This window comes from Eupeodes corollae, chromosome 1 (assembly GCF_945859685.1).
Source record: "Eupeodes corollae chromosome 1, idEupCoro1.1, whole genome shotgun sequence".
Classification (NCBI taxonomy): domain Eukaryota; kingdom Metazoa; phylum Arthropoda; class Insecta; order Diptera; family Syrphidae; genus Eupeodes; species Eupeodes corollae.
In genome coordinates this window covers 115,486,350-115,608,245 of record NC_079147.1, presented here as the reverse complement: position 1 = coordinate 115,608,245, position 121,896 = coordinate 115,486,350, and the positions used below count along the sequence as shown (strand labels likewise).

Below are 121,896 nucleotides of genomic sequence, written 5' to 3'. Positions count from 1 at the left end.
ATGGACTCATATTTTAAAAGTTCCGTTCCGAACGTTTAAATCAATTGAATTATCTTGACAGCAAAATTTTTGAAGTAGGCTGTAAAGATAATCCACAACTCTAAAAGATTAAGATAACACAGCTAACACCAATCGAAAGACTACACATTAATCTCTCCTTTTGTATGAAAATAAAATACTATTATCAAAACGATCTCCAATAGTCATTAATTTTAAGCTGTCTCAAACACCACACAATTATCAGCACAATTTTTCTTTTCTCTTTAAAAGTGACGGATTTATAAGCTCTAATATTGGCATATAGAAAACCCAATACCGTATACTTTTTTAAAACAAAAATTTAGTTCAAGAGCAGGGACTATAAATTGCTGATTGCCTTATCGGCATTCGGCAATGCAAATGCTATATAAATTTTGTAATTGGTTTTATTCGGATTAGTACTTTCATAAAAGTAACACACTTTAGTGAAAAATGATCAGGACTGTCTTACTCACTTTGTTTCTTTTCGAAACAGTTTTTTGCTTCCCCTTGGAGAGCCGTGTCGTTAATGGAACAGACGCATATCCTGGCGAGTATCCCTTTATTGTAAAGATTACTAGACATTTTTTTTTGTTACCAAAATATTTGATCTCGAAATCTCTTAACTATTTGTAAGGTGTCATTGCGCAGTTCTTCAGGGTCGCATTCCTGTGGTGCAAGTATTATCAGTAATAAATGGATTCTAACAGCTGCTCACTGTGTTCAAGGAAAACGACCAAGTTCCATAAGCATTCAATATGGAGTTACAGTAATTTCATCAAGTGGACCTAATGTTGCTACTGTAAAAAAGATTATTGTCCATGAAAATTATTCGCCTATTAACAATTATGCTGATGATATTGCCCTCCTTCAACTGGAAGGAAGATTATCTATAAATGATAAAACAATTGGTCAACTTAAACTTCCTAAACAAGGATTTGAAGTTCCCGCAGATGATATGGGAACTCTTATAGGATGGGGACTTGAGAAGGTTAGATATTTGTTTTCATTTTGAATCAAACTGGGAATGTATTTAAAACATTATTTCAGACGGGTGGAGTCATTCAAAAGAATCTACAACAAGTTCAACTTAAAATTTATTCTGATGAAGAATGTAATAAACGACACGAGGGAATGACTACCGTGCATCAAATTTGTGGTGGAGTTGATGAAGGAGGTAAGGGTCAATGCAGTGGGGACTCTGGCGGCCCACTTATTTATGACGGCTACCAAGTTGGTATTGTCTCATGGAGTGTCAAGCCATGTACGATAGCTCCATATCCTGGAGTATATACGAAAGTATCCCATTACATCAATTGGATTATGGACAAAATTGAATAAGGCAATAAAAACTTAGAAAAAGTAAAACTGAAATTATTCTACTCCTCAAAGAATAGGGAGTAAATTTAGTGACTCATAAAGTTGGCACTTTTTTTGCTGTTTCAGGTCCAAGATCTTTAAAAGATCTCCGCCTGAAAGAAGATAGCTTTCCATCCTTTATGATCGCGAGGACTTTGTTGATATCTGTTTTTACCTAGAGCTTTGGAATCTGCGATTTGGTTTGATCTTTAAGCAGTAGGGTTTGGCATTTATTTTCGATTGCATGGCGGAATAATTGTTGTCCCAATACATGAATGGATAAACTTTTTTTATAAAACCTGAAAGCAAGAATTGTTTTTAAAATACCCTTTTATATTCAAATGCTTGCATATAAACCGATATTTTTAAAAGTGACGAAACACAATTAACAATAGGTTGGAGGCTACCTAACAGATTTAATTTTTTGTCAGTTGGGCACTACTCAAAACAAAACGCGCTATATAATAAGGTCTTTGATTGTAAAGGTTAGGTTAGGTTGATGAACTACCGATTGATGACTTCATCGCCAGACTTATATCAATGTTTATCAATTGTGATACCCTCAAGTATTTAACTTCCCTAAAATAGTGATTATACCAATGATATTATGAGTTTTCTAATTCTAGCTATTTCCAGGCTTTGGTAAAGCCTTGTAGAATGCTTATTGGAATATCTTTAAGTTCTTCAAGAAATATCTGCCTACGAATTTGTTTCTAGTGTTTTAGAGTGCTGGGCATAGGTTGTGGATTGTGTCTTCTTGTTTTTTGTAATCATTGCGTTCTCTGCATATGTCTTTGGTAGCAAGGTGCTTTCCTTTTTATGGTACCCAGCAGGTTGTTACCTATATTTATACCTACAAGCAATCGTAAAAACGTTTTGCCTAGGTGTCTAATCGAGGGGCATTTCAATCTTTTCATCTTTCATCGGTTTCTTAGAGTATCTTGTTGAAATTGATGCGTTTTAATTCAAAAGGATTGGGTGTCTTTGGTCGACCCTGTACTTGATTGAGAATGACAGCTTTGTCATTCCCAAGTACATGACTGGGACCCTAGTGGTGAGCTAAGGACCAGTAGTGGTTGTGGCAGAAATCGATTTTAATGCTGCTTGGCTGTCAATGAATATTGAATATGGGGATATCAGCTTAAGCGCCATCATTAAGAACTGGGGTGGATTGATTGTCACCTTTGTGATTATAAAAAGTGATTAAACTAATTTTTGCGTTTGTGTAAGGTGATCACCAAATTTTGTTTAGAATTTGGTATCACTTTAAAAGAAATTCACTGACGTTTGTTACAATTTCAGTGGTTGTATTCAAAAACCGATCTGAAGCTATCCGGATAAGTTTGTATATAGAAATTTTATAATTATGTACAAAAAAAAACCATATGCTGTGAATTGTTTAAGTTAATTTATTTTTGAATGAAGTTTAGTTTAAGTTTACTTTATGTATTAAAAAAAATAATATTAATTGAATTTTGTTTTTTATTAAATACTTGGACGGTTTGACCATAGGTCATCTCTTATTCTGTTTCCGATTCTAACGCCTTCATTGCTTGTATTTTCTACATACTGAATATTTCGATTTTCAGATGGTGGAACTAAGACCATTTTTCTGGTAGTGGAACTCTATGGTCAAAGCATATGTTTTGCAGAGCTGCACACACGTTTACAATTTGTGCAGATTTTTTTGGAGAGTATCTCAACTTTCTTTCCTCTGAGATACTTCTGCATCGAGCTTCAAGTAATAACAAAAAAGTCAATAGACTAATTAAAGAAGAGACACCAATAAAATACTTTTCATCACGCCAATGCATCTTTCAACTATACTTCTAGCCTGGGAGTGCACATAATTGAACTTACGATCATAGCCTTTACACTATGTCTTCCTTTTCTATTGAAATACATATGCCCATTTTCGGAAGGGCGGAGAATCGTAATATGGCTCCCATCAATGCAGCCGATTACTAGGAAACAAATAATAAAATAAAAAACAAGTAATAAAATTAGTTTATTTTTACTAAGAAACAAAATCCTACCTCCAGGAATTTGATATTTTTCGTAGAAGAACATTTTTGTTGCTTCTGAAGCCGATTGATTAAATTTGATTGTAAGTGGGCACAATTTCCTCTCCATTTGTTTTAAGGTCAAAGAAATAACTTCACAAACAGTACTTTGGCCCATTGGAGCTGACCAGTAAGCGCCAACTTGCTTTTGGTAGCCACCACGTCCAAGAAAATTTAAAGTCACGGCTAATCGAAGAGTATAGGGGGAATGTGTGTTGACCGCATTCCAGCTGACAAATCCAGAAGCGTTAGGATATGTAAAAATGTTTCCTTATTCAATCGAAAGTTTTTATAAAAATCTATTTAATTCAGAATATTAATTATAAATAAAAAAAATAAAAAAAAAACAAGTTATAATAAATAGGTATTTATATGTGAACAAATATAGCACATATGCGTATTCTTACTTTGGACTTGGAAGATCAAGAATGTTTATTTTATTGCGGAGGTTAATCCTCAAGAGCCGGACATTTCTATTATGATAAATATTTTTATTTTCAGTATTTTCAGAAGATAAAATCAAAGGCACAAACACATTCATATTGTCTTGAAATTTCAGCAACTAAAAATAAAAATCAATTTCCAATGAAAGTGACAACTAAAGAGCTGTCACCAGAAAAAGTCACCAAATCGTGATTGTCGCCGGTGACTATCACCTAACACAGACCGAATTTGTTAATTGTGACTGTCACCTATCACAAATCACCTTACCCGATTCCACTCCTGTTTTGCAGCGTTTGTAACTGCCAAAACTTCGGCTTAAAAGATGTTGCTTATATCGGGAAATTTGAAGAATATACTAAGACTAAGTGCCTCCTCTCCCGAGGGACCAAAGTGTTGCTATATAAGACCCTTATCATCCCCGTCCTGCTATACGGTGCAGAAGCATGGACCATGACAAAAGCGGATGAAAGCACCTTGGGTCGCTTCGAAAGAAAAGTTCTTCGTGTGATCTACGGTCCCGTATGCATCGAAGGGGAATGGAGGAGAAGATGGAACGACGAACTGTACGGGCTGTACACCGACGTAGACTTAGCAAGAAGAGTAAAAGTCCAGTGACTAAGATGGCTGGGTCACGTAGAGCGCATGGAAACCAATGCTCCGGCCCGGAAAGTCTTCGAATCCGCACCCACAGGACAGCGCAGTAGAGGAAGACCGAGGATCAGGTGGCGCGCACAAGTGGAAGGTGACCTCACCCAACTTGGAGCGCGAAACTGGAGACATATAGCTAGGGACCGAGCTAGATGGAGAAGTTTGTTGGGTGAGGACCTAGTTCACACAGGACTGTAGCACCACCTTAAGTAAGTAAGTAAGTAAGTGCCTCCAAGAGGCAACCTGATTCTACTCCAGCATCCCATTTGATCCGTCAGTATATACAAAAAATTTTGACGACTTATATATGGAACATTGTCTATTGTGTTAAAAGTGAAGATATAATACTATGCAGTCTGTGTTTATATTGTCCCCTAGGTATTACTGTAGAATCTGTCCGATTGTGGCTGGTTTATCAGCAACTCGTCTAGCTCAGCCAGAAGACGCCACTAGCAGCCATTTCATTTACTTATAAGTATAGAGGTATAAGATTGAGTATTTCTTCCATTTCTGTAGTAGTACTGATCCTCTTTGCTTCTATACCACGGGATGAGACATTGTAAAAAAGAGGCTGGGATGCGACCCACACTGATAACTTCCCATCCCGTCTGTCGATACTCGTATCAATTTTTACCAAATTTGCGTACTATTTTATGTAGATTTAATTTTTTATGAAAAAACGGACTGTTGGATTTTTATAAAAAAATTACTGAATATCGAAAACAATATTTCTGTGAAATGAAATAAGTTTGAAGCCAATATTCCAAATTTTTGAAAAGATATTTGAGTCGAAAATCAATTTTTACCAACTTTTGTTTAATCCTTTTTAGGTTTTTAATTTTTTGTACAAAAAACTGTTAATTAGTTTTTTTTAATTTTACTGAATGTTAACAATAATATTTTTTGAAATATAAAAGTAGTTTAAAGCCAATATCTACAATTTTTGAAAAGATATTTGAGTCGAAAATCATTTTTTACCAACTTTTGTTTAATCCTTTTCAGGTTTTTAATTTTTTGTACAAAAAACTGTTAATTAGTTTTTTTTTTAATTTTACTGAATGTTAACAATAATATTTTTTGAAATATAAAAGTAGTTTAAAGCCAATATCTACAATTTTTGAAAAGATGTTTGAGTCGAAAATCAATTTTTACCAACTTTTATTCATTTTTTTTAGGTTTTTATTTTTTGTAAAAAAAACTTTCAATTCGATTTTTCTCAAGATTTTTCAAAATGTTAAAAACAATATTTCTTATAAGATAAAATAAGTTTGAAGCCTAGATTTCAAGTTTTTGAAAAGATATTTGAATCGATATTCAATTTTTACCAACTTTGAGTAATGTTTTTTTAGATTTTTATTTTTTATAAAAAAAAATGTCAATTCGATTTTTCTCAAAATTTGATCAGATGTCAAAAACATTATTCTTCGTTGCACAAAATTTTTTTGGAGATGAAATCATATTTTTGTCGTAAAATTTTGGAGGTGACAAATTTTTTTTCCAGTTTTTTTGATAAACCGTTAAATGGATTTTTTTTTCAAAAAATATACTTGTTTGATATCACATTACAATATATTATATAAAGTGTAATTCAAGTCTCTAGCGTTTTTGGTTCGTAAGATATTTAGGGTTAACCAACACTTTCACCTTTTTTTCAAACTGCTATGGTAAAAAAACAAACCTCGCAATTTTCTCTTCTGGTTCTTGAGCTATGGAGGACAAAAAAACGTCGCGAACGTACGGACGTACAACCGTACGTACACACGCACGCACAGACATCTTTCTAAAAATCTTTTATTTCGACTCTAGGGACCTTGAAACGTCGAGAAATGTCAAAATTTTCAATTTGACAAATCGGACCCATTACAATAACTTCCTATGGGAAGCTAATAAATTGACGAACAATTAATAGATATACATAAATGTGGTTTGTTCTTAATGGATTAAGTTTTTAACAAAACTTTCAGTTGTTCTTAAATATGCTCTTAGGCTCGTTTCACCCTATACGGTTTTGAACGTACGGCAAAAAACCGGACGGCTACATTTTGTTTTTAAATTCATTTTTTATTTATTCAATCTTAAACCTATCTTAAAGCTAGATAAAAATTCATAAAACTAGCCTAATTATCCATAACTTACAACTAACTTAATGGTCTCATACGGACACTCTAAGTTAAACTATGACACTAACTACTAATGCCTTTCGGCCCTAAGATCTATTTAACTTCAATTTAAATTTTATTTATTTTGTATTTATTAGAAAATTATGAGAAAAAACTAATATCAATATCCTTTTTTATTTTTACTTAAAAACTACTTAAAATAAGGTCCTTAATATAAAACTTAAAGCATTTTGTCAGAGGCGCGAAGAGCATATAAGCTTTCATATTTTACGTTCACGGCAAAACGCCGGCGCCGCGCCGTGTAGAAACCGTCTACTGCCACTACAGTATACGGCAGCCGGACGGGCGTGGTGTACGTGACGAAATGCATGTTTTCACATCATACGATTTTATTCGTGTGACAGAGTTCGATAAGCAACGTCAAGACACAATGAAAAAATATACTAAGCACAGGAACCCTTTATATACCTTGTTTTACCGTACGCTAAAAATCGTATAATGTGTAATTAGCCATTGATCCGGTTTATGCCGTGCGGTCAAAACCGTGTAATGTGAAACAAGCCCTAGGTTAGGTTAAGAAACGCATCTGAGGATATGCAAGCTAGTAAAATTATGAGTTATAGTTGACTCACTGCGAACCTTTACTGCGATCTATAATTAAACAAAAAAATCTAAATAATATTTCATTTCTATAGTCCATCCTTGACAAAAAGTTCTGGTATGTCTAGAAGAGTACAGCATCTACAAACCATTGAAGTATCGAACAATACAAATCAAATATTGTTTTGATTATTTTAATTAATAATAGTGTCAAGTCTGTTAAGTTTTCATGTATTTAGTATATGATATCTGGTAAAAAAGTTAATTTAACGTCTCCATGGCTCGGGACTTCATTTGCAGTCAACTGCGTTCTTTGCACCTAAATTTAGACCAAGGCACCTAGTTAATTTTTCAAGTATAATAAACTCCAAACTCGGAACCTTACTTCACTAACCTTTACCTTCAGATGATCATGAAAAAAAAAACAAAAAACTATCAAAAACATAATTGTCTACAAATCCCTCCTCAAGCAAGCTACAATTTTATCTTGACCTGTATTTTGTATATTAAAAAATTTGACTTATTCTTTTAAAAATTTGACAATGAACCCAGCTACATACATATGTAAAACATCAGATAGAATTGCAGAAAATAAATAATCACAGAATCTCAAGAAAATTACGTGGGTGGTTTTTTTACCATAGCAGTTTGAAAAAGGTGAAAATTTTGGTTAACCCTAAATATCTTAAGAACCAAAAACGATAGAGACTTGAATTAAATTTTATATAATATATTGTAACGTGATATCAAAGAAGTATATTTTTTGAAAAAAATTCAACTATAACGGTTTTTTTTGTAAATCAAAAAATTTGAAAAAAAAAATTTGTCGTCTCCATAATTTTACGACTCAAATATGATTTCATCTCCAAAGAATTTTGCGCAAATAATGTTTTTGACATCTGAAAAAATTTTAAGAAAAATCGAATTTTTTTTTATAAAAAATAAAAATCTAAAAAAACATTACTAAAATTGGTAAACATTGAATATCGATTCAAAAACTTGAAATTTAGGCTTCAAACATATTTTATCTTATAAGAAATATTGTTTTCAACATTCTGAAAAATATTGAAAAAATCGAATTAACAGTTTTTTTTACAAAAAATAAAAATCTAAAAAAAATTAATAAAAGTTGGTAAAAATTGATTTTCGACTCAAATAACTTTTCACAAATTTGAGATAATAGCTTCTAACTAATTTTTACTTATAAGAAATATTGTTTTCAACATTAGGACAAATTTTGAAAAAAATGGAAATGACAGTTTTTTTACAAGAAATAAATCTCTAAAAAAAAACAATACAAAAACTTGGTAAAAATTTACTTTCGACTCAAATAGCTTTTCAAAAATTAAAAATATTGGCTTCAAATTTATTTTATTTCACAGAAAATATTGTTTTCGATATTCAGAAATTTGTATATAAAAATCCAACAGTCCGTTTTTTCATAAAAAATAAAATCTACAAAAAATAGTACGCAAATTTGGTAAAAATTGATACGAGGACATATAGACAAACTTTTAAGCAAGACAAATCGACAGACGGGATGGGAAGTTATCAGTGTGGGTCGCATCCCAGCCTCTTTTTCTATAATTTTCATAACTGATCTTTTGTAACTTTAAATTGAAACACCCTGTGTCATAAAAATCTCCAACTAGTTGGCATACACCCTAAACTCTCTACGTATCTTAACTTAGTTATCGGTCTGGCTGCTGCTTAACTGAACGAAGCTATTTTCTAGATACTTTATTTTATTGTTCGGTTGGCAGCTATATATTTTCACGGGCACAAAATTTTAAAAAAAGAGAGATACAACGGCCAGGTACTTGATTGGCAAGCTTTAAGAAGAAAAGGAGAAACTGTAATTTTAAACGCTCTCTGTGTTAAAAATTATTTTAATAACTTTTAAATAAAGTTAATTTGTTTAAAATCGGTTTTCTTTGTTTTTATAATAATAAATAGATGGTCACAAAAAGAAGTGACATTTTTAAAATTACACACGCCACGAATAAAGTACGAAGATGCCAGTAACACATTCTCCAGGAAACCCTTCCACTCCTCCTCCAGCACAACATCAGGCGCAGCAGCAGCAACACCGAAGACGAGCTACATGTAACATATGCCAGGAGCCCTACAACGAAGAAATGATCTACTGTGATGGGGTATGTAGAAAATGGTTTCACTTATTATGTGTAGGTTTGAGTAGTAGTCAGGCCGATGAGCTGGGTAGATGGGTTTGCGAAGATTGTAGAGAAGGGTATGTCAAACGGGTGGAAGTTCTATGCAAAGAGGTAGTGACATTGAGTGAGGTCGCCCAAGGAACCATCGACGCCAAAAAAAGAAGAACAGTGATCCGGGCAGCGATGGAAAAATTTAACAAAGCAAAAGAAAAATATATTTCTCTTACCGGTGATTTCGTAGATCAAAAGGGAGATCCACTACCAACTCCAAGAATAGAGGAACCACAGGAGACGGCTGCTGTTGAGGAAAACGAGTCAGAGGGACGGTCTATAACATCAAAATCAACATCAATGTCGACAGCAACGAGAATGAAAATGCAATTGCTGGAAAAGCAACGCAAACTGTTGAAGGAGCAGCGTCTAAACCTGCAACTAGAGCACGATGTCCTTAAGCAGCAGCAGGATCTTGTGGATCAAGCATCAATCTACGATCTCAATTTTGAAGCCGATGAAAGCAACCGAGTAGAAGAGGTCACAGACGCCGTCAACAACATCACACTAAATCCTCAAGCGCGTGAATTCGAACCTTCATTCAGTCAGAGGCAGATTGCGGCCAGAAAGATATACAGAGCACTTCCAACATTCACAGGAGAGTTAGAAGAATGGCCCGTGTTTAAACGAATGTTTGAGCAATCAACCAAAGAATGCGGGTATTCCAATGAGGAAAATTTAATGCGTCTGCAACAATCTTTGAAAGGCAGAGCCAGGAACGAAGTCGCAAGTCAATTATGCGAACCTTCTTGCATACCAGACATTATGGAAAGTCTTATGCTTGCATTTGGACAGCCCATTGTCATTCTTAACGCTCAAATAGAAAAAATAAGTAAATTTCCACCTGTGAGAGGAGACAAGTTAGAATCAATAATTCAATTTTCGACAGCAGTCACTAATATGAATGCAATTATGAAGGCATCGTCATTAGAAAGCCAATATGACAACCCATTATTGTTAAAAGAATTGCTGAAGAAATTAAATAATGATTTGAAGATGAAATGGGCTTCATATGCTTATGAAAGGAACGTCTCAGGGGTTTTGGCATTCGGGTCTTGGTTAAAATTAGAAGCGAAAAAAGTTTATTCCATACTACCATCATTCGAGAGAGTCGAGAAGCAGCCATCGAAAAAGGAAAGCAGAATTAACGTTCACGTTGTAAATGATTCATTCCATAAATGTATAGTTTGTTCAAGTAAATGTAAATCAGTAGAAACTTGCGTAGTTTTTAATAATCTTCCTTCAGCTAGCAGGTGGGAAAAGGTTAAAGAGCTTAAGCTATGCCGACAATGTTTAACCGTCCATAGGATGAAATATCCGTTCAATTGTAAGCAGGCAGTTAAATGTAATGTAGCCGGTTGTAGTCGTAAACACCATCCACTTATGCATTTAGAAGTTAACTCGCAAAGTAATCTACCCGTAGTAGAGTCTATACAAAACAGCCATACGAGACCGGATGATGAATTTCAGTTCCAATATTTACCTGTAATACTACAGCATGGAAACAAAAAGCAACAAGTGATGGCGTTTTTGGATGGTGGTTCCAGTGGCACCCGAATTGAAGAGGATGTGGCTGAGCAGTTGGGATTAACAGGCCCGAAGGTAATTCTAAATTTGAAGTGGACAGCCAATGTGAGTCGTCAAGAAGAATCAACTAAAGTTTCCGTACATATCTCCGGAGTGTATGAAGGCGCTAAGAAATATGTAATTCCGGAAGCACATACGATTAGAGAACTCAACTTACCAAAACAAACCTTGTGCTATGAAAAGCTGGCGAATAAATATAATCATTTAAGAGGCCTTCCTGTCTGTTCATACAGATCAACACAACCTAAGATAATGATTGGGATTAGTGATTGGCACTTAGCAGTTCCGATCAAAACACGACTGGCAGGAGATAAAGATCCCGTCGCGACTAAATGTAAATTGGGATGGTCAGTGTTTGGGTCAAAGCGAACTTCTGAATACGAAAGTGTCAACTACCACGTCGAAGAACATCGTGAACCTGATGATGAGGATCTGCACGAAAGTATGAAAAAGTTTTTCTGCATTGAGACTCTGGGAGTCAGAGTGCCCAAAGATGATTTATCTTCCCAAGAAGATCGCCGAGCTACTTCTATAATGCAAATTACGACAAAGCTTGTAGGACAAAAATATGAAACGGGTTTGTTATGGCGTTATGATGATGTTGATTTACCCGACAGCTTTCCAATGGCTAAATATAGGTTAAAGACGCTAAATCGACGTTTAGAAAAAAACCCACAATTGAGGATTGAGATGCAAAACCAAATAGCTGCCTATTTAAACAAAGGTTATATTCGCAAACTTGGGCAAAGGGAATTAGAAAAGCAGCACAAGCACGTATGGTACCTTCCTCTATTTCCCGTAATCAATCCTAATAAACCAGGCAGAGTGCGAATTGTTTGGGATGCGGCCGCAAAGTTTAATGGTGTCTCTTTAAACTCATTCCTTTTGAAAGGACCTGACCAGCTTTCATCCTTGCTTGGTATTCTCTTTAGATTTAGAGAAAATTCTGTAGCCATATGCGGGGATGTTTCAGAAATGTTCCACCAAGTCAAACTAATAGAAGAGGACCAACAAGCTTGTCGATTCTTATGGAACGATCATCAGGAGGAGCCAAGCGTTTATGTAACTCAAGTCATGACATTTGGAGCAACTTGTTCGCCGAGTAGTGCTCAATATGTGAAAAATCTGAATGCTAAACGTTTTGAAAGTGATTATCCTAGGGCGGTTAAGGCGATTGTGGACAACCACTACGTCGACGACTTACTCGATAGCGCCGCCACAAAAGATGAAGCAATTGAACTAGCTAAACAGATTAAGAAAATTCACTCGGCAGGAGGGTTTCATATACGCAAGTGGAAATCAAATTCTCATGAAGTGATGTTGGCGCTAGAAAGTTCACATGAGGTGACTGAACTTGTTAACCTTAATAAAGAAGAAGAACAAACTACTGAAAAGGTCTTGGGTATGTGGTGGGACACGCAGTTAGATTCATTCACATTTTCTCTAAAGCTAAACAAAGGTAGCAAAAGTGTTTTGAATGGCCAACATAAACCAACTAAACGTGAAGTTTTGAGAATCCTTATGTCGGTTTTTGACCCTTTAGGACTAATTAATCACTTTACAAGTTATTTGAAAGTCTTGTTACAACAAATATGGTGCTCCAAAGTAGATTGGGACGATGAGATTGAAAATGAGCAACACGACCATTGGCTGAAGTGGCTTCAACAACTTCATGAAGTCGAATCCATCCACATTCCCAGATGTTATACTACAAAACCATCGATATGGAATGAAGAGAGCATACAGATTCATATATTCGTTGACGCCAGCAAAGACACCAGCGCGGCAGTTGCATATATAAGAATTCAGACTGAGTATAAAGTATCTTGCACACTTTTAGCCTCCAAAACAAAAGTTGCACCAATTAAACTTACATCAATTCCGAGGTTGGAACTAATTGCAGCATTAATTGGAGCTAGACTTGCATGCAGTATTCGACAGTCATTAAGCAATCCAATTACTAAAATCTTCTACTGGTCGGATTCGGTTACTGTATTAAGATGGTTGAGATCGGATGCTAAAGCAACAAAGGGCCAATTTGTTGCATTTAGAATTGCTGAAATACAAGAACTAAGCAATATTGGAAATTGGCGATACGTACCTTCAGATCTGAATGTGGCCGACGATGCAACTAAATGGAAAAAAGGACCATCCCTCAATATGAATGATCGTTGGTTTAAAGGACCCGAATTCCTGCTTAGGGACGAAATTGAGTGGCCGGATGATATCTCACTGCAACCAAACCCAGATGCTGAAATCCTTGAGGCGGTTCACCATATCTGCGAACCAGCTATTAAATTTGAAAATTTCTCAAGTTGGCTTAAAATATTGCGACTCACAGCCTTTGTACATCGGGGTATTCAAGTAATAATAAAAAGAAAAATTGAAATTATTTTATTTTCGAAATTCTTGATGTCATATGAGTATAAGCGTGCTGAGATCTCATTATTTAAAATAATTCAAAGTCAATGTTTCGAAAATGAAATAAAGTGCTTGAAACAATATGGTAATTTATATGGTAATAGAAACGATGGTAAAAAACGATTTAGCAATGAAATAATTTCTCTAAAACCATATCTAGACGACGATGGTGTACTCAGATCTATGAGTAGGATTGATAAAACTGACTGTGTGAGTAAGTCAATAAAACGACCCATAATACTTTCACAAAATCATTATGGTACAAAGTTGCTTGTTACTGATTATCATGAACGGTTTCGGCACATTAATCATGAGACAGTAGTAAACGAGGTAAGAAAAAAATTCTACATTCCTAGGCTGAGACAGTTACTAAAGCGGATCAGAACGTCATGCAATCGTTGCAAAATACTTAGGGCAAAACCAGAATACCCAGAAATGTCTGAATTACCAGCTGTTCGTTTGACACCTTACACTCCTCCGTTTACCTACACAGCAGTGGACTACGGTGGACCTTTCGAAGTGGCCAATGGACGAAAATTGGAAAAACGCTGGATTTGCCTATTCACCTGCTTAGTGGTACGAGCGGTTCATATCGAAATTGCCTACAGTTGCAGCACCGATTCGTTCATTTTGTGTTATCGGAATTTTCTAAGTCGCAGAGGACCCGTGAGGAAAATATTTAGTGATCGGGGAACAAACTTCGTCGGAGCCGAAAAAATTCTACGAAAGGACTTAAAGCAAATCGAATCACAAACCATAGCATCAAAATTTGTTAGCGCTGAACTTGAATGGTATTTTCACCCTCCTGGGTCACCACATATGAACGGGTGCGTCGAACGTTTAATAAAATCAGTAAAAACCGCTTTGTATGCTGTTAGTGACATCACCACTCACAAACCGAATGATGAGCTGTTTCGGAGTTTTTTAATGGAAGTTGAGGATATGATCAACTCAAGACCCTTAACCTACTTGCCCTTGGACAGTGAAGAATCCGAATCTCTAACACCTAACCATTTCCTGCGGCAGTTTGCTGGAGGTTCGACACCAACTCCTCTTGAAGACATAAACGAGAATGTAAAGTTGCACAAAACAAACGCGCTAATGTCTCAACTGTACGCGAAGCATTATTGGAAGAGATGGGTACAAGAATATTTGCCAACGTTAACCAGAAGGGATAAGTGGACTCAGCATGCTAAGCCCCTTCAAGAAGGAGATATAGTTTTGGTTATCGATGAGAGATATTCCCGCAAATCTTGGCCTAAGGGTAAAATACTCAAAGTTTATATGTCTAAAGATAACCAAGTAAGGAGCGCTACAGTAAAAACTATGGACGGAATTTATGAACGCCCAGCTGTTAAACTAGCTAAGTTGGACCTAGATGAAGATGTACATTTAAGCGAAGCACTGGATCAATGTACCGGGGAGGAGAATGTCATAAAAATCTCCAACTAGTTGGCATACACCCTAAACTCTCTACGTATCTTAACTTAGTTATCGGTCTGGCTGCTGCTTAACTGAACGAAGCTATTTTCTAGATACTTTATTTTATTGTTCGGTTGGCAGCTATATATTTTCACGGGCACAAAATTTTAAAAAAAGAGAGATACAACGGCCAGGTACTTGATTGGCAAGCTTTAAGAAGAAAAGGAGAAACTGTAATTTTAAACGCTCTCTGTGTTAAAAATTATTTTAATAACTTTTAAATAAAGTTAATTTGTTTAAAATCGGTTTTCTTTGTTTTTATAATAATAAATAGATGGTCACAAAAAGAAGTGACACCCTGTAAATTTGATATATTTTGCTAAGCCGCTTAATAACTGAAGCTATGTAAACAAATCTTCCTGATATACCTAGCCTTCAACATAAGAAAATTGCGGTAATAATGTCAATCGATAAATCCCGTGCTATGTACCAACACAAATAATTTTAAAGCGTGCTAAAAAGTTTGAATTTCAATAAATACTTTCGCTTTTAAAAATTGTTTCGGCCTTACTTGTTTATGAAAATTTCGACTTCAGCACACAGAGTAATAAAGTTCAGCTTTCAGTTGAATGGAAAATTATGATTATCTGTCATTTTGACATAAGTAGAATTGACTTGATAGTTAGGGAGATTTTTTGAAACTAATTTTTTTGACTAACTTTCTAGGTTACTTTCCAATAAAGTTGCCTTAATTGGAGGTCAATTTTTGGCAGCTGGCCAATCAGATACAAGAAACTTGCCTTACTTTTAAGTCAATTATGTAGTCTGAACCTGCGTTTCTTTAATAAATTTTATCTAGCAAAGAGTTTCGTAAATTGAAAATACATGCGGTGACAACCACAATAAATAAAGATTTAACTTTTTATTTAAATTGAACATTAATGTTTACAGAGCGATCTGATCTCCAGCGCAAATCGCGTTGGTGTGTTCAAGCCCAAAGTATAAGGGTCCGACTTGAACAGCATTTCGCGTTTTGTATATCTTTGTATATTAATTTAAATAGTATTATCATGAAACACAAAATTTTGGTACGAAAGGCGGACCATGGGGGCGCTGCCTGTACGAAAATTAAGTGTGGAATCTAAGAGCGCCTGGAAGTATAAAAATATTGAAATAAATAAATAAAATAAATTACTCAAATGTAAACAAAAATGAGTCGTTGCCAACGTTACTTGATATTTGTTTTATTCATACCTATCAATGTATAGAAGGTATGCATATACAATACATTTAGTTGTATGTGTTTTAGATTTGTTAGCAGAAAATTGTATCATTTGATTTTAGATTTTCTATTTTTGTGAAATCTGAAAATTTAAAAGCAACGTTTTCAAATTTCAGTTTTGATACAATGATACGTTGCCATATTTTGAATTTTTCCATAGCAAATACATTCGATGTAGGTATTTTTTAAATTTGTTTTTTTTTTTATTGTAATGTGGGTAGTGGGTGGGTTGGGTAGGTATGTAGAAAAGTAAGTATTAAGCAGGTTGGTGTGTATTAAGCTGAATTGTAAGGACTAAAGTCATTTCGTAATTGGAGTCAAGTCATAATTCAAGCTAGAATTAAACAATGAAGGGCCAACGCGTTGACTCTGTGACGTCAAAAAAACATATAAATATTTTGTGTCAACGTTCAAAGCGTCAATGCTTAAGATGTTGACTATCACACGATTAAACAAAATAATTTTTATTTAAGCCAACGTTATTTTTATTTTTTTCATATAAGGGTGTGAAAGAATGTTAAAATGGGTACAGTGTAAGCATATTACATAATTATTGTGTGATATTGAATTATTGTAGATCTACAAATGACGTCTATTTGACGTCAAAGAGTCAACGCATTGACCGTTTACGTTGACCTTCTAATAGTAGCTTCAGACTTTTTTCTAAACAACTGTGCTAGAATTGGAAAAAAAGAGAATTTATGCATGTTTACCTATTTTAAAACATATTTTCTATATTTATAGTTTTGGAGTTAAAATAGGTACATGAATAAGTACGACAGTATTTGTTTAGGTTGGCAGGTTGTTGCATAGACAAAAATGTAGGGAAGTTTCTAGGGAATAATTTTGTTAAATTAATGTATTAAACCAAAAAGATAACAAAACCTACTATTCTTCTCACCCTCATTTTGGTTGTTTTAAAAAACGGACAAATGGCTAAAGATTACTACACTATCTTCTTCTTGCTTAATGCGTTTTTAGGAAAAAGGTCAAATGGTTTTGGTTTGTCAGGTGTAATTAATTATTTAAGTTATCACGTTTTAAAAATGACATTCTAATTTTAAGGAATTTAATTAAGGAATAAAGATAAAAAAACCTTAACATTGAAGAAATGAACGTCAAATTTCAAATCAAAATTAAATACATTTTTTATTTCCAACAAAATCTTTGTCAATTTTAATCTTCACCTGAATTACTATTGATTTATTTCTACGGTGCTAACATCAAATTAACTAAAAAGAGTTTTTAAATAAGTGACCATTAAAGCTGTTATTTTAACATGAGTATATTTTCAATGTAGCGGCTTGGACGCAACCCGCACTGATAACTTTCCATTCCGATTAACTACTTAACTGTTGGATTTTAATAAAAATTAGGTAAATGTGGCAAATAATATTTTCTGTGAGATAAAACTAATTTGAAGCCAATGTTTTTAATTTTTGAAAATGTATTTGAGTTAAAAGTACATTTTTACCAATTATCAGTATTGTTAACTTCCCATAGGAAGTTATTGTAATGGGTCCGATTTGTCAAATTGAAAATTTTGACATTTCTCGACGTTTCAAGGTCCCTAGAGTCGAAATAAAAGATTTTTAGAAAGATGTCTGTGCGTGCGTGTGTACGTACGTTCTTGACTTCAAATAAATTTTGTTATACAGATAATAAGACAGAAAGATGCAGAAAGGGCTCTCAAGAAAAGTGCGTGGGTGGTTTTTTTACCATAGCAGTTTAAAAAAAAGGTGAAAATTTTGGTTAACCCTAAATATCTTACGAACCAAAAACGCTAGAGACTTGAATTAAATTTTATATAATATATTGTATCGTAATACAAAACAATAAATAAATAAATCAAAAAAACTAAAAAAAAAATTTGTAACCTCCAAAATTTTACGACTAAAATATGATTTCATCTGTAAAACAATTTTGTGCAACGACAAATAATGTTTTTGATATCTGATGAAATTTTGAGAAAAATCTAATTGACAGTTTTTTTTACAAAAAATAAAAACCTAAAAAAAAAAGTACAAAAGTTGGTAAAAATTGATTTTCGACTCAAATATCTTTTCAAAACTCTGAGATATTTTCTTTAATTTACTTTTATCTTTTAAAAACTGTTGTTGTATACATTCAGTAAAATTTTGAAAAAAATCGAATTGACAGTTTTTTTAACAAAAAATAAAAACCAAAAAAAATTAATAAAAGTTGGTAAAAAATTATTTTCGACTCAAATATCTTTTAAAAACTTTGAGATAGTAGCTTCTAACTAATTTTTTCTTATAAGAAATATTGTTTTCAACAGTAGGACAAATTTTTGAGAAAAATCGAATTGACCGTTTTTTTTACAAAAAAATAAAAACCTAGAAAAAATGTATAAAAGTTGGTAAAATTTGATTTCGACTAAAATATCTTTTCAAAAATTTGAAATATTGGCTTCAAACTAATTTTATCTTATAAGAAATATTGTTTTCAACATTCGGTAAAATTTTTAAAAAATTCGAATTGACAGATTTTTTACAAAAAAAAAAACTGTAAAAAAACAATACTAAAACTAGGTAAAAATTTACTTTCGGCTCAAATAGCTTTTTAAAAATTAAAAATATTGGCTTCAAACTTATTTTATTTCACAGAAAATATTGTTTTCAATATTCAGTAATTTTTATATAAAAATCCAACAGTCCGTGTTTTCATAAAAAAATAAAATCTACAAAAAATAGTACGCAAATTTGGTAAAAATTGATACGAGTACATATAGACAAACTTTTAAGCAAGACAAATCGACAGACGGGATGGGAAGTTATCAGTGTGGGTCGCGTCCCAGCCTCTTTTTTTTTATATTTTGTACAAAAACTGTCAATTAAATTTTTCTCATAATTTTACCAGATGTCAAAAACATTATTTTTTGTTACATAAAATTATTTTGGAGATAAAATCATTTTTTGTTCGTATAATTTTCTAGGCGAACAATATTTTGTTTTTCAGTTTTTTTGATTTATAAAAAAACGTTAATTGGAATTTTTCAAAAAATATATTTCTTTGGTACCGTCGTGAGATATTTAGGGTTAATCAAAATATTTACCCTTTTTTCAAATTACTACATATGTCAAAAAAACCACCCAAAAAAATATTTGTCTCATTTAAAAATGATTAGAAAAAAATAGGGAAAACCTTAATTTTTCTAATTGGCAACCACAAAAAGTTTGTATTTTAATTTTTCTTTTATTTTTTGTCCTGTTTGTTTTTTAAATGATTTCATTGCCAATCAACCAATCAAAGAATCAAAATAACAAATTACATATACAAAATATACAAAATATAAATAATAAATTATAACAAAAATGTATTTTCATTGACTCCCTCGAACTTTCACTGAATTTGTATACATTCTTCTCTATCTTCTGTTTTTTCTAATAATCTGGAAATTTATTATTTTATGTTGGAATTCTCGCTCATTTTTACTCCCACCCCAATACATTCCACATGCAAAACATGTGGAACGAATTGTTTAGGAAGTCGTAAGAAGATGTCAGGTCGAGCGTTCCTTCTTCATGATAGTACTATTCAATTATATATACAAAGACAAAGTATAATTATATTCCGATGTATCTACAATATTGCGCGGTGTTCTATTTCCATACCATTCGTACTGGAAATGAAACATCTGTCAAATAAGCGAAAAGAAAATAAAGATTAGAACACACAAATAAAACCAAAATATTTATATTGGTCAAATTAATTTATTTATTTTTTACAAATTTTCAAAGTTATTTAAGAACAAAAATGTCCATTCCACGCATAACAGAGTATGAAATATTAGAAAAACTAGGAGAAGGAAGTTATTCTACAGTATACAAAGCAAAACACAAAGTAAATTACAATGAAGTCTTCAGACAAATCTCAAGTGTCCAAATAATTTGCAGAATTTGTTTTTATTCTATTTATTACACTCCTTTAGAAAAATCGATCATATCATGCAATTAAATGTGTGGAGAAATCAACCTTGTGCAAAAATTCAACTGATAACTTAGTCACGGAGATAAAACTACTGCGCTCCTTGACTCACAAGTATATTGTTGGCCTCGATGACTTTTTTTGGGATGAGAAGTAAGTATGAATATGGATCCATACAAGAACCTTTATATTAACTTGTATTTTATTTTATATCTTTAAAAATAAAAAGAAAGATATATATCGTCCTGGAGTACTGCAATGCTGGAAATCTATCATCGTTCATTCGTTCGCGTAAATCATTGCCCGAGTCTACTTGCAAGTATTTTCTCAGGCAACTGGCTTGTGGGATCCAGTATATGCGTACAAATGATATCTGCCACTTTGATTTAAAGCCACAGAACCTACTGTTGACGCGAAACCCCAATGTCTCTCTTAAAATAGCTGATTTCGGGTTTGTAAAAACCGCAATGGTACTAATTTAAAACAAAATCTATTACCCTTTTAATTTTATTTTAGTTTTGCTCAACATCTCAAGTTGGGAGAAATCAATCAAAAACTTAAAGGATCTCCACTATATATGGCGCCAGAAATAGTTGGCAAACATCAATACGACGCTAAGGCTGATCTCTGGAGCATTGGAGTCATTTTATATGAATGCCTTTTTGGCAAGGCTCCCTACACATCCAAAACCATCGACGAACTCTTAATCAAAATCAAAAACAATGAAAAAATAACAATACCTCCAAATACAAGAATAAGCGCCGAGTGCAATGATCTGCTTACACGATTATTGCAACATGACCCATCCAAACGAATATCGTTTGAAGAATTTTTTACACATCCCTTTATTGATCTCAAAACAATTCCGTCAGAAAAGGTAATTTATAGTTACATTTATGTATGCATGTCTTAAAAAGACCATTCTTGCGTATTTTATTTTTATAGGGTAAGCTTATTAACATTAATTGTATTCTTTTGATTGTTTCCTTCAACTGATAGGTACATGATTTTGAAATGAGAGGTTATATTTTGATGTTTAAAATAAAACCAGTTTGTTTGTCGAAATGTCGAAAAATGAAATCTGACAAAGTGATAACTGCCCAAATAGGGGGATATTCAAAATGAAATCTCTTGCAGAAAACACTTTTGCTCCCATGGTTTGTACATTTGTTCCTAGAATCTTAAAGAGGTCGGTTTTTAGTTATTTTGGCCGAACTTATAGGGGCGTATTATTACTCGCGAGTCGAAAATTCGTCGAATGTTTTGGCGAATTAACAGTTTGGTGGTGTTACCAATGGCGAACTCCGAATTTCGTCTTTGAAAACAAAACTGCCAACGTTAAAAACTGAAAGTGAAATTTCATTCATTGTCATAAATATTTATAAAGTAAGTTTGAAGAATATTGTTTTTTTGTGAAAAAAAAAGTAAATAAAAATAAAGACAATTACCAGCGTTGAATTGTTTTTCGAGGATGAAAATGGAGAGATAACAAATAAAGAAAAAAAATCATGATCTGCAGATTGAGGAGAAGTTTAAGAGATGCTTCCAACCCAATGGAAATCTCAGATAATTTGTAATAAAATTAACAATTACTTTGATAAACACTCATTTAAATATGTTTTAAGTCAGATAAGTTCAGGATTTCAAACGACTCAAAGCTCTGCAATTCCACCAATTTTCAAACTTGCGTGCGCATTTCTGGAAGTTATCAAAATAGTGTAATAAATGACTTTGAGCTAAATTTCTCCCACCCGACAGTTTCAGTAGTTTTAAGCGAAGTTCTTAAATTGCTTGAAGCAAGAATCTGCTCAGTTTGGATCAATGAGAAACTATATTTCCAAAGAGCAGGCTTGCCAGGGAAAGTTGGATGTGTAGACGGAACTCACATTGGTATCACCAAGGTTTAAATAGAAAATGTTTTTACAGCTTAAATGCGATGGTGTTAAAGTACTTCAAAATTGAATCTTGATGTTTAGGTAAAACTTTTTCTTTTTCAGGCTTGTGACAATGATGGAGTAATAAGATTTATTGATGTTTGTTTTTGGAGGAGTTTGACTCATTCATGTACAAACTTTACCCTGCTTCTACGACATTCGTTGATTTTTGTTGACTGGGCTGATGTGATTGCCATGGGAGCATCTTCAACTTCAATGCCTGCATGATTTGTTCCACTATTGCAGTTGAATTTGTTCCAAACGTATTGCATATTGGTTTTACAGCCTGCTGTAAACTTAGCAAATTGTCAACTGCATGTTCCAAAGGGATCAAAGACAACTGCCAAATGGTCCTCCACGACTACATACTTTTTATTTGTCGCGATTTTCTTCTTCAGTTTTAACTTATAGTCCAGCCAAACCTATACAATTTTATTTTCTAAAACCATTTTGTAATATTCTTTGTTACGTATCTTATGCTACTCTTTACCCTCTCATATAAGAGGTCCCAAAACGTTTACCTCAAGGGCAAACGAATCCCAATATTTTTTAAAATCCAAACGTCCCGACACCCTTGGAAATGTTGGGGTTTGCCTCCATTAGCTCCACCAACTTTGAGAACTGGGCGTTATTGGTTCTTTTAATGCTATACCAATAAAAGTTGTAATTATAATTTATTTAATTTATTCTTACCTTTGTCGATTTTCACTCATTTTTTTATGTCGCAACGAAAAATCCAGACAACTACTTCGAATAAAAAAAAAACTGATTTTTTCAAACTCACCAAGAATTACAGGTCGACCGATTATGACAGATAAATGCGAGCATTCGCCAATTGGAATAGAGCGACATTTCAATTCGCCAAATTTTTGAACGTCAACTTGGCGAATCGTAAACAGTAATGCGAAAAAGTCACATTCGCTTATTTTTTTAAGCGACTCGCGAGTGATAAAACGGAATATATCATTTGTAATTATATTGTATACCAATTGTATTTTGAGACTAATATCAAACATTAATTAACAAATCAAGCCAAAGATATATATACATATTTAAATTCACAAATCTATAGCGTAAATCGAAATACAATTTATTTATTTTTTAAAGACCCTCCAAAAAGCTGTTCAACTGGTCACAACGGCCGTCGAATTTGACGAAAAGAAAATGTACAAAGAAGCTTATTATTTGTACTGCCAATCTCTTCAGTATTTCGTGCCTTTAATAACAGAAGAACCTGACGCAAATAAACGTCAGGTTCTAAGAAGTCGAGCCTTATCGTATCTTAAGAGAGCGGAAGAAATTAAAGCGTTTGTACTGAATGCAACCACCAGTCCATGTGATGAGCCAAAGCAACCTTGTGTCTCAAAAATTTTAGAGCCAGACCAAAGATACAAACAACTTTGTAATTTGATAAGTTTTATTATTTGATCTTTCAAATAAAACTCAATCCCTTATAGATGCAATTTCGAATTCTAGTCCATTACTTAAAACTGGATTAGAAATTGGACGACAAGCAGAACTCTATTCATATGAACAGAAACTTGAAGCTGCTTTGGAAGGATATACATCGGCATTAGGAATTCTTGTGCCCTTTGTTAATAATGAACCAAAAAGCGATCGAAGACAACTGATATTGCAGCAGGTAACTTTTTGATTCAAGTGTTGGTTTGTAATTTTTTTTAAGTCTTACTCTCTTTATTTAAAGATTGATTTTTGGATGAAAGAAGCTGAAAGTATTAAGAGCATTATATGTACGAAAGATATCTGTGACGAACGAAAAAATTCATCGTTACGTAGCTGTGTTATTCAATAAGGAAAAGAACAACAACATTTTCAAGGATTCGTTTTGAAAAGTTTGGAAGAATATTAAATTTAAAGTTGCTTGATTTGTTATTTTTTTATAATGTCTAATGTTATTATAGTACCTAGTGAATTGAGTCAAGTTGTTTTTTTTTAGATGTGAAGATTAATTTCGAAAAGATATTCAAATCAAATCTATCATTATTAAAAACGAAGATATCTCGGGAATTAGAAAATAGTCAATAAAGTTAAAAGATGAAATGATGGAGATGTGCTGCAAGTAATGCTTTATACTCGTATATATTTCAGAATCGTAAGTAGTTCAAATGAGTAGAAAAGTTGTATATAACAATTCAAATTTAATATTTCTTCACTTATTAAAATATTTGTCATGCCCACCTATTTGACGCAAAATTGGTGCTTGTTAATAACAAGTTGTTATTAGGAACTTATTTTGTATGTTATGTTATCAACAGCCATATCTTCAGCTGGTATGTAACGCCTCGTCGACAGCAATAATGATGATATCAAACTTCAATGTGTTTAGATCTTCATCTAAAACAATTTGATCGCGCAAGTTTTATCACACTTGGATTATCACAAGCAAAGACTGTTTTGATTTTAAAAAGTTCTTAATTTCGACAGAAAAATGGTTGGATCCAGGTTGCTTCTTCGCCAACTGCCGACAATTCCATATAACATTCTTTAGTGCTTGACAATGCAACGGTCGGTTGCCTTTTGCTTCGCTTAGATATTGGACCTCCACATAAGTTGGGCATTAAAATCTGAGTAGGCTCGACGTTTGTCAATGTCAGAATCTCGATAAGCACCGTGGTTTCCAGAACCTCTAAAAAAGGATTTTATATTGATTGTATCCTTAAAGTATTTAAAGCACTTAAAGATAGGGTTCATTGTAGTATTATGCGCCTTGCCTTAAGTTAATAAGAATTACATAATTCTTTTCCTTGCAGCAGCATATAGAAAGGGCTATCTACGACTTCGAATTTGTCGGTTTCATCTTTATTCATCTCTATGGATAGTCTCTGGTTTGAATCGTCGGAATTCCTACTGGTTTACGATAAGACATGCCGAATGTATTTATTTCGACTGGTGCAGCCAAATTGCTCCCGTAGTAGCTCATATTTATATTCTTATATTTAATCCAATAAAACATTTTTTTTACAATTGATTGTTAATTGGTTTTTTTTTAAATTACCCAATTTCTCGAATTCTTGAAAACACAAAAGTTAAAAGAAATGCGAACAGAAAAAAATATTTGAAAAAAGTCTTCATATTCAAAAATACTTGAAATGAATAAGGAAGAGAAATGAAAGGCCAAACTTCCCTGCCAAACTCGTTCATTTGTGCAGGATGAAAATAGAGAATTCCAGAATTTCGAGGATTTAGAGAATTAAGATTGAAAACAATTTAACCAAACCTTTCGATGTCAAAAAAGCTTTAGGAAAGGTGATGCACTGTCATGCGATTTTTCCACATCTTCCTTAAAAGAATAGTGCAGAGCTTCCACGTCAATAATAGAGGCTCTTTAAAGAAAGCTAGTCTCTGTGCATATCGCCGCCAAATCAACGCTGCCAGTTAGTGTTATATCTCCTACTGTTCTTGAGCGAGTTAATGATTTTATTGGATCAATTTTTTTTGGCACTTGTACTGTACCAAGAGTCCTAGGAGATTTTAACACATTAAATGTGCTGGTCCGTATCGTTTCCCCGTTATTGTTCTGAAAAGTTATTCTTCAACGCTGGCATCTCATTTTCATCTCTCCTACACATCATTTCTGGTTCTGAGCAGATGGAAAACAGCATTTTTCTAGCCCATCCTCAAAAACGCCTTTAATTACCCACCGATTTCACTTTCGTCTAAGGCCATGGAAGCGCTGATTAATTATGAGCTCAAGATGTATTTCGAAGATGTAAAGCTTCTTAATGACTTACAGTACGGGTTTTGCAGTAATAGGTCAACTGGTGATCGCATGGTTCATCTCACCGAACAGTAATTACATTAGATTATTGCACTTGATGTTTCAAAACCATTTGATAGAGTTTTGCATCATGCTCTCTTATCGAAAATGTGAGTTTTCGGTTTTCATGAATCCCTCCTTTATTGGATTAGTAATAAACTTTCAGATCGTTCAATAGAACCACAAAATATATGCTGGTGTTCCCAGCGCTCTGTTCTATCTCCAACACTCTTTCTCATTTTTATTAATGATCTCACGATATTAAACCTCTCGATATTCTAGTTATGTGTATGACCACATACGCAATGTGGCCAAACATTTCGCAAGAGCAAAACACAAAGATTCGTACTTAAGCCGTACTACGCCAATGTGGAATTCCTGACCACACTCTGTCTTTCAGAGTCATTGCAATATTCTGGAATTCAAAACCAGTGTGCACCTACACCTCCTTTCAAACCCTCTCTTCAATTCCTAGTGCTCCCACTTGGTCTCTGCATAATAAGGATAGCAATAACCTTTTGAGTGTGCATTAGAAAAAAAAAATATCATTTTTAATAATCAAATATTATTAAGACAGTGTAAGGTTAGGGTAGGTTAGGTTATAGTGGTTGTCTAAGATGTAAACGGACACATTTAGGCCAGTGTAATAGCCCATTGTGATACCACATGAATCTTGAGGCTTCCTCCTAAGCTCAATGGAACCAGCTTGAGTCCCTTACGAAACGTGAGAGGCTGATTAACCGATATGATTTAGATCGTTAAAGAAGAATTCTCCTAGGTAATTCTTGCATTTGCGAGCTAGAGCAGGGCATGTGCAGAGAAGATGAAGAACCGTTTCTTCCTCTTCCTCGTCCATACAGCTTCTGCAAAAGTCATTTGAGAATACGCCTAGTCTCGTGGCGTGCATTCTTATTAGACAGTGTTCAGTTATGACACCTATTATCGAGCTTATATGCGATCTGCTTGGAGAGAACCAGTACCTTGAACGTTTTAAGTCCAGTGTTGGCCAGATGTTTTTTGTGACTTGACAAGTGGTGATGTTGTTCCACCTGGTGCCTGCCCTCCTCACAGTGTCTTGCATTAGCAGCAGTTTACAAGTAGCGATTGGTATGCCAGTACTTGCCAAACTTGGTAGGATGGGCTGTACTGTACCGTTCCTGGCGAGTTCATCTGCCTTACAGTTACCTGGAATGTCTCTATGGCCCGGCGCCCAGCAAAGGTGAATATTAAACTGTTGCGCCATCTCCATTAGAGATGATGACAGTTATGGACTGTTACGAGTTTGTAGAGACAGAGTCCAGAGATTTGATAGCGGCCTGGCTATCAGAGAAAATACGGATATCAGATGTTGATATCACGTTTTATTTGAGCCAAGACAAGAATTCTTTTATCGCCAAAAGTTCCGCCTGGAACACGCTACAATGATTGGGAAGGCGGAATGAGATACTTAATTTCAGTCGTTCAGAGTACACACCTCAACCAACCCCTTCTTTTGTTTCTGACCCATCTGCGTAAAAATGGATTGACTCATCCTCCAAGAATGTCCTATCCTCCCAAAAAGACATGGGAGGTGTAGAAATCTGGAAGTTTCTGTCGAATTGCAGTTGGGGGATGGTGTAGTCTGTGTGCTTTGGAATTGATTATAAATACCTTAGAATTACGGAGTGCCAATGTTGTTGTTAGTTCACTGCGACGAAGCTTTGAGGCGAATAGTGCGCAGACAAAAAATGATTGAAATCGGTTCAATATAGTTCTTGAGGAAATTTAAAAACAAAATTATGGTTCTATGATGGTACCCTTCTGGAGCAATACAAAAATATTTTTAGTATTGACAGGAGCCAAATTAAGAACAAAACATTTAATAAAAATCTATCGATTTGTTTTTGAGAAAATTTGAATTTTCGATTTATGAAAAAATAAATTGCATTGTTAAAAATTGAAAAAACACCTAACCCGATTCTGCTTAAAACTTAATTTCCGAATTTGAACTCAATCGACCTAATGGTTTGGACTGTAGGTCCAACAGACAGTCAAATAGACGATTTAGATCTAGGGACTCACTTTTTTTCAACTTCTGATTGTCTTGTTTGATTAAAACCTCGAGTTTGAGTTTTTTATAATGAAAAACTTGCCATTATATCGTTTTTAAATATCAAAAGTAAAAAACAATGGGCAGGTTCAGGCAACATAGACTTCATTTGCAGTCAACATCATTCTTTGAACGTAAATATTGACCACGGCAACTAGTAAGTTTATCAAATGTCATGAATTTCAGAACTTTACTTTGCAAATCTATACTTAAAGTTCATAGTACAAAAAGTACCAACAAAATTACTGTCTTCAAAACCCTTCGCAGGCAAGCTACAAGTCCACCACGATTTGTATTGTAAAAAAATATTAATTATTTCTTTTCCAAACTAACAATGAACCCTTTTACAGAGAGCATTAAATAAAGTTGTGCACAAAATAAATAAATCATAGAGTAATAAAGTTCAGCTTTCAGTTGAATGAAGACAAATTATCAACTGTCATTTTGATAGAAGTAGACTTGATTGATAGTTAGGGAGTTTTTTCTTGACTAACTTTCCAGTCAACTTTCCATTCAAGTTGCCTTAATTGAAAGGTAATTTTTCGACAGCTGGCCAACCAGATACTAGAAACTTTCAAGTCTCTTATGTCGTCTGAACGTGCCCATTACTAATGTAGTAGAAAATAGTATTATTAGAAATATTAGTTTATTAAGTTACAAAGTATCAGGATTAAAAAATAAAATACTATATGTTAACTTTTTTATTTATATACAAAATTTTGATATTTTTGTTCTTTATGAAACTCATTTATTAGAAAATGAAGAAAATAGTTTTAAGAAAATATTTTTTTAATTATGCACTAAGATTGAATCAAGCAGTACGAACAGCGAACTTTGGTCAAGGCAGCGGGGGTGAACTTGTTGGTTATCGTAAAAGCTTGATGGGTGTACAGTTTAATTGGAAGAGATCTGGAGAGTCGTACATATTCGATATTAAAATTGGCAATGACAAAATGCATATAATACCTATGTACTTAAATTGCAACCACTGGCAACGAGATTTTGAAAAACTTAGTGACACACTGCAAGATACTGATTGGCGTGTCACAAAATAATTTCATCAGTACGCATTTTCCGAACTTAAATTCAAATCGTAAATCTAAGGATGCAGTATGCGATAGGTTAGGTTGGTTAGGTTGGAGTGGCTGTCCAGATGTCATTGACACACGTAGACCTCAAGGGTCCATTGTGATACCACTAATGAGGTTACTCATGGGAGAGTAATGAATTCAAACAAACCATTTTGTACTTTTAATAAAGTTAGAGAGACGTTTTGTGTCAATCGTTGCCAGTTCACTGGTGTTATCGAAGAAGGGATTACCGAGAAAGTTATTCCTTCTTATGGAGAGTGCTGGACATGTACACAGAAGGTATTGGACTGTTTCCTCTTCCTCCTCGTCCATGCAGCTTCTACAGAAGTCATTTGTGTAGACCCCTAGCCTCAGAGCATGTCTTCCTATGAGGCAGTGTCCCGTTATTACTCCAATTGTAGAGCTTATACTTTGTCTGCTCAGTGATAACAAGCTTTTTGACCGTTTTAAGTCAATACTTGGCCATATTTGCTTGGTGCAAAATGCGATAGTAAGAGAGTAAATATTTTGGAGCTTGCTGATACCTTCGACTGTCATGTATGGAATGGAAGCAGCTCAGGAGACTCCGAAGGAGAGTTTACTTTTATTCGAGGTAATACTTCTTCTGTTATTGAATATTGCTTTACGTCTGGTGTGTGGAATAATATTCTTAGCAATTTTAAGATAGGAATCAAGACTTTCTCCGACCATATGCCACTCGAAGTCATTTATGTAGCGGATATTCCTGATAGTGCAAGACAGTTAAACCTTGTCCTGAAATTACACTGGAAAGACAAAATTAGACTCACCTACTAAAGGAATTTAACTGAAGAACTCGAAAAACTAAGAAATTCAAATATTCTAGTGGATATAAACTCTCTGACAAGCATTATTAAGAGCTCTAACCCTCAAAGTTCTTCGTCAAAAAATAAAACAAGTTTTAAGCAAGAGTGGTTTGATTTTGATTGCCTTCAATCTAGGAAGAACTTCTTTAGGTTTTTAAAGCTTTCTCGAAAACACAACTCTCAAAAATTCAGAACATTGTACTCACAGGCAAATAGGGAGTTCTAACAAATGTGTTACATGAAAAAAGCAGCTTTTGAGAGAAGAAATATAGAGGTCATCAACAGTGCACGTTGTTCAACCGATTTCTGGAGAGCTGTGAAAAACGTTAATGGTGGAAGAAATATAATCACTTTAGGTCTGCAAGCATCAAGTTTAAAAAACCACTTCAAAAACCTCCTCAATTAAGAGATAATTTCACCACTGGTCCAATATGCTGAACCACTAATACTGGATGAATTTCTAGACGCTCCTTTTGAGTTTCAGGAATGTCAAGAAGTCATATCGAACTCCAAAGTGAATAAAGCCCCTGGTAATGACCGTATTTCTTTTGAATTCTTCAAAAACACAATAGATGACTTCATTTCATTGTTAATCATTGAATTTAACCGAATCTTCGAACATGCAGCAGTTCCCGATAGCTTTAAAAAATCAATTATATATCCTCTCCTCAAAAAAGGAAACCACGAAGATCCATTAAACTACAGGGGGATTTCCTTCCTTAACACCAGTGCTAAACTATTTACTGGTCACTGGAATCTGGTAGTAAACTTACAAAAATATAAAATGATGGTGTTCAGAGGAGGAGGGGGCAGACTCTCGAAAAACGAAAAATGGACATGCTGTGGAAACTGTGCGAGAGTACAAATACCTTGGGGTCCTTATAACTTCAAACCTCAACATGAAGAGGCACCTGGAAGGAAAAGTAGACTTGACTTGATAGTTAGGGAGATTTTTCTTGACTAACTTTTCATTAAAGTTGCCTTAATTAATTGGAACATTTTTTGGCTTTCCACTCAGATACTAGAAACTTTCAAGTCCCTTATGTCGTCTGAACTTGCTCAATATAAATATCTTACTAATATTTATTAAATATATGTAGAATGTTTATATCTTTAATCGGCCTCTAACTGAAAAATCAATCGTAAAAAGATAAAACAATAATTTTTGTTTGAGGTATGGTACGAAGCTCGTAGTTACTCATTACCTTTTACTTTGTCGAAAATTTACTGATTTATATAAACTCCACTATTAAAACATTTTATATAACTCTCGTTTGAATTTGCATTAATTTATTTTGCAAATAACTATTCAACAAGATTTGTTAAAATTTTTGCATTGTAATTAGGATATAGCTAGAGAGTAGAGAATTGGTAAAGTTAGTATATTTTCTATTATTTTCTATTATCTTATACTTTTGCCTCCTAAGGCCATTTGCATCGGATCGTAGAGTCGTGAAACTTCAAGTTCCGGCTTTAATACCATTCCATATCCGTTTTCCGTTCTATTCAATACTCCAATCCAAAATCCCATTTCGTTTCTACCCAATGTTCGAATCGCATCTTTTTCGCTTTTGTTGTCGAACATAACCGCTGTTATAATTTATTTTGACATTTGTGAACGTACTGTCATTGAAAGTGGAAGAAAATTGGGTGTCTATTTACTATACGGGATTTTATTGATTTTTGTGTTATTATGCCGTAGTTTCTTTTTTCCAGGGGTTTTGTGTATTTGATTATAAGGAGTTTTTATCTCCCAATAAATTCGAAATCCAAATCGCGAAATGATCCATTTTAAATTCTCCGATAATAATTAAAGTTAACAAATCCAATACAAAATGTGTTAATAAATACAACAAAAATTAACCTACCCCCGCTTTAATAGCGAAAGAGTGTCTTGTCCTGTGTACCGAATAAGATAAATAATTATAGTTTTAGTTTGCATACAATTATTGAATGAGCTAAATCAATCAACACCAAATCTGGCAAGAAAATGTGGATACCCTCGAACAATAAGTACGGAGTCGGTGAGTGCAATTCAAAAATTCCTAAAACTAAAAAAAGAAAAAGAAAAATTACTTCCTTCTAATACCGAAGAATGACTGTTCGTCGTGGTTCGTGGCGGTGGCGGGTGGGTCACCCCTCATCCGTGTTTTCACCAATTAGGCGAAATTTCTTTGTCTGCAACTGCAACTTGTTTGTTGTTTGTATCTTCTCTCCCTATTCTGATTGGCATTATTATTGTGATTATTAAACCAACTGGCTATGCATTAGCACAAAACTAAAAAGAACTACATACCTACCTTCCTCATTTTATGTAAAAGAGGGAATTTGTATCTAAACTAGGAATATGTGTACATACTATATGGGCGTAGGTGTATGATTAATAAATTACTTCAGTTTAGGAAGAACATGATTATGGGCCAATCCCTTGTTGAAAAATTATCCATTTAAAAAATAAAAAAACTTAACTTCGCCAAATAAACAAATCAATTTAAAATATTGTCCATTTAAATTAGTCTTGGACAAAGGATTTAGTATGGAGAGACTGATTAGCATGCAGCATGCAGCCAACATACTTAAATCACGTCACACTGTACGATGTTTATGTACGTTCATTTGTTAATGTTCGGTTCATATCTCCTACTGGCTGCAGAGTTTGTATATTTTGGTTCGTTTACACTTTGACCGGAAGTACAAGGCCATATGAGGTAAAACTATGCAAAGCAGACGATTGACAACCGAAGACGTACGATAGAAAACCGCAAGTCAAATAATAGGAAAAGAAGAACTTTATCGAATTGGAAATGCATTAAAAGCCACTATACAAAATTATTTATGTTTATTATTTATTTATAAGTTAAATGTTGCAAATTCTATAGGTTTTAAGAAACGAGATACATAGTTGATAATCATAATGGACATATTTTTTAATCACCATATGTAAATAGATGCGTAGGCTTTTTGGCACACAACTCAACAAATTGTTAAGTTTATTTTATCTACAAACATATTGTGCTGAGAAATTTTCCATTTGAATTTTCCTGAAAATTGTTTTATGAATCACTGTTTTACATGAGATAATGATGTAGACGTTCCATGCATAAATGTACATAAATAGATGTGTTTCCTTTGTTTTTATATACATAGGTATGCAAAAGTTTTATACATATTTGTTTACGATGATACAAGGGTATTTAAAAACATTTGTAATATTTTTGATTGAAAAGTAGATTATGTTTCAGTTGAAGTAATTTGCAATTGAACCATCAAATCAAAATTTCTTAAAAGGGAGTTATGTAGGTGCCTATAGTAATTTAAATCCACGAGCCCTCAACATTTCTAGACAGATTATTTAAATTTACTGAATTAAAAGAAGAAGAATAAATAATGATATAGTAAAAATATTTCTTTTGACTATGTTCAATGTCTCAATAAATAGAAATTACTTTTATGAATGGGCATTAGGAAGCAAAACTTTTTTTTTCTAAACAAAAGTGACCAATTTGTATTTTTTTAAAATGGTTGACTTGTTATTTAATTATTAGTTTTAAATACTCTTATATTCTATTTACAATTCAATCTTAAATAAACTAAAAGATAGGTAATTTTTGGATTAAATAAGGCCGTCTATTCAGGGCACAAATTAACTGCGCAAATTGATATTTTACCCAAGTTGGTTTTTGCAAAATACTATACAAACTAACTTTACAGTTCTCAGTTTTTAAAAGTTTTATTTTAGAGAATATGTATTGATTTAAATATTTTGTTGGATACCCTTGATGAATAAAACTCCGTCCAATCGCTTAGGCATATTTTTTAAAATTGTTTGAAGGTATTCAATGTCTATTTTGCTTCATTCTTCTTGAAGCCTAAGCTTTAGTACACTTATTAAAGAGACAGGGTTTTCGCGAACTCGACCGTCCAATTCATCCCACAAATTCTCGATTGTAATAAGGTCTGGAAATTGTGGAAGTGTTTCGATAACTTTTGGAGAGTTATACAGAAGCCATTCCCTCACAACATACGCCTTGTGCTTCGGGTCTTTGTCCTGGTAAAATTTTAAATTTCTTAAAATGTCCATTTTCTCAGCACTTTGCCTTAAATTTTCTTTTAGGATCCTCTAATAGTATTCCTTTTTCAATATACCGTCGATGAATACTAAATTTCAAATGCCTCTTGCTGAAATGCACCCCAAACCATGATGTTCCCGCCTCTATGCTTCACTGTTTGCTTTGTGTTCCTGCTTTTAAGCTCTTCATTTGACTTGCGCCATACTATAACTATTCCATCCGATCCAAAGAGCAAATTGACCATTGTATACATTCCATTAACACTTATTGCACAATTTTTGGTGCACTTAAACTAGTATTTGCTTTAATTTTTCTTACTATAAGCCGTTCCTCTTTCATTGTTAACTTTTTTAGTTGACCCATCTGCTTCTTTGGTTCGACCCTTCCTTCTCTTTTATACCTCCACACAATATCACCCACAGTATTTGGCTTCATGTCTAAAATATCAGCAATTTTTTTTGTATGTTTCACTTTTATTATGGTGAAAAATAACAAGGTTTCTTTTTTCAAGGCTTGCATTTTTTCCTTTGCGCCCTATGATTAACTTTTTAAATAAAACCAAACGATCTTACACTAAATCGTTTTAAAAATGTATGCAAACGTCTACTTAACATTTTATTTTAACGGTACTCTTGAATAGACAAACTGTTAATCGGAGCAAATGTCAAAATCGGCAAAGAAAACAAAAACCGAATATTAATTAAGCGCTTACATGTGTCCTTTTTGCGTTGTTTATCGTTGTATATCTTAATGCAGTTAATCGTTGTATACTTTAATGCAGTTAAGTGATTGAAAAATTTGTTTAATGAAATATTTAGTATTATAATTTATAAAATAACCAAATAATAAACCTCAATTCAACTTTCACTACGAAAAAACAACAAAAGTATGTTTAAGAATAAAAGCCAAATATTAATGACACTCACTGTAAATAAAATAAAATTGCTTTATACAAAACATTGCTTGCGATTGCATTGAAACAAACAAAAAATGTGCATAAAATAAAACGTGGTCTAAGAGCATATATTTAAAAAGACAAAAACTTGGCCAAATAAAATTGTTAAGAGAATTAGAATAGATTTAAGGTTTTTGGTCAGCGGAAATAGCTACAAAGGTTTTAAATTGATGACAGCTATTTATCCGCAAAGAATTAGACAAGTAGGCATAAAAACACGTGAAAGCGTTGATAAATACCATAACGACGGTTCCTAAACATCATCCGGTTATGGACGTGACTTCTGACTGCTTTGCACTTTTTTGAGCTCTTTCCGGTAATATGTCCGGAAATTATTTATCTATTTCATAGATGTCTTACGAGTATGGTCGATATTTGGATATATTTCTTCTAATTTTTGAATTGAACGGTCGTGTCCTTGATTTTTCATAATCCTGTTGCTATAATCAGGAATCTAATATAGCTCCAGAAATCTGGAATCTGGAATTCCTCATTCATTATTATTAAAAACAAATCCGCAAAATTAATGTGTACTCCAATTTTTTTAAATAAGCTGTTTTACAGATATTCAAAATATCGGCACAAGTTGATGAACCTGAACTAATATAGAAATTATTTTGATTTTATACAGTTAAATCTTTGCGAAAAATATGTAAAAGCTGAAGGCCTTTATATAGTAGGTAGTTGTTTTTCTGCACAACAGAAAGCCAACTCAACACTAATCTTTAGAAACATATAAATAATTGGTATCAGTCTATATTAAAGTTATTCTCATTCCTTGAATTTGCAAAATTTGATGTTTAACTGACAATAAATTCTATTAAAATAAATTTTGAAAGAAATTCTCACTATCTAACCAAATTTTTATTTTATGGTTAAATAATCAACTTTAGTATTAATGGATTCTAAAATCAGAAAAGAAATACAAAGACTAACAGTTTTATTAATTTTTCATCTTTTCCACAATGAGACTTTTGTAGAACGTTTATTATTTAAGGGAGAAGAGCACAGTTGCACAAAATCAGTTTTCGAAAAAATTTTGATTGCTTTATTTTTAAAAAGAGTTTTGAAAAAAAGTAAAAGAAAACATCAACGAAATACCCAGAAACTATTAAGCTTCTTTGGGTACTTTCTTTGTCATGATTGTTTTTTGTTACTGTAAATGCTTAAAGACAGTCCGCGATGCAAGATTAAAATCAGTTAAATCATTGGTTAGGCACACATTTCATCAGTTTCATCTAACCCCACACTGAAAACCTAAGCTTAAATTGACCTTAAGCTTTAAACCTTCGTAGATTTTTTAGCGTTATATGACACTTGTCAGATATTTTGTAACATATAATTTTTTAAAGAAAACATTTATCTCTTCCGAAAGATTAAAATTTCCTTAATTTAAATCGAAATCTCTTTTTCATCTTAATGTCAATGTGTTATATCTTTTAATGTTTTAACCTGCTGAAGTTCTAACAAATTAAAAATCATCCTTCTTTATATGCAGGGTTTCTTATTTTTTGTTTCGAAAGTAGTTATAACTAAATGAAACAGGATACATTTTTGATGAACATTTTATTTCATTATAAAGTTTAGACTTGGCAATTAACTGTTCAAAATAATACAATTTGAATCGTTTCCTTGGGGAGGTAAGCAGCATGGGATTCTTTTGAAGTAGGAAGTTTTAATCCAATATAACTTGAGTAATGTTGGTTTTTAATGTTTATCTAAAGTTCGGTGATTGTACACGGTTTTTCTTGAAGAACCACAAAAAAATATCTAACGATGTCAAGTCCTATGACTTGTATGGCCAAAAGACGTCATTAAAACTTTAAACTATGCGACTAGGAAATATCACTCAAAAAAAAACTAATAATTGTAAGGTGTTGCTTTTAATAATTGTCAATCAACAACTAAAAATCGGTTATCATTATCATTATATTACTCCGAATTGACGGCAAGAGTACTAAAACTTAGGCGACAAAGTTTAATGACGGATTTGTGTAGAACAGTTAAAAACAAGCATTTTTTACTATGGGAGGGGGGTCTATCTCCCCCCGTTTAGGCGGGAGGGGCAGTTAAAAAAACATGTACGTTAAATGGAAAACAATTATTAAATAATATTGGTAGAACCTACAACTAAGTTTTATAAAGTACTTTGTAGTGCATGACAAAGTACTGGATCTATTACGTAAGAAGTAAGAAAAACTGTAATAAGTTATATGATAGCATACAAATAATGTTAGCTTACAGTTAGTACTTTGTTGCATAACCATTGTTTTTTATGACTGCTTCGCATCTACGTGGCATCGAGTCCACTAAAACCTGACACCTCTCGACTGGTATTGCGTTCCACGAATCACACAAATTTTTTTCTACTATTCTTTCGAATTCTTGGGTTTTGGGGTTAAGGTCGGGGGATTGAGCGGGCCACTCCATAACGGATAACTTCTTCTGCGCAAACCATGATTTTGCATTTTTGACGTATGCTTTAGGTCATAGTCTTGTTGGTATACCCAAACCAACGGCATTTCGTCTTCAGCATAGGGTAACATAACCTCTTCGAGAATTTTCACATAGTCGTTTGCAACCCTTATACCCCCGATAAGATAAATAGGCCCGACCCCGTAAAAGCAAGCCCATATCATAATTTTTCCTCCACCATGCTTCACTGTTTTCATAGTGTACCGTGTATCGATTTCTGCATTTTAGGGTCTTGTCACATATTCCCGACGACCCTTGGACCCAAAAAGGACGACCTTGCTTTCATCGCTCCACAGAACATTCCTCCATTTCTCTTTTGCCTAATCTATATGCGTTTTAACAAACTCCATTCTCTTGGCCACATGCCGTTTCGTCAAGAATGGTACCTTGCGTGGACTTTGGGCTGGTAACTTTACTTATAAAAGATGTCTTCGTATTGTTACACGGTTAATAGACAGTTGAAGTCCATTTCTTATTTTCCAAGAGCCTATGAAAGGGTTCTGTTTTGCTAACTGGATATTTTTTTGTCAGTTCTTTCAGTAGTCATCGTTTTTGGGCCTCGCGTTTTCGGTTAATTTTGCCATTTTAAGGCGTTACATTTTTTATTTTTGAGCTAATATTTATTAATTTTTTTATTTTTTTTTTGTATAGTGTTTTTAACACTTTTTAATTATAAAATCAAAAGCACTGCTATTTTTGTGAACACTCTTTATCCAGAGAGTTTGAAATAAATGATGTTCACCGGGAAAAGTATGGTATAACTTCAAGCTAAAAGTCTCTAATATGAATACAAAATACCGTTTGATGCAAGTTACATGGTAATTTTTTTTGTAAGAAATTCCATTATTTAAATAATTGACAATCTAATAAAATGTGACCAGCACTGCTATTTTTATGAACACAACTGTAAGTATGTAAGGGGGTCATGCTGCCCCCTTGCAACCCCCTACTTGGGCTCACTATAGGATTTGGAGTGGTTGCGAGTTTGGGTATATGCAAAGTACTTTTTGCATTTGAGCACTAAAATCAAAGAAATCCAAAAAAACAAGTATGGCAACACTGACCAAAAAACAGGGAAAAAATGACAAAATCAACCATTTTTGTTTGTTTTGTATGTAAAAAGTGTACTTTAAAAATTAATTAAAAATAGAAATAAATGTTTCCTCGCTCTAAAATTGCTATAGTTATTATTTATTTGCACATATCTATCAAATGAAAATAACCGCGAGTCGAAATACTTGCTGCGGTAATGGAAAGTTGAGCCTTCATTTGCAGTCAACTATTCTTTAAACGTGAATTTTAAAAAAATGCAACTATGTAGTTATTTTTTTAAGTTTCATGAATTTCAAATTCAGAACTTTACTTCACAAACCTCTACTTTAAGTTCATAATACAAAAACTACTACTTCCAAATACATTACTGCCTACAAAACACTCCTCAGGCAAGGAACAAGTCTAGCACAATTTGTATTTTGTACTGTAATGAAATGCTACTTATTTCTTTTACAAACAGACAAGGAACCCTTTAACACAAAACATTAAATAAAGCTGTGCAGAAAATAAATAAATCATAGAGTAATAAAGTTCAACTTTCAGTTGAATGAACAGACATGATCAAATGTCATTTGACAGAAGTAGACTTGACTTCTGACTGGCCAATCAAATGCCTTAAGCACTATTCACATGAGCACGACCAACGAATGAACGAATATTCGTCGATTTTGACATTTCTTTTACATGAGAGTTTTTAATTTGTCGCGAATGAAGTTTGACTTTGACAATTGTTTTTTTTTGTGTAATTCATTATTGTGTTTTGTTTTGAAAACAAACGATTGAGAAAATGCGAAAGATGTCATGTGAATAAATTTAATGCGGAAAATTGAAGGAAAATATGTTTCCTTAATAATACTACTAGAAAAATATGCAGACAATTTCTTTACATATTTAAGGATGTGAAAGTAAACATTTGACTACATTTTGAGCTTGGTAAAGAACAACTTGGTTGCCAAACGAGCCACAGCCGAACACCTTTCACCATCGAAACCAAAACAAAAATGATTTTTGTAGGTTAAGTACGCGCGATTATTTTATTCTTCGCGAGTGTCGATAATGTGGAACACGAATAAAGTTTGACAGTTCGTATCAACTACAAAACTCACATTTTGTTATTCATTTTTCGCTCATGTAAATACTGCTTTACATTCAAGTCCCTTATGTCGTCTGAACCTGCACAATTTTTTGGCAGATGGCCTATCAGATGCTAGATGCTACAAACTTGCCTTACTTTCAAGTCTTTCATGTCGTCTGAACCTGCCCAATCACAATATTTGGAATCTACCAAAATAATAAAAGTATAGGACTAAACATACATAATGTACATACATTTTTTTTTACTTGGTTAAAAATTTAATATTCCTAATGGATGGGGATTTAAGTTAATTTAAACCGAAAATAATTAAATTTGCGGGGGTTTCTATACACACCTTTTTAATTCATTGAAACTTAAGGGTCGTATTACAATAATGTTTGTATTCTTTAATGTTTACTTCATATCACTATCGACTAACATCACTACTTAAACCAGTTAGAATATTCTATAAGAACTCATGGCAGTAAGCCGTATGGTCTCTGTATAGAATTTTAACAATGCCTTCAAGTTGTTAAGAAAATAAATCTATACTTATCTTCTATTTGTTATGTTCACATTTAAATTTAATTGCATGCATTGAAAAGTATACAATAATTTTGTGTAACAGTTAATTTAATTAATTTATTTATAATTAAATCGCTGTTGCCTTATTCATTTTTTCCTTGTAATATACCTAAAAGATTGGCTAGCGCTAACTCTGTATTTATATTTAACACGATTCTTTGTTCCAAAAGCATTCACCTTAGAAATTGAAAGTTGCAAAAAACTAGATAACTATTTGTATTGGAATTATGATATTTGAAAACTCCTCAGGGGTAGTTACCGATTGTAGATAAAACTCTATATATATATACATTTATATAGCTATCAGTATGCCAACAAAATGCACACTTTGATAAAAGGGGAAGGCGCGCAACTAAACAGGAAACAGTGTCTGTTTTGTTTTTTCTTTCTTGCTCTCAAGCTATCTGATGTTTGTGCATGGAATATATAATATCGTGTATGTTACTGACTAAGTGAAAATAATATTTTGTCCACATGAGTTCTTGTTCGCTTTGTTGGATTTGAATTCTTTTATTGTATTGCTTTTTTTTATAGGTACACGCAAATACACTACAGATTAGCAAATTGAATACTAGTTGCGGGGATTGTGCAGAATATAGAAACTTTATAAACACTAGGAGTTAAAAACTTATTTTTTGTTTAGATAATTTCAAACAAATTGAAAAGATTAGAGCGATTGAGTAATAAACAATTTTTTCGGCCACTAGATGATCCCTGATTATTTATTTGTGTTAAACACAAATTTTAATAAGTTCAGAACTTTTGTTAAGTGCAAGACGCAGTTAACATTGTGTTAACGGTGATTTTTTAAGAGCTTGAGAACTTTAAAAAAAAAAAAAACGCATAAAATTTGCAAAATCTCATCGATTCTTTATTTGAAACGTTAGATTGGTCCATGACATTTACTTTTTGAAGATAATTTCATTTAAATGTTGACCGCGGCTGCGTCTTAGGTGGTCCATTCGGAAAGTCCAATTTTGGGTAACTTTTTCGAGCATTTCGGCCGGAATAGCCCGAATTTCTTCGGAAATGTTGTCTTCCAAAGCTGGAATAGTTGCTGGCTTATTTGTGTAGACTTTAGACTTGACGTAGCCCCACAAAAAATAGTCTAAAGGCGTCAAATCGCATGATCTTGGTGGCCAACTTACCGGTCCATTCCTTGAGATGAATTGTTCTCCGAAGTTTTCCCTCAAAATGGCCATAGAATCGCGAGCTGTGTAGCATGTAGCGCCATCTTGCTGAAACCACATGTCAACCAAGTTCAGTTCTTCCATTTTTGGCAACAAAAAGTTTGTTAGCATTGAACGATAGCGATCGCCATTCACCGTAACGTTGCGTCCAACAGCATTTTTGAAAAAATACGGTCCAATGATTCTACCAGCGTACAAACCACACCAAACAGTGCATTTTTCGGGATGCATGGGCAGTTCTTGAACGGCTCCTGGTTGCTCTTCACTGCAAATGCGGCAATTTTGCTTATTTACGTAGCCATTCAACCAGAAATGAGCCTCATCGCTGAACAAAATTTGTCGAGAAAAAAGCGGATTTTCTGCCAACTTTTCTAGGGCCCATTCACTGAAAATTCGACGTTGTGGCAGATCGTTCGGCTTCAGTTCTTGCACGAGCTGTATTTTATACGGTTTTACACCAAGATCTTTGCGTAAAATCTTCCATGTGGTCGAATAACACAAACCCAATTGCTGCGAACGGCGACGAATCGACATTTCACGGTCTTCAGCAACACTCTCAGAAACAGACGCAATATTCTCTTCTGTACGCATTCGTGTGGTTGGTTTAATGTGCAATAAAGTAAACTGAGTGCGAAACTTGGTCACAATCGCATTAATTGTTTGCTCACTTGGTCCATTATGTAGACCATAAATCGGACGTAAAGCGCGAAACACATTTCGAACCGAACACTGATTTTGGTAATAAAATTCAATGATTTTCAAGCGTTGCTCGTTAGTAAGTCTATTCATGATGAATGTCAAAGCATACTGAGCATCTTTCTCTTTGACACCATGTCTGAAATCCCGCGTGATCTGTCAAATACTAATGCATGAAAATCCTAACCTCAAAAAAATCACCCTTTATATAGCTTTGTGCAATAAAATGTGTTGCGTTTGATTATTTTTTTTTTATTTTCATTTTATCAACATTTTTTTTAAATAAGTAAAATAAGTAAGTTAGTAATATTTGTCTGTAAGTCCGCAGAACAACAGAGTTGCATGGAGTCGTAAAGTTTTTGGATTCTGTATTAGATTTAGACCGAGAGACTGAGCAGACCGCACCATAAGGTGAAATTATTACTATGGTTTTCCTTCTGTGTGCTTTGAGTCCCTATTTTATTGGAATATCCTTATTTGAGTGGCATCTCACCGTCTGCGTATCAACGCATAATATTTTGTAGATTGTAGGATCAACTCCATAGAAAAATAGGATTAACCTCTTAATAAAATAAAGAAAATGTTTATAAAATAAAAATGACAAAATTAAACATGTTAATTTTATTCCAAATTGAATATACATACTTGAAAAATCACTACTACATATTTCATTGGTCATTGTAGCTGGAGATACAATTTTGCCAGAAATACCTTTTAAATATATTTGCATACGTGAATAGTAAGTGCATATACCTTCCTACGCTAATAAAATAAATAAATTGGGTGGCGCAAAAGTTCGTTGAGAACAAGGGCTAAGTGACTTACAACTCTCAACCATTCATGTGTGCGATCGAATTATGAATTTATGGACAAAATTGTTGCTCTTGAAAACATACATATTTATTAAAACCAATAAGATGCATGATAAGTGATTACTAAAAGTTCCACTTAACAAACTGTGATGATGTAAATTTACCTGAAAAAGTTGAACTTTTGTTCTTTAGATGTAGACTTTATTTTAGAATAGTCTTTAAAAAATATTAATAACGAAAAAAAGAAACAAACGTACAAAAAAAATAAAAACTATTACTTAAAAGAGAAATACCTATTTTATCTTTTTATTTCAAAGTTTAACATCTATAGAAATTGAAAACCGAACTCAATTCACCCACTAAATATTTACAAGAAAATGGGATTTCTTTACTTTCGATTTCCTCTTTTCCTTTCCTATATACACATATTCTACAAGTTTCCGGTGTGGCTACAATTCCAATATCTGTTGACTTGGTAACCTTGTTCAAGGGCATTCTTGATTGTAAATTCTACCAAACAAACAAAATTGGTGTAAATAGAGTTTCATTATTAAATTTAATTATTTATTATACCTTGAGAAGATCAAATTCATCAAATAACCACAAGATAATTTCAATTGAAGCAATTTGAATCCTGTTAATTTTTGTTCAATAATCGTTCGCACTTTGGCTTCATGAAATGTTTGGCCATCTAAAACTATAGATATTTAAACATTAATCAAAATTAACAATATCTACCGTAATAACTCTTCTTCAACCAAAAAATATACAATAGGTCAGGGATTAACTAAACACTTAGGAATCACTAAGGACCTTTTTAACACAATCAATTTGAGGTGATGCTGGTTTTGCAGAACATACAATAATATAAATGAACTAAACTATGAATATTTCAATTCTCAATAACAAATAAATTATTGTTTAGTTTTTTTTCGATCTGCCGATTGTGAACCAAAGAATATCAAAGAACATTATAAATAAGAAAATTCACTCGCAATGACGTCACGATTCAGTCGACCAGAACTGTCAAGAATACCTTGTATTCTTTATACCATGGATCGAACCCAAGACCTCTGGCTTGACAGTCCAACGCACTAACCATCATGCTTCGGATACTTCGTACGCTTAATTCAATTTATTCCTGAATTCCTTTCTATTTTGATCAGTTTTTCTTAAATTCGGACATTTTTATATTATACAAATAAACATGGGTTTTAAAAGAGAATAATAGAAGCTTTAACCACCAAGAACATGAAAAGATATTTTGTATCAAGTTTCCACCATTAGACCATATATCTGTTTAGAGTAGGTAACTGTAGAATAGTTTAATTAAAAAATAATAATTTCATTTCTTTAGTCCCATTTAACTATAGTCTTATATCATTTAAATAGTATGTACTTATAAATTCTTTATTTTACTTGCGTGCATATTCGTGATTCAAGGTGAACTATTTACAGAATTTATGAATTTATATATATAAATCCTGCGATTTTGGACTTGTATTTGTAACATTTCGTCTGTGTGTCTGGAAAGTGATATTTAGCCCTAATGAACTGAAGGATTTTTGTTAAAAGTTTCAGGTTTCTAGCTGACGTCTTAGGAGGACAATATAATTGTATCGTAGGGAATATCTGGTCTTAAACAAACAAACATCTGGAAAAATTTTAGTATCTACATACATAATACGAGTATCTCTAAACATTTTTCTAAAATGAAAATCACAACATACATACTTTAAATTTTAGCTATTTTCTAAATCCATATGATTTCTGACTTTCGGATATTTTAAATAAATAAGTCTGTTTTTTTTGCGGGCTAACACATGACGCTAGACGTGTTAAAATGCATAGGTTGTAATAAAAATGAATTTATATTTAAGTAGTCAACAAAATGACAAAACTTCTTCGAAAGTTAAATGCTAAGCTAAGTGAATTTGCGTTATTTTCTGCACAACCATTTTTTTTCTTCATATATACTCGCACTTTATTACTTTTTTAAAATCTTTGTAAGAACGATCCGAATTAATGATATTCCCCTTGAATTTATAAAAACAAATCAAATAAAGAATAGGTTGTTTTTCACTCATAAACTGTGATACAAATTCTAGATACTTTATCAAATGATGCGGAGTGTTGGCGTTTTGTAAATTCTTATATGACAAGAAACAATGGTTTCCGTCGATTTAGGCACACAATATTTTTTAAGTTCAATAAACATATGAAAAAGACCTACGAAATGTTGTAGAAATATGAGGTATATTTAGATAGCTATATAAAAAGCACAAAGTCAGTAGTTTTTGTATTCGTATTCACAGACTTAGGTATATAATACATTATGTGAATTTGCCCACAAACGGAAGAAATAAAGAGTTCAAGTGTTTTTTATTTAATGGAGCATCTTAGATGCTTATGTGACATAAGTTATGACTTACAAACTAAAGTACGTACCTATTTAAGAAGGCACAACAATACATATATTCTTTTTAGTTTTCTACTTTAGTCTTAAACTGAAATATGTACTGTATTGCGTAGAAACTTCTTGTACAAGTACAAGTAACTTGTCAGTGACCTAAAAACGGATGTTGGCTTGTTTATGTAAAAAGAAATAGTGCTACTTATAATTGCTAAGTTTATAAATATGTACGAGTTCAAACAATGTCTTCTTGTTTGTAGTTCATTAAGACAGTTTTTAAAGGTTAGAATACTACAATTACATATATATAAGTTAGTACCTAGTCCGGTTGTAACTTTGCTGTTTTTTTTTAAACTGAGCTTTCATAACTGAATCAAATATTAAATGCAGAAATTTAAAAAAGTATTCTTATAGGGTTTTACAAGGATAAATTCATATTTCTTTTAAAAATTGATTTGTTTAGTTGCGTATGGAACACGATTGGAATGGTCCTTTTTTGTCTTTGAATTAGAGTAACTTCGTGTACGTGCTTACAAGAGCGGTAGAGCTGTCAGATTCCCAGCTAATTTTATTTTTAAAATTGTATTAGAATTGATGCAAAGAAGGTTAAATCTGCCGAAAAATGTAGATCTGCAGATTTTATCTTAAATCAAAAAAAAATAAAATAAAATAAAAATAAAAATAATATATTGCTATTGCTTTCATGGAGAAATATACGAAATTGTTTCGAAACTTTGCGAAATTGTTTTGAAACTTTGCTTTCTTCCAGAAAATGAGAAAGAATATATCAAGAATTTTCTAGTTTTTTGGACGTAGTTTTTTCGGACTCAATTTTCGGGAGTCTATCGCTATCAGTCTGCTTACTCGGAGCTTGGAGCTGATGCTTGAAAATATTTTGATTTTAAAGAATTCAACGAAACTTTAAAATTGTAGAGAGAAAAATGTTTGCTTCTTGAATTTAAAGAAATAAGTGCATTTAAGTACATAATTTTTATTGAATATAAAATAAAAACAAACTAAGGCAAACAAATAAGCTGGGAAGAAACTTTTGTGTGGCAGTCACAAATTACACTTTTCGGAATCTCTTTTCACTTCAGTTCTCAAGAGATTCAAAGCGTTTATATTAATAGATATGAAACGTGCATTGTGTTTTCTAATTAGCCTTTAGTTTAACAAAAGTGTAATTTTTGCTGTTTTTGGGACATTTATATAAACTTCAAAATATAGATTTCTTTAATTTGTTACGATCTTAAATGTTTTATTCAACAGAAAATCAATTTTGAAAGAAATATATTGCCCCGCTGCAATACCTGCAAAATAAATTTTTCTCAAAAATTTAAATGCGAAAATGACGTTTTCGATCATGAAAAATCATCATCAGTTTGAAAACTTGACCATCGACAAGAGCTTGCATTGAAAGACAAGATTAATGAAATCTGTTGATTAAGTTCTTGAGAAAATTTGAAAACAAAATAACGGCTTTATGAGGGGTACCCTTCTGGAGCAATACCAAAATATGTTTTTCTTGTAGAAAGAAGCTCAATTAAGAAAAAAATTAGAGAAAGTTCTAAAAAAATCTATCGGTTCATTTTTGAAAAAAAAAATCGAATTTTCGAATTTAAAATAAATAAATAAATTGGGTGGCGCAACAGAACTAGAGCCGAGTGACTAACAACTCTCAACCAAAGCACTTTTCATGACAAGAATTACTCTTCGAGAATTTGTCTATTCCTCGCAAGAGGCAGTACCGGTGAAAAAACCTTTAGTTGGCATAGGCAGGGATCGAACCCAAGACCTCTCGCATGACGGTCCATCGCTAACCATTATGCCACGGGTACTACGAATTCGAATTTACATCAACAAATTTGTATGGGGATCGCTGTTATTTTTGATATTAAAAATGACAAAAAACGCCGTAAGCTAATGGGCTTAGTTTCAATCAGCACAAGGGTTTAAGCTTTAGGGGCCAGGACAGACAGACAGAGGATAAGATGGAATGAAGGGACCCACTTTTTCTACCATCGTAATGTCATGTTTGATTCAAATTTTCTTACGAATGCAAAACTTGCCATATAAATACATAGTTCCTACATATGTGTCGGAAGTAAAAATCGCTTCAATGTTCACTATTTATGTGCGTACAAATTAAAATGGAATAGTTTTCATACCTTCGCTGAGAAAATTTTTATAATTGTAAACAACTATTCTAACTAACTACATCTATAAATAAATGAATATTTATACAATAATTCAATTGGAAAATAAAATATAACATTTAACAAGTTAGAATAATGAAAGTAGGTTTCCCGAATGCGTCTACGCTTACCTATTAACATTTTAAAAAGTTTTATAAAATGTATTTGAATAAATTAACAAAATTTTGAATTATTTTTTTAGCCATCCACAACTGGCATGGTGAAGTGCGTTACGGTTTACCATTGGATGTTGGCGATTCTGTTGAAATCTTAGAAGAATGTGGTGAGTGGTATCGTGGAACATGTCCACGAAAATCAAGAGCTGTGGGATTGTTTCCCAAATCCTATATTCACATAAAAGATCTTTCAAAAATCGATCCCGTTGTAAGTGAATGCACTCAAGTCCTACGAGAGTGGTATGAAATATGGAAAAAGTTATATGTGGTAATAAATTGAATTATATTTTTAAAAAATAAATATTATCCGTTTTTGATCCATTTGCTTCACAGGATAGAGAAACATACAAATTCAATACGTTACTTAAAGTGATGCGTTCAATACTAGAAAGTCGAAAGGAATTGCTTGGTGCTACTCTTACACAGGATCAGACTCTTGAACTACAAATGATTGTGGTGTCTAAAATCGATTGGGGAAATCGGTAAGTGTTAATTTTTAGCTACAGATAATCGAAAGGTTTTGTAGTAATAATTTAACTTCTAAGTACGTACGTTATTTTCGGGCTTTTTAAATATTCTATTAAATTTATTTACAACTACTCGTTGATCGCTGATCGAAGGCGCGATAATTCTCCTATTTTTTCGAATTTTGTATTATCTTAACCATTCAGATACCCCAAAATGTCATACTCATAGAATTCAAGTCGGCAACTTCAAAATGAGGTAAAACTCCGATGTACTTAAGCTGCTTTCACATATCTTATGGGCTCGTTACTTACTAACTTATTACAACAACCCACATGCGTCTCAAGCCAGCTTGGTCCCTAACTAGCTGCCTCCAATTTCGCACTTAATTTGGTTGTGGTCCTTACCCACTTGCATGCGCGATCTGAGTTGCAATCTTTCTATTCTGCATTGCGCCGTCCTTCGGGATTGAATTCAAAGACTCCTGGCCGGATGCCCATTCGCTCTTTATAACCCAGCTATTAAGTCTTTGGACTTTTATTCTTTTGATCATATCACTGTCACTGATACGTTTTATATTCGGGACCGATGGAAAAATATTTCTCTCAAAACATTCTAAGACGTTTTAATCACATGCCTCACCGCCATAAATGAGAACCGGGTAGATGAGTGTCTTGTATGTAGATGGTGACTAAGTTGCTCAAGAGAAGACTTCACTACTCAATTGTCTACTAAGTCCAAAGAAGCAGCGATTTACAAGAAATATTCTTTGTTTGATTTCATCGCTAGTGCTCAACTACCTCAGAGTTATAGCTGTCCACAGTGACGTTTTGTCCAAGTAGTCGTCGTGCACTGTCCTTTCTTGATGACACCATATACTTGGCTTCCCCTCATTGAATGCTGAACCCATCTTTTCCTCTCAATACTGAAAAACCACTGACATCACGCGAGATCTCTTCCGACATTGTCATTCTTCCCAAACAAACAAGCTTGAAACGGATTAAAAAACTAAACATTCCTCTGTAAAGTTAATTTCTATATATACTGTCATACTCGGATTTGAAATTGATGAAAACTTGATGGTATCGATTTGAAGTCTGTGGCTATATCCCATGATCAGCCGTAATATGAATATTTGTCGAATGATGAACTATCCTAGTCTGAAGCCACATGAAGGCTTGAGAATTCGATGTCCAGGAATCAGTTTAGAGGGTCATGAGGCATGTATTCTTCCAAAAATGTATTTTGCATATGAGTCATTGCCAGGTGCTTTGAATAATTAGGCAGTGATGACTTTAGCTCTAACAGCTTTGTTGAACTTCAGATGACATATAGCTATAATCACTTTGTCGAGGTCGGATAGGCGAAATTGTTTGTCTACATCGTCTTCTTGAGCTTGGTGAATAATTTTTAATGTCTTACGTAAACCACCGGTAAGACCTTAAGTTATATTACTTCTGTTCAAAATATTAGGATGAAGTGAAGTAGTTGACTTTTGGCACATGTGGTTAAGGAATACGGAGCTCCGTCTGGGTAGAATTAGATAACCTAATTGTCTTATTATTTTGAATTTATTTAAATACAATAGCTACAAAACTATAATATATTTAAAACTAGTAAAAAATTACAAAAGAGATCGAAACGAAAGGCAATAAGAAAGAGCATTTAATAATAACTCAAAACTTCAAACCTTTATGCTGTTCAAAATTGAAACGAAAGTATTTGCATATACAATATTCTTGGGAATTCCTTACAATTTGTTGAGCTATATTTCACTTGTGATGGTTTTAACAGCTTTCATTTAAGAAAGCTAAAGATGTTTAACAGTTACACCAGAGATGATTGATGTCGATGTGCCTGTATTTCAAAATTCAAATCTTTTTAGTTTTCCTGCATTGTATGAGTTTTACAATTTTGGCAACGTAAAAAAACAACACTGAAACAAGATTGACTATAATAAACCAGATTTGATATTGTTGTATTTGACAATAAGAATTGTAGCAAAAATATCTTACTGTTTTTATCGATTACTGTTAATAAAATACATTCATACATACATCCTTAATCCTAAAGTCAAACTTTATATTACCAAATAGAGAACTTTTTAATTTCAACGGACCAAGCTAGTGGTTCAAAAGAATCTACTAGAAATAAAGTAAAAAAGAAATACTTTCTAATTGCGTCACGAGAAAAGGAGCAGTTAAAAAATCAAAGTTGTATGTTAAGTGGAAAAATCTTTTTCGCTTTCTAAAGATTCGGGGCTTTGAGCTCCGAATATCTTATGAAAAAGTAGTTTACATCAAAATCTAATAATATTAATGAAAAACAGTTTTTGGAATTGCACAATATAATTTTTTTTGATACATAAAAAAGAATACTTCAAAAATCAAGATCGCACCAATCAAGGTTTGGTTTTTATATATTTTGTTCACTTGTTTTGTTTTCATGTATTTGGTTTTTGTATAGTTCTTTTCCATGTAATCGACTTCTATATATTTGGTGTTGGTATATTTGACTGTCGCATCTTTAATTGTTCTTACCTTTGGTAATTCGTAACTTTTGAATTTGTGTATTTGCTTTTCCCAGCTTTGTCTTTAACTTAATCCGTCTTAACTTTGTTATTATTGCCAACAACAAAAAAGAAATTAGGAAATCACAAGCTTTTATTTAATTCAAAATATAATTGTTAACCAATTAATTAAGTTACAAACAACTTTAAAATAAAATGTTTTGATGCGCTTACTTAATTTTGATTATAATATTGCATAAATTGATAGAAATGAACTTATTTTAAGAAAAAACAATTATAGTTTGTTTTTGTTTTTTAACCAATCGAATAGTTTAATTATACAATTATTATGTATCTAATCATTGACATGCGTAAATGGCTAAGCATTGTTATACTTTTATGATAGTTTCAAAAAATGGCGTTTTTATTCAATCGTCTAAAACAGTCTTTTGTCTTTAATTTTAGTAAAATTTCGTTACTTATTAAGAAAAAAAAATATTGATTTATTCATTTAAATGATAAGTTAAATTTATACTGGAATTGTTTACGTTTCATAATCTATGTTTCAGTTTCCTTGCTGAATTTATCTACTTGTGGATAAATTGGATGCATTTCCAATGTAGATGGAGCTGATGGAGTCCTGTTGCAATCAATCTTACTGCAAAGATCCTGCAACATATCTGTATAAGATTTTGTGTTCAAATTTTGTCCTAAAAAGTGCAAAATTAAGAAATCCCCAATCTAAATTAAAAAAAAAGTTTAAAAGTTTAAAAAAAATGTTAAGTAAACGTTAAATAATTGTTTACATCAATACTGCGAACTAGTCCTTCAATTTCTTTGCCAGTTCCATCGCGATATCTTCGCTTTAAAACAGTTTCACGAGTAGTAGGCATCGAAATAAGCACAAACGAGTACAGTAAAGCTGCTGCAGAAATTACAGAAAGAATGATAAACCAGAACCTTGAACGAGAAAATTAAAAATTAGTAAAATACTTTACGAGATTATTAGCTTTGCATACCATAAAAATATATAAATCTTCTCATTTAAAATGTTCAAAGCCAAAACACAAAGAGTATCGTGTTTCTGTGGTGATCCACCTGGACCATACTTATGGAATGTACATTTAGTCAATCTAGGAAATATTTCAATCATCGGATCATATCGATTCTCTTGATTCATATTCGAAAACTTAATAACTTCTGTGCCGTATGTCATAAATGCACCTCCAAGGAATTTGTCCACCATAAATATGTTAAGTATAACATTTACGAAATTTAGACATTCACAGAAAAAGTATCCAAAAGAATATCCATTGTGACTGTTGAGGCTATCGATAAAATATTGAACTATTCTATTTTGTCGTTCCTTTCGATAATCTTCTGGTATTGTGATCATTCCACGGAGACCTTCGGTAATCATACGCATTTTGCCATCTTCGAGATTTTTCCATATCCAATGAGGTACATAAAACATTAATCCCTAATAAATAAAATAAGTTAGCATACAATTTTATAAGATAATTCACTTATATAATATATATACCTGGAAGAATAAGACAAATGGAACCCATTGATAGTAACTGTGATATCTCTTCTCTTCGCCATATTCATTTCCCAAGCCGTGGCTGGCAACGTCAGTGCCGATTTGCCTATGTTGTTGACCCGGTATAGTATACGTGTATGTTATCCAGCAAAAAGTGTTAATCACATGCATTGGAATTGATCCATCGTTGATGCAGTTTATTGGATCACCTGAAAAAAAATGTAAGAAAAAGAAAAATTATAAAACTTATGTTTTCACGTTTAATAGTTCTATATTTTTGTTAAGAAAGGACTCTTTTCTTAAGTTTACATTTAGTGCATTGAACTTTGACCTCAAAGATTTGGTTAAATTTAAATTTAAATTTTTTTTGTTTAAAAGTTGCTTCACTGGCTGTTTAGGCTTGTATCGAATTAACATGGTTTATCAGATCTGACGAATTGCTCTTCAAACTAAAATATCTTTTAGCTATTTTTTCTGATTTTGATAATTTGAGCGCATAATGAAACATTATTCAAGACTAAACTAAGTGCTGCAGTGTATTTTATTCAAAATGAAAAAAAAAATAATAACAAAACGTGTTTTATTTTCGAACTTTGGACTTTCGATTAATATGAAAATCGAAACCAAAACTTTTACATTACAGAATTGCTTTTCCAAATTATCGATCGCAGAGACACCAATAATAAAACTAACAACTACTCGTATGAAGTAAAACGACGAATTGAAGCACTTAAATTTCGTGACTTAAAAATATAGGTTACGTTTTCTTCCAATTAACACTTTTAAACTACATAAATACAATGCATTTTTTTTCTGAAGAAAGTATAAGTATTATATTTATTTTTAACTACAAAAGAAAAACCACTAAACAAAATTTAACATTTTTTCTTTGACATGAAATTATTAATGTCTAAAAACCGACCAAGTCTCTGTAGATGAACGACGTATAGAAATGTATGAACATTTATTCGAGTCGTTAGAAAAAAGAAGATTATTCTTGTTGACATCTACTTTTATTCTGATTGTAAATGGAAATTTATAATTAAGGTTTGATATTTATGTGTACTGCACAGAATTAAATGAGGTTTTCTTGTATTCTTAACTATACATTTTTAATTGAGGAAAAAAGATACATTTGAATTTATGAGTACATACAATTTTTTAACCAAATAAATAAGGCCACTATTAATTTTAATTCATGTGTCATTATGAGCGACAAAAAAACTTACATATTTTACTAATTTGTACTTATTTCAAATGTGTATTATTTTTGGGCAACAATATCTATCTTATTTTAATACTTATGACAATACTAAAAGACATTGCTCACCTATACTAAAATTCGTATGTTCTCCTGTTAAACATACTTTTGCCAGAAGCAGTTTATTGTAAATTACACCTCTCGTTAAATTGCAACTTATAATAAATAATTTGTGGTTTTCAAACTTAAAAAGAAAATTAATCTTAAACTTTGGAAAAACAGAGAAAAATAAATTAAATTGCATTCGAATCTTAATTTTGAAGCAAGTGAACCTTTTATTTTCTTGAAATGATTTCATTGTTTCTATTTAAACTTGAACATTAAAAAAATGCATAAATGGTTAAGAATATAAAGCCAACAACTAAAGATCATTTTCGCATGTCAATTTAAATGTTAGGTTCTTGACCTAGAAGTTCATATTTAGTAACGAATTTGATATGCTGAAAAATGCCCAGAGCGAAGCAAGAACATTTTCTGTTAAAACAAAATAAGCTAATAACTTATGGTTTCCATTTCAATTTCTTTTAATTAATTTATGTCGCTACTCAAATTAAAAATTATCATGAATTAAAAAAACTGCTTTGAATGTATGTATGTAAATACAAAACTGAATATAAAGAACACAGTACGCTACATTTAATTGCGTATTGCTTTTTTGAAATAAAAATCATATATCAAAGTCTGAAAGTCTTAAACTTAAATTTTGATAAATAAAATAAAATAAAAAGCTTGCAAAATTCTAACTTAGTAAGCTCCACAATTTAATTTGAATGGAAGAAAGAAGGAATAATCAGATCATTTTCTTATGTTTAAAATTGTGTAGGCACCTAATTTTTCATTATTTACTAAGACTGAGCAGAAGATTAAAAAAATTAGTTTTCATGTGAGCAGAAGATCAACATTCCAAACATTTCTTTTTTGTCCAGTTAGGTTATGTTTGTTATAGAATATGTTTAAAATATTAAGTCATACAAAAAATATGGTGTAGCATATTGTTTTTTTTTTCTGTTTAATTCAATAGTTTTAATGCTTCTTGTTTTATTGGTGTCAGTGCCGTCAGGTGTTGAGAAGAAGTAAAGAATTCTTACTAAACGTTGGGAGATAGAATTAAATAGTTTTCTATCTGAATTCCCAAACTAAAAAGATCAAATGTGCCTATTTTCAACACAATCAATAAAGAATTGGTCAAACACAATCAACAATAAAAATATTTTCTGTTTCGGACTTAACCCTACTTTTTTTTATTTTCTTTTTTTTTTTGAGCCTCTGTACACTTCTAAAACAAGTTTTTTTTTTGGCTTGGCTTGGCACAGTATAGGATTTGTGGTGGGTGCGAAGTTGGTTTTATGCAAAGTACTTTTTGCATTTGAACACTAGAATACATAAAATCTCTTTTTTGTTTTTCAAGAATTTTTTTTAAATTTATAAATAATTAAAAAAAATTAAATAAAAAAAGTAAAGAACTGGCAAAATCAAATATCTTTGCATGTTTATGTAAAAAAGTGAATTTTGAAAATGAATTTTAATTAAAAATAAATGTTTCCTCGCTCTAAAATTGCGATAATTATTACATATTTATTTGCAGATATCTATACAAAAAACGCTTATTAAAATTCGTGTTGCGGTAAAGAAAAGAAAAGAGCCAAATATTTTCTTTATTTTAAATTTTTTTTTCAAAATTTCACCCACTAATAAATTAGTTTTAAAAAATAACTCACCAATTAAGTTGTTTGCTGTAACAATAATGCAGCAGACAAAAAGTATTGCTGTTGTCATTCGATAATGGCATCGAAATACCATGTTATCTATTATTGCTCTATCCAAAAGATATCTTATTTTTACGAAGCCGGAAACGGCAGATACCATTCCAATCACTGCCATATTGTTTGTTTATTTGTTTTAACAAATTTTAATTTTCTGTAAAGTAAACAAAAATTAAACAAAATTATTTATATTTTCTTCCACAACAATCACAGACGAAATTCGAAGAAATAAACAACACTTTTATGTAGGTAGTTATTATTTTTGGTTTATGAAACTCATTAGATACATATGTATGTAGGTACGACTAAATTGTTCTCAGTTCAAGATTAATCAAAATTAAAATAGGCACGTTACGTATGTTTAAGTGTCCAATTTATTCTAATCTATGTATATTTTTGTTTGTTTTCTTTTTGTTCATTTCGTATGCAAAACTTAAAAGAAAAAAGAGAAAAACAAATTTTTAATGAAGCGAGAAATCCGTATTTGTAAATGTAAATTTTCTTTGTTTTTATTTTCTATATTTTTCAATATTTTTTGTTTATAAAACAAAAATGCATACTTTCAATATTTATGTACATATGTATGTATTTAAGAATAGCTACACCCGACACTTCACGAGTTCAACCAAAACCCGACTCAATTGCTAATTTTCATCACTTATAACACCACACTGGATTACACTCAAATTGATGTATATAAATAAATACATAGATATGTACAAAGGTACAGTGCGTATGAGTTACGAGAGTATTTTTATGTACATGATTCACTGACACAAGGGTTATTTAAATAAGCATAATCTTGTCCGGCGGGAAAATATATATCATAATTTGTAGGTATGTATTTTTTTTCATACGACACATATTTACATTTTTCTCTTTTAAAATATCACAATGTTCACAATTATTTGAGCTATCAGCTTCAGCACCACGTATCCAGTTTTACAATTCGGTGGTTGAGACTTGAGATACATAAAAATTCAAAAGGTAAAACTGGTTTTTCAAGATTCATGCGCTTGCCATGCAGGTATTTTTTTGTTTGAATAAATTTCAAAAATAAAAGAAAAAGAAATACCTAGAATCGAATAATGAGTCAACCTTTAAGGAAAGTACATTCTGTGTTTGAATATAATAAAATAATTAATATTTTGCAGATATCTTACATAAAACTAAGATTATTTTTAGTTAAATGTCAAAAAAAAGAGAAGACAAAAATGATTCAGCCGTGAAGGCGACACAAATTAACTGGTAAAATAAAATTATTGCAGCTGCTTAGTGATGTTAGACCCGATATCCGAACCAGCAAGGAAAGACTAAACACTAAACCTATAAAAGTATTCAATCCAAGCCACTGACACTGAGAGTTGAGACTGAGACCGAACAACCGGCTGAAATAACTCCGAGTCTGAACCGAATCCGATGGATACATTAACAGATGATCTCTCTACTCTACCAAGTTGTATTGAGTCTGTGGCTTGTTGAATGGAGTGACTTTTTGATTAAAAAGATAGATCTAACATGGTTTTAAATAATACATATGATGATGTACATATTTTGAGTAGCTAAGCTGTATACCTACCTTTTTAAAAAATATGGTTGCCATTTTCTCTTAATGTTAATGTTTTGTATTTTAACTTATTTCAAAGAATTTCATGGAATAATAAAATATTTCCTTAAAATTAAATTTTAACAGATAGTAATATTTTGTTTATTGAAAATATAACTTGCTTTTTTATATTCCATAAGTGTTACAGTTCATAGTATCTTTGGTATCATATCTAAAGTAATGAATAATGGTTTTACCTTAAATTTATCTCTCCCACAAATTTCACGCGTGCCATTTTAATGCGATGCTTTGCGATTAAGTACTTGTAATGGTTTTATTTTTGACAGATAAAACTACTATTCTCTCCGAAGTCCTTCGACAGGTTCTGGTTGCGAAAATTGCTTTCTGAGACTGATGGTTTCTTTTACATTTCTGTTAAATCTGCTCCAAAACAAAAGCAAACGCATTTTATCTATGTAAGCGAAAGTGTTTCTTTAATCTGGAAGAGAGTTAAAATATAAAAAGAATGAAGAATATTATAAAATAAGAACTAGATAAGAAGATAAGTTTACTTATTCCGCGTTAGATAGTTCGCGTGTGTTACTTTCGTTAGATTCGGCGTCCAAAATGATCCTAAACTATACATTTCTAATTATTATTGCTTATATTAATTTTCGCCAAATAAATAAATAATAGGTGCTGTGCTTACATTTTCATATTCCATTTATTCTTTTTTTGACACTTCAAATCAAAGGAAACTTTGGGTAAGTTCATTAATGTAAAAATGCACCAGTAATGCAAGATTTGCGTTCATAAATGTAAATACACTGCATTACTGCAGTCGGTAACTCTGTTCAAAAAAGAAGTCTGACAGCTGAAATGCGACCAAGGCTGCAGTCATTTTATTTCTCCAGGAAAATGTCAGAATAAGATGTGTAGGTAAAATAATTGAATATTATTATTATTACAATTTATTAAACTCTACATAAATGTACAGTATAATTTTAACACAGCACAAAAGCTACCAGGGCTTAAGGCAAAATAATTGAATATTTATTAAATTTTTGGCAAAAAATAAAATGATTTTTTATTAATAAGTTGAAATATAATATTATCACTTCATAGAAATGAATGAATTTGTTCCAACCAAAACATTTAAAATAAGTCCTAATAAAACATTTTTATTGGACATTTTGAAAGAACTTTTCTAAGACATTAAAAAACAAAACCGCGTAACTCATAAAAACAACTTAATTATTTCTGTCATACTTTTTTATATGGCATTTATAAACTGGTTGAATTAGTGAATTTTTTCGGCATGGTTCGTGCAACTAGTTACATTTTTGAACTCAACATTTATTCGATAGTTTTTATTTAAAAATCAATGGCTCTTATTTGTTTTTTTTTTTTTAACGCAATAATTTATACTATTTCACTGATTTTTCATTGTTTAAAACGCAAATGTTGTTTATTTATAACAAATTATCGAAAATACATCGTATTTTCAATAAATATTGATTAATTTGCACATCTCTGCCTGAAATGTTTATCTATCGGAATGCGTCGTCAAAATTCTACAAATTTTCTTTCGATAAAAGCTACCTCGAAACGAAACTTAGTTTCCGTTGCGGAGAAAATACCGCTCTGCCGGTTATTGTTATCTGATTTTAAGCGCAAATGATTATATAAATAAGAACTAACTGCACCGCAAAATTTGTTCTCCAATAAAAGTTTAATTTGAACAAATATTAGTTTTTCTTCAAAATTTATTTGATTGTTTCTCTGTTGCATATTCATTTTTTGTGCCATCTAATCCATTTTTAAGAATATAAAAATACATTCATTCAGCGGCTTGAAAGTTCACTTCTGTATTGATCCTAATTTCTAAGACGGTAAAAAATGTCTTGTGTTTTTGTAGCAAGAACATTTATTGTTATATGATGTTTTACTGACAAAATATTCCTTTATTCTATAATTGGCTCCTGATGAAAAAATGTTTAAACTGCTTGTTATATAGCTTCAACACAAATATGATTCAATTTTAGGGGCCAGTTATAGCTAGCATTGAAACCAATCATTTGATATTCTGGCCAGCTGTTTGTAGCGGTCATTAAAAACGTCTGTAATTTAATAAAGGACTCGAAAAATGCATTTTTAGCGAAAAATTAATTCGAAATTAAATTTTTTTCTTTAAAAAAATTATTTGTCTGATTTGCAAACGTCCAGTACATAATTTTCATTTTTAATCAAATTGAAACACAGCCAAATATCCATTAAAAACATATTCTGGATTAATTTCAATGATAACTATAATTGGTCCCTTACTTGCGAAATTACATTCTCAAAAAAAAAAATTAACTAGTGTGTCAATCATATAAAATCAAGCGACGGCCGTGAGGAATAAAATTAATCCAAAAATGGGTATTAGTTGTGTGTCTGGCATACATTTATTTGCTGCATTGACTGCACTCTGCACTGTTGCAGTTAAACAGTGTTTGAAATTATGTTTTTAATATAACGTATTTGATGATGGAAATATTAAATTGTATAGTTCCTTCTTCTTAAAAATACAACACTTTTCTTTAGGAACATACACATACATATGTGCATAACAGAAACGATCTGAGCTTGTAAATTCTATTGCAATAAAAAACGTATTGGGAAGAGTATAGACAAATTCAAAAATATCTTACAACTCTACATACTTTAAGGAAAAAATATCATATTATATTGTTAAACTTAAAAAGAAGGAAATAATTATACACAATTCTGAAGTATTTCCCACTGATTTGCGCTGACAAAAATAATAGAAAAGAATTAAAAATGCTACTGTATTTTTGTGATTGAACTATCTAATGGTTAAAATTGTTGCTAAACATTAAATACATGGTCATTGTACATTGATTTTAAAAAAACATAATCGCCTCTTTGAATATAGAACTTCTTTACGCCTGTCTCTTAAAGTGTGGAATGCCATCAATTTGTTTTATTTTTAACCTTTAGATGTCCTTGCCTTTGGCCCTACAGTTTCTTTTAAATTCACCATATTCATATTCCATTGTTTTAAAATCAAATCATTTTGTTGGGCCTTCCCTAAAATATATTGTGTTATAGAGATAATATAATTTTTCTACAACTTTTATGAGTTTTTCGGTTCGTTACATTGAGTGAACTCTTAATAATTGACATGTCTTCTTCAACAAAAGGCATCATTTCGATGCTTACAATCTGAATTTATTCCAAATCACGTTTTTCTTTTCATTCAAAAAATTGGTCTTGGCTCAGATAGTGAAAAAATCAACAACCTTACAATTTTTCGATGCGTGTTTTTCAGGTAAAGCTTAAAAATTAAAATTAGATGGCCCAACGCTTCGTAGAACGTTTTGAATTATACTTGAAACTTTTAAAAATGATCGTTTTTGTAAAGAATTTTCCATCTCACTAGGAAAACTTTTGGCGGTATATAGAACAAATGTAATTGAAAAAGGTAAATAGGTACTCAACTAAAATAATAATTATAGTTTTTTAGATTGTTAATTATTTTTCTTAACGAAACTTCTGTATTGACGGATCCAGATCAAAAATAAATTGATTTATTTTACCCATGGAGAACCTCATGATACGAGATCGTTTATGAAGGCGACGTTATACAGTAGTAACCGAAGTAATTTTGTAGTTTACCGAACTGATTCTGTAGTTTGCCGAACTGATTTTGATGAAATATTCGTCTCCTTGAAAAATATTTCTAGAGTTTTCCTTTTTTAAATTAAACAACTTCTTCGTACGTTGAACAAAAACAGAATAATACAAATTTTATTTCAAAGTCAAAACATATTTTACAAAACATAAGTGATCATATATAATTAGAACAGTAGATTTTATATAAAGTATTTTTCATTTGCAACATTCCCACTAAAACTTTATTTGATAAAATCTAAAAAATGCCCATTAATTTCGAAAATTTAATATTCTTTGCAAGAGGTAAAGATTTAGTAAAAATGTCTGCAACCATATTGTTTGTATCTATTGTACTTAAAGTGATTTGCTTATTAATAATTGTTTCTCTTACAAAATGATGACGAACTTGAATGTGTTTTGTACGTTGTCTATAAGCTTCATTCAAAGCAAGATCAATCGCTCCTCGATTATCACAAAAAATGTTGGTTGGAGTTAGGTTTGTATTAAAAATTTCTTCTTCAAGACCTCTTAACCACAACGCTTCTTGCACTGAGGATCCTAAAGCCATATACTCAGCTTCGCAGGTCGATAATGCTGTAGTTGTTTGTTTTTTAGATCCCCAAGAAATCGCTCCACCTTGACTGAGAAACACGTAACCTGTGATTGACTTTCTCTCATCTGGATCATTGGCATAGTCAGCATCACAGAAACCTTTTACATTAAATTCTTCTGACTTGAAATAGTTCAATTTGTAGTCAATTATTCCTTTTAGGTATCGCAACACACGTTTAGCTGCCTTCCAATGTTCACGTCCGGGGTTATTGTTGAAACGACTGAGTAGGTTTACTGCATAACATATATCGGGACGAGTTAACTGTGCAGCAAACAACAAACTTCCGATTAACTCTTGGTAGGGAATTTTAGCCATTTCTTCTTCTTCTTCTTTTGTTGAGGGACTTTGTTCTTTGCTCAATTTCACATTGGAATCTAAGGGTGTACTAACTGGATTACATGATTGCATGCTAAAACGTTCAAGCATTTTTAAAATGTATTGTTTTTGATTTATTGATATTTTTTTCTTAAAATCATATTCTAAATGTAGTCCCAAAAAAGACTTTGCTGGTCCAAGCACTTTTAATTTGAAATTTTCTTGAAGATGTTCTACTAATTTATTTCTTGAAATTTCATTTTTCCAAAGTATAAAAATGTCATCTACGTATACCATCAAAATTAAAAAATCTTCAGAACCTTCGTCAAAAACATAAATACATTGATCTGTTTTCAACTGCTTGAATCCAAATAGTTTTAATACTTGAGTTAACTTCATGTTCCACATTCTTGACGATTGTTTAAGTCCGTAAATTGGCTTGTGAAGTTTTAAGACTTTACCTTCTGGTATATCGAGACCTTCTGGAGCTTTTAAATAAATCTCCTCTTCAAGATCACCTTGCAAAAAGGCTGTTACTGCATCTAAGTGATCAATATGTAAGTCTTTGTTTAGTGATAATGATAAAAGATAACGCATCGAGTTGTATCTAATAACTGGTGAATAAGTCTCTTGATAATCCACTCCACTACGTTGTCCACATCCTCGTGCTACAAGTCTTGCCTTGTATCTCGATATTTCACCTTTTTCATTTCGTTTGGTCTTAAAAATCCATTTTGTTGTTAAAGCCTTTCTTTCCTCTGGTAGATCTGCTATAGTCCATGTCTTATTTTCTTCCAATGAATTAACTTCATCTTTTGCTGCTTCTGACCATTTTTTTGCGTTTTCACTGTTTATGGCTTCATAATAATTTTCTGGATCATCGTCACAGTGAACGTTATCAGCCAAAAAACTAACACATTTACTCCTTTTTGTTTGGTTTCGAATTCTTTCAGAACGACGAATAATTATTTCTTTATTTTCTGTTGGTCCTGGTATGTCTTTTGGTTGAGGTGGTATAACATCTGCGTTTGAAGTACTAGGTAAATCTAATTTAACAGAATCAAGATTTCCTTCTTTTTCATAACAGTTTCCCCCTAATTTTGATTTTTTGCTGTTTGTTCTTGGTTGAATTGTTCAGATTTTTCTGTTGCTGGGAAATACATTTCATTTTCTATAAATGTAACATCACGACTTATTAGTAGCTGTCTCTGGATTGGGTCATATAATCTATAGGCTTTAGTTGTTTCGAAATATCCCACCATAATACACTTTGTGGATTTCAAATCCCATTTCTTGCGTTTTTCCTTAGGCGTTAAAACCATAGCAATGCATCCAAAAACGCGCAAATGAGACAAATTCTTGTCTACGCCACTCCAAATTTCTTCTGGCAACTTATAATTTATCTTTTTTCTTGGAATTCTATTAAGTAAATACGCAGCAGTGCATATAGCTTCTGCCCAATAAAATTTCTTCAAATTTGCATCTGCCATCATGGTACGAGCCATTTCACATAAGCTTCTATTCATGCGTTCCGCTTTCCCATTCTGTTGAGGGTTGTACGGAGCTGAAGTTTGGTGAACAATGCCATTTTCTGCACAAACTTTTTTCATATCAGCATTGCAATATTCCAAGCCATTATCCGTTCTTAATATTTTAATCTTTTTTCCAGTTTGATTCTCGGAAACATTTTTGAAAATTTTAAAATATTTAAAAACTTCAGATTTCATTTTCATAATGTAAACAAATACTTTTGATGAGAAATCATCAACAAAAATTACATAATACCTTGAACCACCAATTGAATCTCGTTCCATAGGACCACAAACATCTGAATGTACTATTTGTAGTACATCGGTCGTAGAACTTTTTGAATTTTGATAAGGAATCTTAGATTGTTTACCGAAAAGACATGAAATACATCGTTTTTCTTCCGAACTTCTTGTAAGTTCTATTCCTCGAGCCTTGACTTGAGATAATTTTTGAAGATCGTCGTGATTTGTATGACCTAAACGTTTATGCCATAAATCGGTCTTTGTAGCTTGAAAAATCTTATGATCCTTTCTTATATCAAGTTTATACATATTATGAACTACCTTAGCTGAACCAACCAATTTACCTTTGTGTAAAATATGACATTTTGAATCATAAAAATTGACAGTCAAACCATTCATTGTCAACTGGCTAACAGACAATAAATTTGCACATATTTCTGGCACCAATAAAACATTATGCAATGTAACGTCATAATATTTTTCGTTCAAAAACACTTGTAAAGGAACATTTCCTCTTCCAATGACTCTTAACTTATTTTTATTAGCCACTGTTACAAACTCTTCTGTTTTGAACTCTTGAAAAGTTGAAAAAATATCTCTATTTTTTGACATATGGGAAGATGCACCTGAGTCTATAAACCAGTTCGTTCCATCATCATTAAAATGTGCGATAAATGAACTGAGAAACCAGCTTGAACCCATACCACCATTGTTTGAACTATTTATTTTCGATTTGTTCTTGCAAAATTTAGCAACATGACCTTCTTTGTTACATTTGTAACATACAACACGCTTTGTATCAAAACGACGTTCTCTATGGTCGTGTTTCTTACCTTTGTTGCTATACAGAGCTGCAGCACTTCCGCCGCTTGCACCTGCATCTTTATTGTAATATTCGTAATCTTGAAGTAGTTTTGTTTTTATTGCATCGCCAGTTATTTTTAATTCACTACTTTCCATTGCCATAATCATGGGTCTAAAATGTTCTGGTAACCCCGAAAGTAACAAACTTCCCACCCATTCTTCAGTTACTACCATTCCTATTTGGTTCAATTTTTGGGCAGTATCAATAATAATGTCAACGTACTCACTCATATTTGCACAATTTTCTAGTTGAGTTGTTGTAAGCTTCCGAAGTAAGCCCAATCGTCTTGTAAGACCGGAATCATCATATATTGAACATAATTTTGTCCAGATATCCTTAGCTGTTGATATTCCCTGAATATGCGGATATAGGTTTGGAGATATATACAATATTAGTCTTGACATTGCCTTCTCTTGAATTTCTTGAGACTCTTCTGTCCCCTGGACCGCCTTCCAAAATCCTTGAAGCTTGAGAGCATGTTCGACCGAGAATTTCCATTTATGAAAATTTTCTCTTCCTTTTAGTTTTTCAATTTGTTCTGAAAATTTATCCATTTTTAAACAATATAGTTCTTAGTTACGCAAGTAGATGTAGCGAGGGCCCATAACCTGATGAAATATTCGTCTCCTTGAAAAATATTTCTAGAGTTTTCCTTTTTTAAATTAAACAACTTCTTCGTACGTTGAACAAAAACACAATAATACAAATTTTATTTCAAAGTCAAAACATATTTTACAAAACATAAGTGATCATATATAATTAGAACAGTAGATTTTATATAAAGTATTTTTCATTTGCAACAGATTTCATAGTTACCGAACTGATTTTGTAGTTCCGTAGTAACCGAAGTAATTTTGTAGTTCACCGAACTGATTCTGTAGTTTACCGAAGTAATTTTGAAGATTGCCGACCGATTCCGTAGTTACTGAAGTAATTGTAGATTGCCGAACTGATTCCTTAGTTACCGGACTGATTCCGTAGTAACCGAAGTAATTTTGTAGTTTACCGAACTGATCCTGTTGTTTGCCGAACTGATTTCATAGTTACCGAAGTAATTTTGTAGTTTACCGAACTGATTCTGTTGTTTGCCGAACTTAGGTTACTACGGAATCAGTGCAGTAACTACTGAATCAATTCGGTAAACTACGAAATCAGTTCAACAATCTTAAAAATTACTTCGGTAATGATGGAATTAGTTCGGTGAACTACAAAATCAGTTGGGTAACTATAAAATCAGTTCGGCAAACTACAGAATCAGTTCGGTAAACTACAAAATTACTTCGGTTACTACGAAATCAATCCGGTATATACGGAATAAGTTCGGCATTCTACAAAATTACGGTGAATGGTTCAGCCTATAGCAGTCTTATTTTTTTAAGGATTGTCATGAGTCGGCTCCTGGAAGTCAGCAGCATGTTTTTCAAAATGAAAACGTTTCCATTTGTCAAGACGTCACAAATATTAAGCAGATCATCAATCGGCTTACTCCACCTTCAGATGAGAAAAAAAGTCCGAAAAGTCAGCTCATCAACAACTTGTTAGTCATAGCGATTAAGTGGCAACGGAACACTACATACACAGTTGCTCAAGATATTTTGAAGTTGATGAATATGTCTAGCAGAACGACCTCGTCAAAAACATCAAAATATTATTGGAAGCTCTTAATAAATCGTTGTTCTTAAAATATAAGCACACATTTTATTTGTGAAAAATGCCATCACTATCATGACATTGCTAGTGATCTTCACTTGAGTTGCCGCCACTGTCATTTGGAAATTGATCAAAAATCCAATAACGGGTCATTTTTATACTTACCTTTGGCTGACCAGGTACAAGAGATTTTCGAAACGACTAACTACACTCCAAAAACCGTGAAAAACAATGCAAGTATGATATTGAGGACATTTAAGATGGCAAAGCATACAAACAAGTCATGACGAGTGATGATTTAATATCGATAAATTTCAACGTTGATGGAGCGTCCATATTTGAAAGCTCAAACACTTCAGCTTATCCTGTGCTTTGTACATAGAACGAGTTAATTCCTTCTGATCGGAAAAATCATATCATGATGTCCAATATTTGGTTCGGAAATGGAAAGCCGAAGAACATGAATGCCTACCTAACTCCGTTCGTTGAAGAAGCTAAGGCAATGCTGAAGAATGGTTTCACATAAACATTCCAAGGTCAAACATACAAAAAAAGAGTTGTGACTTTGATGGGTATTTGTAACTCTGTTGGTCGGCCTCTTGTGCAGTGTACCAAACAGTTCAATGGGGAGTATGGGTGTGGATTATGCCTGCATCCTAGTGAATTTACTACAAAAGGTCGTGGATTTGCCTGAGTGTATCCAGTCGTCAAGTTTTGGAGAAGAGTTGCGGAGTCTTGAACAAACTTTGATCCATGCTGAAGCCAAGACTAAAAAAGAGAAGAAAGGGATAAAAATAAAGTTAATTTTCTGTGATATTCCGAACTACGATATCGTTAAAAATCTCGACGTAGAGTGGATGCATTGCGTTGCACTGGGTGTTTGTCGGCAGTTTGCTCCCGCGAAAAGTTCTTTTTTGGAGACATCATATAATGAAGTAGATTCCCTTATGTTGTCCCATTTACCAACGAGTGATTTGACAAGAATTCCGAAAAGTTTAAAGGATCGAGTTCATATGAAAGCTCATGAATGGGTAGCTTTCCTTCTATCCTACAGTTAACCTGTATTGAAGATATGCTTTCCCATGCTCTCAATGTTTAAAAGAATTCATTTGCGGAGTCGAGTCATTGTATGGAGTCAAGCCCCTTTCCTTTAATGTTCATCTTTTAGCACATTTGGCAATAAGTGTTGAGAATTGGGGACCTCTGTTTACCCACGAAAGGAGTCGCTTTCATATTTTAACGTTTTAATATTGAGATTAAGTCCTGTAGTTTTCAAAAGATTATTGGCTAGTTCAAACTGAGAAAACAAATTCAACGTTTGATAATGTTGATGATCTTTCAATGAGCTAGAAAGTAAAATAACCACGATCTTAGGTACTTGAAGAACACATTCAAATTACTGCCCCGCTTAGTTGACTGTAGGTATAAAAAGGGTAATTTTATTATACTTATTTTGTGAACGAAATAATGGGCTAAGTAATCTATATCATTTTATCCCATTAACTGATCACCTTTTACGAAGACGAACGTGAGTCATCATCACCACCTTCATTAAACTTGCTCTACCCAATATTTCTATTTAGCATTCGCCTCGAACCCTTGAATGTGCCAAAAAGAAAGATTCATGTTTCTGTTTCTGCAGAATTTTGCTATATAACGATCGGCTTAATACATTATGTAGTTTTTTCTCGGCTAGCTTGCATTCCATCTGATATTTAATGCTCAAAAGCAGCACATTCACGTCAAGGTATTTTCTTAGGTAGATCGATCGTAGGTAGGTATATACAATTGTGTTAGTATAGGTTTCACTCAAGAGTTATAAACAATTTACTCATTTTTAAATGCAGCTCTGTGACTGCGGTATGGATACGCTCCATTGTCATCAGGTAGAGGACGAGTTTTCACCCAGTATACAAGTATATAGTCACATAAACATAATAATAATAAAAAGCGATGTTGTCATGTTACGGCGGATTTTTCAGATTGTGTCCTTTGAAATCTTGCAATATTAATTCCTAGAAAAAATCAAGTTCGCGCCTACCTCTTTTATGGTCAAGTGACTATAAAATAGTTTTTGATTGCAATGTAACTATGTAGGTACATACCTACGTAACTATTTAAACGTGTTGTTTTCACTAATGAAAAAAAGGAATATAATTCAATGCTATGGCCAAAATGTAAGCCTTATTACAAGATAAGATTTAGGTCAAGTAGCCAAGTAGCTGAGAGGTTTCATTTTCGACCATTTCCAAAAATGTTGGCCTTATGTCAGCAATACCACGCCGCATTTATTTTTGTCCAAGTCGTAAATCCTCTCGGGCTTATCTGCGTAGACAAACGACTCAACAAAAAAATAGCCGAGCGGTGTTGAATCACACAAAGTTGAAGGTCCACGACGCGAGATAATGCGTTTACCAACATTTTCCTTCAATAAAATGATTGTTTCATGCGAGCGGAACCATTATTTTGGTAATAAATCATTTTCATTTGCAAAGGTTGTTAAGGATCTAAAGGATTATTTATTTATTTATATGAATTAATAACAATTTATAAACCTAATAGTCCGGTCAATTTAGACAATTATGCCCATGTTCTGCGTTTCACTTAGTGCAAATACACTTTGCGAAAGTGAATTCGGGTGTTCCTTAATTCTATATCGTGAATTGGATTTTCGAAGATGCAAATGGATGTTCTGTATTTCGGTTTGTTCCATTTTTTTAACGCATTCATATCACATTTTATATTTCTGTGAATTGATCTTTGATAGGTTCCTTCTGATAGCAATCGGAAGGTTGCAGCAAGTTCTTGAATTGAAGGTATCATAAAAGGTTCTATTTCACTTAGAACATATAAAAAAGCGTCTTTGCTTCATCTTAAATAAAAATAAAATCTTAAAAGAGGAAATCAAGAATTAACTTTATTTATCAGAACAATTCTACATAATTTTTACACACTTACATTGTGTCATGTAGATCAAATATATTTGATTTGTCTCGCAAAATTCATCTTCTTATTTTTTTTTCTCTTGAATTCTGCTTCCTTCTTTCACTTAAAATAGCCAATAATATTGCATCCATCTTCAAAACAGCAAACATTTTAGTTCAGAACAAAATAAAAATGGATGATCCTTCAGTTCTGACAGTTCGAAGCAAATTCGAAGTTTTCAAAATCGATCGAATTGAAGAACATTCAATTTCATTTCACGTGAAATTGAAAAGTGATTTTAATTCATTTTCGATCGAAATTCGGAACATGGGCGTCGAAGTTACCTAAATTCCCACCAAGCTGAAAATCGGTAAGATTGTTTAAAATATCATGAAAAAAAATAAAACTTCTCCATCTTTCCCCTCTAAGGAAAAAATTTTATTTAAGGACAAAGGTAAAAAAATGAGTTTTTCGTGATTTTCATCAAAACGGTAAGTTTTATCATAAAAATATATCAGACAAAAATTTTAGATCATAAAATTATCTACAACAAATTATTTAATACTTTTTTTTCTACGAGTCACCGTTTTTGAGATATAACGATTCAAAAAGTTGTATAATCGTCATAATATGCACATGCACACGTTTCCTCGCCACCTTTTAGTTAGTGTACTTAGCGCGTTTTTTTTGTGGTTTTCCCAGTAGGCCTATTCCACGGGTCAGTTTTGATCCTGTTTAAATTGAAACTATTGAAAAATAATGGGTATTATCAGAGGATGAAAAGATAAAAGTAATTTAAGTTAAAAAAAAGTAGTGAAATTTAGTCGTCCGAGTCGTAACTTTCAAAATCTTCTTCTTGTTCTTCTTCTTGATCTTTTTGTTCTTGTTCTTCTTCATCTTCATCCTGAGTGCATGTAAACTGCGTTAATAGCGATGTATCGCATGTTGCCTCGTTGGAATCAAACGGATCCTCTACTGTTGGCGATTCAATATTAGAGCACAACCAGCCTTGACAATGTGTAAATGCCGGAGAACAGAATGGTCCGACTTTTGAGAACAGAACAGTCCGACTTTTGCAGTTGTAAAGTGTGCACTGGTTCTAATAAATTTTTGACCAACTTCCAACCTTAGTATGTAGGATCTAGCTGATAACCAAACCACACTTGAACTTGGTAATATACCCTAAAAAGGTGTTGATGAGCGGCAACTGAGGTTGGAGGAAGACAAGCTAATTGTACTTGTTTTATACTTTTGGTGTTTTTAACGAAATCTGCATATCTATAATTATCTAAGCAGGTAGTTTTTTTAAGAGCTCCGTACATAGAAAGAAGTAAGCGAATGCCGTTAGTAATAATTTCTTGTCGAGTAGAACTACTGTTTTTAAAAACTTCAGCACATTAAATTAAATTTTGTTTCTCAAATAGTTTGAAGACTGTTATTTTACTCCTCTTGTAAAATGCAGATGTCGTATCACAGCCAGTTATTGCGTGTAAAAATAGTAAATGATTTTGAAATGGATGAATACATTTCCGATTGATGTTGAGCATTTCCTGGTTTTAAGAAGAAAATAGTTTTTCATTTGGAGTTCGAGCAGTCAGTAATATCAGTAAGTATATATCTTCACCAACAACAATAGTTGTATTTGTCAAATTGAACTGTTCAATTGCTGTTTCAATGATCAATACATCAGCATTATTATTAGCTTGTCTTACCAATATATTTTTCGTAGTAAATCTTTCTTTCAACATTGAAATGAATCGAGACTTGTTGTGAGTATTAGATGATGATGTTGCCAAAGTTCGACGACGCTGTTCTGCAGCTTTGGTATTTCTTGTGCAATCATTATAGCCATCAAATACGACAGTAACTCGGGAACCAAAATGTCGACCTACATACATACTGTACGTATTTATCTAATATAACTTTGAAAGTTTCTTCTCTATCCCATACAACACGATGTGGTAGTTATCCTCCGTCAATGATTTATGTCGCATTTGTGTTGTTAATATCAAAGTCTACCTTTTCGAAACAATCGCAAATTGCAGACTTCTGTGTTTTACGCATCTTGATGTCATCAAATAACGATAGAGGTAGGGAGATAGTTGATATTTAAAATAGTTTTCTATTTCATCTTGAAATGCTGCAGTAATACTCATGCGTTGGAACAACAATACAGGGTCAACAGGTACTTTTCTTCATGATCTTTTATGGAACTATAGTCATAGCTAAAAGAGGAACAACTTTGTCAGAGTGTTTTAATTTAATATTATTGAATGTAAGTCCTGTCATTTTTGCCATAGAAGCAAGCCCAACTTCTCGAGCTTTATAACAATTGATTTCGTCGTCACCAACGACACCACTTAGAAACAATTTTGCTAACGTCTGGAAAAGGATCATGTGTTGCGAACCACAATTAAACAGGGGACAGTTGTTTTGTCAAGGTTTTAATGGCGTATAAATTAAGGGACCGGGCTTCATTTTAGCTGATATTCTTACATTTATAATTTATGTATATTTTATATTAGTAGTGTAAGTTACAATAACCGATAGAAAAATATTTAAACATACATTAAAACTATAGACAAGTATATTATGTATACAGTAGTACTCATGCATATTATGACGATTACAACTTTTACAACTTTTTGAATCGTTATATCTCAAAAACCGTGGTTCGTAGTATTATTAAATAATTTTTTGTAGATAGTTTTAAGATCTACAATTTTTGTTTTAAATATTTTTATGATAAAACTTACCGTTTTGCTGAAAATTGCTTAAAACTCATTTTTTTACCTTTGACCTTGAATAAATGTTTTTCCTTACAGGGGAAAGATAGGGAACTTTCAAATTTTGTTCTTAATGATATTTTAAACAATCTTACCGATTTTCAGCTTGATGGGAATTTAGGTAAATTTATTCTTAATTTGGTCGGACTATAAATTCAGTTCAAATTGTAAACAAAAAGATAAATCTGAAGTTAATAAATTTAGCTTTTTAAGAAAATAAATTATTCATTGCAATCTTATTTTAAAGAATTATCATGTTTTTTGTTCAAGAGTTGCCAAACCTGATTTTTTGTTGAGTATTTCGTTGAATTTTTTTAGATTTTATTTTCAAATTATTTAAATATTTTAAGAAAATTTCATTGAATTCTAGGCAGGTGTTTTTTAAATAGAACAAATAAAACTAAAAAGAAATATATTCTTTTCTAGTGTTCATATGCAAAAAGTACTTTACATATACCCAACCTCGCACCAACCCCAAATCCTAAACTGAACCAAGCAGGGGGGGAGCATAATGCCCTCCTTACGTTGTACTATCCATTCAAAAAAACTTGTTTTGGTAACGGAAAGTCGTTCTCTTGTACAGTGAGAACACCACACTTATATGTATATAACTTAGCTCTTTAAAAAAACATATATAAGATTCCATTCGATAAAATAAAACTGTGAAATAATTGTTTTTCTTTTATTACAGAAAACTCGGGCTCGATCTTGTCCCCAGAGTGGGTCCATTAGCAGTAGACCCAAATAAAATAGGAATTGTTCGTCTATATCAAGTTCACGTCACTAGTGCCGACAATGCGAAAGCTTCATCAGTAAAATTATTAAAAATATAAGTATTCACTTATATAATCGATTTTACTTATTTTCAGAGTCGTGGAACACTAAGAAGAAAAACAACCCGTAAAATACTTACCCACCATTTATACTTTTGTATGCGAGATTTTGGTCATCGCATCGGAGGCGATGACACCGAAGTTTACTTTTACCTCTACGATGGTAGTCCAAATAAAATGAAAGCCTTATCGGAAAGATTCATGGTGAAGATTTCAAAGGATGGCTTTTCTAATTATTCTGAAAAACTTCACAGTAAATGCACAGTCTTTACTGATTTGGGTAAGATACAAAAACATAATAGCTCAAAACAAATTGAGTAATAACTTGCCTCATGAAGGTGCTGCTGATCTTGGCGAAGAACTTTACCTAGTTGCTGTTGTCATGAGAGTTGGAAAAATAATACACTCTGAATCGGTGAAAAAAATCGAAAAAACCAATACTGGCACTTATGGGGCGACATTCCGTCGACCATTTGGGGTGGGAGTTCTTGCTCTGGGTGATGTTTGCCAATTCGACAATACGGTCGAAACTGAAGAAAAAGAATACAATTTTAAGGTAAGTGTGAAATATTTATACAGAGTTACATTGTAATAATAATCGATAATAATTCCATTCAGATTTTTCAATGTGAAGAAAAAGATTTTCATCAACTCCATGAGCTTATAATAAAAAAGTCTAGCGGTAAATTCTGCCCTGTTACGACGGGAAATCAAAACACGCACGGAATTGTCGTTTCCTTAAAACTACTGCACGGAGGGTTAGGTCAGGCTCGACAAGAGCAACCACTTCTCTTTCAAGGCACCACCATAACAAGAAAAATGGGATTTCCCGATGTCATAATGCCAGGAGATGTGCGCAACGATATGTTTTTCACTCTCGAACGAGGCGAATTCGAACGTGGTGGCAAAAACACTGCAAAAAATATCATGGTCACGGTTCTTGTATTGGATATAGACGGGAATATCTTATCAGATTCCCTGTGGCCTGCCTCTGGAATGGAGGCCCAAAACTCTTTTAAATCAACTATTCTCTATCATCAAAACTCTCCTTGCTGGAACGAAATGATCCGTTTAAGTGTCCCTATTGATAAGTTTTCCACGGCACATGTGCGCTTCGAATTCAGACACTGTTCGACGCGAGAAAAATCAGAGCCAAAAATGTTCGGATTTAGCTTTGCTCGTTTAATGGATCCAAGTGGAGCTACTTTAACTGATGGTCAACATGAGTTGTTCGTGTATAAATGTGAAGATCCCGGTAAACTTTCTACTTCCAACTACTTACGATTACCCTGCAAACCAAAAGATCCACAAGCAGAACAGGAATCGAGTTCTCTCTTCCATCGTAGTTCCAAGGAAGTTTTTGTCTGCAACTCACTTTTGTGTTCAACAAAACTAACTCAAAACAGCGATCTGCTGTCTCTACTTCAATGGCGTGCTCATCCCGAAACTATTCAAGATTCTCTCACTGGAGTTTTGCGGTTGAATGACGAAGAATTGGTTAAATTTCTTCAAGATGTTCTCGATGCTTTGTTTGCCATGTTTTCCAATGAGGAAGGCAACAGTACACAATATTCGGGACTAGTTTTTCATGTTCTTGTTAGTATATTCAGCCTATTACAGAGCAATAAATTCCAGCACTTCAAGCCTGTAATGAATGCTTATATAGAAGACCATTTCGCAGCTGCGTTAGTTTATAAGGGTCTCATCACGTCAGTTGAGCACATGGCAGTTTTTATGACCAAAGCGGAGCATCCAGATCCATTTCAAAAGTGTTTTGGTTCCCTTGAATATATTTTTAAACTTCTAATACAATCGAGAAAACTATTTTCGCGGGCAACTGGTGGACAGTATGAAGATTCTTTTCGAAGAGACTTGCATTCATTGTTTACTGCTCTGAATGGAATGCTGGCAGTTCCATCATATGATGTAATTATTCCAACCCAAGAAGCATTGCTTCATTCAACTGGTGTCGTTTTGGAGCAGCTAAAGGACACTCTTCCAGCTCCAGAGCTTGGCATGCTTGCTCGTAATATGCTAGATGCTATTCCAAGAGATGCTCCCATCAGACTCATTCAAGCAAAATTGCACGCTGTAAAAAATCTCGTTTCTGGCGAATTATTCCATGAAGATGGTAATGATATCTTAAATATAAAATATTTTTAAGTAATTCAATTTTTCCTCAGATTCTCGAACTGTGGTTTTATCGGTGGCATGCAAACATCTAAGGATGCATCTTGGTCGGCGTGATGAGCTTAAACTTTGTTCCGAGATTATATCAGAGATCCTTACACACTTGTACGATTTACAACGCGAACAAAAAGATAAAGTAACAAACACATTGCAGCATGACCTGGACTCCTTATGCAAAAATATACTAGGCATTCTTATGAAAACCATCATAATCATGATGGAAGGATCTAATTCGGTTCTAGCACAACTAGTTTCTTGTCTTCTAGGTTTACTACAGCTTTTGGATGAAACTCACTACAAGCGATATTGGGATGAATTGAGTGCAAACAAAGACCCCCGCGACTTGAAGGAGTTTCTCAATAAAAGCTTACTCGTATTTCAAGAACTTCTCACACAGGATTGGCTTGTTTTCCCTTCTGACTGGCTGGTTATGAAACTTTCAGCAAATGATGTTTTACGGAAAGCCCTTGAAGAGTTTGCAAAACCATTAGTTTACCGGTTTCTTGCGCCAAATGCTTTTGATTCACAGCTTTGGTGGCTATATTTTACTTTGGCTGTAGACTTCCTAACTCAACCTTCCCTGCAGCTTGAACAATACAGAGAGACAAAAAGAAGAAAAATATTGCATTCTCACGGTGATATGCGAGTACTCATGGGATTTCAAATACTCAGTATGTGGTCGCATTTGGGGGAGCAAAAACTACACTTCATCCCTTCTATGGTTCGACCATTCCTAGAAGTTACTCTTGTTCCAGAACCGGCTTTGCGAAAAGCTACTTTATCTGTTTTCTATGATATGATGCAATGCGAACAGGTGACATAATTTTAAACCGGCTTTTTTTTTAAATGTAAAACTATTTTTATTTCTATACAAATAGTCTGCAAGAGGATCATTTCGGCTGGTTGAAAGTGAACTAATCGATAAGCTTGATTTTTTAATTAGTGAAAACAAAGGGGATGATGAATATCGAGAACTGTTTAGTACAATGTAAGTATATCTATGTAATATGGCTTTTTTGAATTCTATTGTACATATAAACAAAAATTCTGTAATTACAACTTGTCCACATGTATAATTTTACTCATACTCACGCTTTACAATGTTTCATACATTAAAAATAAACAGGGAGCATCTGAGCTTGGTGTAAGTCAATATATCTAACTTTTTGGTTTCTCATTAGTTTTTTTTTTAATTTGTTTGCATGCTAGAATTTGAAAATGATTTTCAATTTTTAAGAAATTGTTGGTTTGCAGTCTCAACAAAAAATTATGTCTGCTTTTTTATTTCCATTTGTTATTTAAAAATCTTTTAAACTATACGAATAATTTTTGATTTACTGACGGAAACACCCAAAACTAATTTTCATAGTTTACAATTTTATTGGTTAGTGATAAAAGTTTTTTTTTTGGGAATTCTTCAGCACAAACATTTGTTAAGGTCGTTGTCTATTATTTCTAAACTTTGTGCGTTAATTTATCACCAAGTGGTGTTAACTGGTTGCTTAGGGTTCTAATTCGACAAGTACCGTTGTTTTTTCGCTGACACTTTGTGTTCCATTTAGAAAAATATGGAAAGCAAATGTTTTTGCTTCAACTGAATAGTTGAAATGGTCATTATCTTCATTATTTTTAAGTTTTTAAGGTGATTGGAAAATGAGATCAACATTGAAATTGAATGATTTGATTGAGAATTGAATAAGAAATAGTCATTATCTTCATTATTTTTAAGTTTTTAAGGTGATTGGAAAATGAGATCAACATTGAAATTGAATGATTTGATTGAGAATTGAAGATATATGCTTCCCAAGATAAAGTTGAAAGTGCTTAAATCAATTTATTAAGAGAACAAAGGCCCATTTTGACTGTTTCGTATTTCTACTTTAGAGATGAAAGTTGATACATACATGAAAGAAGCTTAAAAACGGAGACAAAAACAGATGATCAAAGAGAAATTTAGAATCAGTTTCTAATTGTTAGTGCAAGCATTTAAACAATCTTACGAGTTAAGAAATGTGCAGTTATCTTAAACAATTAAACCACTAAAAGAGAAACGAAAAGTACACGTTTTGATTTCTCTTGTAGAATAACTTAATTTTGTCGCGTAGTTTTCTCCTTTAAAAAATAGTTTAATTTGATGGAAAAAAATTAAATTTAAGGAAAACAAAAAATAACGTATAATATCAAAGTTGAGAATTCTGTATTATGGTATGGGGAAAAGTTGCTTAATTTAGAACTATTCAGATTGGGTTCTAAACAGCAAAAATGATTACAATTAATTACATTTGAATCTTGAAAAACAATCTTCAGTCGGTGACAAAAATGTGAAATCTCTCAAATATTCATCGTACTCACTCGACCACAATAATGATGAACACAATAATTTAGCCTAGAGGGTATATCGCTGGACTACTTAAAGAACTTTAACGATCCCATGCCGGACCGAACTCATGAAATCATTATTAACAAAGGCTGCAATGACCAATAAAAGAATGTACTACTAATAATACCATTTAAATTTATTTGTGTCTATTCAGTTGACTCTTTGCAAGAGGACCATACAAAAAAATAACGGTACTTTTCAAATTATTTTTGCTGATTTGTTTTCTCAACACCAAATGAAAAATAAACGCACAAGGATCTCATACCTCAAAACATTTTCAGTTGAAGTAGAGTGTATGTTAAAATAATGTTATATTTTTCTAAAAACATTATAATAATAATTAAAGCATACGTCATAGTTATAAAAATATAGTAGTAGTTATAAAAATATAGAAGCATCCATAGTTTTACGTTAAAACTGATAACGATGTAACTATTTTCAATAGGAGATGTTGTTTTATTGCTCCTTTATACACGCTTACTTTCATATGCATAAACGTAGATAGAAAATTCAGGTATAGCAAGAAGTCGGAAATCCAAATGAGAACGTAATTTGTGAAAAAAAAAACATTACACAAGATTTTCGACAAAGTCTGTCACTAATACTAATCTTAAAGACTAAAACCACTAATTCAAAAAAAAAAAGTTATTATAAAGTTAATTTAGTTTTTTCTGCATTACTTCACTGATTTAAATTTAATAATATAATTTATTTTTATTAACAATAATTTCTTATCAAACTTTCAGTATTCCTATTTTTCAGCCTGAGTTTTCTTTTTGGCCTATTTAATATAAAAATAAAGATTGCATAATGTACATACATTTAATTTCAGTTTTTTTCTTTTTATTGTATATATTTTAAATATGCACAATTATTTAGAAAAATTAAAGCACTGTCATGATTTTTAAATTTAAAAATGAAAATAATTGTTCCCCATTTATAATATTCATAAACAAATTAATTTTTATTTACAATAGTTTACTGGAAAAAGTCCAAAGTGAAAATCCAAATTGGAAAGATTCGGCGATTGCTTTCATTACTTCGGTGACGCGTTTGCTTGAACGTTTATTAGATTATCGCAGTGTAATGCAAGGAGAAGAGAACCGCGACAAACGCATGTCTTGTACCGTGAATCTCCTCAATTTTTACAACAACGAAATAAATCGTAAGGAAATGTATCTTAGGTATGCCAATTGAAAATTTTATAGATAGAAATAAAATATTTAACGAAAAACATTTTAAGGTACATCTACAAACTTCATGATCTACATCTTCAAGCGGAAAACTATACGGAAGCTGGTTTTACCCTGAAACTTTATGCTAGCATGCTTACCTGGGATAGGGAATCAATGTCAAACTCCCCTAATGATAAAACTGACCAACCAGAATGGCAGCGAAAAGAAAAACTTTATCATGAGGTATTTGTATACATAATTTATGAAAAAAACAAACTTGAATTAGGCTTTTCTAAAAATATTGATTCTTTCAGATACTAAAATATTTTGATAAAGGGAAATGCTGGGAGAAAGGGATACCTCTTTGTAAAGAATTAGCTCAGTTATATGAAACACGATTGTTTGATTATAATAAGCTCAGTGAAATTCTTAATTTGGAAGCTAAATTCTTTCAAAATATATTAACTCAACTGAGACCGGAACCCGAATACTTCAGAGTTGGTTTCTTTGGAATGGGATTGCCACTTTTTGTTAGAGTAAATATTTATTTTCTTTCGCATTGTTTGCTTTTTACTACAAATATTTTATTACAGAATAAACAATTTGTTTATCGTGGACTAGAATATGAACGAATAGGAGCGTTTACACAGAGGCTACAAACCGAGTTTCCACAAGCTCAAATTTTAACCAATAACAGTCCTCCAGATGCGTCGATTTTATCAGCACCCGATCAATATATTCAAATAAGCAATATTCGCCCAGTAGGAGATGCACAGGCTCTGAAAACTGCTATGGTCCCTGTACCCGAAAAAATAGCCAGGTTTTATGAAGTAAGCTAATAACAATTTATATTTAAAATGTTCTTTACTAATTCCTGTTATTTTTTTTATTTTAAAGGTTAACGACGTAACACGTTTTATTTATGATAGGCCCATTTATAAAGGTCCCATTGACAAAGACAATGAATTCAAAAGTTTATGGATCGAAAGAACCACTCTAGATATTGATAGTCCATTGCCTGGTATCCTTCGTTGGTTCGAAGTTATTTCTAAATCAGTTCAGGAAATAACTCCAGTTGAGTTTGCATGTGAGACTATGAACAACGTTGGAAAAGAACTCTGGGATCTAATTGTGCAATATAGAAGTGATCCAAAGCGAAATATAAATCCATTCTCAATGCGCTTACAGGGAATAATCGATGCTAATGTAATGGGTGGAATAAGCAAATACCAAGAAGCATTCTTCTCAGAAAACTTCCTTAAATCTGCTCAGGGTCACGGACAGCAGGCAAATGTGCAAAAATTAAAATGCTTGATATTAGAGCAAATTCAAGTATTAGAAACAGCCCTGGAGCTACATGGCCAATTGGCACCGCCAGGCGTTCAGCCATTGCATAATCGTTTACTAGAAAGGTTTTCGCAGTTAAGGCAGAGTTTATCGGGCATGGGTCGTTTAAAAAGACAACATTCTGAGAGTATAGTCAATACACCCCTTCCTCCTTTGCCAACAGAAACTCAAAAACGAACTTTAAGTTTAGGCGGAAACTCATATGGTATATATGAACACGATGAAATCTACACAAGGCCCGCCGAAACTGTAAGGCCCGTAGAAAATCTTTCGCTTGGGCAAATTGCTAATTCCTACCAAACTCTCAGCAAAGAAAATCTTAATGTTTCGGAAATAAATCGATGCGAATTAAAATGTCAAGCTCCACCTGTACCGCATAGACCCAAATCGACAGGATTTGTGTGTAATATGGATAGCCCTGAAGTGCCCCCAAAAACACTACCCCGTGATCGTGGAGGTACTTCCCCCAATGCACCACCGCTTCCACCACGTGGAATCACTCCTGACAAAAGAGCGTCAAATCCTCCATTACAGTTCAACGAGTTCTCCGATTCGTCATACAATTCTAACTCAAATGCGAGACATCAAGGTCAAAAGTATTCAGTGGTTGACATTAGTTTCGACGAACCTGAAGCCGATTTCAACCAACACGTACATGCAGATGGCCACATGAACATTTGTTACCCACCAAATGATTTTCGTGATTCTGGAATTTCGACAAGTTCTAACGAACTCAATCAACTTAACAACTTGAACTCCATAGAAGGAGCAAACCATCAAGATGCTGATGTTGGCTTAAACATCAATCATGAACAATCTCCTAATTCCTTTGAGTTGGATCTCCCATTACCACCGCCGATTCCACCAAAATCCCTAAATGTATCCACACCCGACTGTGATGAACGAGCACCATCGTCGTGTTCATATCATTGCCAAGAAAATGGAACAACTGAAGGGTACATTACACCAAAGAATTCAAAAAAGGCCTTCAACCCTGACGCATTATGAGCTCAATTCTTCTACTATTTCTAATGCGCTATTCGGATTTGAAAACATACGCTGCATAGTATAATATAACAAAAGTTTTAAAAAATTACTTCTCATATCCTAAGTTATTCTGAAGTGAGCTTCCAATAAATGGAAAACGATTAGTTTTGCAATTATTTCCTTAGCATTGATGCTCTTAAACTACATATTTAAGGAAAACGATCATGAACAATTCTTAGTTTAATTTTTACGTTCTTTGTGCCAAAAATTGAATCCCAAAAAATATTAATTATAATTTTCATTTAAGACATAATTACATTCTGTACGTTGATTTAAAAAAAAAAATTATTGAAATCATTTATTCATTCTTATAATATTTTTTAATTGGTATCCAAGAAAGAAATAACCAAAGGTTGTGGGAATACTGTGCTTATTTTTTAATTTGTGTTTAAGCTTAATAATACTCTTTACAATGTAAGAATTATCTTCTCATTCTTTTTCGAAACTCGATGTGATTTATCGCGTAAAAAAACAATCTTTCCCTTTGAATCTCAGTATTTGTATTTATATTATTTTTGTTTTTTATTGCTTTTGGCTTACTTAATAATTCCGCAATTGTTATATTTGAAGTAAGCCTATTTATGTAAATGTATATTTTTTTTAATTCAAAGAAAATTTATCAAAACTATATCCGCAATAGTTTATGTGCTGCACAAATATCAAAATTGAAAAAAACGAGAAATTAAGAAAAAAATAATACAAATGAAACAGCGATGTGTTGTGCATATGAACGTAAGTTTTTTATTGTATATTTTTATATTGTAAAACTAGTCAAAAAAGATACAAAAAATATATCATAGGTACGCCCTCACACTGATCAATTGATTTTGTTTTATTGGAATTTATAATGGCTATAAAGGTTACAATAACTACGCAATGACATGTTTCAATGTTTTCGGTTTTCGGATACTAAATTATCGGACATTTCTAGGAGTGAACAAAGAGAGACATTAAAAATTCAGGGATTATTCAATGCAATCCTGATCTATTAACATCAGCCATGGTCAGGTGACCACAGCCTAATGACTTACAACCCTCCACAATTCCAGGATTCCTCAATACCTCGCAAAAGGAAATACCCGTAAATAAAAACCTTTGGTGAAGCAGGGATTAAACTTACGACCTGTGGCGTAGCGCCCCAGGATAACACTTCTCTGCAATTTATATACAAATTTGCCACAAAAAAAAAATATGTTATTTCATCATACAAATGTAAATATTTTTGCTTTGAACGAACACCGTTGCAGGAACCTGAGATGCAGGTTTTTTTAGTTTTGTCTGTCAATGGCTCACATATCCATTACAAGTTTTTTCCAGATTGATTTCAATGATAGATATAACTGGCCCCTTACAGCTATTTAAACATTATTAGAGTATCCCAACTTAAGCTTATGGTTCAAGTATTTATAATTATAATTCATTACAATTTATAAATATGGAGTAAAGTGTAATTAAATTTGAATATGGCACTTTATGTGCATTGTCACCCAAGTGGTGGCAATGCCCTGAGTACAATACTCAGTTTCGTTTGCCAAAAACAAAAAATATATACTTGAATTTAAACATTTTAGTTTCGAATGTCAATGGGCAGGTCCAGGGCCCTTATTATGAAATACGAAACGAACGGCAGAAAAAACGAAACCCAGAAAAACAGAACACTTCGTTGCGCATATGCCATTTTACGCAGTTAAACGTATCACGCAGTCCCTGAAGTGATACACTCAAATCATTTATTTTTTACTTTCACATTATCCGCTAAGCCTCCGATTCGTCTTGATATAGTGTTTTTTGACAAAGGAATGGTGTCAACAAATTGGTTGGCCTTTTAACCCAACAAATATTCACCAACGTCTTTAACACATTGCTTTATTAAGTTTTCAGTATTGGTATGGGCTTCACCAGTTTGCGCTATTCGGAAACTCAACAAATAGGATGCCATAAACACATTTTCGCTCACTGCTTTTGAGTGATAAGTAATAATGGTTTGAGATTTAGTAAGTTTAGCATACTTTCTTTTGAAGAAATCAGTTAGTTTGCTTTTGCAATCTGGATAAATCCCTGCAAGGTGACGTTTGTTTTTTGCTGCAAACATTGCACTGTTCGGCAACACTTTGCCGCAAATTACGCATTTAGGTTTGGTGCCACAGCAAATCCAAAATTTAAATATGATTCGTGGTACCTCCTTTTATCTGGTTTTTTTACTGTAGCATCGATCACAGTGGCACTAGTGGTTACTAGACAAACTATCAAACTCAAAACCTTCAGAAATCTCTAGAGCCGCCACTGTCTCTATTGCGTCATTTTTCTTCGCACTAAAATAAGTATATGGAAAACCGAAATTGAACAAACAAAATTAAATCATTAAAATCATTTTGTGCGGTTAAATGGATTACTATTTTACGTAAATTATGATTTTGTTTGGACATACTCGTTAGTTGGAGATTCTTCGGCAGCTTCGGGTGTTTTTGCGGAGCATTCACTTACTTTTTTCAATGATCCAGACCTAAGCCAGCGATTCATTCGAAAATTGAATGCATAAAAACAAAATAAATTAAAACTTACGCACCTACAAATTAACTTCACCGTACTACGTTTAAAAGTTTGCATGAATTGAAAAAAAAACTGTTTCTATTTCAATTGGCACCATCACTAATTTTCGTAGTATTCTATGTAAATTTATCAATTTATCAGTTATCAAAATTACAAGATCAGAAGCTTAAAATTAACTAGTTACTAGTCCGTCTTGGAATATTTTCACGGAGCACTTGGATATTATTCGCGGAGCACCAAGTGCTCCGGAGAGCACATTTTGGGAAACCCGGGCTTAGAGCGATTATGAGAAACGAAAATGGAATGAAGGAAATGTTGCCAACCAAAAATAAAAAATGGTATTTTTTAAACGCAAATAACTTCACATCTATTTACAAATGTCCAATTGTAAATGTTGGAAAAGTTTTAAGTTTAAATTTGATTTGCATTCGGTTCGGTAAAATGTTTTTTTATCCCGATTACTTTTTTGAAAGCGAAGATGAATCTGAATCCGAAGGAGAAATGCGTGTAACAAGGGCACTCTTAAGAGATTCATCCGACCCAATGAGCCTTTCAAGTTCCACGTAAGTAAATGAAAATCCTTTTGTTCATGCTGTATTTAAGTAAATACCTAAAATATTTTCAATGTTCACTCAACTTTTTCGTCTGGACAAGGAAGCGTTTAAATATGTATTGGATGAGATTGATCCACACCTTCCAAGTTCCAAGCTTCCATCAAGTCTATTTGTTTAGCATTCTTTGAAGACCTAAATATTAGAAATATCTTATTTTTATGTTTTTCACCATTATATTTATTATTTAACTTAATAATAATAATAGTAATCGCAATTTTACAAATATACGCTCCCTGCAATCGTTTATCGTAATTGCAATTTCACAAATACTCCATATTGAAAACGATTATCGTTTTTCATAATAACCTCCCAGACAACATAATGGACTTCATTTGCAAGCAACTGCTTTCCTTGAACGTACATTTTGCAGGTTCAGGCGACATAAGGGACTTAAATGATTTATTAATTTTCTGGACAATTCTATTTGATGTTTTATGTAAAAGGGTTCTTTGTCAAATTTAAAAAGGAAAAATAATATTTCTTTTAAATACAAAATGCAGGTCGAGATGGAATTGTAGCAAACCTGAGAGGTGTTTTTTAGTTCATTATGTTTTTTTGTAGTTCTTGCATGAACAACACAACTAAAGGTTCAAACAACATAAGGGACTTTATTTACAGTCAACTGCTTTCTTTGAATAAATTATAAAAACAAAACAATTCGGGGAATGAAAACGGTCCAGCAAATGACCCTGAATGCATAAAACTTGTATTTTTAGTTTGTTTTCATTAGATATTACCTCGAAATATGATAAGAAGAGTTTCTGATACTATCCTGTCGTGTTTAATGCCAACTGTTTTGTTAGGATTTTGGTGTCAAGAAATTCTAAAGGTTTGTGTGGGTTTTCCTTAGATTTCAAAACTAGTACACCCTACTATGAGTATGAATTTGCTCGGTAATTTCTATCATTTATTTAAAAAGTTAGTGTTCCATCCCTGACAACAGTTCTCGCACACGGGAATGGCTGAGAGTTGTCAGTCATTAGGCCCTAGTTCTCAAACGGACTGTTGCGCCACCCAATTTATTTATTTATTATGGGATCAACTGATAAGTTTAGAATGATTGTGAATGCTTATCAAAAGTTCATTGTGAATGTGTTTGGTTTATTTTAACATATGGAGTTTTCATGAATAAAATAAATCAGTTTTTTTTTATCTACATCTGTCAAAACACAAAAGTAATTCCTCATTTTTCTATGGAGTCCAGGACAACGCACAACTTATGGTCCAACTATCACAAAATCTCCGGGGTGAAATTCAAAATATTTGGCAGATAGATTGACCTGAACGTAAGCCTTCATTTGAAACTATTCTCAGAGGTGCACGCCATGGGTCACCTCCATTCCAGTGTTATCGCATTCCATAGAACAAAACAAATTGATTTATTTTAGATTTAGATGTTTCATGCGCCACGGAAAAAATCAATTTTTGACGGAAATCCAAATTTACACATTTAAATTTCTCAGGCACATACATACATATTTTTATTTTAATGATAGAAATGTCTCATAAATCGGTTATGCCTCCAAAAAAATTGTTCACCGAACGGGTTGAATAGGGAACAATTTAAGTGCTATTTCTTGAATTTCTTAGAATTCAAAGAAAATTTCATTCCGATCGGATACTATTTGGGTTTTCCATGGGTAAAATAAATCCATTTATTCTTCATCTATATCTGCAAAACATAAATTTAAAACTTTCGTAATTGAAAACACCAGCAATTGTCATATTTTATATAAGACATATATTAAAGTAAAATTATTAATATTACAATAACAGAAGTCTAAAATGTACATATAAAACATATAGTAAGAAGAATTATTTAAAATGTAACTGATATAACCGTAGACGTATTTATAAACTTGATTCGTTAGCCAACTCATTCGTACAAAACTCATAACAGAGCAATTTAGAGTAGTGGTGTTAATGGTGGGGTAGGGCGATATTTTATTTATAAATGATTCAAGCGTGACGAAAGTGGAGACATAACAGCATTCATTTTGCAAAAACAACAAAACGTTAAAGAAGCAATTGGTGTGATAAATCATAGATATTGTTAATTGTTTGCGTTGATTGCAATAACCAACATATGATGATACAGTTTTCTTCGGTATTGGCAATCAAGATAGTAAAGTATCATCGAGTTCTTCTTCTTTTCCAATTGGTTGGATGATTACTTTGCGCAATACCTTACTGACAACTTCACTTAATGAATCACGGGCACCAGATTCAAGTAGTTGGATGCATTTCTGATACACTTCTTCACCATCTCTCAATCGAAGGATAGCAACGAGGGCGATTTCGGAGTTTGATTTGACGTAACCATTTTTTTCTTTGGTACCATTAACCAACATTGGGATGAGTGGTTTCAGTAATTCAGGAGTTGTATTTTCTGGTGTTACCACTTTAGCCAAGTGTGTGCAACTTTTTGCTACTAGTTGCTTGACTTCGTTACTATTGTGATTCATAGCTCGGATGAATGGTGTGACTATAGCTTGTGGTACTGGTAGATGCTCATTCATACAGTATTGTAGGAGATATGCAGATGCTCGGACGCCATTGCACGCAATAGTCACCTTATCTGACGCAATGCTTGAAACTATTGTTTTAGCTATCTTGGTTTCGTAGGTTGGAGTGTAAATCGTGGCGGCGCTTTCCTTAAGAGCTACAAAAAGGACCACTGTTCGTCCATGTCGTAGCTCCCAGTCATCACCACAGTCATCGTTCAAAACATTATTCTTGAGAACATCATCAAGTTGCTCGGGCGAAAGATATTTGCAAAGAGCACCAAGACACCCACCAACTGCACTACGCGTTACATCTTCCGGATAACCCAACATGGATATTAAAGTAGCGTAAACCTGTTTTCGAAGCGGTTCAGTCATTTTTTCACCAGCTGGAGTGATTATGCCACGTAAAGCTTGTAACATGGTTTCACGAATGCCAGAGTCATCGGTATTTTTCAAACCATTGTGCATTTCAGTAAAGAGGGGATCAGCTCGAGTATGAATTACAACCAGTTCGGCCAACGCTTGACCAGCCTTCATTCGCACTGTTCTGTTTTGATCGTGCAGAGCCTTCAAGAATGTTGTTTGTAGTTGTGGCAGGAACTGCTTTAACATAACTCCCACTTTGTTAAGAAGTATTGCCAGAGTTTCGAGAACTGCAGCTTTTACACTAGCGTTGAAACGGTCACCCAAAATACGGATCAAAGGTCCTGTGATATGTACGACAGATGGCTGCAAAGACGGAGCACTGGTGAGAGCAATGATTTCTCCTAAGCCCTGAGCTGCGTTTTCTTTCTCCTCAGGCAGACCGTTTAAAATAGCCTCGCGGAATACTGGCAAAAGAGGTGAAATACCCTTTGGCAAACAGAATCCAGGTAGTTCAGATCCTTTGAGGTCACTCGCGGCAAACCTCACAGCTTGACGGACATCTGATACGTGAGCAATTTGTTGAGCTGAGTCCAAACCCTTAATGACCGCATTGAGAGCATCCCATGACCGCTGCAAAATATCTCTATCTTGCTCGGCCAACAACCGCAATAGGCAACGTAATAGTTGGGGAACATATTGAGAGTAGTCGCCGGGCGAATGAGTGCAGAAAGCTGAAAGAAGACTAGCAGCAGATTTTCGTGTGGGAAGGCTCTCTGATTTGGCAGAAGTCATCAGAGTATCCATGATGGTCCGAATACCAGCTTCATCACTTACCGAGAGTATAACAGCTTGGCAGTATTCTAACTCCTGCATTTCATCTGACGTTCCTTGCGCATTCGACAAAGCTTGTAATAGTGCGGAGAGAATTTTTGGTAGATATTTGGTTAGTGCATCGCCTGCAACGGAAACTAGAATTGACAAAGCCTTAGTATTAACTGGCGGGGCTGTAAGCTGAGGGACTAAGTATGGCAAAACTACTCTTGATTTTATTGACATAACTTGTCGCAAACCGTCCAAGGTATTTTCAGCTATCTCTGGATCTGGATCGGAAAGGCCTTCCAACATGGAAGGCAGAATGTCATCTAGGGCTCGAGAACCAACGGTGGAATGTAAGGAATCAAATGTTTTAGCAGCCGCTTCACGTACTTCAGGCAATGGATCTGATAAAGCCTTGCGGACAGTAGGTACTAGACTGTTGACAAAAGTTAAAACCATATCCTTGGAGGTGGAAGCCATAATCTCCGACAGTCCAATGCACACACCTTGTCGCTGATCAGCCTGATCAGAGTTCAAACCACGCTCAAGAATAGGAATTATTTCAGGAAGTACTCGTTCTCCTAATTTCCTTACAAGATCACCCAATGTACGTGCTGCTACTTGACGTTTATCATAACTAGTACTTGCCAAACAACCCAACAGAAGACTGAATAGGGTAGGAAGAATTTCACGCAGTGTACGAGGTGTATTCGTAACTACAACCTTCCACACGTGTAAAGCAGCTTGTCGCACCATTAATGAAACATCACTACGACCCATATATAGTCCAGCTAGGACTCTGTTACGACGTTCAGCTCCAAGGAATCTTATGATTGCGGTATGTGACTGCTCCGTTCCAAAGTTATCATCTTCGCTTGCTGTTTCTGTGGTCATTTTACCAGATACTCCAGATATACGATAAAGCAAATCTCCTAGAAGTTGAACTGAGCTGAAACGAATTCGCCAATTGTCGTCGAAAAGCCCCTTTTCTAGTTCCGGCAAGAGTAGTGTGACAGCGGATTCAGCATACAAATTAACAATTCTCTGACCCGCCTTTAAAGCAGTGTCACGTACATATTCGTTCTCATCGGCAAGTGCCTTCAGAATTGGTGTAATGATCTGCCCAATATATGGGGTGAACTCTTTAGGGAATGCTCCTGGCATATAGATGAACATCATTATGTAGCCGTCTTTTACATGTGGAGCAATGTCTGTTCTTTCTGCGGTAGCAATTATTTCAGGCATCAGCTTATGAAGCTTCTCAACACCTAGTCCACCAACAACCTCTGAGAGACCTTGAGCTGCTCCACTTCTATCCACACTGCTCGATTCAGATGTCAGCGTCTGCATCAACCATGGCAAAAGGTCCTCAAACGACGACTCGCCCATTCCTCGAACCATGGCACCCAAAGCTCTTGCTGATACCGCACGAACCTCTGGCACCGGATCAAGTAGGGACATCTTTAATCCGGGGATGATATTTGGCAAGTACGGTGTTAGATCCTTCTGATCAGTCAAGGAATACATATTGCCAATGATTTGAGCTGCCATTTTTCTTGTTTCCGTCGAACGATCCATGAAAGCTCGTTGTACGACCGGCATAATCAACGCTAACGATGGAGCATCAATGAAATGGACAAACTTAGTCTGAAGTAAACTATGTAAGCAAACTGATGTGTTCTTTGATGGATCTTCTAGCGCTTTCAACAACACGGGGACTATAGCCTGAATTTCGGGATTCTTGATGACGGAACCTATCACTTTTAATGCATCAGCTCCAGCCTCTTGAACTTTAGTGTGCGAATCCCCGAGAACTTCAATTAATTTAGGCACAATGCTGGGTAGACAAGAAGAAAGTTGTTTCGGAGCACAGAAAGCCATCGCACCAAGAAGCTCTACTGATGCTGTTTTTGTACGCCATGAATCTTCATCAAGAGCATCCAGCAACGACGGAAGGACCAATTTAACTCCATGTGCCGATAATTTTCCCATGACTACCTTGGCAGTATCATCAGCTGCTTGTCGCACATACTGTGAAGAATCACCAAAGCATTGCAACAAATGCGGCAACACATGAACGATATAGGGCTCAAACAAACGCCCCAAAGTTGTACAGAGCACTTCAAAGGCAAACAGGGCGCCTTCACGTGACTTGTAGTTCTTCTTTTCTTGAATGTAAGTCGTCAGTTTCGACATTATGTCTAACTGCTTGAGCGCAAGTATTGTCAGTCCTTTAACGATACCTGCTATTCCATATGCAGCTCCACGACGTTCACCATATTTGTCCGACTTAACCAACTGTTGGAGCAATCGTTTCACCATCATCGGTGCTTCATCTTTAATAGATGGCATCAAATGCGGCAGACAATTAGCAACAGCTTCCTGCACTTGCTGAGATGGAGTTGAAAGCGCCGCTAGCAAACGTTTCACGATCGGTTCAATTCTCTTGTCATCCTTATCTAAATGCCTCGCCAGAGATCCCATAAGAATCACAACAGCTTGGCGAATATTATCAAAGCTCTGTGATTTGGGCGCCTTATCAAGGAAGTCTTCAAACACTGGCAGCAGATCAACGATAGTTTCTTTACCGTGAAGATCAACAATAGTTAATGAAGCCGCTAACATTTCCTTATGAACGATTTCTTCTCGATCTCCAAGCCCATGCGACACCATGAACTGCATAACATTGTTCACGTCATCCAGAGTGAAAAACTGCGCAATCTGCGATATAGCAATTGCCACTCCTCTTCTCGGACCCCATTGATCAATAGCAGGTTCAATCTCTCTATTGAATTGATCCAATTTTGGAGGAATCATGGTAAGCTTGTCGTGATAAATCGCTAGCAATTGCGATAAAACCTTTTGTACAAGTGTTGGGTCTTCTTTTAAGATTGGAACAAATGCCGCAGCTGCGGCTTTTTGGATACAAAATTCTGGATGAATAACATCTCCCATTAGTTCTTCACACATTACTTTTGGAAGTTCAAGTTCGGCCTTCTCCCACAGTTCATTAGCTAACACTCGATTCTCCTCAGACATGTCATATTTTGCTACCCAAAAACGACGAGTAATTCGAAGATTTAAGTCATAGTTTTGCTCAACTGTTGGTAAAGCCTTAACCATGATAGACAGTGCTCGTAAAGCAACATCCCTTGATGCCTCCAATGAACTTTGAAGGGCAGACAGAAACAAATCAATCTCTTCCTTTCCAGCTGAGGCGCAGAAATCTTCTCCGCTGCTGGTGGATGCCACTTCCAACAATGCTGCTACTGCCTGAGTTTGTGTACGACCTCGATGAGTGCTTATTAATTGCAGTAATAGACGGAACATTTCTAGTCGTGGCATGAACTTTGGATGTCTATAGTCAGACAGTTCACCATTCACAGTGTCACCTCTGATCTGGGCATGTTTTTCAATGATCTTAATGCCCATCAAGAGAAGGTCTTCGTTCTTAGATATTAGCTTAGTAACCAATGCTCTCTTTAGAAACTCAAAAGCGTAACAAAAAGCTGTTGCGTTTAATAGAGGATTTTCATCGTCCATATCTTCCATACAGACTTCATTTATTTGTGCAACGGTAGCTTTGTTAAGTTTTTTAAGAGTTTCCTCAACAACTTCATTAAGTTCCTGCTTTGTCCAGTCATCTTTGAGATCACAATGTGGCTTAGATAAACGTAAGGTGGCAATTGCAATCGAATTACACAGATCTTGTTGGTCGTTTTCAAAACATGTCAACCTTAGGTTGAAATAGAGTTCTGTGAGGGGAGCAGCAGCTAATGGTGATTGTAAAACTCTCAAAATTGAACCGAGCAACTTAGAGAAATGAAGCGATACTTGCTTACCATTGCCATTGCATGCTGCATGCAAAATTGAAACCATCTTTGTTAATTTGGAGTTCAAAACGCGTAATCTTTCTTTGATAGCTTTCTCTTTTTCCGTTTGATTTTTGATGGCTTCTTGTTGTTTTGCAGTCAGCTGCGGTGGTTTAGCTTTACCTTCCTTTTGCCGTTTTTCTTCGATTTCACGACGAAGTTGGAGTTCCTCTAACTGCTCTTTGTAGCTGTATACTTTATTCTCACGCTTGAGGCCAGCTGTGGCATAAATATCATCGTTGTTTGGAATCACACTCTTGTCGTAAAGTTCTCCATCAGGTGTTAAATACGTAAAATACTCATCGTCGGTAACATTTGACATATTAGCATCGTTAAGATCCGAAGTGACTTTACTTATAAGTATTGGCAACACAACATCAGGGCTCAAGCGAGTAATGGACGCAACAGCATTTTCATACATCTTGTTAGCCTTGAAATCATCGATTAGTATATCGTTTATTTGCTTCACATTCAACGAAATAAATGACTTTGGATCTAATTCAAAATTAAACTTAAGGATATTCTCCCAAAGTTCAGGATCATTTGAAGTGACTGCAGAATGATGGCAGCACAACAGCAGTTGCGTTGCTAGAACTTGACTGTCTGCACAAGAAATGTTTTCAAATTCGCATAGTTTTTGAATAGCATCGACAAATGCATAAGATGGAATGGAATTAGCTTCCTCACCAGATTCTCCATCATATTGAATTTTAGCATTTTCGATGTAGTTCTTTAATTCGGCCAAAATCAATTTAGCATAAGTTACTCCGTCCGCATGCCTTAAGATCTTTGGTATAACGTCCAAGCAATAGTTTCTTACTTTCGCCGATGTCGATGTTATGCTATAAACAATAGCCTTATAAAGTGGATCAGCAGGACCCTTGATCTTACTAAAATGTTCGGTCAGAAGTTTTTCAGCCATAAGTGTAATGTAACATAATGTGTCGCTAGGTGCCGAAGCAAGAAAACGATCAGAAAGGAAAACCTGTTTCTGCATATCCAAAACTACATTCCAGAAAGAATTTAATTTTGAATCACCAACAACTGGGTCATTTTTCAAAATAAGACATGTAGCGCATACGGCTTCAGCTACTACTGGAATCTGGGTAGGATTTTGATTTGCTTTTTCGACAGCTTTCAAAAGTAGTGGTGTGAAATCAACATCTTTACTTAGTTTGCTGTTATGAAGGGCAGCCAAAAGCCATTGCAAATAGGCAACTCTCACAGATTGTGTGGTGGATTTAAGTTCAAGTCCTTTTTTAAAGATATCAGTGACCCTTTTTGGTAATTCTCCACTGAAATTAATGGCCCAGAGGCTAAACATTTCCAATGTATGGCAAAGAACTTTCTCTTGTATTTCACTTTCTAGTGCTTTGCCAAAGAGCTCAGTAACCGTATCCATGATTGGGTTGATCACATTCTGTGGAATATTGTTGAAGCTCAAATTTCCTGCCCCCTAAATTAAAAAAAAAAATATGTTAACATATAATACAAACATAAATTATAAACAATACACTTTTTGATTTATAATCTAAAAATTACGAAAAAAAGATCTAGAACTCTAAAACGGAAAGTATTAATTTTTGTTTCGAATTTTGTGGAATAAGTTGAATCCCCGAAAATATGAATGATGGGGACTATAATCCAAAAATGGTGGAAAGTTGTTTTAGATTTTTTAATTAATTTGAATCTAAGGGCTACGGATTAAAATAAAATGTATGGACCACACCCTCTTAAACTTTTTTTTGAGGATTCATTTTTTAGGAGGTTATGTTAAGTTCCGGTATAATTCTTACATATTGAAGTATAGCGGGTTTTTCTTCTATATATACGAATAAATTCTAGAAGGTAGTTATTTCAAGAACACGCTTACCTGCAATATGTTCATACGGTATTCAGCTACAGTGATTTTTCCATCAGCGCCATTCAATATGGCAAACATGTTCTTCAGCATGTCTTCAATGGCCTTGACCTTTGAGCACTTCCTTGCCAATAGTTTCAATGACTCTACCGATTCCAAACGAGCATTGTCATCTTTAGAATAAAGATTTTGCATCAGTGGTTTTCCTAAATTTACGGCATATTCACTAAATTCTAAATCTATTTCTTGAACAATTATTCCAACTCCTTGAAGAACGATTTCTGGACTTCTCAACATTGATCTTTGCAATGCAGGATAAATAACTGCTTCAAATTCATCTTTTTTCACAGATTTCAAAAGAGGACGACATGCAATAATAAAATTGAGATTGGGCTTTACTTTAACAGTAATTATTCCTTTAACAAAATGATCCATCATTTTATTTTTATGCTTTTGCATAAAATCTTTGTCATCGTGTCGTTGCTCTCGATATCTTGTAAGTAGCATGAGAAATACGATAACATTACTAGCAGGTTCTTTTTCGAGGAAAAACTTCAGATTTTTATCGAACAGTTCATCATTTTCCGACCATAGATCAAAGAGTATCTTATCTGATAATTCAGTTACTCTTATGTTAACTGAAAGTAAAGTCATTTGATATAATAGCGACTGATACTCAAGCAGTTTTGGCAGCTCTGTTTTAGTAGCATTGGACTTCGGGTCAGCGTTTTTCAGAACTAATGCTGTCCATCCCAAAGCAATGACTGCAGCTTTTGCCGCCTTTGCTGGTGGTGCACTAATAAGCTCCTTAGTAACTAGGGTCTTAAATACTCCATTTAAATGCTCAAAAGCCAAATCGGAATGGACTTTTAAGAGATCCACAATCAAATTACGAACCAGCAGCTGCGAAGGCGGATCCTTGTACTTAACTAAAGTCGTTCCAATTACTTTACAAATTCCTCGGATAATTGTTGAGTTTATTCCTGCAATAAACAAAAATAACAAAAATAAGACACTGGAATAAACTTATAAAAAATATTTTTAAGTAATTTTTAAAAAGGTTAACTCTTCCTTTATTGCTACAGCCATTGGTGTTTATAAAGTTGATTGCTTCATTGTTATTAAAATCAATATATTAAAAAAAATTAATGAAATAGTTGACTTGACAAACACTTGGTCTCAATAAGATATCTTAATACAAAATTTCAAATTAAATCCTTTATAATATTTTTCATAATTTTTCTTTTGCTTAGAAATTGTAAGCGTCTGGTAACTTTATCAATATCCAAAGGGTAAAAGAACTGAACAGGGAGAGGCAATTAAACACACGTCTCACTTTGGAAAGCTTACGTATCACAAAAGAAGACATCGACAATATAAAACAAAGCTATGCTTTAGCATTATAATCAAAAAAGTACCTGCGAACATTCTGTGATATATGTAAGTGTCAATTCTGTTTAATTTGATAGTTTTTCTTGTTTATGTCTATATTTTATTTCATATTCTTTTTGTTAATTTATTTTTAATTTTGTGTCAGAGCCGTCGTTGGAAGGATGCAGGAATGGGAGTAAAATTAATAGAATTAATGTGATTTAATGTAAAATATTGAATAAAGACACCCCTGAAGAAGTAAGCAACATTTACGAAACGTTGGGAAAGAATGAAATAAGTTTTTTATTTGTATTCTAAAAACAAAAAGAACAAAAGAGCCAAACAAAATATCTTATATATAAATAAAATAATTGGTCAAATACACATAACAAACAACTTTATCAATATTGTTATTTTTAAATAACAAACACATTTTATGATAGCTATTTATTAATTTGGTTGATTGTGGTTTTATATAACTAAAGAATCTAAGTCGATTCCACTTATATTCTTTATTCAGTTTGCCTTTTAAGGGTTCTCTTACAGCCTTTGCAGATGATGTTGGTTTTTCGTATGGTACAGATAGTTGTCTGAATCTTATATCGGATATAAATTGGGATCTCAGCTTGTTAAGAATCTGGTTTGCAGAGCACAAATTGATAATAAGTTCTAAAACCAAGATAATGTTTTTCAGTTTGTCTGGCAGAAAGATTGTTAATGCTGATCTCTTTTTCCACGCTACTGAGTGTCCAAAATTCAAGCTTTTTAACTGCACCTGTAATCCTATGGTTACTTCCACAACATTTACGGATTCCATGAGCTGTAGTGATAAATGCTTCAAATTAGAAATAGTTAATGAATTCAAGTATTTGGGATTAATAATTGATTCTAGAATGAGTTTTTATAACCACACAGAGAATCTTAGACAATATTTTCGGTGCACTCTTAGAAACTTCTTCTTTTTGCGTAAAGTTTGCTCTTCCAAACTGCTACTTAAAATTTATTATGGCATTTTTCATTCGAAACTAGAATATGGAATTTCTTGTTGGGGAGGTTCATATTATAACAAAATACAACCTTTATTAGTTTTGCAAAAAAGTGTTCTGAAGAAAATATGTGGTAAGCCTCGCCTGTACCCTAGTTTTCCACTTTTTAGAGATTTGAAAATTCTTTCAGTGAGACATTTGTATTGTTATAAAGTTCTAAAAATTTTCTTTAAGAGATCAGGTAATCTTAATTTTAGAATAATTGATAATTATATTTTACGTGGAAATTTTTTAAACCAAGTTTCTATACCGGTATATCGAACATCCGCTTTTAGAAATTTTTATAATGTTTCCTCATGTCGGATATTTAATAGACTCCCCCATTCTATCAGGATGCAAACTTCTCATTTGTTATTTATTAAACAAGTTAAATATTGGCTCCTTAGTCTTGATAATGAAAGTATTGAATTTTTTGTAAATGGATCTACCTGATGTTTTCTTGAAATGTTTAACTTCAATTTAATTTAATTTCTGTATGCATTACATAAATGTATGATATTTTAACTTTCTTTTTTAAAATTTCTTTTAAGGGTCACCCCACCCATTTTAATTAATAAATGTAAAATTTTTTCTTAGAGTGGCAATAACTCTATTTTTTATAAAAATATTTTTGTCACATATTTCTTTTCATCTTATTGTTTTTATTTGGATTTTAAGAAATAAAATGTTTAATCTAATCTAATCTAATCTAATCTAATCTAATACATTGGTAAAAATTTCTTATTTACATACTTAAAACAAATTAAAAAAAGGAATTCCTTGAAACGACCGTAACCTTTCGGCAATAATTTCGAAGTGAAAATGAAAACTCAAATTTATAGCCCTATTATAGCTATCAAATAACAAATAGATACTTCATACATAACAATATTATTGATGCTTTGGTATTGTGGCTATCAACTATCAACTTTGTTGATGAACTTTGAATTTTATCATTATTGTAAATGATGTTTTTTACCATTCTTGGTATTACAGATATCAAAAAAACAGTTACATATCAATTTTCATATCAACCACAAATTCCAGTTTTATACGTCTGCAATACTTTTTAATTTAGAAAAATAATTATATTAAAAATATTATTGCATGCAAACAAAAACCTTATATTTCAGGATTTTCAAAGGCAAACAAAACTAAGGTATTATGACTTCGACGGAATTGTTTTTTGAAGGGAGTTATGGCTGAATCAAAAACACGCTTCAGCAACAACCTCACAACCTCACGTTTCGTTTGACAATCGTAAGAAAAACAACGTAATGTGACTGCAAACGGAATCTCTAGTTCAATTATCTGAACATTTGCTTTGTCTGACAACTCAACGCAGTAAAAAAATGTCAACAAACAAAATATTTGCTCTTCGGAGGAATGAAATAATAGAAATGTCATTCAAAGCTACCTCGAAGCAGGCCCACCGTAACGCAGACGAAGCCTAAGCTGAAGCGTTTTTGTGATTCAGCCATTAGGATGAAGTTAACGCAAGTCAGCAACTCAAAATACGCAGAGCATTACGTGATTCTTTCAACCCAATGGATTTGTATGAACACATGTAATAAGTTACTTTTCTTTCATTTTTGCATTGGTTGATAAAACTTGAGCGTAGGAAATGTTGCTTACTATTCTGCTCTTAAATACATAAATACCACATAAAGAAACAAAGTAATTTTTTTTTTATAAAAGCATCTACATTTTTGCACAAAGAATTTTTCCTTTAGTGGCCAAAAAAACAACAAATACTTTACAATACAAAGTAAATTAAATTAATTTGCAATGAACTTTTGATAAGTATTCACAATCGGCCCAAATTACCAGTTGAAACCCATAATACCAACTTATCAAATAATTGATAGAAATTATCGACTATCAAATTGATACTCATAATAAGGCTGTTAAAAAAATATAGATTTGTTTCAAGGTTTTTGAATTTCAAAAGAAAGCTTTTTAATGATTCTGGAAACAATAAACTTGACAGACAATAATCGTAAATAAAACAATGGTTCTATCAAACAGTAAAGAATATTGTTATCATGAGTTACAAATAGACGAAATTGCGTTTATACCCATTGGTCAGGAAAGGATGTTATAATTATATTTAACAAATTACCATAATATCAGACACTAATAACATACGTTTTGAAATTATGACTTTATCGTAAGCAACCTCAAAATTGTTGATATGTTCGGCAACAGTAAATTTCTTGCAAAATTTCACAATTTATGAAACTTTTTTATATTTTCAAGTAAGCTAACAAGCTTATGGATTTTGTTTGGACATTTTAGTTACAACATAAGAGAAGTGAACGATCTTATACTGACTTTAAGCTTATGTTTTTTGTGTGTATTTCGTTTTAAACTTTACACAACGTTCAACGTATTGACTAGAGCCTTTTCTTCTTACTAAAGTGGATCTGGAGCTCATTTTCTTATTATGGCGTGAGTAACAAAAAAATAAACAAAACATCATGCTACCATACGCGGAGTACAAGATTCCAGGATAAAGACCCAGGGCCTAGTGACTTACAACTCTCAACCATTCCTGTGTGCAAGTAATGTTGTCAGAAATGAAAGGTACCTACAGTTTATATGCCGAATCTGAACGGATAATTTGAGAAAGCACTTTTTCATGACATGAATTACTCTTGTAGAATTTGCCAATTCCTTGCAAGAGGCAGTACCCGTGAATAAAACTTTAGGTTGCACAGGCTGAGATCGAACCCAAGACCACTGGCATGACAATCCTACAATGGTAAGAAAATACTTTCGGATTACTTACACTGAAACGACAAATGCACTGGCTGAAAAATTTTGTAATAATCAATTGTTAGCTAGCAGCACTGCAGGTAATATTTCTGTTGAATCTCTAGTTTCAAACTCAACTAATTTGATTAACACTACTGCTGCTAATAATAATATACATATATCTAGTTATAATTGACTAATCAGTGGATTTTGACAAACTGAAAAACGTGTACTTAAAACATCTTCCCAGATCAGGATTTAGATTTTTACAATCATACAATCATTTACAATCATCTTCGGCTTGTGTATTTTCCAAGCGAATGGAAGGTTGCTAAAATTATTCCTTTTTTAAAACCTGGAAAAATTGCAACTATGCCGGTTAACTAGAGACCAATAAGTTTACTAAGCTCCTTAAGCAAGTTCTTTGAAAAAATAATTTAAAAAAAATTAAGAACTTTATTGAGAGACATAATATTTTACCCCTGAACAGTTTGGTTTTAGGCACTGTTTATTAAGTAAAGGTTTGTATTGGAAAAAGTAAAGGTATGACATTGCTTGTTGTAGAAAAGGCATTTGATTCTGTTTGATTTTGTTTGGTGAACAATTTTGTATCTGACATGTTTGCTTGTGTGGCAGGTGTCCATCAGCTGGTTCTGTTATGGGCCCAATTCTTTACACTGTATTCACTCATGACTTTCCTAGACTGCCAAACTACGAGACAGCTATTTTCGCTGACGATGCGTGTATATTCGAAGATTCAATTGCTTTCATTATTGGATTTAATTTGCAATCTGCATTGAATATATTTCAAAACTATATTGTTGATTGGAAAATAAAGATTAATGCTTCCAAGACTCAGGCCATCATTTTACTAGAAAAAGAAAATCCCGTTTCTAGCCAAGCTCAATGATCTCTATTAACTGTATAGGCATCTTCTTGAAATCTTCTGCAATCGAAAATCTAAATTGAGTTAAGAAAATAAACTTTTGATTTACAAAGCTATATTTCAGGCAATAATGTTTTAATGGCTTACCACCATGGGTCAATTGTGCAATCAGTTATATTCGCAGGTTACAAATATCGCAAAATTAAATTTTGAAAATGATGTTTAATCTTCCCTGGTATTTTTCGACATGTGAATTGCATGCATTAACTAATATAGAAATGGTATGCAGTCGAATTGCTTAACTTAAGGAAAAATATAACAATTCTTGCATATCTTCTGACAAAGCCTTGGTCTAGGGTCGCAGATTAACACTTTAATTAATTATTAACTCTTCTATTCCGTATATATGTATATTTTTATTTATGAAATTACTTAAATAAATAAATTTGGTGACACAACAATCGGTGGAGAACCAGGGCCTAGTGACTTATAAAACTCAACCATTCCTGTGCGCGAGTAATTGCAGGGATGGAGGAGACCTACAGTTTATATGCCGAATCTGACCGGCTAATTTGAGAAAGCAGTTTTTAATGAAAAGACTTACTCTTCGAGAATTTGTCAATTCCTCACAAGAGGCAGTACCCATGAATAAAATTTTAGGTGGCACAGACAAGGATCGAACCCAAGAGCTCTCGCATGACAGTCCAACGCACTAACCATCATGCCACGGGTACCACTTTTAATGCCCGACCATATATTCTCCATCATCCTAGGTTAGATAAGTGAGCTGAAAATTGGTCTTGTTACGGTCACACTAAGTGCAATGTGAACTCTAGAGGAAAACCTATGCGTAAGGTCCCATGCTGTAGACCGAAATTATTTGAAGGTCTTAATCAGCATAGTCATTTGAGTGACGAGAGGTTTATTTCCCAATGTTTATTCTTGGGCGTGTCCCCCTTCTTCCCCCACAACGAAAATCTCTTCTTCCATTTAAGACAAGTCGGGGCGATGGCTCCATGCAAAGTCTGGTGGGTTGGTTTGGGGCGCCTATGGTTGTTGTATGCTTCAGTTCAGTAAGGTCCTGTTGGCTTATTAATATTGGAATGGTGTAAAAAGAAGTGGCGGCAACTGTTGATGCATAGACAAGGTGCTAATTCTCCGTTGGTTGTCGCCATGCGACAACATTGGGAAACTTCTGAGAATCTTTATTTTATTAAAGTAATTTTGTACCAATTGTTGGAAATTTCTGATTCTTTTTACTTTTACTACTTTGTTTAAAAATTAAGCTATCTAAACAAATTAAAAATCAAATAGTATTTAAAATAGATATCATAAGAGCCCAACTACAGTAATGAATATTATTATTGCTTATACGACTAGCATTAAATTTTAGCCGTTTTACCATAGACCCTATCTTTATTTTTCTTTAGTGTAAGTTAAGATTAAGGATACAAAAGAGAGAATTTTAGGTTTTTGTAATGCACAAAACCGTTTTTATTGAATGGGCATGCGTTGGCTCCATTCTTAGAGGACCTAATTATTTCACTATTCAAGGGAAGAGTATTCATAAAAAAACACCCCTGAACAGTAATTTTGTACTCAAATAAATGGAATTAACCTTCTTAGATGAACCACAAATTCAAGAAAACAATCTAGATAACAACAAAAAACATTTGTTTTTGCTTAAACATTTTTCAGCTTCAGGAACAATATGATGTTACAAGTATAGTCTTAACCAACAAATAATTTCGTATAACATAAAACCAACCTATTGGCTCCCAAGCAACAAAGCAAGCAAAAATATTGATTGACCCAGACGTCGGAAATATATTTCAATGTGAGCAATAAATTGAAGCCACTATTTCACAGATAACTCTATTTTGTTATTTAAGATTGTTACTTTTTCATTCAATGATGAAATAAATTGTAACTTACCCGAATTTGTTAAAACTCCTGAAACATTTTGAAACAGCACATGCCTCTCTTCGACTGGGACATTGAGTACACGATTAGGTAAATCGCGAAGGGCTTTGGACAACTGTAAAATAGAATTTCACTTTTAGTAGATAACATAAACCCTAAAATACAGAAATTTTATTGAATTTCATAGAATTTATTATTTAAAATAAAATTAAGCTTAAATTAACCTCAGCATCTGCCATATTTTTTAAAGTGCATGAAACTTTTGACGTGACAAACTTAATCAAAATTGTTAAATGAGCAAGAAGGGTGTAGAAAGTAGAAACAGGTATAAGAAAAAGACAGATGTAGAATGTTTTTATTTTTATGCAGTTTGTATGTTATCTCGTTTTATCAGCCGGGTTCTGTGGAGGAGCAAAGAATAAAAGTATAGTGATTTGTTTATGTTTTTTCTCACTTTTGGAAGTGTCAAAAGCCGGCGTCTTGAGGTTTTCATAGATCCAAGCTTAAAATTACTATAGAATCGAAATGTAACTTACCACGTTAAACAACCCTGTGCTTTAAAATAAGGAATACACGAACGAATTATTCCACTAGTAAATTTGTGCAACTAAGGACAAAGAAAAAATAAAATTATTATTTAGCATTTTTGTGTGTACAAAATAATTTTAAATATTTTGTATCTGTAGGAATAGAGATGTTACTACAGTAACATAAGGAAATACATACAAATATATCCCTCAATGAGTAAAAATCGGCTTTAAATATACGGACCTCCTATAAAACCCAACCATTTCTATTTTTGCATCACGCAGTGTTCCATTTTATTCGTTATTATTTATTTTTAACAGTTTGACAATTCAAAATGCTTCAAAAATAGCAATTAGTGTGAAAGGAGACTAGGTTTAAGTGGCTGTCCATGATGGATTCGTACGCACTCAATCCAGTTTAATGGCCCATTGTGATATTAAAGAAGACTAAGTTGAAAGTTAAAGTAGCTTTTAAACGGAAACTAAATATAAGCACCGTTGACATTGAGAACAGATTCTAGTAGATCAAGCAGAATCACTTAAAAGAAATCTTACAAGTAATTGTGTTGTGTAATTTGAAACTTATTTTATATTTCTATTAACATATTCATTTTAGACATTTCAATAAGCGTAAACCTTATATTTCAAATTTCAGTAATGAAAAAATTAAAATTCCACCACTCGAAAAAACTTTATCTATGAACGTTTTCTTTCTATCATGGTGAATAACGTCATCGACAAAAATGTCATTTTAAAACATTTTTCGATCACTGTCTGCCAAAGTGCCAAACGTCACTTCGGGGCTTATTACTATTAGTGAATACAAAATTTTTAGCTTTATTTCATTAACTTCTAACAAAAATTATTAATTAAATAAAAATCAGTTAAAATGTCAGAAAATAAGGCTAAACCCACTTTCTCTGAAGATGAATTTGGTAAAAAATTAGATCGCTGTGTGACGGACACGCTGATCAAAGCAGGTATGCAATGCAGACAACTGATTAATTGATTCACATTACATAATTTATTTTATTTAACTAGTATATGTGTATATACAAAAGTATACATATGCTACGCATGTTAATATCATTATTAACTTTTAATTCTATAAATTTATAAAACAGTTTTAAAAAGAGGTTATTTAAACCAACAAGTCTAAATAGCTTCTTGATATAAATCATCCTTTTAGATTCATTGAAAACGCGTGTGAATAAGATTTTTTAATTAATTTCAGCTGGAGGATTGGCCCTTGGCACGGTGTTTTCTTTACTCTTTTTCAAGAGGCGATCCTGGCCTGCGATTATGGGTACCGGATTTGGAATAGGGGTGGCCTACAGGACATGTGAACGTGACTTAAATTCAGACATCTAATTGTTATTCATGGTCAAAAACAAAAACCACAGAGTTCATTTATTATTTCTATAGATTTTATTTTTGAAAGCCGAAATTAAATAAGCGAAAATGGTTTTGAAAACCGCAAGTACATAATTTTTGTTTGATTTCCATTCGGAAGAAAACGAGAAATTTGTAGATAATATTTGGCATTTTAAATCAAACATATTTCTTCAGTTATCGTGTGGTTTTTCAAAATTTGTGTATGCAATTTGTGAAGAGAAAACGAGAAAATATAAACCAAATTTTAATGTTAAAATAAGTTAAAAGTGTCCTATTTTTTAAAATAAGTTTTGTATGTTTGAATCAATAACTGGTAGGTACATTTTACAAAAATTTAAACCTTTCGTAGGATGGTAATGATATCATTCGAACCACGACCTTTCTCTTTATAGCTGCTTTTTAATATCTATTAACATTGGAGTTCATATTTAGTTCTTCATAACGAAGTATGTAATTTGAATTGTTTGATTTTAAAATAAATTAATGGAGTAATTAATAACTTATGCTATGTTCACTCAAAAGCAGATGAAAGGTCCAAGGATTTGCTTTCTTCGTTTTCTGGCGTAATCCCATGCTTTTTCTTAGCAATGATAAAGGGCAAATGAACCCGCACATGGCTTGAGTTTGTTTGTACTTGAGCTGCCAATTAAAGTCAACGAACGAATCTTTAATTCGAATGCCCGTTTTCTTATAGAATTGGAAAGGGTATGTAGAGGCTTATATCTTTTTTGAACTGCGATTATGGATACTATTAATGTAGCGTTAGTGAAAAAGTCATCAGAATACATAAGGGTATTGAATTCACTTGGACTCTATTTATCGGATCAGTTGAACTAAACCAATTGTTTAAAAAGAAAAATGGCATTAAGCAAGAACATCTTCAAGGCAGCACCTACAGTCTACACTGTGCGCTGTGCCTTCTTTTTGAGCAAAATAACAGGCCTCTGCAGCAGCTTTGTGAATAAACAAATCCTTGTTTTAAAATAAAAATTGTTGATTAACTTTATTCCTATACTTGAACATTAAAGTTCCACTCAAATTGTTCTTTACCAATTCTATTGTTAAATTTAGAATAAAAAGATACGAATGATTTATTTAAATTTAAAAAATTAATTAAATCAATCGTTCAGATATAATTTATTAAACATTTTACTATTATTTCTACTTAAAATTACTGTATTTTATTATTCTTTAAATGCGTCAATAAATGCTTCTTGAGATCAGGCACAGTTTTTGTTTTGTGGTTGCATTGGTTGCATATAAGTTCTGTGAGTTCCAATTCCTTGAGATAGTCTTTGTCCATTTTCAAAATTCCACCATTCTCTTTTAAATCTTTAACCAGTTCTGTAAAATAAATTTACGTGAATTTTCATGACGTCGAACAACAAAATAAATTATTACCGTCGAATGGCAAAAACAGTTTGGTGTTAAAGCTGTTCCAATGTTTTTTTGTTTTTAAACAAGGTGAAACGAAGTCCTTACTAATCACATGCAAATGCAGTCTCTGCATGCTGGGTTGAGCATGAAATCCAAACTTGAAGTTCTCTTTTTGCAGGTTTTTTACTTCAATTACGTTGAGTGATAAAAAATAGAGCTCGGAGAGAAGATCTAAATGTGAAGGTTTTAACTATATTTTCGGAAGATTATATTATTGTAATTATTTATTTAAGATTAACTTACATGGAAAATACTTGGGATATCTTCCTTGGGCAAAGCCAAATAGTGGTGCATGGCTTTTGGGAATTTGTCTTTAATAACAACACCAACTTCATTTGATATTATATGGTTGTTCGGATCATTTAGTGTTTTAATTAATCCTGTTGACCAATAACTTTTGGCCATTGCTAACCTAAAATAAAAATAAAATATTATTTTTTAGGTGATGAGGATAATATTGAAGATTGATTCCTTACCTCTTTCTTGATTTGTTTACTCTTTTCAATTATTTTAGATTGTAGGTTAGGTTTTAGTTTAAAAAACTACAGTTCTAGATGAGCGCTAATGTCGTACATTATAATATGGTTTTCCATGGGTAAATTCAGATTCCCTTTATTAATTTTTTTTGTGGCATATGCAACACGATTGGAATTGATTTTTATTTTTTGTCATTTTATTGGTCTACAACGCATGTATTTAATGCGCATTAATCAGCTATTTTGTTTTGAAGTTTCATTCGGTGATGCGCACATTATTACACGAAGACTTTTTGGATGTTAAAGCCTGTGCAATATTTTGACAGATATCTTTTATTTATATATTTGTAGCTCGCTCTGTGTACCAACACATGTGATGTGATCTTAAAACGCTTTAGTTTTATGTTTCGTTATCTTTATTTGGTATAATCTAATTTAATTAAGTTTGTAAGGGATTTTGTGAGTTTATTTGTAAATAAAAGCTGTGTAATACCGGGCTTAGTGTAACTTCGTGTACGAGTGCGTTTAAGCTGTCAAATTTTTAAATATTTTTTAAAAGTTGTATTAGTTTGGTGCAAAGAAGGGTAAATCTGCCAAAAAATCCAGATATGCAGATATGATAGATCAAGAATAAATTGATTTATATTACCCATGGAAAACCCCATCAGTCACGTTTAATTTTATATGCCTCTACATCAGCATAGTGCAGAAAAGTAGAGTAAGGATGATATACGTCGAAACCGGAAGTGAGAAAGAATATGTCAGAGGTAACTCTTTTTACCATCCTGTTGTGGGGCTAGAGAAGGTAAGGAAGTGGTTGAAGTTGAAGGGTAGAATAGGGATGAGGTAGGAAAAAGAGATAAGAAGACTTGGAAAAGGTTAGGTGGGATTGTCGAGCTCCAGGGGACGTGGCCTGCTTGCGGTGCACGGCGTCATCTCGTCGGACGGGGGGGGATCTTGCCCACGAAACTCAACCCCGCCTTCAGACAAAGACACAGATCAGGCCAAGGAATGAGAAAAAGTAAGAAAACATACACGGACAGACTATAGGCACATCCGCAGTGACCTGATGTGCCTATAGTCAAAAAAGTATTTAAATTCCAAAGTGACTACTCTTCCCATCCCGTTTACATAGACGGAGACTCAACTGGCTGGAGACGCATATTGGCTGAGGACCAGATCCGTCCCGGGGCCACCTCAATTAAGCAAGAAAAAAGTTCTATTTTCAGTATTTGAATCATTTTGTCGCTCAAATTATGCAAACATAGATTTTCTTTTAACATACTAAAAGTATGCAATAAAATGTGTTGATTTCAAAACATAAATACATACATAATAACATTAATTCTTGGATAACTTTCCAATAAAGTTGCCTTGATTGCAAGGCAATGGGCAGGTTCAGACAACATAAGGGGCTTCATTTGCAGTTAACTTCATTCTTGGAACGTACATTTTGAGCAAGGCAACAAGTTAGTTGTTTAAGCGTCACATATTTCAAATTCAGAACTTTACTTCACAAACCTCTATTTCAAGTTCATTTCATATTACAAAAACTACCAAAATCATTGTTGTCTATAGAACTTTCCTCAGGCAAGCTACAAGGCCATCACGATTTTGTTACTTATTTCTTTTCCAGAAAGCATTAAATAAAGTTGTGCAGAAAAGAAATACGTCATAGAATAATAAAGTTCAGGGGGGTCATTCCGTAAAACGATAATCGTTCGACGATATCGTTTCGACGATAGTCTCACTTCACGTAAGACGATAATCGTCAAAGTGATATCGTCCAAACGATAGCGTTTGCACGATAGCTAAGTAGGTATCGTCTGCTATAAATTTCCATTGAGAACTAAGCAAATGGAAGCAAAAAAGTTTCGGTGTAGTTTAGTTTTGTTACAAAATGAAAATAAAAACTCAAAAAAATACAATGAATTCGGTTACGCATTTTTTTATATACAAAACATTAGTAATCTCTCTTAATTGTTGTTAAATAAATAGAACAATTATTGTAGTTTTGAAATTGCAAAAGAGGACTATATAATGATATTATAAACGATAAATTTGCCAGGCGGTTGTTGTTCTACATATAAATGTATATAAATTCAATATTAAAATTTGTTGTAACTATTGAAACTTTGGGGGAGGAACATTGGTTTATTCGACAGGCAACGATTTTAGTATCGCTCTTGCACAAAGCACTAATCCAAATTAGTTTTGGAAACATTAAATATTTTTGAAGCCAAGTTATGTTCCCTGTGGATAAAATTAAGTCTTCACTTCCTTCCCTTTGACCAAATTGGGTTTATTATTGCAGCTGATTTACAAAAGTATAAGACATTGAACACACATTTTCACATTATTGTTTTATCTTCGTCAGCAACAAATGAAAACACAAAAACAAAAAGTGACAAAAACAACAAACATCACAAAATAATTGGTATGTTTATTAACAATACGTTTTTTGCAAATTTTCAAAATTTCCCATAGAGAAAAACCAAGTTTAATAACATTTTCAAGCTATTGAACAAGCATTATCTTTCGTTGAGTTCATTTTGACATTTGGAATATACTCAACGAACTTATACTGAAAACGATTGAACGAGACGATAGTGATAAAGTTACGTGAACCAAATTATTGACGATATCGTTAATGATAATCGTTTTGACGATTATCGTTTCGGAAATTACGGAATGACACCCCAAATTTCAGTTGAATGAAAAAACATTATCAACTGTCATTTTGATAGAAGTAGACTTGACTTGATAGTTAGGGAGATTTTTCTTGACTTACTTTCCAGGCAACTTTCCATTAAAGTTGCCTTAAATGGAAGTAATTTTTTGGCAGCTGGCCAATCAGATACTAGAAACTTGCCTAACTTCCAAGTCCTTTATGTTGCCTGAACATGCTCAATTTATATCAAGTGCAAATTGTCCGTTTTTGTACGGTTGTTTGATTTTATCCAAATATTATACAATTTTTTGGTAAACATCGGTTGACATTTTTGTATCTTCCAATAAATAACTTTCTGTTAACACAATTGGAAACCTTTAGCAAACAACACATAATTGTATTTGTGTACGTGCTATAGAGTGCGGAATAGCTGTCAAACTCCCAGCTTAACAAAGAGTGTTAAATCTGCCGAAAAATTTAGTCTGTAGATTATCAAAAATAAATCAATTTATCTTGCCCCATCGAATTCAAAAAGAGGGGAAATTTGTATTTTGACAGATCTATATCAATAAAAAATTGATTTATTTTGGGCATGGAAACCCCCATTAGAGTTGTAAATGAACGAATTAATTGAGAAAAAACTATATATTCATACATTGAATACATTAATGCTTTGTTTTATTTCTATTTTGTTTTTAAATATACATAACAGAACAAATAAAACTAAAATAAATTATTCATATTGATGTTTGTTCTTGTTTACCTTTTGTGAAAAGTTATTTCTACATAATTTTTAATTTATTTGGATATATCGAAAAATAATAATTATAAAACAGCTGTCGGTAAATTAAAAGTGCATTATAAAATATTAAAAGTTTTGTTTTGCACAAGCTTGAGCTTGACAAAATCAGAAAATAATAAATTGCAGGCGCTTGTGCCAGATCATGGAAAGTTTTTAAAAAACTTGTTCAATTATAAATCTAGAAATACATTGAATTATTTAGATTTTATTATACTTCTTCTTCTATTTATAAAAAGCTTAGAGCATACAATTTAAAAAAGTTTAAATAGCCAATTTAAGGATGGTATATCATCTTTTAAAGTTAAAGGGATATTTTTTTTTTTTTTATTACATTCTGTTAAATTAAAATTTAAAGATTTGTATAAAAAAATGTGATTAAATTGTAATTTTTTTAATAAGCTATTCATGATTCGCTTTCCACGTGGTGAATATAGAAATAAGATCAGTCTCCTCCAGCATTACGGGTGAATCTAGGATTTCAACATCCACGTCATCTGTTTGGGGTTCTGACGAGGATGTATGTGAAATTGGCTGCGCATTTGTATCATTTAAATCGGTGGCATTTTCTTGGGAAATATCTTCTTCAATTGACAAAGATGTAGGTGTTGTGTTGGGGGAATGCAATTGCTGAGTAGCGTTACTGCTTGACGGCTGATTCGGGATTGTGCTTGTTGTTGTGGCTATTGTTGTTGAAGTTACTGTAGGGGCTACTGTCATCACAGGGAGGGTAACATTCGGATTAAAGGGCATGTCCAGATCTTCTAGGCCTTCGGGAACTTTGAGTTTGGCCAGTTCTTCACGTAAATTTCGATATTCACGTCGGAGAACCATTGAATTGAATGTTATAGTATTACGCTCGCTGTATTGCGGTTTACTAAGCTCTTCGATCCAGCCTTCTATTTGTGCACAAATTTCGTGTCGTTTAACCCAAAAGTGTGTATGAATAACCTTGAAATAAAAGAATTGATTTAATAATCTTTTTCTTTTAAATGCAAACGTGAAATGTATACCTCTTTGAAACACGGACTTGGATTTCTGATCTGTTCAAGCATAGCCCAGCGAACGCAAGCTTTATAAATGTTACTGTTATATTCTCTAGATGAGTGAGTTCCACTTGGAGTACCACGGCTTCTTTCAAAGCCTGGTTCATTGAAGTATGGTTCGGGAACAAGAATTAAAGACTGGATCGATACAAGGACCTAATTGACGATCGAATATTACTCGCATGAATTTTGTTTTATTTAAATTGTCAATGATTAGATAATGAGGTCATAGAATTTGTAATCATTCTAACGGTAGTTTCCAATTAGCCCTTAAAATTTATGAATAACAAATTTCCAAAGCGATTGCAAATTGTATGGCCTCATGTTTAATTTATTGCTTGGGCTAATGTTTAACTTCAAAAATGAAACAAAATACAATTTTAGAAATACCACAACCGATTAATCAATATTCTTTTCATACTATATTTTTTTGGAAGTTAGATATCTAAGAAAACATGGATCTAAATCCAAGAAACTTAGTTTTGTTTTAAAACTACTAAAACTGAGGTAATTTTTGTTTGTTTTGGTTTTAAACAAGACAGACCGACAAGAGCTAAAGATTCCTAGATATCCCAAGACACCCGGGACAAAATTCCATATCCAAGAACACTTAAAGTTAGAATCAATTCAGAAAGTGATACTCAGCGGAAATTGATTCTACGAAACAAGTATAGATAATCTCATAAGACAGTGCAGCGGTGTGTGAGACGTAACAAAAGGGCAAGGGTGGACAAACTTGCGGAAAATGCGGAACATGCTGCAGGAAGAGGGGACGCAAAGAGCTGTATAAAATCACTAAGGACATTGTCGGAAAGCTTAGTACCACTAACACTAACCATCCCGTGTTAGATTTGAACGGCAAACTTTTAGTGACGATAGAAGATCAGCTACAAAGATGGAAGGAGCACTTTTGTGCGCTGCTAAATTATGACCTGGGGGATTGAAACTTACCCAAGAGACTGGAAGGAATGAGTTATTGTAAATTTACCAAAGAAAGGAAACCTCAATAACTGTAATAACTGTGCGCGGTATCACAGTTCTGTCTGTTTTCCGAAGTTAAGTCCAGGATCGAGTCTACCCTCAATAGGGACCAAGCGGGGTTTCGCAGTGGCCGATCGTGCGTCGACCACATCAACAACTTGCGAATCATACTCGAACAATCATCTGAGTACCAATCACCGCTGTACCTAATGTTTGTAGATTTTGAGAAGGCGTTTGATCGGGTCAATCGTGAATGCATCTGGAGATCGCGTATTGCGCGAGGAATCCCTGAGAAAATTGTCGCTGTTATTAAAGAATCGTACAACAACGCAAGGTGTTTTGTGTTGCACAATGGAAAGCTTTTCGACTCCTTCGATGTGCGTCAAGGAGTGAGTTTTTGCTGGCGATTGACGATGTGATGACTGCCACGGTGGGTACAAATGAAAGACACGGTATCCAATGGAGTCTGTTTGATAAGCTTAACCACATAGATGGCAAACAACACAGCAGGCTTAAATCTGATGTGTCATTCACTGCAATTAAATGGAGAGGTGGCGGGCTTAAGGATTAACACAAATAAGACCAAAGTAATAACCACGGGCCAAAGCACACAAGTTATTCTAAGTCAGGGGACCATAGAGGAGGTCGAGCAGTTTAATTATCTGGGAAGTTTTATAGCTCTCGATGGCGGAACGGAGATGGATGTTAACATTAGAATAAACAAAGCCCGTAGCGCATTTGGAATTTTTTCTCCTGTGTGGAACTCTAGCAAAATATCGCTACGCACCACGTTGGAACTCTTCGAATCCAAGACCGGACAGAAAAAATTGAAACTGAGGAAACCGGACGACAATATAGCAAAACAATCCGTCCAATGGAATCCCCAGGGTAAAAGACGCATTGAAAGACCAAAGACAACTTGGAGTACATCAGTTTTGAAGGAGGATCGGACTCGAATGTATTCAATCGTGGCCACAGCTGAGAATAGTTGCGGTGAATCGGGATAGGTGGAATGATCTTGTTGCTGCCCTATGCTCCAAGAGGAGTTAAAGCGCTGCTATAATTGCAGCCGGACAACATATATTGGTTTTAAAAATACACTGACTAGCAAAAGTGGTTAAATGTTTGCGCTCATATTATAATACAAGTGTACAACTTTAAGTATAAAGTTACTACTAGTTTTTGTTTCATATTATTTATTATAACTAACCTTTTCCAAAAAAAATGATAAATTTTACAGACTAACGGAAAAAATAGAAACTCAAAATGTTACACTTTGCCAATTTTGTACGTTTTATTTCAAGCGAATGGAAAATATACACTGTACTACAGTACAATGACTTTTGAACTATTAGAAACTCTAGCCATGACTTCGTAGATCATATTTTGGTACTTGATAACTTTAGTTTACATCGTAAACCCCAAGTTATTAAAAAAAGAACTATTTTTCTATATTCTCGTTACAAATGTTTTTTTTTAATGTTTCGTTTATTTTCCCAAGAAGAATTTTTACTAAATATCAATCTAGAGAATATCAAAGACTTAATTTATACATTCAAATTTAATGCAATCAAAATTAAAAACATTGTCTAAATTTGTTTTCATTTCAAAAACAAAATTAAATGTTTCATTTCTATTTATTCAAAATTTTACCCTTAACTTACTCGTAAATATTTATTCCAAAGTTTTTATTCCTTTTTAAACTATACGATATTGTAAAATGGTGAATTAAATAAAAAAACATTAAAATAATTCCAGATTTACGATGTCTACAAAAGTTTTCAAGAAACAAAATATGATCTACGCAATCTAGTATTTGCTTAAAAAAAAAATTAGACAGGTTCAATTTGCATTTGTATGGTTTTCTGTTAGCTTGTAGGCTTTATTTTTCTTTTATACCTTACTTCACCTACGTTTTTAAAAGAGCGGAAACATTTGACCACTTTTGTTCGTCACTTTATATTTCGGTCGAAATACAAAATAATATATACAAATTATTTGAACACGTATAATAAGGATCAATAATAAAAGAATTAAAATTATGTAAATTAAAAACAAAATTACCTGCAAGAAACTGGAAGTTTGTGCGTTCCATTTTTCTTCGGGCCGCCCATGCCAAGTATTCAACACGGATAAACACACTTTTCCATCATTGTACAAATTAGGATTAAATCTAACAGAATGCCGACCATTTGTTTCTAAATTAATTAACATAGGTAAATTTGGATAGTCCGGAGGAAAAAACACATCAAACTCGAAACATCCATTCGCATAGGGAGTATCGGCTGGGCCAGTTATCAGTACCTTAGCAAATAACGAATAATTAAAAAAATAAGTTATTAAATATTAAGAATTAAATAATGTAGGTAGGTACCTTCATAATGTCTAGTCGATCAGTATCACAGCGAACAAAAACGGAACTGCTATATGATAATGGCAAACTTGTCGAAAGTGTAACAGCTTCCTGAGCAAGGCGTTTCACTCTCGAGGGATGATAACGATCACCAGCTTTATGTACCATCTTCTCAAAATGATGTGATATTGCAAAACGGAAGCCGTTTTTCTCGGATTCAACAATCATTTCGTATGAATCGAATTGCATTTTCTTCATCACTCCCAGGTAACGCTCCTCAATCGATTTACTAAGAGGTTTCTCCATGCGTGTACTACAATGTCCATGATCGCGTAACTGATTCACACGTGCATCTTCAATATTTGTTGCTTTTTGTACTAAGACTGTAGTTTCTTGAATGTCAGGAATCAAAAGGGCTAGTCCTTCGTCGTCACCATCATCAATATTAACAGTTACCTGCTGTGTTTGTCCTTTAATGTTTGATTTCTTATTAAGTCTGCAATTAAGAATTGGATTTCAAAATGATTTCAATTTTGTAAAGGAAATTATTATAATCTCCACTCACTTCAAACGGTTAGCATAGGTGTCAACACAAGTCTTCATATTGGCAAGAAGCTCTGAAATAGATGGAGAGCTATCAAGACGATCGTATGGTTGCAGTAAGCTAACCAATTGGTACGACAGTGAAATAGCACGCAGGAGTTGTAAAATAGCTCGATAAAGAGGAATGTGTCTGGTAATATCCAAGACGGAATCATTGCGTAGATATGAGCTCAGAGCAGGAATCAAACAAGATTTTTTTAACAAATCGAGGAATGATATAGGCAGTTCCCCAACAACATCACTTATCTCATGATAACTCATTATGTCGTCGCATTGAAGTGCAGATGGTATTTTGTCTCCAGGATTTATGTAACTTGATAGAACCTTTCAAAATGCACGTTCAAAATTTTTAGGGTTTAAAATTAAAATTAATTAAATTAAGATCTACCTGTAAAAGCACTGTTACATGTTCTTCCTCGCTTTTCTGGCGAAGTAAAGCTTGTTCGACATTCCAAGATTGTTGAGTTGATCCTGTTCCAAATCCAGTTCCCTTAGCCCAATACATGTGGCTTTTATCATCTGATATGATAACAGAGTCGTCGATGCTGTTCATTGATGTTTTAACGCCAGCAGCGGTCTGTAAGATATTATTTTTGCAAGTGAATAAATAAGAAAAGCCTTCCTTAAAAGGCCCATTCATATATCGTGATTTTAGTTCCTTACCTCTGGCTGAGGTCCATTGATTTGATAGTTCTGGGACTGGTGTGTAAAAATTCCCAAACAGTTAAGTACAAGATGCATAGCACCAACTTCAACAACCATTCTTCTTAATAACATGCCATCATCCGTTGTAAGTGGTGAGCTATCAAGAAGTTGACGAAAAACTTCAAACGGCAAAGTTGGAAGTGAAGGAGCTAGCGATAAACTATAAATGTCGTCTGAAAAAATGTATCATCAGTATGAATGTATTTAAATTAAAATGCAAAGAAAATCTTACTTCCTTCACCATCTCCAGTGACACCCAATACAAGCCTCAATAAACATTGTGCTCTTAGTTTATCACGAAGCAAAACATCAGAATAGGCAGGTAATCGAAGGAACAATCCAAATGCAGCAAGAGAATGCTGAGGAACAGATGTTATTGTGGGTTGTTTGGAAGATGTTTCAGTTATCGGATCCTCCAAATCTTCATATATTTCTTCATTTGGCTCCAATTTTACCCAATCCGTTGTTGGGGGACTTTTTTCTTTGTCTCCCAATAATGTTGGACTTTTTCGACCGGAGCTATCAGGGTAAACAGTTGGCAAATACTGCGCAAGCAAAGAGAGGCCACCACGAGTCGAGAATCTTTGTAATGGCGATGGTAGGGGTTCCATATTGGCCGCTTTCAAAATTGTGTCATCGAATTCATCACTAAGGTTCTTTGAGGGAATCTGTAGGGATTAACAATTTAAATTACACTATTTCCCTTTTATTTTGTTTTTGTATGTTACCAAATTCAAAGTGATGCACGGGGTGGAAAGTCGACGCCCTTTTTTGTAAAGTGCCGCCAAGATTTGTGATATGGTGGTGTCACATGTCAACATTACTTCGGGACACTCAGGATGTACTAATTGTGCACAGGTTGTCATGCTCGAGGCATTCGACGATGTGAGAAAGTCATCTTGGTGAAAGAGCCCTAAAAAAGAAATGTAAGAACTGAAATTTCTATATCACTCTTCCTTTTATTAGCCAAAAAATACTTGGAAATTTTGGGAATAAAACCCTGCTATCCTTGATTGCTGCAACGTGGTTCTTAACGTCTTTTATACGCTTATCCTTAGCAGTCACTCCTGCCGCAACACTCAAAAATTCAAGTCCATGACCATTGAAGTCCATTGCTATTTCGAATGCATCTGATTTGTCATCACTTTTATTCTCACTATGATTGCTACTTGAGATGTTGGAAACGGATGAATCCGATTGCCTGGATTCTGAATGCATTGATGGAAGGAAAATGTTACTGTAATCTGTATGCGAAACATTTTAATGCGATAAATTGTTGACCAATTTTGGCCACAAATCACGAAAAACCGTACATATAAATATTTGCTGCGTTATTTTAATAACAAACATACCTGAAACACAATTCTGCAAAATTTCCTGACACTTTGTGTTGACGCTCACAAAAAAGAGCAAATGATGAGCATTTACTCTCTTTGATGGATGATTGTTTACTAGGCTGATGTTGCTATCACGCTTTTGAAGAGGTTGCTTGCTACGAACCGAGACTAAAATTCTCTCGTTTTCCAGTAAAAGCTGCAGAACCAGTTGTCGAGTAAACCCTGAAATAATAGTTTTGTTTCCATTGCCGTATATTTGAGATGGCTTCTTGATAACTGTGATAAGCAGCGAAGTCAGTTTGTCCTGATTGAGAGGATGACACGATGTAACTCGGGTAAAGAAGTTAATGGTTGCCCTTTCCATACGAATCAGTGCCTGTTGTATTGGCTCTTCTCCTGTTTCAATCGGTCTATAATTGCACAACAATTCAAGCAATGGTTTCCAGAAAATCGATCCTTGATATGAACCAAGCATATCCCGCATATGACCCTCCGAACAACACTCTGAGAAAAAGTCTAAAATTTTTGGGACATGCTCAAACGTTATCAAAGATGATTGAACTGTGCTCGTCTCCTGTGGTTGATTCTCAGCCTTATAGGAATCGGTTAGACATTCGTCGCTACTTGTCGATTGGGTGCGTTCGGTGTTTAAAGTCATTTTCTTAATTTCAGGTGACAAAAAACAACAATAATCAAATAACGCATGTGCAAGCAGTTTTGGAAGTCCAGAATCTACAAGCTCGTATATGGCTAGCGGGGATTGACACGACATGGCAATTGTTGTTAAGTACGATGGCTTTCGGAGCAGAGTCGATAAGTTATCCTCAGCAACATTATTAAACCATTCACTGCCGCTGGCTTCTTTGTTGTCGTCTGTAATACCAGACGATAATTCTTCTGTTTTTGAAGTTGCGCTTTCGAATGCTTCGTGTTGCATTAAAGAAACGTCGCATTTACTAAGCAATTGATTAAACAGTTCTGGCTTGACGCAACACATTGAACATAGCAAGGAATCAAACGCAACTTTAAGCGGCTGGTCGTTATCTAGAGCATCAATCCAATATAAACATGCCTCGAATGTATCATTGGTTATTAAATCCGCTAAATTGGGAATGCAATTCTGCGAATGCACAGTCCATAGTATTGAGGCTGTCACTTTCACGAATCCACTTTGTGGGTTGGTACATCGAATGGAACGATTATTGAAATTGTGTCGTAGTTTTAGAATCCAATCAAGCAAAACTTGAATCTTGTCTCCCATATACGAATCTTTAGCTGTCGCTAAGTCGTATAAAAGATCGCAAACGGCTTCATTTGAAAGTTTATATACTAAAAAAAAAAAATTATTATATCAGAAAATAAAATTAGAATAATAATAAAGCAACTCACTTTGTGGTGTTGTACCCCATAAAAGTATTCTAATAAGAGCCAGGCACAAATCTCGACTGTAGGATCCTAATTTTAATAGTACGGTTTCTAGATTTTGCAACGCTGAATTTGGTATCAAAGGCATAATATTCATAAGTGAGCAACAAGATTCCAAAAATCCTGGGTATTCTGAGGAAGCTCCAACGACATCTTTAGACAGTTTATTTTCAGACATTATTGCTGCCACTGTGTAACATCGAGCCAAAATTCTTATCCACCCAACACTTGTCTTGGCTAATGAATCATCATCTACTCCAGAGTCTGGACCATAACCAAATGCATTGCTACCAGTTGAGAAAATCGTATTTCCAAGAATTGCTATTTGTGTCAATCCAATGTTTGAACTATCTTTGGGTCTGGAAAAAGAGGAAAATGCTCAGACAAATCAAATCAAAAACGAATTAATGCAAATCAAATACCTATAAAGCCTTAAAACAATACTTGTGGCGATTTCGGGTTTGGAAAGTTTCAGTCGAATGCAGGTCATACCAGTTGTAGTTAAGGGCTGACCAAATGGAATTGGACCCAATCCATAGTCTCTGGAAATTTCTACTGCCACAGCCGATGGACACGACACCAAAGTAGGTGCATGCGGCTGTAACTGGATTTCTTTTAATAATATAGCTGTTGGCAGAGTTATAGTCAAATCAACGTGTGATTCATTCGGATAAAACATATAACTCCAGGCTGGAGTACGGGGCCTTCTATGTGAAGCAATAGGCGTTAAAATTAACACGTCCGCCGATTGAGCAGTGTCATTTTCAGACGATATACTACAAAACGGTGCAAAGTTAATAAGACCATCTTGGTTGCGTTGATTTTGTTGTGAAGTGCATTTTTTAGCATTGCCATTTGATGAATTATTATGAAGCTTTAGCTTTGTATTCTTTGTCATATGTTGCATGATCAATGAAATCTAGAGAAGGAAATAATGAAGTATATATCTTTCAATATGAGAAAATCATTGTATACCAGTCCGGGTTGTATGTTAACCAAAACTTTGTTCAGTTTAACTAAATTATGGCAAATAATTTGTATTCCACCCATCTCGGTAAATATATGAACAGCTTGTGGTGCCTCAAGTAACTTCAGGATATACCAAAGGAACGGTTCAGATAAGTGCAAACGAGGAAGTGCGTTACGAGCTATGGAATCTTATATATAAAACCAAAAACTTTACAAGAAAAATCTATTAATTTTTCAATCAATTCATACTTGTCTCTAAATACTGGCATAGAGGAGCTATAACTAAACCAGTTTCTGATGCTTTTTCACTTAGTAACATCAACAAGCTAAACACAGCATCGGTAGTTGTTTGGGGCTCGTCGAGAAGAAAAGTGGAGTCAGGAGATTTCATCGAGTACAAAGAGCCTGGAGTTATGAGTGTAAGTGAGTTGCTTGAGCAATTAGATAATGAACCAAGAAGCCGTTTCATTGTAGAAAAATGTCGCAGTACTATAAAAACATAATTTATGTTAAATTCATTTTTGTATAAGTATTTAGTTATGTACCCATGTCTGCAATGCAGGGAACTTTTGTTTTATTGTTATCAATATTCAGCTGCTCGGCTTTAGTTTCATCAGTTTGACTTTCGGTAGAAACATCAGATTCATGCATGAGTATGTGCTAAGAAGAAACAAAAACAATTTATTGAATCATGTCATTTTGAGCGAATTTGCACATGAAGTAAAAAATAGACATTATTACCAATCGTAATTTACTTACATTTTCATCTCTTGCGAGTTCGGTCTGTATTAAAGAGGATGACAATTTAAGAAGGCTTATTATCAACGAATTATCTGAAAGTGATGCATTTTGCTTTGAATTTTCCGATCCAAGGACGTTTGCAAATAAACTGCTAAAATTGTTGGTTGAACTATTGGCATCCGATGAACGCTGACATTGAATTTTATCAGCGTTTGCGATGTTATTGTAGACCAAGAAAGCTATGCACAAAATTATTGCATTAAAAATTGTTTCTTATTGTAATTTAAAGTTATTTAAATCTTCTTACAAACACTTTCGATAATACTAAGTGAAACATTTAAATCAGCTTTATCGTATTGTATGAGAAGTAAATCTCGAACAAGTTGGCTTTGAGCATCAATGGGACCTTGCTGATTGCAAATCGCACCACCTGGCTGAATAAGTTGTAAAATAACGTTCAAAAGGGTATCCTTAAGTTTCTTTTTGATTAATGGTCCAGATTCTGTGAATTCAGCCTTTTTGTGCAACCAAAGTAGTAACTCATGCAAATGCTTACAAATAGTTGGTCCAGCCTTTGGAAAACAGAAATATAAAAATAATTTATAAAAAAAAGAATTTCCATAATGTGATACTTACACATCGATTTGTGATGATTGAAGAGCTCATGCCATATCCTGAAAAGAAGCGGAGTAGCATCTTTTCGAAGTTCTCATCACTTATAATTATATCACCAATTCTTGAATTATTATTACTTGTCTCTCCTACGAATCAAGTCAAAATTAACACAGTTGATTAAATGAAAAAATACAAGAAACTACCATTTTCAAAATTAGACGGGGAATTGCAAGCCAGCAACAAACACTGAAACCCAAGACACCAGGTACGCAACTTAATGTCATTGTGCCAAGCTAAGGCCAATAACAGACCCTGAACTGCATTTGGACCAAATGGTATTTTAGGAATGTCATTTGGACAAAGCCCTGAATTATAAGGTTTATCCGATAATTCACTGTTAAGCGTAAGCCAGATTTGTAAAACTTGTTCCAAGTGAACCCAAGTATCCTGAAAATAATCAAAACAGAATTCAATTATTTGTTGTAATGTTTTTTGTTTTCTTTGCATTATTCATACTTGCAAATGAAGATCTGAAAAAATGCAATCAAAAACATTTTTGAACATCTCATATGTAGGCAGCCCGCAATTGTATTCTGGACCTGACCATATATCTGTGACATATTCCGGCCATGCAGGTGTATCAGGTGAAGAATTGATGTATTCATTTGTAAGAATTTGTGGCAACGAAGCATACATATCCAAAGATGAGATCATTGTTAATCGACGAATCGATATTTCTACATTTGTATCAAGACCAAAATCTAATCTTGCATCCATTGAACTCGAAACAGTTTTACAAAAGAAGTTAAAATTGTTTTTGTTTTGCGCTACAGAATCTGTTTTGATAAGATTTTTCGATCTATTATCTATATCAATTTCATGCATCAAGTCTTCAAATTCAGTGTCTTCGCATTCGATTAATGATGGGAGGTGTGAAAATTTAACAGCTGAAAGGTTGAAATTCATTTTTAATAAGATATCTACACAAAATATTAATCATAATATAGGCAACTAATAGCGTACCATCTGCGTATGACATACTACTATTTCCAGAAATGGGTATAATGGACGATGGCATCAATATAGCTTAAAAGAAAAATTAAGATTTGAAACATTTGTTTCAAGCAACCAAAATAAAAAAAAAATATATCTTCAATACAAAAATTAAACTTATATTAATTACGTTATTTATTTCTAAAAAAAAGCTTGATAGAATACAACTTTAAATTTATTTAAATAAGCAATATAAATAATGTTTAATGTACCTGTAGAATCAACAAAGACCTCTTCTGGTTCTTGTATGCCTTCCAATACTCTTTGATCACTACAACTTGGCTCAGAAGTCTGAGGTTGATCCTTGAAATGCTTATCAGCATCTAAAAGGTCCTTAATACAAGCAATAAATGTAATAAAAATAAAAATTTGCTAAAGTACATTTAACTCGTTTAAACTTACTTGTAAAAGGCATGTTATAGCATGAACAGCCCATGGCTGCTGCTGATCATTCCAAACTGCAAGACGTACAAGTTGCTCCAGTTGATTCGTTGAAACAATCTTAGAAAGTTGCACAGAAGATTTGCAAGCGGAAACAAGTCGGGCAATTACCTTAAAACACAAAAAATTAATAATTTGGAAGAATGAAAAAAATGTTACAAATACCTTGCATGTTAAAAGGAACAAATCCATGTTACAACTAAAGTCCATTTCTAATAAAAGGGCAATAAGCCCACGAATAACGATTAAGATATTATTCAATCGTATTGTTTTGAGGCCTTTGTCGAAATTATTTTCGGGCTCTGGATTGGGATCCTTGATAATTTTGGGTGTAGTACTTGGTTTAGCAGACGCTTTAGTTTTTGGCTTTCCAGCAAGCTGCATAAATATATCTGGATGCTGTAATGAATTTAACTATTTTTTTATTATTATCAATAGAAAAGAAATTATGCATTTACTTCATTTTGAATCATAAAGATCTTTTTTCCCCAGTCAGTGTACGGCTGAATACTGTACTTATTCTGTTGAATAATTCGCTTTTTAAAGCCTCGCAGTTGTTTGCCGGAGCTGCTGTTGGTCTGTGATCGAGTTTTAGCAAAATCAGCTTCACATGACATAAATTCCCATCGATTGGCAGCTTAAAATTAAAAACAAAATTTAAAAACATGTTACTTATGATTTAATTTTTGTACAATTAAGAATTTCTTTATTATTAAAGGTACATATTCAAATGATAAACTTAACTTACATTTATCTTTTTTTTCAACACTATCGTCTAAACAAACTGACAGGAATAATAGCAACCATGTTACAAGTTGCAAGTCTGATTTAGACCACAAATCCGCACTGTTTTCACCTCTATCCATATGAAGGGGGCTTTCATTTGCCTGATATCTTGGAGAAATGGGAGCCAACAGCTTAGCCAGTGTCTTGAGAATAGCATCGATTACAATGGATCGACATGTACCCATAGCAATACTTCTTCGTCCCAGGTATGTCAGCAAGAAGAAAATCCTAAAATAAGGAATCAATAAAAAGCAATCAAAAAACAACAGAAAACAATTACTTACCTATCTTGTGGAAAAATTTTGCTATTTTGGGATGAAAACAAATTGCAAAATATATCAGCTAGAAAGTCTCCCCACCAGCTGCGGAAACAGCACATGCGAACTAATAGTGAGCATGTGGCAAGCTGTATGTGTGCATCACCACTTACTACTAAAGTGTTGAACAACGTGTTGGCAACATCGATTGAGAATAACGAATGCAGTGGCAAAATATTCTAAGGATTCAAAAGTAATAATTTAATCATTTTGTTCAAGGAAAATTTTAAAGTCTTTTGAAAATAACCTTTAATCCATATTCAATTGAGAAATGAAGAAGAACTTCAACTAGTCCTTGGCTAAGTACTCTGAGCTTATCTCTAGAAGCTAATTGTAAAACATTTTTTGGTTCTTTCACCGAGTTAGTCTCCAAAGATGATTCCAAGCGCAGAATAACATTTTTAATAACGTTGATTTGATGTTGAAGCAGGATACATTCCTATATATATACAAAAACAAC

At 33.3% G+C, this 121,896-nt stretch overlaps 9 protein-coding genes and 1 long non-coding RNA gene across 17 annotated transcripts in view; 5 read left to right on the top strand and 5 right to left on the bottom strand.

Annotated features, from left to right (window-relative positions):
• The first annotated feature begins 365 nt into the window (after positions 1-365).
• LOC129939735 (chymotrypsin-2-like) lies at positions 366-1,386 on the top strand. The gene is made up of 3 exons (XM_056047851.1): positions 366-585; positions 656-1,009; positions 1,069-1,386. The coding sequence occupies exons 1-3, from the start codon at positions 472-474 to the stop codon at positions 1,357-1,359; spliced, it is 759 nt and encodes a 252-aa protein (XP_055903826.1). The 5' UTR covers positions 366-471; the 3' UTR covers positions 1,360-1,386.
• A 7,881-nt stretch (positions 1,387-9,267) lies between these two features.
• Positions 9,268-14,937, top strand: LOC129943005 (uncharacterized). Its single transcript, XM_056052210.1, has one exon. The coding sequence runs from the start codon at positions 9,268-9,270 to the stop codon at positions 14,935-14,937; it is 5,670 nt and encodes a 1,889-aa protein (XP_055908185.1).
• A 4,918-nt stretch (positions 14,938-19,855) lies between these two features.
• Positions 19,856-24,008, top strand: LOC129942626 (serine/threonine-protein kinase ULK3). The gene is made up of 7 exons (XM_056051639.1): positions 19,856-20,053; positions 20,142-20,290; positions 20,367-20,588; positions 20,654-21,014; positions 23,179-23,473; positions 23,529-23,713; positions 23,777-24,008. Exons 1-7 carry the CDS (start codon positions 19,967-19,969, stop codon positions 23,882-23,884), a joined length of 1,407 nt encoding a protein of 468 aa, XP_055907614.1. The 5' UTR covers positions 19,856-19,966; the 3' UTR covers positions 23,885-24,008.
• A 7,470-nt stretch (positions 24,009-31,478) lies between these two features.
• On the top strand, positions 31,479-81,032 carry LOC129943357 (dedicator of cytokinesis protein 3). Of its 2 annotated transcripts, XM_056052737.1 has the most exons (15): positions 31,479-31,877; positions 47,575-47,816; positions 47,882-48,030; positions 71,931-72,051; positions 72,109-72,352; positions 72,411-72,628; positions 72,691-74,203; positions 74,256-75,076; positions 75,141-75,250; positions 75,389-75,406; positions 77,620-77,826; positions 77,886-78,060; positions 78,132-78,353; positions 78,411-78,647; positions 78,715-81,032. In XM_056052737.1, the coding sequence occupies exons 1-15, from the start codon at positions 31,844-31,846 to the stop codon at positions 80,170-80,172; spliced, it is 5,769 nt and encodes a 1,922-aa protein (XP_055908712.1). In that variant the 5' UTR covers positions 31,479-31,843; the 3' UTR covers positions 80,173-81,032. The 2 variants fall into 2 exon arrangements, with proteins under 2 accessions (XP_055908712.1, XP_055908713.1); XM_056052738.1 differs by lacking the exon at positions 75,389-75,406.
• On the bottom strand, positions 43,043-43,522 carry LOC129943359 (uncharacterized). The gene is made up of 2 exons (XR_008781227.1): positions 43,338-43,522; positions 43,043-43,274 (listed from the first exon to the last, which is right to left on the bottom strand). It is a non-coding gene; the product is annotated as an uncharacterized LOC129943359 (long non-coding RNA).
• On the bottom strand, positions 50,659-56,409 carry LOC129943358 (innexin inx3). Of its 3 annotated transcripts, none has more exons than XM_056052740.1 (6): positions 56,165-56,409; positions 55,045-55,243; positions 52,066-52,274; positions 51,542-52,002; positions 51,329-51,482; positions 50,659-51,263 (listed from the first exon to the last, which is right to left on the bottom strand). In XM_056052740.1, the coding sequence occupies exons 2-6, from the start codon at positions 55,205-55,207 to the stop codon at positions 51,081-51,083; spliced, it is 1,170 nt and encodes a 389-aa protein (XP_055908715.1). In that variant the 5' UTR covers positions 55,208-55,243; positions 56,165-56,409; the 3' UTR covers positions 50,659-51,080. The 3 variants fall into 3 exon arrangements, with proteins under 3 accessions (XP_055908715.1, XP_055908714.1, XP_055908716.1); XM_056052739.1 differs by having other exon boundaries at positions 56,253-56,409; XM_056052741.1 differs by lacking the exon at positions 56,165-56,409 and adding an exon at positions 55,650-55,864.
• A 4,061-nt stretch (positions 81,033-85,093) lies between the features above and the next one.
• On the bottom strand, positions 85,094-101,029 carry LOC129943195 (eIF-2-alpha kinase activator GCN1). Its single transcript, XM_056052478.1, has 4 exons — positions 100,984-101,029; positions 100,772-100,874; positions 92,810-93,780; positions 85,094-92,392 (listed from the first exon to the last, which is right to left on the bottom strand). Exons 1-4 carry the CDS (start codon positions 100,996-100,998, stop codon positions 85,493-85,495), a joined length of 7,989 nt encoding a protein of 2,662 aa, XP_055908453.1. The 5' UTR covers positions 100,999-101,029; the 3' UTR covers positions 85,094-85,492.
• Positions 101,030-102,046: 1,017 nt separating this feature from the next.
• LOC129943196 (MICOS complex subunit Mic10-like) lies at positions 102,047-102,940 on the top strand. The gene is made up of 2 exons (XM_056052479.1): positions 102,047-102,266; positions 102,521-102,940. Exons 1-2 carry the CDS (start codon positions 102,176-102,178, stop codon positions 102,655-102,657), a joined length of 228 nt encoding a protein of 75 aa, XP_055908454.1. The 5' UTR covers positions 102,047-102,175; the 3' UTR covers positions 102,658-102,940.
• Positions 102,941-103,794: 854 nt separating this feature from the next.
• Positions 103,795-104,748, bottom strand: LOC129940612 (aprataxin-like protein). Of its 2 annotated transcripts, none has more exons than XM_056049000.1 (4): positions 104,595-104,748; positions 104,362-104,530; positions 104,083-104,308; positions 103,795-104,025 (listed from the first exon to the last, which is right to left on the bottom strand). In XM_056049000.1, exons 2-4 carry the CDS (start codon positions 104,521-104,523, stop codon positions 103,853-103,855), a joined length of 561 nt encoding a protein of 186 aa, XP_055904975.1. In that variant the 5' UTR covers positions 104,524-104,530; positions 104,595-104,748; the 3' UTR covers positions 103,795-103,852. The 2 variants fall into 2 exon arrangements, with proteins under 2 accessions (XP_055904975.1, XP_055904976.1); XM_056049001.1 differs by having other exon boundaries at positions 104,362-104,525; positions 104,595-104,727.
• Positions 104,749-107,917: 3,169 nt separating this feature from the next.
• The window catches only part of LOC129942191 (baculoviral IAP repeat-containing protein 6), a 26,317-nt gene continuing 12,338 nt past the window's right edge, over positions 107,918-121,896 (bottom strand). The window contains exons 13-41 of one of the 4 annotated variants that reach the window (XM_056051038.1): positions 121,684-121,875; positions 121,404-121,615; positions 121,082-121,347; positions 120,792-120,970; positions 120,499-120,747; positions 120,295-120,444; positions 120,105-120,225; positions 119,863-119,925; positions 119,356-119,786; positions 119,043-119,286; positions 118,861-118,985; positions 118,532-118,796; positions 118,243-118,463; positions 118,029-118,143; positions 117,733-117,972; positions 117,490-117,671; positions 116,937-117,433; positions 116,479-116,873; positions 115,105-116,418; positions 114,730-114,996; positions 114,481-114,665; positions 113,985-114,420; positions 113,711-113,925; positions 113,436-113,624; positions 113,010-113,371; positions 112,466-112,940; positions 112,156-112,395; positions 109,078-109,266; positions 107,918-109,015 (exon numbers count right to left, since the gene is read on the bottom strand). In XM_056051038.1, the coding sequence (XP_055907013.1) occupies positions 108,467-109,015; positions 109,078-109,266; positions 112,156-112,395; positions 112,466-112,940; positions 113,010-113,371; positions 113,436-113,624; positions 113,711-113,925; positions 113,985-114,420; positions 114,481-114,665; positions 114,730-114,996; positions 115,105-116,418; positions 116,479-116,873; positions 116,937-117,433; positions 117,490-117,671; positions 117,733-117,972; positions 118,029-118,143; positions 118,243-118,463; positions 118,532-118,796; positions 118,861-118,985; positions 119,043-119,286; positions 119,356-119,786; positions 119,863-119,925; positions 120,105-120,225; positions 120,295-120,444; positions 120,499-120,747; positions 120,792-120,970; positions 121,082-121,347; positions 121,404-121,615; positions 121,684-121,875 (8,568 nt within the window). In that variant the 3' untranslated portion in view covers positions 107,918-108,466. The remainder of the gene's footprint in view (positions 109,016-109,077; positions 109,267-112,155; positions 112,396-112,465; positions 112,941-113,009; positions 113,372-113,435; positions 113,625-113,710; positions 113,926-113,984; positions 114,421-114,480; positions 114,666-114,729; positions 114,997-115,104; positions 116,419-116,478; positions 116,874-116,936; positions 117,434-117,489; positions 117,672-117,732; positions 117,973-118,028; positions 118,144-118,242; positions 118,464-118,531; positions 118,797-118,860; positions 118,986-119,042; positions 119,287-119,355; positions 119,787-119,862; positions 119,926-120,104; positions 120,226-120,294; positions 120,445-120,498; positions 120,748-120,791; positions 120,971-121,081; positions 121,348-121,403; positions 121,616-121,683; positions 121,876-121,896) is intronic. The other 3 variants (XM_056051041.1, XM_056051039.1, XM_056051040.1) reach the window with 3 other exon arrangements.

Bases quoted from the DNA above. Each gene is read 5' to 3' on its own strand.
- LOC129939735 (XM_056047851.1), top strand. From the start codon at position 472: ATGATCAGGACTGTCTTACTCACTTTGTTTCTTTTCGAAACAGTTTTT. The intron at 586-655 runs GTAAAGATTACT...ACTATTTGTAAG, and splicing joins CTGGCGAGTATCCCTTTATT to GTGTCATTGCGCAGTTCTTC. The intron at 1,010-1,068 runs GTTAGATATTTG...ACATTATTTCAG, and splicing joins TAGGATGGGGACTTGAGAAG to ACGGGTGGAGTCATTCAAAA.
- LOC129943005 (XM_056052210.1), top strand. From the start codon at position 9,268: ATGCCAGTAACACATTCTCCAGGAAACCCTTCCACTCCTCCTCCAGCA.
- LOC129942626 (XM_056051639.1), top strand. From the start codon at position 19,967: ATGTCCATTCCACGCATAACAGAGTATGAAATATTAGAAAAACTAGGA. The intron at 20,054-20,141 runs GTAAATTACAAT...ACACTCCTTTAG, and splicing joins TATACAAAGCAAAACACAAA to AAAAATCGATCATATCATGC. The intron at 23,714-23,776 runs GTAACTTTTTGA...CTTTATTTAAAG, and splicing joins GACAACTGATATTGCAGCAG to ATTGATTTTTGGATGAAAGA.
- LOC129943357 (XM_056052737.1), top strand. From the start codon at position 31,844: ATGTGGATACCCTCGAACAATAAGTACGGAGTCG. The intron at 74,204-74,255 runs GTAATGATATCT...ATTTTTCCTCAG, and splicing joins CGAATTATTCCATGAAGATG to ATTCTCGAACTGTGGTTTTA. The intron at 78,648-78,714 runs GTAAGCTAATAA...TTTATTTTAAAG, and splicing joins AAATAGCCAGGTTTTATGAA to GTTAACGACGTAACACGTTT.
- LOC129943358 (XM_056052740.1), bottom strand. From the start codon at position 55,207: ATGGCAGTGATTGGAATGGTATCTGCCGTTTCCGGCTTCGTAAAAATA. The intron at 52,003-52,065 runs GTATATATATTA...TTTATTTATTAG, and splicing joins CATTTGTCTTATTCTTCCAG to GGATTAATGTTTTATGTACC. The intron at 51,264-51,328 runs GTAAACAATTAT...TTTTTAATTTAG, and splicing joins GACTAGTTCGCAGTATTGAT to ATTGGGGATTTCTTAATTTT.
- LOC129943195 (XM_056052478.1), bottom strand. The intron at 93,781-100,771 runs GTAAGTTACAAT...TGTTTATTGCAG, and splicing joins AGGAGTTTTAACAAATTCGG to GAATAAACTCAACAATTATC. The intron at 92,393-92,809 runs GTAAGCGTGTTC...TTTTTAATTTAG, and splicing joins ACCGTATGAACATATTGCAG to GGGGCAGGAAATTTGAGCTT.
- LOC129943196 (XM_056052479.1), top strand. From the start codon at position 102,176: ATGTCAGAAAATAAGGCTAAACCCACTTTCTCTGAAGATGAATTTGGT. The intron at 102,267-102,520 runs GTATGCAATGCA...AATTAATTTCAG, and splicing joins GGACACGCTGATCAAAGCAG to CTGGAGGATTGGCCCTTGGC.
- LOC129940612 (XM_056049000.1), bottom strand. From the start codon at position 104,523: ATGGCCAAAAGTTATTGGTCAACAGGATTAATTAAAACACTAAATGAT. The intron at 104,309-104,361 runs GTAAGTTAATCT...CCGAAAATATAG, and splicing joins ATATCCCAAGTATTTTCCAT to TTAAAACCTTCACATTTAGA. The intron at 104,026-104,082 runs GTAATAATTTAT...TTTATTTTACAG, and splicing joins ACTGTTTTTGCCATTCGACG to AACTGGTTAAAGATTTAAAA.